Here is a 125,259-nt window from a genome sequence, read left to right as displayed (position 1 = left end):
AAAAAAAGCATGGTACACACTCAGAGAACATCCTCTGCATGGCAGATCCAAACCCCAGGATTAATCCACCTCTTTTCTGAAGGGAATATTTTTAATTGAAGGACTAAGTTTTAACATACTAAAAACTGCAATAGCTACAGAGTTTTATTTAAACAGTTAACAAAAACACATGTGGATATAGAGGAAACAAAAGATACAATGTTTTGAAAATATATTACGGAGCTGTAAACATTCCTAGCACAGTAACTACCCATGGCCTTGTCTCTTTTCATGAAAATAGTATTTGCATAATTCACATTTCTACCTCTGTTCCTTCCTCAAAAGACACACAGAAAGCTTGTTCAGTCCAAAGCCAGAAAGCCCAAGAACTTCAAGGGAAAACAATAAAGTGCAAAACTCTGTTAAAACCTTCACTACCTAGAAAGCTTTGAATATTTCAACTGGAGAGGATGACAAGAAACATCAGGTCCTGCTGAGAACAAGAATTACAGCATTAAAGGGAGCAAAGAGAGTTCTCCAGAGAGAAAGCTTGAGACCACTAGACCTCAACAGAAGCTTCAGCCTATGTAAGAATGATGAGAATTTAACAGCTCACTTATAAGACAACTACACTGTTCCCATTTAGGTAACCTGGAAGAAAAGGCATCATAACTTAACAACATTTACTCATGCTCTTAATTCAGACTTGGATCCTGAAAAAGCATAATTTTGTTCTTCACTCATAGGGCAAGGGTATGCCTTTCAACACTATGCTTAAGTCATATTAGTAAGTTGGCTGGTATTCAAAACTACTGATTTTATTTTAGTATTATTTTAAAAAAATCACAACTTACTTATAAAAAGTATTTTCAGACGTTCAAGTTTGTTAATATTTAATAACCGAGGAAAACTCAACAATATCACAAATGTTGACAAAAGCAATTTATTCTGTAAATAGCAAATTCCCTCTTTGTGTAATAAGTCTTCTTTTGCTCTCACCTTGTCTTGTCACCTGTTCCCTATGTTATCAAAACATTATGTCTTGCATAAAACACTGCCAGCAATACTGTCATATGAAGTCAGACCCAACATGTATGTAAGTTAATGGAGTTCCCCCAAGTCAGCCTGGAAAGGCAATACCAACCCCCAAACTTTAACAAGGGAAACAATAAGCACACCCCGATGAGATTTATGCCTAATGACTTACTGGAAAATCAGGAGCTTTAAGCTCTGCTATAATGGATTGCAGGAGTACATAACTGACACAGCAGAGTAGGGGGAAAAAAGAGAGAGGAACAGTGCAGAAAATGCTTCCACTCCTCTGCAGTTATTTATTTCCCTGGTGCAATGTTGAAACTGGATAGCTCTCAAACCGAAAGGAAAATTTGGAATTAATCATATTCTACAAGTTTAAAAAGCATTCCAGTAGGAAAGCCCAAGCTGCAAGAACGACAAGGAAAACCAGTAACTGTTTTCTTCTCGAAGATGACACGGTTTTAGAGACGAGCTGCTCTCCTCACCAAGTCTGACTGCTAACCCAAACTCCTCAGAACCTGTCACTCAGAACTCTCAGATGGGACTCCTGGGCACGCCAGTAAAAAGGTACTGAAGGAAACAGACCTATGCTCTAGCTGGATTTAAAACCATATGCTCTTCTTTACTACAGTAAGAAGCCAATAACGGTCTGGACAGCAGGCAATCATAGTATCACCAACAGTATTTCTCTCTATCTCTTTTTGACTACTACCCTCTCCCATCTGCCCTTCCCGTACGCACTCCCAGATTAATACCTGGAAGCAAACTGAAAGCACGAGCCCGCGGGAAGCGCCCGCACTGACGGGTTTACAGCCCGGGATCTGAAAGCACAGTTCACCTCTCCCGGGGGTTCCTCGCTGCAATTCATCACCGGGCCATCACCCCCAGCACCGGCAAAGGCGGCACTCGGCAAAACTAAGGACTTGCAGCATATCGCCGGGCAGCAAGCGCGGCACAGCGCGGCCTCCCGGGCGGTTCCATCCGCGGGCTGGCGGAGATGGACGGCCTCGCCAGGAAGGCGGCCTGACCTCGGCGGGGGAAGGAGGAGCTCCCGCGCCCGGCGGGAGCCGGGGCCGAGGGGGGGCGGCGATGGCGCGCAGGCCGCGGCCCCTTTGTGGCGCCCCGGCCCGGCGGCCCCGCGGCGGCTTTGGCGGGCCGGGGCGCCCTGAAACCGCGCGCACCCCGCAGCGGCGGAGCGGCCCCGCCGACACCGCGCCCCCGCCGAGCGGCACCCGCGGCCCCGGGCTCGGCCGACCCCCGCCCGCCCCGGCCCCCTCCCCGGCATCGACCCGCACCACGTAAATGCTGCTGAAGCCGGTGAGCACCAGGTTCTTGAGCAGCTCGCAGCCGATGCCGCCGGCCCCCACCACCAGCACCCGCGCCTGGGACACGGCCTGGGCCAGCTCGGGGCGCAGCGGCCCCGACAGCGCCGCCGCCATGACGGACACGGCGGCGGCTCCGCGCGCCTCCTCACGGGCCCGCCGGGGCAGGGCGCCGCCCGCGCGCGCAGCGCCCCCTGCCGCCCCGGAGGGCCGCGCGTCAGGGAAAGCCGCGGCGGGGCCGCGGGGCCGCGGGTTCGAGCCCCGCTGCCGCCGGAGAGCCCCCGCACTCCTGCTGCAACAGGAGCGTCTTAGTTGTTGTGCTAATTTTTAATACATTTATAGTTCAAATATACATATTTAATCTATTTATATGTGTAATTTTTTAAAATAATAAATATATATTATGGTATTATTATAAAGAGAGCGCAAGTAGGATTTGGACAATGCTCCCAAGCACACGGTGGGATTCGTGGGGCGTCCTGAGCAGGGCCAAGTCTCGAAGATCCTGATGGGTCCCCTTCAACTCAGCATATTCTATGATATTTTTAATATATTTATTTATAATGTATTTTTATTGTTTATATTTATTTTTATGACTTCACCTAAGTGAACTAACTTGCTTCCAGAAGTTGACACGGTAAGCTACAGTTCTTCCTTAAAAACACAGTTCTGCCAGCATTCCATCACTCGTGTGTCGTTTCCTCTCCTGCCCACCTCCCATATTTTAAATCCACACTTTTAGTGCATTAATTTAGGTTGCAGCATTAAACCTGTACAGAATGCTCTAAGGCAACTCAAATGATTTTCCCTTCAGTCAGTGAAGATACTGCAGTTCAGCCTAAGCCAACAGGGAAGGCACAGGAGAATGCAGATCGTTTTAACTGAGGCTGCACAATCCCCCTGCACCTGTGAGAACACAAGGGTTAACTCACCCCTGCAGCTGTGAGAACACAAGGGTTAACTCACCCCTGCACCTGTGAGAACACAAGGGTTAACTCACCCCTGCACCTTCTCCCCACGCAAACCCATGGCACTGCCACAGCTCATTCTAGCACACAAATGGAACATTTCCTTCACTGGAAAAACACAGGAAAGCTTCATGTTGGAAGGCTGCAGGGACAGCAAGGCCCTTCAGCCACTCCCCTCCCGATTTCCAATCTACGGGCAAATCAATGCAGAATTGCTTTTTAAAATCAGGCTGGCATTTAGCTCTTCACAGCTAAGAGTTTCTAAAAACTGGATTCTAAGTGGCTGATGGATACTAATAGTATACAGGAAAGGTTTTCTCCTTTATTTCTTTCCCAAATGCTAAGAGTAACTAGAGCTGTGAAACAATCTCTAGACTTCAATTGCCATGTGTAACCGAAGTACTCAAATTTTGCCACCACAGTTCAGAAGCACCCTAATATCTTTCAATCAGTTATTCTTGGAAATAAGCACAATGACATCAAACAAATTTAATTTTTTACCACATCTGAGGGAAATTCTGTTATGCAATTACACACTTGTAGTAAAAGAAACCAAAACACCCCAGACTTTTGATCTATGCAGAGAAATACAATTTATTTAAATAATCTCTGATCCGGGTCTTCTTGTACAAAAATAAATTCTTCAAGAGGAGTTTGATGATTTGTCGGCCAACAGCTTCTCTCACACGTGTAAACTATAACAGTTCCAAATTCCACTGACAGATCTAAAACCAAAGCAACACAGGTACATAAGGGTATGAAAAGTGACAAAATCAGGGGCTAGTGCTTACCACTGGACTTCAGTCTTTGCACAAATTAATTCAGTCTCCTCTGTAAACAGCATTTTCTAATGTTAAACATTTTAAATCAGAATTTTCAAAGGGATTTTTAAGTGTCTGCAATCTTATCTCACAGCATTTATTATCTTTCATGGCCTCCTTTAAGAGGCAATAAAGACAAACACTCCCATGGCCATGGAATTATCCATACTGCAGTTATTAAAGTTCACTAGTAAACAACTCAAGCTGTAATCAGAGAGTCTCCATGAAGAAGAGTTCTCTCTTTGGTCACTGAAATCTGTAATGGAGACGGATTCTTTGAACTGTGGTTAAGCACGTGTGGGTAGCTGAAAACAACTGAAATTGCAGTTCACTGCGCTTTCCCAAGAAGGAGACTGTTAGAAATATTGATTCAGCCAAGCCAAGCACCTGAGTCACTCTGGAGCATGCTGACCAGTGTGGGCATCAGCTGGAACTCAAACACTCTGCTGCTTCCACAGGTACTGCAGGCTGGAATAGCCTGGTCCAGGTTGGCTGGAGGACACGTGATGAATAAAGGCTGGCCACCCCAAGAGTATCTGAGAGAAGACAGGGAGGAAAAAATTATCATTTTTAAAATATCTAAATTTGATAGGGAATCTTATGTGTCGGCAACAGTGTTCAGGAGGTGCTGAAATCTCTGAACCTGCTTCAAGTAAAAAACATGGTTGTGAGTCAGTAGCTCCAAAGGAGTCATGAACCAAAAAATAAAGACAGGGAGGGGGAAACACTTGGTTGGTTAATAGTTGGAAAATCTTAAGGAAAGAGCTGGATTTAGAGAAGACAAATGCTTTGAATGGTCACCTCCAAAATATGCTGTACCAGAATAATTTCACTAAGTAAACTACACTTTCCTGGAAAATGGAATCCTAAACGGTAGCAATAAAAGATAAAATTCAACAAGATTTAATACCAAATTGGTCTCAAAACCACTGTAGCCATGGCTCAGAAGTGATGGTTAATTTGTAAGAGCTATCAGAGCTTCACAGCTAGCAGGAAACAAAGACCAAGGATGGTTTCCACTGACTGCCAAGCAGGAGATTCTGTGCTCTGCAGGCAGGGGAAATGGGGGTCTAAGAGCACACTCAGAGTCCCCAGGAAGGGCAAAGGGAGGCTAGGGAAAGATTCTAACCAGGGACAGCCCAGGGAGCACCAAAGCTGATGTTTTAGAGGAATGGCAACTTGAAAAGAGCACAATACTGCAAAGTGACACGTCCAGTGAAAAGCTGTCTGAAAATGCTACTTGCACTCTGCATTAGAAAATCTCCTGTATAATCTTTGACAATTAATGAAAAGTTTCTCATGTTTCTTCTCTGTCTAAGCAGCCACTCAGACTTTTAGCTCCTCATCAAAAAGGGCCCAGTTGGTTCCACCTAGTACCAGAAAGTTGGTAAAAAAAAGCCCTGTCACTACACTGAGACAGCCTGACCAGACAGGCAGCACTGGACTCCCTGGAACAGTTGGTGTGATCCATGAAAACCTGTATTTTCAGCTACTATGAATGACTTATGATTTACTCTTTGCTATACTCCCATCCAGAATTAACTCCTCTCTCAGGAAGAGCAGCTACTCTGAGGTTACACCTGCTTCTGCTCTAGGAAAAAACAGCAGATTTACAAGACCTGAAGCCTGTTGGGTGCTGAGCCACAATGAGCTGCAGCCCTGGGGCTTTAAAACAAGAAATTCCTTGCAGGACAGACATTAGAAATTCCAAACAGATCACAAAATTTCAGAGGAGCAGATGACCTTGGAAATGTATCACAACAGCACACCAATGTTTTACACTTCCACCTCAACACTGTCTCTTGGAAACCTCTGTGCCTGGATTTCAGAGAAGCCTCAAAGACATATTTCCAATTAAAGAATTTATTTCGATGTACGAACCATCCATGCCAATGATTTGTATCTCCCTTGTACAACCAGAACATCAACATACCTTAGAATCTGTTCAGGACACACAGATATTCTTTTCATGAATTTATGGAATGTGTGGTCCCAGTTTTTGACTTCACTCTTCTCATATTTTTCATTACCATCTTCACCTCCATAACTGTATGAAAAAAAGAAACAAGCCGTCCAGTAAGGTTTGCAATATGACATAAATATTTTAAATAAGAAATGGTTACTATAAACTCAAATTATACTAAATACACTGGAAAAGATATGTATGTTAAGAGAAAATTCCTGTTAGCGATTGCAAGTGAACATTTTGCTTCTAGTTCTTTGGTTTCTGGTGACTTACAATTACTGACAGTGTTTTCAACTATCACCTGGGACTCAAATCCACCCGATGCCTGCTCTGTTCCATCTAAAACCATAACAACTTCTCAAACATTTCTGGGGTTTTTAAATTATGGTTTTGTCTTTTTCAGTTTTGAATCAAATATAGGTAAAGTTCTACAATTTTATAAAGGTCAACCAAAATCAACAGGACCACCACCGCTGAGAAGTCTTCTATGCAGATTCTGCAGCTGACAGCAGCTTTAGCTAGAAACAAGTTCACTGCTGTCCACAATCCAGACACAAGTGGCTGAAAGTCCTCACTGTGGCCACCTAAGTGAAATATTTTACTAAGAAAATATTTTCAGTAACCACGCTCAACAACTGTTCTTCAGGCAACCTTTACTAAACCTTCAGGTGCCTTACCCTCAGCCAGCTCTCTAGCCAAAATCCCTAAAAAAATTAAACTCCTAAAAATGCAACTGAAATGTGAGAAAAGCTTTAGGCCTGTAAAGAAGAAAGGGTGAAATGTCATGATATAAAGCCATGCCATTTGGCACAGATCTTGTATCAGAGCTTAACCATCCATTGCACCACCTGGAGCCCATGCACACTGCTCAGTCCCTCAGAAACAGCTGAGCTAAAACCATCTTTGAGTAACTGCAGATTTGGCAGCTCTGGGTGCACTCTTCTGTCCTTCCTGCACAGCACCCCAACGGTTCCTAAAGGAGCTTCCAGACAACATCATTCAGGTTTAGTGAGAGTCCCATCCAGATTCAGCAGACAGGAAACCACACAATTCCTTCTGTTTCACCATGAAATCCAGACCTGTTCTCACCTTTCTGACATCATCTGTTCCAAATCAACACACTCTCTCTGCTGATACTCCTTCAGTAGCTTATCTGCGTGATCTGTATCAAGGAAACCCGTGTAGTCTTCCTCATCCACAACATTCATGTAGAAGGGCTGGAACACAGGAGCTGAACCAGCCACAGCCATCAGCATGTCCTCACTGGCTGCAGGATGGGTGTCCTGGGCACCTGGGCCATCCATGTCCTCACTGGCTGCAGGATGGGTGTGCTGGGCACCTGGGCCATCCATGTCCTCACTGGCTGCAGGATGGGTGTGCTGGGCACCTGGGCCATCCATGTCCTCACTGGCTGCAGGATGGGTGTGCTGGGCACCTGGGCCATCCATGTCCTCACTGGCTGCAGGATGGGTGTGCTGGGCACCTGGGCCATGGGCAGGCTCAGACAGGTGGAGCTGCTGGAGCTGGGATGCACACTCCACCTCACTGCTCACAGCTTCCTTTAGGCCAAGCAGCTCAAGGGAGGCACATGCAGGTGCCTCTGCTCCATCACAGGCTCCCCAGTCGTCTGCATCTTCACACCAATCCTTTGCAGCAAAGTTTGATTCTTGTTTCTGAGAATGAAAAAAAAAAAAAAAAGAGGAAGAGAACATTGCCATGGTCTGCCACCCTGATGCACTTCAAATTCAGCTTCTCACAGATGGGAGAACTCAGACCTTAACCTAAAGCTCATTGTTACCTACTCTCCTCACCATGGTACTTCCCAACACACCCATGTTTACTTCCCACACCAGCAGTTATGGCAAAACCACCTCACACGGGAGAATCTGAGCAAGAATTCATCAGCCCTCTGAGTGGCCCTTGTGCCTCCTGCTGCCATGCCCTGGCTGTGGCACAGCCCCTGTCAGCTGCGGGGGCAGCTCCAGCTGAAGGAGCTTACTGCACCCAACAGGAATTCTGCACACAAAGGGCAGAAAACACAAGGAAATAATAATAACACCACCAGTAAAAGCACATTTACCACAGGCCAAGATTCCACATTGCAAATGCACCAACTGAATAAACCCTCCCTGCCCTCCTCCACTTGTTTGGTGCCACCCTACTCTTCCAACCTGCTTTAGCTAACAAGTCGTTTTTCCTCACAAGTACATTAATAATTATTGAGTCACGTTAATTCAAAAGCTTGTGCTAAATTTAAAGAGATCCATTTAAAACACAAGACAAAGAAAACAGGTTAAAGATCCAAACCTAAACAGTATAGCCCAATCCACCTGAAATTGAAAAATAAAGTTTAATCAGCTCAACTAACTAAAATATTAAGTGTCAGTTTTGGCTACACAGCTGGTCTGCAATATCCCCTTTAAAATCAACCTAGCATAGATACAAACAGTAGGTTAAATATTATTTAACTGTCCTACAGCAAACAGCACAGCGCAGTGACAAAAACTCCGAGCCCACAACTTCTCCGCACAGCCACAGAAGGTGACTGGGAACCCCCACAGAGCGCAGCTTCGGGAGGAAGGTCACGGCTATCGAAAGCAGGAGCTGCAGGGTGTGCAGCTCGCTGGGCTCGGCTGCGGCTCCGGGGCAGAGCGGCCCAGCCGGGCAGGCAGAGCCGAGCTGTACCTGCTGGACGGCGAGAGCGCGGGCGTCACTGTCCTGGGCCTGCGAGTACTGGGAGCGCAGCACCTTCCAGCTTCCGCGTGCCGGGCAAAGAGAAACACGGGGTGAGGGGACAACTGACCGGCGGCAGGAACAACAACAACAACAACAACCATACTGCCGATCAGCGATGCGCCCCGCGCTCACCTGCGGGCGGCTCCCCAGCAGCGCGGCGCGGCGCAGGCGAACACGTGGAGGGCGCGGTGCGCGGGGCCGCACTCCAGCGGGCAGTACACCTGCACCAGCAGCAGCAGCGCCCGCCCGCACCGCGCGCACCGCGGCGGGCCCGCCCGCACGGCCGGCACCCAGTCCTGCAACACCGACACCCCCGCTCAGGCCCGGCCGGGGCCGCCCCGCGCCCCGGCCGGGCCCCGCCAACCCCGGCCCGCCCCGGCCCTACCGCGGTGCCGCCCAGCTTGTTGGTGGCCCATGCGGGGAGCGGCCCGGCCGGGCCCGGCCCCGCCATGGCGGCGTCGCGCAGCCCCAGCAGCACGGGCGGCCCGCCCGCCATGGCCCCGCCGCGCGCGTGCACGCTCAGCCCGCCGCGCGCGCCCGCGGGCCGGGCGTTCCCCTCACGGCGGCTGCCGGCCCGGCCGGGGACACGGCGCTGGTCCGAACCGGGCCTTCCCTGCCGGGCTCCCGGCACGGATACACCCACGCCTCTGCGCTGAAAGGCTCCGGACGGTAAATCCACGAAGCGAGCAGTACGACCGGCAAAATTTTCCACTCTTTACATCCTTCAGCAATCAAAGATACGAATATGCATTGGTTGCAAGGTACGTGGTTCTCTTATTAATTAGTGTTCTCTCTTCTATTGGTTAATGATTCTTTCACTTCTCCTGCTAATTGCTCTCTTTCTCCTCCTTTGGCTCGGTGCTTTCCTGTGTGCTGCTCCAGGAGTTGGTGCTCCTGACCTGCCCCTGCCGGAATTCCCCTTTTCCCACTCGCAGCTGATTCCACAGAGTTGCTGAGTTGCCTGGATTTGTTTCTTCCTTATCTGGGGGTTCTGCCAAATGTCCTCGTGGCCCCTGAACTCTGCATTCCTCGAGTATCGGTGGAAATCCTTCTCCCCGAGCTTTGTTACCCTCCCCGGGGCTGAGATCAGTGGAACACGTCCAGCCCCAAACCTTAACAAGGCAATTGTGCTGGCCAGGAATTTGTGTTTCTAACAGCTGGACATCACCTAGAGCCTGTTGGCCGCTCTGTTTCACCGATTAAATCTCCCTCCTTGTTGATCAGGTTTGCAAGTTACAAAGGTCAGACAGCAAAGAACATCCTATCTCAATCAAAATTTGCATATTTCACACTTAGCAACAAGATGATCTGAGAAGCAGGACTGGCACAGAACAAACATACTTGGTGACCACCTTGAACAGGCAATTTTAGTAATTATGGACAATAGAAATAAACTTCAAAAAAAGATTAAAGCTTTTATTGATGGAATGTGACAAACAGAACAGCAGCAGTGCTTGCTGAATAGTATCAGTAAATATGCTGCTAACAATTTCTTCAGCTATAGGTGCAGCTGGGAATCTGAACCAAGTGACCATGAATACTAAAGCCATGAAATAAAATGGGGTTTGGAACATAATGGAAGTATCTGCTGTTTAAATGTACAGCCTACTGACTGTGGCCATGGTGTTATTCCTTTGTCAGCTCTCTGACAGTGTACCAGTCTTTACATTTGGGGTTTGAAATCCAGAGATGGACAGAACGCTTCCTCTCACAGAGTCAGAAACTACTTTGTTATCATGTGTGCCTAATAAGAGAGCTCCCTTCTACCCAGGAGTTATACTTATGGCTTTGCATTCCCAAAGACACAGGATTTCTTCTGTCTTGTTAGGATAATGATTTTTGTGAATGTACAAGGACAGACAGATTGATTCAACAAACGCACCGCTAATGGACACAAAGGCTGTGTGAGACCAAAACAAGGGAAGGGGTCAGAATTGTGTGACAGAACTGGCAGTATGGTTGCTGCAATGAGCTGTTACTAATTGCCACAACCGGTGTTTTACACAAGTTATGGAAAATGCACAAAAGGGGGCGGCCAGGTAGTGCAGATGACACTGCTTGAGATCCACAGGTGTGCAAAAGCAAGTGAAGCCAGAGGTGAGGAGGAGGAAGAAGACACCTACAAAGGGTCAACACCAGCAGCAGGAGCTTGGGCTGTCCCTGTGAGAGCCCCCTGGGTGCTGTGGGATGTGGGAGCTGGGCACCAGTTAAAGGGGTGGTTGGAGTAGGGCTGTTTGTTTGTTTATGGTGATGAGGAGAGCTCTCCTGGCTTCCTGGATTCCCACATTGTTCCTTTGTATCCTGCTTGCCATGTAACTTGGCAAAAAAGCCACTTCCCTCCCTGTGTGTCCTGACCCATTCCCCAGCTGTGGGAGGCTGGGGGTGCACACTCTGCATGTCAGCAGATCTTCTCCCTGGTGGTGCTGAGCCAACAACATGCAGGGAGCACCACCAGCCTTGGCTCCCCGCTCTGCCTCCCTGGGGGTCTGTCCTGCCAGCACCGTGTCCTCCTCCAGCCACTGGACTGGGCATTTGCCAGGAAGGGTTGAAGGACACACAGTCACACCCCAGAAGAATTTGTCAAAGAGCCTTAAGCCTCAGGTCCTGCACAGAAACCTGACAGAGTCATACCTGAAACCATTTAGGTGGAAGAAAGAAACTGGGCACGTTTCTGGCTTCTCGCGTGTGACTTGACCTCTGGGAATTAGCCTCCGTCAGTTAAGTGAAAGAAAAAGAAGTTCCAAAAAATCAAAGCAACATTTATTTGTAACAACTCACAAACCAACCAAACAAGTAGAGATTTTCTGTCCTCTTGTGTGAGATGTCAAGCCCACCTCACAGATGTAGTGTGATGGATGCTCTGCTGCCTAAAGGCTATTTCCAGTTAAAGCAAGCAGAAAGAGTCTCTAGGAAGGCAACTGACCATGCTCCAATTGAAAGAAGAAGGGAATAAGCATATACAATAGTCTGACACTTATGGTATGTTCTGTGTAGATTACTTCTTACAGATTTCAATTCATTTGCCCATTCCTTTTGATATGCCCTGAGTAGGTACCATGGTCTGTCTGGACCTGGAAACATTGTGGGGGTTTTTTCTGCTTCCTTCATCAAATAGTGATTTTCAGTCCGACAAACATTCCAAATGCCCCTTGTTTCTCTGCCTTCACTGTGATGAGGACAGCAGATTACACAACAGTGAGTTAGAAAGTGATTATTACTCTGTATCCTGACAAACTCATTTTGTTTGACTTTCCTTTGGGTTTTCAAAGCAAACTGTACCCTCCACAGCTCTTATAAATCTGTGTGTTTTTTCCTTCCAGTCTGGCTTTGTTTTGTGAGCTGTGCCCAAAACTTTATTCTGTGTTCTTTCAGTTTCTCTGCTGCCTTTTGCTCCAGGTCTATTCCCAGGTATTTTTCCTCCAGGTCATACTGGGGCCAATGGACCAAGCCCTCTCCGTTGGGATTTCTGGAAATAATAGAAGGAACAGTTAGCTCTCTGTTTGCCAATCCATTGCTCTCTGACTGCTCAGGTTCAGAGCATTTCAGAAAACCAGCAGATGAGCCCAGATGATGTGATTCTGGTACCTGAGTAAACGGACAGTATTTGATGATAATGTTCATCAGTGGAACAGCAAAAGTGTAAGAGATGCCATTAATTTTAGATCTAAAACTCCATTGCAGATGGAGTAACTGCTCCTAGATTTTTTTATTTCCTCGTGTCTGCAGGTTCTTTGAAAAGACCATTAAGAAGAGAAAGTGCTTCAATATTTAACTTAAATTCTGCCAAATTTCGAGGAACCACCATGTAAGTACTGCCTCAGGCAGGTAAGTATGTTCTGGGCAGCAGAGAGTAAACTTGAGCTGTAATTAGCATTCTGATCCTCACCCGTTTTTAGCAAAGTTGGTCCAGTATCTCATAACAGTTCTGCTCAGTTTATTTTCTTCTTTTGTAGCACCTCCTGCAAAGGGAGAGATGAAACAGCCACATTAGAAAGGAAATCATTAGTAGCAGCTATATCAATTGCAAGTATCTACTACTGAAGGCAGAAAATGTTTATGCTCATTATACTGCTTATGATATATAAGTTATGCGTATATAAGTTTATTGTTTATAATGCTTCAAAGAGAGAAATTCTGCTCTAAAGCCCTGCAGTAATTGAGATGAGTAATAATGAGGTTCTAAAAGGAATAAGGAGTAAGCATGGGTACATCACCCGCTAAGAATGGCTTTCCAAAGACAAAGGCAATCTCAGCTCCATGATCTGCTTTTACAAAGTCTGGTACCACACCTTCCAGTGAACTTGGTCGATGTTGGAATTCATAAAAGTAGACTGGGTTGCCAGCATCTAGAGGATACAGAAAAGTGCTGGTTTGAGAGCTGGAAATACCTGCTCCAAAGATGATACACTTTCACGAAAAACTGTTTTGGTTAAATGAAAACACTTCCAGTTCTCTGGATAGTGAAAAGTGCTGCACACTGGCCAAACCAGCCCCAGACAGAGTTCTACAGCTGTTCTGAAGCTGCTGGGTTACCTCTGTGGTGTCTGGCCACTTCCACAGCTGAGATGACAAAGTAGACATCTCCCATTGCATCCAGGAGGCCATCTCGGACCTGAGCAGGGCTTTCTGCATCCCCAATGTACTCCTTGTACACTCGGTCAACAACTTCAGATGTAAGGCCCTGAAACAGCAATTAAAAGTACTTGTAATGATGATGAGTATTATCAGGAGTAACAGCGGTGAGTGAGCGTGGCATCTGCACTTCCCTGGCAAATCCCCAAGCAACAGCTTGCAGAGAAAATCCTCAGCTGTGCCAGAGCATGGCTCGGAGCTCAGGATTGGAGTTACACAGCTAGGGATACAGGTGATCTCAGGCAAGAGAGGGATGCAAGATCAAAGGACCAACCACCGTCAGATAAACAGCAGTCAGTGATGCTGATTGTTCTCTCTTCTGTGGAGACACCTTCATAACAGCACAGAAACCCTGCTGGGTTTCATAAAATCCATTGGTTGTTGTAGATGACCATAATTTCTCTTGTTCAGAACAAGCCTGGGCTCTGCATTTCCACGTTCATGGTGGAGGTTTGTGTCTTTGAATGATCCTTGCAAGTACTGGCCCTGCTTCTAGAGTCCTTCATTCTTGCCTCTTAATCTGTATTTCTCTATGTAGCAGTTTCCGGAGAGCACAAAGGCACCACAGAGCCAAGAGATTTGTAAATTACAGGGAAGCAAAACCTCAAGAAACCTGAACAAAGGCGTCAGTGCACCCCAAACCTCTCAGGCTTTCCTTTCCAGTGCCCAGCTGCTGCTTTAGGAGGTCGTGTCCCATAGGTCGCCTGCCATACCTGCTGGCACTCTGCACTCTTGCAGGGCCTGGGGCTATCTAAAATGTCCCAGGAGACCTGTGTTTAGCTACCTGCATCACTCCTGGATTGCCACTGAACTCCTTTTTAAGAAGAGGGCCATTTAGCCTGGAAATGCAGAGAGTATTTCCAGTCACTAGAGGTTGCAGGAATGCAGCACATCTGTGCCCATTTCTGCCCCAGTCCAGGGAGCTGTCCAGCACAATGGCATTTCCCTGTGAAATGTGTCCCTCCAGGGGTAATGACAGCCACACCAGCAAAGCAGCAGCACTGGGTTATTCTGAAACTGGTCTCTTACCTTAATGAATATTGCTAAATTGCTCTGTAAAATTTGACGTGCAACTTCTTTATCCAAACCATCCACAAAAGGAGGATATTTCATCATCTGTGTGATACAGAGAATCAGACTTACTAAAACAGCCTCTATTTATAAAATGATGTTTAAATAACAACACTTTAAATGTCTTACCATAGGAATTACCCATCCAAATTCACAGTTATTTACTCCTATTATGTATGGGACCTCATTGATTGATTTTTCAGATAGTAATTCCGTGGGACTTTTTGGAAAAAATGCACCATCTACACATGCACTGGAGAAAAAAAAATCCTGAACAAAAAGGGAAAAAAGAAAAAGCTTCATTAAACATTCAATTTGCTTCATAAAGAAGTTCAGATTTTTACTGCAGTTCCAAAGAGAAGCCCAATGAAAATACAACAAATAATATTTTCCAAGCCATCTTAACATTTTCTCTGACCAATTTTTTGCACTACGCAGAAGGTTCTGTGAAGATTAACGTTATATTTCTAATGTTTGTGAAGCAGAGGTTGTTATGTTGAATTTACATCTTTTCTTAATTCAGTATGGCCATGGATGTGTGGAACAGTGGGGAAAATCCACTTCTGTATTGAAATTTCAAAGGAACATAAGCATTAAGATAAGAACTTTTAAGGAGCACATAATATATGCTTTGATTTTCAGGTTCTCCAGAATCATCTGTGCCATTTTCTTTTCCTTGCCCTGGTAGAGCATGACAGCAAACCACAGGTGATTCCAAGTGCATGCAGAATGGAAGGGCAGGAACCTGTTTGCACTTTTCAGGCGAGGTGTCATTGCAGACCTGCAGTGCTGTCATGTCCTGAAAAATCAAGAAAGTCACATTTGACATCCACTTCATGTTCTAATATTACAGCCTGCAAAGAGTATTCTCTGGTATGCAAAAGTCTGAGGTGTCATTTAATTGCAAGAAGTATCATTTCGCCTACCATTTTCAGTGTTATCTGTAGTAGTTCTTCTTCTGTTTTTCCTCTCAAACATTCAACCATTGCAGCTGAACTGGATTTTTCACAGCCAGAGGCAGCAGCAATTTTCTGCAAGCAGTGAGAACAAACAGATTTGGACACATTTCCCGTGTCTGGCTCTAGGAGACAGCGAGCCCAGCAGGAGCAGGCAAAGCTCCTGCACAAAGGTTGCTGGAGCCTGCCTTGTCCCAGCTCCAGAGGGAGGGCACTGGAAGCCGTCACAATCCTTCACACCACAGGCTGGGCAGAAGGGGAAAACCCCTTCCTTCAGGTTTTTTTGACACAGAAATATTCTAAGACCATTCTGGTAAAGAATGGGCTGGGCTGAGAAGGCTGGGTGACATAAAGGAGTTAGAGAATAAACCATCTGCAGGGTAACAGAGAGCACATTCTGCCACTCTTGGTGATGTCTTTTTGGCTGGAGCAAGCGCTGTCATTAGGGAGAGCTGTCTCTTATATCCCTGATTTCCAGGTTCTGGAAATTGTTCCTTGTAGTTGCAGAGAAAAGAAAGGGGTGGAAGCCTGTTGTTCTCAAATGAAAAAAAAAAATTAATAAAGTCTTGTTTATTGGCACACTACAGGCACCTAACAGGATAGAAGAGAAGAATATTCAGCATCGGATACAATTTTCCAGCCAAAATTGTAAGTTGACTTTTCTTGAAGACACTACATGTTACAATATTCCTTTATATTTGATTCTTTTCTCTTTGTGGATATTTGGGGATTTGAAAAGCGACACATCATTAAACATGTTCTGTCTGCACACAGAAATACTGTCTTTAGTGACTGCTTTGATTCACAAGAAAGAAACCATGTTTCTATATTTTGGACTGAACAGTTCACGATATGCAGAACTGCCTGGAAAAAGTAATTAAAATTACCACAGATACCCACTTGTGCATCCTCCTTAGGCTGGTCAGTGAACAAGCCCAGGGTTGCAGTGCCACTCTCAGAAATGGCCTTGTGGAACAGGCCCTTGGCCAGGGGAGATAAGACCTGTGAAAAAGCAAGAACAAGCATGACAAGCACTGTGTTCTAGCCAGGGATTTTGGATTTCAGTATCAGCAGTGGCCATTTGGAGCATTTTGAAAGCCCATGTGGTAAGAGTGTCCTTGTGTAGCCTCTGACCATAGTCCAGCTGTGCAAAGTGCTTTGGCAGCGCTCGCAGGGATGAGGAGTTCAGTGCCTTTCCCCTCCCACTGCACTTTGCTTCCAACGCTTCCTGGCACCACACTGCAAGGCAGGTACAGATGGAATGTGCCCAAGGCAGTCTGGCTGTGCTGCAGAAGGGCAGGAAAGAGCTTTTGGCCAGAGGAAACAGGGATTTGTCTGCCATGTACAACAAAGCCTGGCTGGGCTGTGTGATCTGTACCAGAGTGGGAGAGACTGGAGAAGGAGAGCATCACCGCCAATGTGCTCTGTGCTGGAGTAAAGACTTTACACAATCACTGGGTCACAAACTGCAGGGCTGCATCAGCTACCAGGACTATTCACCTCCATCACTTTGCACAAGTGGCTGTCAAAGCAAACAGAAAATGGGCAAGAGTCCACAACTCCTCTTAAAGGACTTTTCTCAGGAGATTAGACTTTGAACGTTTTTTACATTGAAAAAAAAATACCCACACCAAGCAGAATTCAATTCAGCAGATGAGTAATAACATGCTGTTACTTAACTACAACCTTTGAGTATGAAAATGACACATTTTTATCATTCAAAGTCTGTACTGTTTTGCTGTACTGCTGCCTCGTTGTTGTATCAAAGACCCAGGTGATGTGTCACCATCCCTTTTCTCTCACTGGTTTCTCATGCAGATACTGAAAATGGATGGAGGGTTTTATTTCCCCATAGAAATTACAATTTAATATTACCATGAACTTACCAGAGCAGAAACACTGATTCCTCCTGCAGATTCTCCAAAGATGGTGACAGATCCTGGATCTCCTCCAAAATGCATGATATTCTCCTGAATCCACCGAAGAGCTGCTACTTGGTCTAAGTATCCCCAGTTACCTCGGGCATGCTCATCACCGGTGCTGCAGGGACAGCAAGCAAAGAGGAAAAGACAATCTGTGGTGTGAGCAATCATCTGCCATTCTCTGCACAGAACTTCTCTACGCAACTGACAGATGACTGGCTTGGGAAGCCCTGAGACTGGAGCAGCAGCCCCACAAGAACAGATCTGGAAGCTGCCTTGGGACTGGGAATTGTCCCCAGCGCTTGCAGGTGCAGTTCAGAAATGTTTCTTTGCATAAGCAAGTCTTCTGCTCTTCTCTTTACAAAGGCTTTGCGCACATCCTTTTGGAAATCACTTTGGAAAAACTGAGATCAACCAACTTACCTAAAATATCCAGCAATACCTAGTCTGTACTGAATTGTTACAACCACCACGTTGTCAAAGGCTGCTATTGCTGAGCCATCATATGATGAAGCTGCTCCAAAAACTAATCCGCCTCCATGGATCCATACTAAGACCTAAAAAGAGAAAAACAGGATCAACCCAGCACAGGTAAGAGCTCCCTGTGATAAAAGTTAAATTTAGCCCAACATAGAATATTTTGTGCTATTTCAATCCTGATTCTTTCAGATTACGTTTCTCATATTGCAGAACTCTTTCAAATCTAAGGCCTGCAGGTCTACAAAATGGCACTGATTTTGTTAAGTGCCTACACTGTGTCAGTGTCCTGTGACCTTGGACAGATCATTTAGATTAAATCAAGCACTGCTTAGCTAAAATGCCAATACAGTTTTACTTGTAAAATAGGATTTGGTGTCTCTTTTCAATTTCAGCTAATATTTGCTGGGGCAAAGCAGGGAAGTTGATCATCACTACAAAAGTGTCCCTGCACGTCTGCTCATGGCACAGGTTGAGTGCTGTCAGATAATTTTGCTCAAGGTGCTCTAAGGATTTTGCTTACAGGCAGCTTCTCCTGTTTTCCTGTAGAAATGGGGGTGTACACATTTAGGTACAGGCAATCCTCAGACACTTGCAGAGGAACTTTCTCTTTTCTGTTGGTAATCATGTCTGAAAAATACTGTCCTTGTACTTGGTCCTGTAGGCACCTGAATAAATGAAAAAGTAACAAGCAAGAGAATTCACTAAAACCAGAAAGCTGTGAAGAGAAGCTCTTTTGGACTTCCACATCAAAGTGCCAACCAGAAACTGATCTAGACTGCTATGTGAACACATTTCTAGATTGGTATGTGTAATATATATGAAAATGTAAATTAATAATTTCACATCTCCAGTAGCTTTTTACGTTGCAATGGTGGATATTAGGCTTGAGTCACACAAAAAGGGCCGTAGGACAACAGGAGTGAGACATTTACAAGGTAGGTTAGGATTGCTGTGCATTTCTTATGTGCCCTTTTAAGCACTTGATTCAGCATTATCCCCCTAATGTTGTATTCCAAGCTTTCCTCAGCTTCCTTCTGTCTCTGCTCCAAAGGTTTATAGTGACTGGTAAGTGAAGGCCAAGTGCTCCCAAGCCAGAGCATTGTCTGCAAAGGGCTGCTCCATCTCAGTTCATCACTGATGCCTGTGAAAGAGCAGCTTTTGGTAAAGAGAGCAGCTCACAGAGTGTCTTTAGAAATGCATCCGCTGCAGCAGCTGCAGGTGCAACGAGAGGGCACCAAGGAATTTGTCTTTGTGGATGGCCCTGTGTGCACATCAGTGCCGTGGAAGTGCACAGAGTATAACATCATGAAAGGTTCAGTGCTTTGATCATTGCCTTACATTGGTGGGTAGGAAGTGGCATCTCTGACACCTTCCCACGGCTCAGGTGGCTGGGGTTCAGAAAACCTCAGGGATCCAAGTGGAGGCTTAGCAAAAGGAAGTCCCAAAAAGACATTTACAGTCCTCTCAGCTGTGTCCACTGTGAATTGGTAGCCTCGGACTCTCCCATATTTGGTCTCCGCTTCTGGTTCTTCTGTGGGACAGCAGCACAAAATCACATCATTGCTCTGTCTGTAAGCAGTTGCTAGATTTGCTACTTAAATATACACCTTTTGTTCACTGAAACAAGTAGTTTTTATACGTAAAGCTTCAACAAACTCTCATCCGATTTAGCAGTACACCATTCTAATCTGCTAGTTTATTTAACTCTTTTGTTTTACTAATTTGATGACTAGTGTTTACTCATTTAAATTTTAGATTTACTAATTTATTCTAACGCACTTTTATTATACCTTTATTAAATCATAGTGGCTGACATTATTTCAGCCTTCATTTTGATTGGTCTGTATGTAATCTCCTTCAGGTATATAATATGTATTGTCTTACCACACACACTTTAGTGGTTGCATATAGATCTTCATGTTTTGTTTTGCACTGGGTTGTTACATAAAACCCCAATAGGTTGCTCTCATTAAGAAAAGACAATAATCAGAGAAAACATATTCCACACCCTTGATAGTATGTACAGCCAAAAGAAAAAGCTTCTAACGTACCTAAAATAGCCTTGCACAAACAAAACCTGTTAACATTTAAGCAAGACTCATTTTAAGATCTGTGTGAAAGTTCAAACATCAAATTACAGAAGTGGTACTGTGGCTGTTTGGCCTCAGCAGGCAAGATTTCAAGACAGGGATTTGATTTTGCTATTTGCAAAGAAGGCAAGTAAGACAAATGACTGAAAGCAGATTAAAAACGGAAATGAAACTTTTGCTACTGCAGCTCTGTTTGTGTGCCCAGCTAAGCTCAGGTTTTGTGTCTATGCCTGCCCAGGGTTTGAGCCCAGCCCTGCCCAGGGTTTGTGCACATCTCTGCACAGGTTTTGAGCCCATCTCTGCCCAGGGTTTGTGCCCAGCCCTGCCCAGGGTTTGTGCCCAGCCCTGCCCAGGGTTTGAGCCCATCTCTGCCCAGGGTTTGAGCCCAGCCCTGCCCAGGGTTTGAGCCCATCTCTGCCCAGGGTTTGAGCCCATCTCTGCCCAGGGTTTGTGTCTATCCTTGCCCAGGGTTTGAGCCCATCACTGCCCAGGGTTTGTGTCTATCCCTGCCCAGGGTTTGTGCCCAGCCCTGCCCAGGGTTTGAGCCCATCTCTGCCCAGGGTTTGAGCCCATCTCTGCCCAGGGTTTGAGCCCAGCCCTGCCCAGGGTTTGAGCCCAGCCCTGCCCAGGGTTTGTGCCCAGCCCTGCCCAGGGTTTGAGCCCATCTCTGCCCAGGGTTTGAGCCCAGCCCTGCCCAGGGTTTGTGCCCAGCCCTGCCCAGGGTTTGAGCCCAGCCCTGCCCAGGGTTTGAGCCCATCTCTGCCCAGGCTTTGAGCCCAGCCCTGCCCAGGGTTTGTGCACATCTCTGCCCAGGGTTTGTGCCCATCTCTGCCCAGGGTTTGAGCCCATCTCTGCCCAGGGTTTGTGTCTATCCTTGCCCAGGGTTTGAGCCCATCTCTGCCCAGGGTTTGTGCCCAGCCCTGCCCAGGGTTTGAGCCCAGCCCTGCCCAGGGTTTGAGCCCAGCCCTGCCCAGGGTTTGAGCCCAGCCCTGCCCAGGGTTTGAGCCCATCTCTGCCCAGGGTTTGAGCCCATCTCTGCCCAGGGTTTGTGTCTATCCCTGCCCAGGGTTTGAGCCCATCTCTGCCCAGGGTTTGAGCCCATCTCTGCCCAGTGTTTGTGCCCAGCCCTGCCCAGGGTTTGAGCCCATCTCTGCCCAGGCTTTGAGCCCTGCTCCCGGGTGGCCCCGGGAGGCAGCTGCCGGTGCCCTCTCGCCCTCCAGGGCCCGAGGGGCAGTAGCCCCGGTGTTTACCTGTGGCCACCAGCGCCGTGCCCCCGAGGAAGAGGATCCAGGCCAGCAGCGCCGTGTCCCTCGCAGCTGCCATGGTGCCACTGGCACCAAGCCCGCAGGCCGGGCCTTTATAGGCTCGCCCTGGGCCACTTACGCAAGGCAAACACGGGTGAGGCGAGGGAGGGCTCGGGCTGCGAGCCAGGACGGGACTGCCGGGCTCGGGCCGGGAGCAGGGAGCCCTCCTGCCCCGCGGGGCTCCTGCTGCCTCCCCGCCGCTCCTTTCGAATGTGACTCCCAGAATCCCGGGCACAGGGGCTCCAGATGCTTCGGGAGCAGCCTCGCGTTCCCGGGAGCGGTGTCCTGCTGCTGCAGCACCTCTGGCTGCGACACCAGGGCAGGCTTTCCTCACCCTGCACTGCACACACCTGCGAGGCACCTCGGCTCTGCCTTCTTACATTTACTTCACTGTGGTATTCAGGTTTCCGTGTCAGAAACGCAATATAGCCAAGAGCAAACCAGGACCCCTGAAAAGTGTACTTTTACTGAAGGAGAACGGAGCGATTTTTATTCTCAGAAAAGCCTGCTTTCTGGCAAAATAACCAATACTAGGAAAACCCCAGCTTTTCCTGCAGGGTGCAGGAGACACCTGTCACTCAGTTCTGGGTGCTCAGGGTTGGTTGGAATAGTGTTGCAATACAGTAACAACAACAAAGAGATGAATTACCAGCTTTTGTAAAGTGGGAGAAATACTAAAGGGTGGTATTTGTGTGGTAACTCTAATGCCTCTGGAAAAACCAGAAAGGCAGTTGTGCAATTTCAGATCACGGGAATTCTCAGTTGTCAGAAACAACATTTCAAAGAATCAGAAGATACGATGACAGAATGGTCTGGGTTGGAAGAAACCTCAAAGCTCTACTCATGCCACCTCTGCCGTGGCAAGAGGTGGCATGAGTAGATGCCTCTTCCTGTCCAAGCTGGCCTTGGGCACTGCCAGGGATGGGGCAGCCACAGCTGCTCTGGGCAGCTTGTGCCAGACCTCAGCACCCTCAGAGGGAGGAATTTCTTCTGTCTGTGTGATTTGAAGCTACCTTAGCTGGCTTGAAGCCATTGCCCCTAGTCCTGTTGCTACATGCCCTTGGCAAATGCCCCTCTCCATTTTTCTTGCAGGCTGCCTTGGGCTACTGCAAGGGGCTCTGAGGTGTCCCCAGAGCCTTCTCCTGCCCAGGCCGAACAACCCAGCTCTCTCAGCCTGTCTCCACAGGAGAGGTGCTCCATTTCTCCAGATCCATTCTGCTCACACCTCTCTTTACAGCTCAGTGCCTTACAAGACCCACAGTCTTTCAATTAGTTTAGCACATCTGTTATGCTCCTGTTAACCCTGAGTGCTGTGGCTGTGCTTGAGCACTTTACTCCAAATGCTCCTTGTGTACCTTACTCCAGATCTTGCCCCGTGTATGTGCCCAGGTGTGATTTACAGCCCCTGCAGATAAAGCCCAGTCACCTTTAACCTGGCTGCTCCCAGAGCAAACTGGTGGCAGGCCCTGCAGCTGAGCCCAAGCAGTGCTGGCTGTGTCTGCAGCCTGTGCTGTGTTTGTGGTGCCTCCTGAGCTCTGCCCCAGTGCCCTGCACACCCTGCCAGGCTGTGCTGGGGTGCAGCTCCTGAGGCTGAGGGCACGGCCAGTGCTCACTGTACTCTGGCAGATGGGGAACCCTGTGAGTCTGAGCTGCTGAGAAAACAATGAGGACAATCAACTCACATGAAATTATACTAAATACACTGGAAAACGATATGTATGTTAAGAGAAAATTCCTGTTAGCAATTGCAAGTGAACATTTTGCTTCTAGTTCTTTGGTTTCTGGTGACTTACAATTACTGACAGTGTTTTCAACTATCACCTGGGACTCAAATCCACCCGATGCCTGCTCTGTTCCATCTAAAACCATAACAACTTCTCAAACATTTCTGGGGTTTTTAAATTATGGTTTTGTCTTTTTCAGTTTTGAATCAAATATAGGTAAAGTTCTACAATTTTATAAAGGTCAACCAAAATCAACAGGACCACCACTGCTGAGAAGTCTTCTATGCAGATTCTGCAGCTGACAGCAGCTTTAGCTAGAAACAAGTTCACTGCTGTCCACAATCCAGACACAAGTGGCTGAAAGTCCTCACTGTGGCCACCTAAGTGAAATATTTTACTAAGAAAATATTTTCAGTAACCACGCTCAACAACTGTTCTTCAGGCAACCTTTACTAAACCTTCAGGTGCCTTACCCTCAGCCAGCTCTCTAGCCAAAATCCCTAAAAAAATTAAACTCCTAAAAATGCAACTGAAATGTGAGAAAAGCTTTAGGCCTGTAAAGAAGAAAGGGTGAAATGTCATGATATAAAGCCATGCCATTTGGCACAGATCTTGTATCAGAGCTTAACCATCCATTGCACCACCTGGAGCCCATGCACACTGCTCAGTCCCTCAGAAACAGCTGAGCTAAAACCATCCTTGAGTAACTGCAGATTTGGCAGCTCTGGGTGCACTCTTCTGTCCTTCCTGCACAGCACCCCAACGGTTCCTAAAGGAGCTTCCAGACAACATAATTCAGGTTTAGTGAGAGTCCCATCCAGATTCAGCAGACAGGAAACCACACAATTCCTTCTGTTTCACCATGAAACCCAGACCTGTTCTCAACTTTCTGACATCATCTGTTCCAAATCAACACACTCTCTCTGCTGATACTCCTTCAGTAGCTTATCTGCGTGATCTGTATGAAGGAAACCCATGTAGTCTTCCTCATCCACAACATTCATGTATGTTATAAATGAAAAATGATCCAGCCAAATTAAAAACATAAAAAGAATTTATTTTGGCAATAGAGATCTAACTTAGCCAGCCACACGGAAAAGGACAGTGCCGAGCCCAGGATCGGCGCTGGGTGCAAGACACAGAGATCAGCCTCAGCAGAGGTTTCACTCTATGCCTCCACACCACCATCCTGGCACAAGCGATTTTTATAGGGAAAATTTTGCCCGAGGCCAGGATTTCGGCATTCAGTCCTTTGTTTCATTTAAAGTCCCACAAGTTTATGATGAGATTTCCTTCTCGGGGACAAGGTAGAGAAATTCAAAATCTGGTGTAGTGGAAACTCTTGATGAAATTTACGGGAACAGAGTATTCACATGTATTGGTCCGGGGTGGGGATGTTCCTGATGATGATCAGCGCCTGGGTGTCTCCATATCACCTCAGATAAGGCCCATCGCGGCTGCTCTTTACTTTTGTCTGCCCCGGTCAGCTCCCGAATGCCCGGCTTGGGCGTCTCAGCTTTTCGTCGGGGCCGGGGCTCGCTGCAGTTTCCGGGCGCTTTTGCTGTCGCGCTCCGGGGTGGGCTGTTGGCCGCGCTTTGCCGTCGGCGCGAGGGGAGAAACAAAGAGGCAGGAAATTCGTCCAAATCCGTCCGCGTGGCGGCTGGATGCTTTATTGGCTGCGAAAGCTGCGATGGAAAGGCTGCAGCAGCTCCCAGCTTCGCACGGACGCAAATGGCCTCGAGCATGCCGAGCAGTGGGGTGATATAGGGAAGGGACAGGGCGGATGGGGAGCCCTCCCGCCCAATGGGTACAGACATCGCGGTGATGACGTGTACTACAGTGACCAATGGGAACACGGCAGGGGCGGACACGAGACTTTGGGGTGAGTGGGACCGCGAGAACGGGGAGACGGGCACGGAAACCACAGGAGTAGGGAAAAGCTCAGGGGATGCACGAGGGTACAGAGAACTGGAAAACTAACAAAGAAAAACCCATAATGTGAACCCAAACCTGGGATGCAACAGCCCATCTCCTGGCGAGCCACATCTCCTTGATTGTAAATCAGGTTTCAACACACACTTAGTTTTGCCTGAGAAGGGGGGGGCTTCTAATGCCAAGAGGTACATCCTAACAACTATTTAACATTATATATATATGAAGCAAGAAAATTACGCGAATTATACCTGTTACATATCACAATCCCCCACCTTTTATATTAACCCATTAATTTGCGCCCTACTTATTATTTCTACTAGTTTCTATAGTTTTTATTTTGTCTTACAGTTACAGTGCCTACAACGAGTTTGTTATATATTCTTTCCTTACTTCCCCATGTTCAAGTCCTCTCCCGGAATTTCGTGGTAGTATTTGTGTATCTGTTCTCTTCTCTTTATTTGTTTTTCGAATCTGGCTAGGGCTTCAGCTGCCCTGCTATGTGGGGTCTCCTCTTCTAGTGTCATCAGTTTTGATACCTGGTTCGTTTTTCCTAGAGCGGATTCTGGAGCTGTTGGTAATGCTGCCATCTGCATCCCTTGTACTACTGAGCGTATGAGCCTTATGAAACAGGGGATGAGACAGGGTACGAATATGACCCCTGCCACCAAGCATGAAATGAAGAAAATTACCTTTTTCCACCAGGCCCCGTCGAACAGATGGTCCCACCACGATGACTGGAGCAGGGAGTTCCACTTTTGTACCGGCACGTGGGCCACTCGTTTAATCTCTGTGGCCAGGTCTCTAATAGTTTCCTCATAATCGTCTATCTCTACACAACACTGAGATTCGTTAAATTTCCCACAGACTCCCCCTTCCTCGGCTAGTAAGTAATCGAGGGCTATCCTGTTTTGGTATACAAAGGCCCTCATCTGAGAGTATTGTTTGGATAATAATTCGAGGGCATCTGAGGTGTGATTGGATACAATCTCTACCACAGCTTGCAGCCTTATTAAGCGGTTCAGCAAATAGATCCCCATGACCCATCCTGTGCCCACATTGCTGGACCATAGTATTCAATAATTCTTTCTGCGGGCCATTCATCTTCCCCCCACGTTTGTCCCCCACCAATGAGAGGGAATTTTTCCTTTAAGCTTCTCCTCTCCCGATTTAGAGATTCATACAAGGGGGCCCCCAGTGAGTTGCTTTCTGACCTGGGTAAAGTGAAGAAAACAGGTCTGATTAGTCCTACCGTGCAGGATCCCTTCCAGCATTGAGGTAACTCGCTGTAGGCCTTTTTCCCACAGATCCAGTACAACCCATTTGGTGCTTTCCATCTATTCTTTATGTTCTCCGGTTCATCCCAGTATTTACTTAACTCATCGATTGACTGGTATGGGTTGGCTCTGGGGCCTTTGTTCCAGCAAAGCCCGATTTTATCACTCCATTCGCACTTATCCTTTTTTTCCTGGCTCCAATACCCAGTAGGGTTTTCAGGCTGCCAGGTCTTAATTTTGCTGGTAGAGTTAATGGTTAAAGTGGATATGCACGGAGTGTAGCCTACAACTTCTGAGTATTCTCTACCTTCTCTGCTGAGACAGAAAGTTCCAATTACCTGTTTATCTAGCACCCACCCCTCTGGTCTTTGAATTATTTTGGGGGTCCAGTCGGCCTTCCACTTCAGTAGCTGTTCAGGAGTCAAACCCTCACCCTTCCAAGGCCATTTCTCAGCAGATTTTAGCCCCCCACAGATCCAGCAATTCGACAACCCTAATTCCGTGGCAATTTCCTGCATCAGATCCACAAATAGATTCTGATCTGAAGCAGGTAATCCCCATTTTGTGTATTGTTTTTCCAATTGGTCATATTGTTCACTTAGAGTTTTCAATCTTTCCTGTTCCACCCTCTTTTTTCTCATTTCAGCCTCCTGTCTTTTTACCTCTTGCATTACCTGTTTCATCTTGTCTTCTGGGTCCATTCCCTCTTTGTCTTTTGTGAAGCAGAATACCTTGTCATACTGTAAACAAACCCTGTTGTCCTGGTCCTCTAAAAGGTCCAGGATAATTGGCTCAGTTTTTAGAGGTATCCTATTTTCATACTTCAGGTTATTTCCCACCCAGTAGGTTTTTCCCCCCATCACACACATACCTAGTTCATCGGGGTTATAACACAGTGAATTACCTTGAAAGTAAGCAACAAAACCTGACTCTTGCTTCCCACCAATCCATACAGTACGATTACATTTGCTACAGGCTGGGATGGAAATTTCCCCTGGGCTCCTTCGGTGCAATTTATGTGCTGACTGTCCATTTTTGAGGTATTTTAATTTTTCCTTGAATTTATATGCCCCCTGTTGAGTGTTAATTTTAGAACAAGGTTTATTAGGCTTACTCTTACTGCAGTTCCATGCGGTCAGGGGCACTGGACCTCCTGGGTACTTGCCACCGGATTCCCCTGTTTCAGGGTTAGGAAGGTTACTGAGGCATGTGGCTAGACTCAGGCTCATCAGGATTACTCCCACTGCTAGGATTCCTCTGCCGTTCCCTGCACCCACTGGGGTGCCTCCAGCGGCGGGGTAGACCATCTTCTTGGCAGCAGGAATCTTCGTCAGTGGTTTCGTATCAAGACCGAGCTGCATACCTTCGCTCAAAGGTGCCCCACCAGCGTAATTTAACAGGATCTGCACTGCAGGGTACCTTGTTCAACCTATGGCACTCAACAGTAATGATTTTAGCTTTTGTTTGTAATTTCCCCCTCAATCTGTTCTGATATAGACGAAACCAAATTATTGAATCCAATTGAATCAGTCTCAGCCTGGTGGCCAATATCAGAAAATGGCTAGTCAGGTTTTGTTCTTGTTTAAAGCACTTTGCACACAGCCCACTAGGTCTTATTCTTCTCTGACAGTGAACAACCCACTTCTTATAACAGTATTTGCGAATGAAATATGCAAAGGGGTAACAGTTACAATCTGGTACAGAACATCTGACCAAGTTACTCTCAGTCATTTACGAGGCCGGCGCAAAGTTATTTTCAAATCTCCAGGGGAGGAGGTGACTTTCTACTCCGGGGCTCGGTCCTGAAGGTCAATTTTCTTCACCCTTGACGCGTGTGTCCACCCCTTCTCTGCAGTGCGTATAGCAGTGTCTGTAGTTAATAGAACGATATAGGGTCCCTCCCAATGAGAGGACAGTGGAACTTCTTTCCATGTTTTTATGAGAACCCTGTCCCCAGGCTGTATCTTATGTATTGAGAAGCCAAGGGGGCTGTGCTGCATGATTACACCCTGCTTTCGCAATTCCTCGAGATTCTTATTTAATGTTATCAGGTATGGTTGTATTTGCCCATCCTCTAATTTTGGATGCCCTACAGGCATACCATGAGTATAAGGCATTCCATATAACATTTCAAAAGGTGAAAGCCCCGTTTCGGAATGAGGCATAGTTCTTATGTTTAATAAGGCAAATGGGAGACATTTTTTCCAAGACATTTTTGTTTCTAACATTAGTTTGGCTAGTTGGGCCTTTAATGTTTGATTCATCCTTTCCACTTGCCCAGAACTGTGAGGGTGCCACAGGGTGTGATAACCCCATCTGATGCCTAAGGTATCTGCCAACTGTTTAATAATTTTGAAGTAAAATGTGTTCCTTGATCCGAATCAATGTAGCTTGCTAACCCGTATCGAGGTAAAATTTCCTCCAGTAAGAACCTTGATACTGTCTGGGCTGTAGCCCTGGAGCTTGGAAAAGCCTCCACCCAGTGGGTTAGTTTGTCAACTATGACTAGTAAAAATTTGTATTTCCTGACCTTAGGTAGATCAGTGAAATCTACCTGGATTCTTTTAAAAGGTCAGTAAGCTGCTGGGCAACTCCCCAGTGTTAATTTCCAGGAGTTTGCCCTATTTATTTTTTTTGCAGATTATGCACCCCTGTACCTTTTGCTTAGTCAGTTCATATATCCCTTTATAGCCAAAGAATCTCAGGAATTGCTCGGCTAGTGCTTGGGCCCCCCAGTGTGTTGGTGCAATCTCCTTAGAATCTTCCTAGTGTATTCTTTCGATAATAATTCCCTCCCGTCTGGCAACTTCCACTTACCTCTTTCCAGAGGCCCCCCAATCTTCTGATAATCTTCTATCTCCTTTTTGGAGGGTTGGGAGGGCGGTTCCTGGGTTTCCTCCCTTTCAACCTCCGGGATACTTACATTTAACAAAGCTGCACTTTTTGCCTCTTTGTCGGCTAAGTTGTTCCCACACACAGATTTTATTCTCAGATTCTATTTCTACATCTCTCAAGACAGGGACTTGAAAGGGTTCCCCTTTTGCCCCAGTTACGGTCATAGAATCCTTACCTTTTGTGCACCCAGGAGGTAGTTGCCAGACTGTGGTTCTTTCTGCTCTTGAATCAACTAAAAAATCAACTCCTGCTTTTGGGGTCCAACTTTTAATTTTATCAAGGGCTCTCCAGATGTTCGCAACCCCAAATTATAGAGCCCCTGACACCTCTAATCCTCCTGAAAAATCATTTCAACTTTTATCCTTTTTTTTTTTTTTTTTTTTTACAGTCCCTCTTGAGGTGTCCTCTTTTTTTTTTTTTTTTTTTACAGTAAAAGCATTCAGGGGCACTTACCTGTTTGTCCTTCTTTTGTGTAGGTCCCCTAGTGCTTTACTAATATTTTGTCTTTTGGGGACTGCTCCCCGGATACCTTGTATTACCATGTTTCTTAGTCCCATCATTTTGGCCCGATCCTCTTCCACCTGAGCGTTCCATGATGGTCTTGTTCTGGCCACTTCTCCGCCCCGCTTCCTCCCTGGGGGTTTCTGAATTCCCAATCCTTGATGGCAGCCTGCTTTATCATATCTCGTTCTTCTGAATTAAACAAGGATCTTAGTATGGCTGAGATATCATTGTATGAGTATATACCATTTCCCAAGAATTCGTCCAACCTCTCTGCTACCCCCAACGGGTCATCTATTAGTTTCCCCATCTCCTTTTTAAAAGCCCTTTCATCCCCCGTGTTGTTAGGAACGTTTACAAATCCGATGATTCCAGGGGCGGTTGGGACTTCCCTTAAAGGATATAGATTAGGTCTGTCCCTTTAATCATTACTATCCTCCGTATCTTCTCTCCTTGCTTTACGCCGAGTTCTACTGGTGGGAGGAGATGAGTTTTCCCCAGTGTGAAGCGGCTATGTGTGTGTGTCCCCGTGTTGGGGGGGGGGGGGGGATGCGGTTGAGAAGGTCCTGGTGCGTCTGCAGCCAGTATTTGGGCATTAGGTGGCGATGCAGACTGAGCTGGAGGTGCTGTTGGTGGGGCGGCCAGGACCTGTGCTTGTGATGGAGGAACTTGGTATGGGGGTGGTAGGTTTTCCAGGGGTTCCCAAGTTTTACCTGAACTTACCTTGCTGCCGGAGGTCTTAATAGGGAACAGCTGCGCACTAGCATATTCCCACAGCCTGGCATACCCCACCCCCTCATCATCCCACTCCCCTTCTTTGTACAAGTGGTCAGAGAGTGCTTGGCAAAACCCACCCTCAAAGGTACCAAAAATGGGCCAGTATAGGAATCCTCCAACTTCCCAGTTTCCCCATACCTCTACACAGTAGTGCATCATCTCCTCTCCGGACCTCCCCCGCCCGAAGGAGCAGCCCTCCCAGCGCTCCAACATCTAGCCCAGGGGACCCTCCCTCGGAGCCTTGGGCTACCCGTCCTCCCTCCTCATGATTTATTTTTCCCTGATTTTAAGTTCTTACCCTTCAGGATTTAGAACTCTTCTCTTGAGTTCTCCCCTGGACTTTACTGTTCCTTTATCCCATGTTTGAAGTTTTTCCTTACCATGTTTCTGAGTCGGTGTCTGCAAGCCGTTCCAAGAAGTCAGTAACTCGCGTGCTAAATGTATACTCCAGTCCTGTCCCGGACCGAGTCTTAACTCCAGTCCTGTCCCAGACCGAGTCTTACCAAATGTTTAAACCGGTCTGTCTCCGACCGAGCTTTGCCAACTTAGTAGCCGCACAGTGAACCACTCTGTGGGTTTTCAGTTGGAAGAAGGGTGAGCTCTCTTTTAACTGTTTCCCTGGACTCCCCGAGTCCAGAAGTCGGTGAGGTTTACCAATTTCTCGAATCCAGGAGAACGTACCTTCCCTCCCCCGACCTGTCCGTGAGTGGATCCCTGTAACTCCCCCGAGTTTCAGGTCGTATGCGTGTTGTGAGTGTACCCGAGTTCTTTCGCTTCCCCCGTAGCTGACCACTTCCCTCGCGGGATAGTGAAACTGCGGTTTATTGGGGTTTGCTCTCGCCCCGTGACGAGGTCACGTCTCACACACACGCCCACTCACGCCTCACTCAACCACGTGATACTTACGGCTCCTTTTACCACATGGATTCTTCGTGCACGTTGATTTTATGAGTGAAAAATTTCTGCTGCAGCCTCGGAGACTTAGGCTCCGAATTCCGAGAGCTCTGGGCCCACCTTTTTTTTTCCTTTCCATGGCTTTTGCGGTTTTTCGTAATCCAGTTGGTTCCGTGGGATTCCTCCTCCCCGTCCGGCCACTGAACTCAGCGAGGCGCCACCCGGATCGAGGATAGGGAACCCCCTGAATACCCCAGACCAGATCATGTCGGGGCCACCAAGATTGTTATAAATGAAAAATGATCCAGCCACATTAAAAAAATAAAAAGAATTTATTTTAGCAATAGAGCCCGGGATCGGCGCTGGGTGCAAGACACAGAGATCAGCCTCAGCAGAGGTTTCACTCTATGTCCCCACACCACCATCCTGGCACAAGCGATTTTTATAGGGAAAATTTTGCCTGAGGCCAGGATTTTGGCATTCAGTCCTTTGTTTCATTTAAAGTCCCACAAGTTTATGATGAGATTTCCTTCTCGGGGACAAGGTAGAGAAATTCAAAGTCTGGTGTAGTGGAAACTCTTGATGAAATTTACAGGAACAGAGTATTCACATGTATCGGCCCAGGGTGGGGATGTTCCTGATGATGATCAGCGCCTGGGTGTCTCCATATCGCCTCAGATATGGCCCATCTCCTGGTGAGCCACATCTCCTTGCTTGTAAATCAGGTTTCAACACACACTTAGTTTTGCCTGAGAAGAGGTACATCCTAACAACTATTTAACATTATATATATATGAAGCAAGAAAATGGCGCGAATTATACCTGTTACATATAACATGTAGAAGGGCTGGAACACAGGAGCTGAACCAGCCACAGCCATCAGCATGTCCTCACTGGCTGCAGGATGAGTGTCTTGGGCACCTGGGCCATCCATGTCCTCACTGGCTGCAGGATGGGTGTCCTGGGCACCTGGGCCATCCATGTCCTCACTGGCTGCAGGATGGGTGTGCTGGGCACCTCGGCCATGGGCAGGCTCAGACAGGTGGAGCTGTATTACACTGGAATCCATGTGTTCCGTGGGGTTGGTGGTCAGATGGGGAGGAGACACAGACACACAGACAGACACAGACACACAGACACACACAGACAGACACAGACAAACACAGACACAGACACACACAGACACACACAGAGAGACAGAGAGATACAGACTCAGACAGACACAAAGACACAGACAGACAGAGAAACACACAGACAAACACAGACACAGACAGACAGACAAACACACACAGACAAACACAGACACAGACAGACGGAGACACACACAGAGACACACACAGAGAGACAGAGAGATACAGACACAGACAGACACACAGACACAGACAGACACACAGACACAGACACACCCCCCCGGGTTCCACGTGACAAACTGCGTGCTTTATTGTTGAGAGCCTTCTTATAAAGGGAGTTCAAAACTCCTGGGTCTAGACAGCTCATTGGTCTGAGCCTCCCAGAGCCCAGCTCCTGACCAGTGAGATGCCTGCAGCACAAAGTGGAACGTGGGAAGTGAAGGTCCCTGCCTATCAACCCAGGGACTCCAGTGCCACAGAGCTGCTGGAGCTGGGATGCACACTCCACCTCTCTGCTCACAGCTTCCTTTAGGCCAGGCAGCTCAAGGGAGGCAGCTTTGTTAACCTCAACAGGGGCTGAGATTACTGGAACACGTCCAGCCCCAAACCTTAACAAGGCAATTGTGCTGGCCAGGAATTTGTGTTTCTAACAGCTGGACATCACCTAGAGCCTGTTGGCCGCTCTGTTTCACTGATTAAATCTCCCTCCTTGTTGATCAGGTTTGCAAGTTACAAAGGTCAGACAGCAAAGAACATCCTATCTCAATCAAAATTTGTATATATCACACTTAGCAACAAGATGATCTGAGAAGCAGGACTGGCACAGAACAAACCTACTTGGTGACCACCTTGAACAGGCAATTTTAGTAATTATGGACAATAGAAATAAACTTCAAAAAAAGATTAAAGCTTTTATTGACGGAATGTGACAAACAGAACAGCAGCAGTGCTTGCTGAATAGTATCAGTAAATATGCTGCTAACAATTTCTTCAGCTATAGGTGCAGCTGGGAATCTGAACCAAGTGACCATGAATACTAAAGCCATGAAATAAAATGGAACATAATGGAAGTATCTGCTGTTTAAATGTAGCCTACTGACTGTGGCCATGGTGTTATTCCTTTGTCAGCTCTCTGACAGTGTACCAGTCTTTATATTTGGGGTTTGAAATCCAGAGATGGACAGAACGCTTCCTCTCACAGAGTCAGAAACTACTTTGTTATCATGTGTGCCTAATAAGAGAGCTCCCTTCTACCCAGGAGTTATACTTATGGCTTTGCATTCCCAAAGACACAGGATTTCTTCTGTCTTGTTAGGATAATGATTTTTGTGAATGTACAAGGACAGACAGATTGATTCAACAAACGCACCGCTAATGGACACAAAGGCTGGCTGTGTCAGACCAAAACAAGGGAAGGGGTCAGAATTGTGTGACAGAACTGGCAGTATGGTTGCTGCAATGAGCTGTTACTAATTGCCACAACCGGTGTTTTACACAAGTTATGGAAAATGCACAAAAGGGGGCGGCCAGGTAGTGCAGATGACACTGCTTGAGATCCACAGGTGTGCAAAAGCAAGTGAAGCCAGAGGTGAGGAGGAAGAAGAAGACACCTACAAAGGGTCAACACCAGCAGCAGGAGCTTGGGCTGTCCCTGTGAGAGCCCCCTGGGTGCTGTGGGATGTGGGAGCTGGGCACCAGTTAAAGGGGTGGTTGGAGTAGGGCTGTTTGTTTGTTTATGGTGATGAGGAGAGCTCTCCTGGCTTCCTGGATTCCCACATTGTTCCTTTGTATCCTGCTTGCCATGTAACTTGGCAAAAAAGCCACTTCCCTCCCTGTGTGTCCTGACCCATTCCCCAGCTGTGGGAGGCTGGGGGTGCACACTCTGCATGTCAGCAGATCTTCTCCCTGGTGGTGCTGAGCCAACAACATGCAGGGAGCACCACCAGCCTTGGCTCCCCGCTCTGCCTCCCTGGGGGTCTGTCCTGCCAGCACCGTGTCCTCCTCCAGCCACTGGACTGGGCATTTGCCAGGAAGGGTTGAAGGACACACAGTCACACCCCAGAAGAATTTGTCAAAGAGCCTTAAGCCTCAGGTCCTGCACAGAAACCTGACAGAGTCATACCTGAAACCATTTAGGTAGAAGAAAGAAACTGGGCACGTTTCTGGCTTCTCGCGTGTGACTTGACCTCTGGGAATTAGCCTCCGTCAGTTAAGTGAAAGAAAAAGAAGTTCCAAAAAATCAAAGCAACATTTATTTATAACAACTCACAAACCAACCAAACAAGTAGAGATTTTCTGTCCTCTTGTGTGAGATGTCAAGCCCACCTCACAGATGTAGTGTGATGGATGCTCTGCTGCCTAAAGGCTATTTCCAGTTAAAGCAGAAAGAGTCTCTAGGAAGGCAACTGACCATGCTCCAATTGAAAGAAGAAGGGAATAAGCATATACAATAGTCTGACACTTATGGTATGTTCTGTGTAGATTACTTCTTACAGATTTCAATTCATTTGCCCATTCCTTTTGATATGCCCTGAGCAGGTACCATGGTCTGTCTGGACCTGGAAACATTGTGGGGGTTTTTTCTGCTTCCTTCATCAAATAGTGATTTTCAGTCTGACAAACATTCCAAATGCCCCTTGTTTCTCTGCCTTCACTGTGATGAGGACAGCAGATTACACAACAGTGAGTTAGAAAGTGATTATTACTCTGTATCCTGACAAACTCATTTTGTTTGACTTTCCTTTGGGTTTTCAAAGCAAACTGTACCCTCCACAGCTCTTATAAATCTGTGTGTTTTTTCCTTCCAGTCTGGCTTTGTTTTGTGAGCTGTGCCCAAAACTTTATTCTGTGTTCTTTCAGTTTCTCTGCTGCCTTTTGCTCCAGGTCTATTCCCAGGTATTTTTCCTCCAGGTCATACTGGGGCCAATGGACCAAGCCCTCTCCGTTGGGATTTCTGGAAATAATAGAAGGAACAGTTAGCTCTCTGTTTGCCAATCCATTGCTCTCTGACTGCTCAGGTTCAGAGCATTTCAGAAAACCAGCAGATGAGCCCAGATGATGTGATTCTGGTACCTGAGTAAACGGACAGTATTTGATGATAATGTTCATCAGTGGAACAGCAAAAGTGTAAGAGATGCCATTAATTTTAGATCTAAAACTCCATTGCAGATGGAGTAACTGCTCCTAGATTTTTTTATTTCCTCGTGTCTGCAGGTTCTTTGACAAGACCATTAAGAAGAGAAAGTGCTTCAATATTTAACTTAAATTCTGCCAAATTTCGAGGAACCACCATGTAAGTACTGCCTCAGGCAGGTAAGTATGTTCTGGGCAGCAGAGAGTAAACTTGAGCTGTAATTAGCATTGTGATCCTCACCCGTTTTTAGCAAAGTTGGTCCAGTATCTCATAACAGTTCTGCTCAGTTTATTTTCTTCTTTTGTAGCACCTCCTGCAAAGGGAGAGATGAAACAGCCACATTAGAAAGGAAATCATTAGTAGCAGCTATATCAATTGCAAGTATCTACTACTGAAGGCAGAAAATGTTTATGCTCATTATACTGCTTATAAGTTATGCATATATAAATTTATTGTTTATAATGCTTCAAAGAGAGAAATTCTGCTCTAAAGCCCTGCAGTAATTGAGATGAGTAATAATGAGGTTCTAAAAGGAATAAGGAGTAAGCATGGGTACATCACCCGCTAAGAATGGCTTTCCAAAGACAAAGGCAATCTCAGCTCCATGATCTGCTTTTACAAAGTCTGGTACCACACCTTCCAGTGAACTTGGTCGATGTTGGAATTCATAAAAGTAGACTGGGTTGCCAGCATCTAGAGGATACAGAAAAGTGCTGGTTTGAGAGCTGGAAATACCTGCTCCAAAGATGATACACTTTCACGAAAAACTGTTTTGGTTAAATGAAAACACTACCAGTTCTCTGGATAGTGAAAAGTGCTGCACACTGGCCAAACCAGCCCCAGATGGAGTTCTACAGCTGTTCTGAAGCTGCTGGGTTACCTCTGTGGTATCTGGCCACTTCCACAGCTGAGATGACAAAGTAGACATCTCCCATTGCATCCAGGAGGCCATCTCGGACCTGAGCAGGGCTTTCTGCATCCCCGATGTACTCCTTGTACACTCGGTCAACAACTTCAGATGTAAGGCCCTGAAACAGCAATTAAAAGTACTTGTAATGATGATGAGTATTATCAGGAGTAACAGCGGTGAGTGAGCGTGGCATCTGCACTTCCCTGGCAAATCCCCAAGCAACAGCTTGCAGAGAAAATCCTCAGCTGTGCCAGAGCATGGCTCGGAGCTCAGGATTGGAGTTACACAGCTAGGGATACAGGTGATCTCAGGCAAGAGAGGGATGCAAGATCAAAGGACCAACCACCGTCAGATAAACAGCAGTCAGTGATGCTGATTGTTCTCTCTTCTGTGGAGACACCTTCATAACATCACAGAAACCCTGCTGGGTTTCATAAAATCCATTGGTTGTTGTAGATGACCATAATTTCTCTTGTTCAGAACAAGCCTGGGCTCTGCATTTCCACGTTCATGGTGGAGGTTTGTGTCTTTGAATGATCCTTGCAAGTACTGGCCCTGCTTCTAGAGTCCTTCATTCTTGCCTCTTAATCTGTATTTCTCTATGTAGCAGTTTCCAGAGAGCACAAAGGCACCACAGAGCCAAGAGATTTGTAAATTACAGGGAAGCAAAACCTCAAGAAACCTGAACAAAGGTGTCAGTGCACCCCAAAGCTCTCGGGCTTTCCTCTCCAATGCCCAGCTGCTGCTTTAGGAGGTCGTGTCCCATAGGTCGCCTGCCATACCTGCTGGTACTCTGCACTCTTGCAGGGCCTGGGGCTATCTAAAATGTCCCAGGAGACCTGTGTTTAGGTACCTGCATCACTCCTGGATTGCCACTGAACTCCTTTTTAAGAAGAGGGCCATTTAGCCTGGAAATGCAGAGAGTATTTCCAGTCACTAGAGGTTGCAGGAATGCAGCACATCTGTGCCCATTTCTGCCCCAGTCCAGGGAGCTGCCCAGCACAATGGCATTTCCCTGTGAAATGTGTCCCTCCAGGGGTAATGACAGCCACACCAGCAAAGCAGCAGCACTGGGTTATTCTGAAACTGGTCTCTTACCTTAATGAATATTGCTAAATTGCTCTGTAAAATTTGACGTGCAACCTCTTTATCCAAACCATCCACAAAAGGAGGATATTTCATCATCTGTGTGATACAGAGAATCAGACTTACTAAAACAGCCTCTATTTATAAAATGATGTTTAAATAACAATATTTTCATTCTCTTACCAGAGGAAGTCCCCATCCAAATTCACAGTTATTTACTCCTATTATGTATGGGACCTCATTGATTGATTTTTCAGATAGTAATTCCGTGGGACTTTTTGGAAAAAATGCACCATCTACACATGCACTGGAGAAAAAAAAATTCTGAACAAAAAGGGAAAAAAGAAAAAGAAAGCTTCATTAAACATTCAATTTGCTTCATAAAGAAGTTCAGATTTTTACTGCAGTTCCAAAGAGAAGCCCAATGAAAATACAACAAATAATATTTTCCAAGCCATCTTAACATTTTCTCTGACCAATTTTTTGCACTACGCAGAAGGTTCTGTGAAGATTAACGTTATATTTCTAATGTTTGTGAAGCAGAGGTTGTTATGTTGAATTTACATCTTTTCTTAATTCAGTATGGCCATGGATGTGTGGAACAGTGGGGAAAATCCACTTCTGTATTGAAATTTCAAAGGAACATAAGCATTAAGATAAGAACTTTTAAGGAGCACATAATATATGCTTTGATTTTCAGGTTCTCCAGAATCATCTGTGCCATTTTCTTTTCCTTGCCCTGGTAGAGCATGACAGCAAATCACAGGTGATTCCAAGTGCATGCAGAATGGAAGGGCAGGAACCTGTTTGCACTTTTCAGGTGAGGTGTCATTGCAGACCTGCAGTGCTGTCATGTCCTGAAAAATCAGGAAAGTCACATTTGACATCCACTTCATGTTCTAATATTACAGCCTGCAAAGAGTATTCTCTGGTATGCAAAAGTCTGAGGTGTCATTTAATTGCAAGAAGTATCATTTCGCCTACCATTTTCAGTGTTATCTGTAGTAGTTCTTCTTCTGTTTTTCCCCTCAAGCATTCAACCATTGCAGCTGAACTGGATTTTTCACAGCCAGAGGCAGCAGCAATTTTCTGCAAGCAGTGAGAACAAACAGATTTGGACACATTTCCCGTGTCTGGCTCTAGGAGACAGCGAGCCCAGCAGGAGCAGGCAAAGCTCCTGCACAAAGGTTGCTGGAGCCTGCCTTGTCCCAGCTCCAGAGGGAGGGCACTGGAAGCCGTCACAATCCTTCACACCACAGGCTGGGCAGAAGGGGAAAACCTCTTCCTTCAGGTTTTTTTGACACAGAAATATTCTAAGACCAATCTGGTAAAGAACGGGCTGGGCTGAGAAGGCTGGGTGACATAAAGGAGTTAGAGAATAAACCATCTGCAGGGTAACAGAGAGCACATTCTGCCACTCTTGGTGATGTCTTTTTGGCTGGAGCAAGCGCTGTCATTAGGGAGAGCTGTCTCTTATATCCCAGATTTCCAGGTTCTGGAAATTGTTCCTTGTAGTTGCAGAGAAAAGAAAGGGGTGGAAGCCTGTTTTTCTCAAATGAAAAAAAAAAAAATAAAGTCTTGTTTATTGGCACACTACAGGCACCAAACAGGATAGAAGAGAAGAATATTCAGCATCTGATACAATTTTCCAGCCAAAATTGTAAGTTGACTTTTCTTGAAGACACTACATGTTACAATATTCCTTTATATTTGATTCTTTTCTCTTTGTGGATATTTGGGGATTTGAAAAGCGACACATCATTAAACATGTTCTGTCTGCACACAGAAATACTGTCTTTAGTGACTGCTTTGATTCACAAGAAAGAAACCATGTTTCTATATTTTGGACTGAACAGTTCACGATATGCAGAACTGCCTGGAAAAAGTAATTAAAATTACCACAGATACCCACTTGTGCATCCTCCTTAGGCTGGTCAGTGAACAAGCCCAGGGTTGCAGTGCCACTCTCAGAAATGGCCTTGTGGAACAAGCCCTTGGCCAGGGGAGATAAGACCTGTGAAAAAGCAAGAACAAGCATGACAAGCACTGTGTTCTAGCCAGGGATTTTGGATTTCAGTATCAGCAGTGGCCATTTGGAGCATTTTGAAAGCCCATGTGGTAAGAGTGTCCTTGTGTAGCCTCTGACCATAGTCCAGCTGTGCAAAGTGCTTTGGCAGCGCTCGCAGGGATGAGGAGTTCAGTGCCTTTCCCCTCCCACTGCACTTTGCTTCCAACGCTTCCTGGCACCACACTGCAAGGCAGGTACAGATGGAATGTGCCCAAGGCAGTCTGGCTGTGCTGCAGAAGGGCAGGAAAGAGCTTTTGGCCAGAGGAAACAGGGATTTGTCTGCCATGTACAACAAAGCCTGGCTGGGCTGTGTGATCTGTACCAGAGTGGGAGAGACTGGAGAAGGAGAGCATCACCGCCAATGTGCTCTGTGCTGGAGTAAAGACTTTACACAATCACTGGGTCACAAACTGCAGGGCTGCATCAGCTACCAGGACTATTCACCTCCATCACTTTGCACAAGTGGCTGTCAAAGCAAACAGAAAATGGGCAAGAGTCCGCAACTCCTCTTAAAGGACTTTTCTCAGGAGATTAGACTTTGAACGTTTTTTACATTGAAAAAAAAATACCCACACCAAGCAGAATTCAATTCAGCAGATGAGTAATAACATGCTGTTACTTAACTACAACCTTTGAGTATGAAAATGACACATTTTTATCATTCAAAGTCTGTACTGTTTTGCTGTACTGCTGCCTCGTTGTTGTATCAAAGACCCAGGTGATGTGTCACCATCCCTTTTCTCTCACTGGTTTCTCATGCAGATACTGAAAATGGATGGAGGGTTTTATTTCCCCATAGAAATTACAATTTAATATTACCATGAACTTACCAGAGCAGAAACACTGATTCCTCCTGCAGATTCTCCAAAGATGGTGACAGATCCTGGATCTCCTCCAAAATGCATGATATTCTCCTGAATCCACCGAAGAGCTGCTACTTGGTCTAAGTATCCCCAGTTACCTCGGGCATGCTCATCACCGGTGCTGCAGGGACAGAACAGCTTTGTTCAAATGCTCAATGCAAGCAAAGAGGAAAAGACAATCTGTGGTGTGAGCAATCATCTGCCATTCTCTGCACAGAACTTCTCTACGCAACTGACAGATGACTGGCTCGGGAAGCCCTGAGACTGGAGCAGCAGCCCCACAAGAACAGATCTGGAAGCTGCCTTGGGACTGGGAATTGTCCCCAGCGCTTGCAGGTGCAGTTCAGAAATGTTTCTTTGCATAAGCAAGTCTTCTGCTCTTCTCTTTACAAAGGCTTTGCGCACATCCTTTTGGAAATCACTTTGGAAAAACTGAGAGATCAACCAACTTACCTAAAATATCCAGCAATACCTAGTCTGTACTGAATTGTTACAACCACCACGTTGTCAAAGGCTGCTATTGCTGAGCCATCATATGATGAAGCTGCTCCAACAACTAATCCGCCTCCATGGATCCATACTAAGACCTGGGAAGAGAAAAACAGGATCAACCCAGCACAGGTAAGAGCTCCCTGTGATAAAAGCTAAATTTAGCCCAACATAGAATATTTTGTGCTATTTCAATCCTGATTCTTTCAGATTACGTTTCTCATATTGCAGAACTCTTTCAAATCTAAGGCCTGCAGGTCTACAAAATGGCACTGATTTTGTTAAGTGCCTACACTGTGTCAGTGCCCTGTGACCTTGGACAGATCATTTAGATTAAATCAAGCACTGCTTAGCTAAAATGCCAATACAGTTTTACTTGTAAAATAGGATTTGGTGTCTCTTTTCAATTTTCAGCTAATATTTGCTGGGGCAAAGCAGGGAAGTTGATCATCACTACAAAAGTGTCCCTGCACGTCTGCTCATGGCACAGGTTGAGTGTTTGCTGTCAGATAATTTTGCTCAAGGTGTTCTAAGGATTTTGCTTACAGGCAGCTTCTCCTGTTTTCCTGTAGAAATGGGGGTGTACACATTTAGGTACAGGCAATCCTCAGACACTTGCAGAGGAACTTTCTCTTTTCTGTTGGTAACCAGATCTGAAATAATCTGTCCTTGTACTTGGTCCTGTAGGCACCTGAATAAATGAAAAAGTAACAAGCAAGAGAATTCACTAAAACCAGAAAGCTGTGAAGAGAAGCTCTTTTGGACTTCCACAGCCAAGTGCCAGCAAGAAACTGATCTCTAGCACACTTCTAGATTGGTCACAACTGCAAACACAATAGTTTTTTTGCTTTTAATATTTTTTTTTTCCTTGGCCAGTCATTAATGAGATCAGGAAAAATAAAGCCACTGCAGTACACAGTGACATTTAGATACACTTTAGTATGTTTCAAAATACCACAGAAATATATCACCAAATACATATGGTGTGGTGGTTTTGCACGGGAGGCATTCACGAAATGCTGCAAAGCTTCTAGGCCCTGGAAATCTGTACACGCTTCTGTGAAAAATACGTTAAAGACGAAAGAAATGCAGGAACTTCCTCTTTCTTTTCCGGTCCGCACACAGGTACCGGGGCTGAGCCCTGGTCGGATGCCCCTGCTGCAGGCCCAGGCCCCTTTCCTGGGGTGCCCGCCCCAGGAGCAGCCCCGGCCTGGGCCTGGCCGGGCCGGCCGAGATTCTACCACTGCTGAGGTTCACCCACAACCACTGGGCAGGGGGAGGAGAAGCCATCAGCCCCCCCAGCCACAGCTCTGGCTGCAAGGAACCGAGCCTGGCCGGGGCCAGGTGGCCATCTGCAGGACCCGGGCAAATGTTAACTTGTTCAATGCTTCCATCCTCCCGCAAGCGAGTGAAAATAATAAAATGCGGGCAATGTAGAGGAGCAACATGAAGACACAGAAGTCAGTGAAGAAGTCAAGTCCCAGATGGGAGGGATGAGGAGATGCCTTGATCTTGGGGCTGAAATCCTCATGTAAATCTATGGAGAAAAGACTCTTTTTCCCTAAAACGCATGAAGGTATGGGAAGTTGAAAGTGGTCAAATTGTAGATATCAAGCAAAGGCCTCCATGCTAAGTAAGCAGATGTTAAAGTAGCTGTGATCCTGGGAGAAGTTTGAACAGAGGAGAAAAGAGTGATGAAAATCCTGTGCCCCCAGGAAGAAGATGATTTCTGAGATAGATAATGAGAACCTTTGCTCAATTTTAAAACGGAACCCCGTAAGTTGACATGGCCCATAAACACAGCTGTGAGAAAAGCTTGTGGAAAATGGAAGGGATTTCATGATTGCAGATTTCCAGGGACAGCTGCTATTCGTGAAGAGAGCCACGAGAGAACTGTTTTCTTGTGGAGAAGACTCCATAACATTAACAAGAGGAACTACTCTCTGTAAATGAATGGAAGAAAAGACTATTCTAAAGGTGGTAAAATGAAATTTAAGGTTTTGTTTCTTTACATTGTCATTGGGAAAGAAAAGGTTCTGGGCAGAGGAGAAGGGTCCTGAAAATTTTGTTCTGATTCTTATTACACTTTCTTTTAGTAGCTGTTAATAAGCTTTTCTTTATATTCTTTTAATGTTTTTAACCTGCTTTGCCTTCCCCCTGGTACTAGCTCACAGCAGGAAATGGGGGAGTGCATTCTAGTGAGTGCACTGATGATTGGCCAGCACTGAACCCACCACACTCACTGGAGCATTGGCTGGGAAATCTCAAACTGGCGAACCAAAATTACTACAATATAGCTATAAATTACTTCAATGAAAATGTAAATTAATAATTTCACATCTCCAATAGCTTTTTACGTTGCAGTGGTGGATATTAGGCTTGAGTCACACAACAAGGGCCGTAGGACAACAGGAGTGAGACATTTACAAGGTAGGTTAGGATTGCTGTGCATTTCTTATGTGCCCTTTTAAGCACTTGATTCAGCATTATCCCCCTAATGTTGTATTCCAAGCTTTCCTCAGCTTCCTTCTGTCTCTGCTCCAAAGATTTATAGTGACTGGTAAGTGAAGGCCAAGTGCTCCCAAGCCAGAGCATTGTCTGCAAAGGGCTGCTCCATCTCAGTTCATCACTGATGCCTGTGAAAGAGCAGCTTTTGGTAAAGAGAGCAGCTCACAGAGTGTCTTTAGAAATGCATCCGCTGCAGCAGCTGCAGGTGCAACGAGAGGGCACCAAGGAGTTTGTCTTTGTGGATGGCCCTGTGTGCACATCAGTGCCGTGGAAGTGCACAGAGTATAACATCATGAAAGGTTCAGTGCTTTGATCATTGCCTTACATTGGTGGGTAGGAAGTGGCATCTCTGACACCTTCCCATGGCTCAGGTGGCTGGGGTTCAGAAAACCTCAGGGATCCAAGCGGAGGCTTAGCAAAAGGAAGTCCCAAAAAGACATTTACAGTCCTCTCAGCTGTGTCCACTGTGAATTGGTAGCCTCGGACTCTCCCATATTTGGTCTCCGCTTCTGGTTCTTCTGTGGGACAGCAGCACAAAATCACATCATTGCTCTGTCTGTAAGCAATTGCTCGATTTGCTACTTAAATATACACCTTTTGTTCACTGAAACAAGTAGTTTTTATACGTAAAGCTTCAACAAACTCTCATCCGATTTAGCAGTACACCATTCTAATCTGCTAGTTTATTTAACTCTTTTGTTTTACTAATTTGATGACTAGTGTTTACTCATTTAAATTTTAGATTTACTAATTTATTCTAACGCACTTTTATTATACCTTTATTAAATCATAGTGGCTGACATTATTTCAGCCTTCATTTTGATTGGTCTGTATGTAATCTCCTTCAGGTATATAATATGTATTGTCTTACCACACACACTTTAGTGGTTGCATATAGATCTTCATGTTTTGTTTTGCACTGGGTTGTTACATAAAACCCCAATAGGTTGCTCTCATTAAGAAAAGACAATAATCAGAGAAAACATATTCCACACCCTTGATAGTATGTACAGCCAAAAGAAAAAGCTTCTAACGTACCTAAAATAGCCTTGCACAAACAAAACCTGTTAACATTTAAGCAAGACTCATTTTAAGATCTGTGTGAAAGTTCAAACATCAAATTACAGAAGTGGTACTGTGGCTGTTTTGCCTCAGCAGGCAAGATTTCGGGACAGGGATTTGATTTTGCTATTTGCAAAGAAGGCAAGTAAGACAAATGACTGAAAGCAGATTAAAAACAGAAATGAAACTTTTGCTACTGCAGCTCCGTTTGTGTGCCCAGCTCAGCTCAGGTTTTGTGTCTATCCCTGCCCAGGGTTTGAGCCCAGCCCTGCCCAGGGTTTGTGCCCATCTCTGCCCAGGGTTTGTGCCCATCTCTGCCCAGGGTTTGAGCCCAGCCCTGCCCAGGGTTTGAGCCCATCTCTGCCCAGGGTTTGTGCCCAGCCCTGCCCAGGGTTTGAGCCCAGCCGAGCCCAGCCCTGCCCAGTGGTTTGAGCCCATCTCTGCCCAGGGTTTGTGCCCAGCCCTGCCCAGGGTTTGAGCCCAGCCCTGCCCAGGGTTTGTGCCCAGCCCTGCCCAGGGTTTGAGCCCAGCCCTGCCCAGGGTTTGAGCCCATCTCTGCCCAGGCTTTGAGCCCTGCTCCTGGGTGGCCCCGGGAGGCAGCTGCCGGTGCCCTCTCGCCCTCCAGGGCCCGAGGGGCAGTAGCCCCGGTGTTTACCTGTGGCCACCAGCGCCGTGCCCCCGAGGAAGAGGATCCAGGCCAGCAGCGCCGTGTCCCTCGCAGCTGCCATGGTGCCACTGGCACCAAGCCCGCAGGCCGGGCCTTTATAGGCTCGCCCTGGGCCACTTACGCAAGGCAAACACGGGTGAGGCGAGGGAGGGCTCGGGCTGCGAGCCAGGACGGGACTGCCGGGCTCGGGCCGGGAGCAGGGAGCCCTCCTGCCCCGCGGGGCTCCTGCTGCCTCCCCGCCGCTCCTTTCGAATGTGACTCCCAGAATCCCGGGCACAGGGGCTCCAGACGCTTCGGGAGCAGCCTCGCGTTCCCGGGAGCGGTGTCCTGCTGCTGCAGCACCTCTGGCTGCGACACCAGGGCAGGCTTTCCTCACCCTGCACTGCACACACCTGCGAGGCACCTCGGCTCTGCCTTCTTACATTTACTTCACTGTGGTATTCAGGTTTCCGTGTCAGAAACGCAATATAGCCAAGAGCAAACCAGGACCCCTGAAAAGTGTACTTTTACTGAAGGAGAACGAAGCGATTTTTATTCTCAGAAAAGCCTGCTTTCTGGCAAAATAACCAATACTAGGAAAACCCCAGCTTTTCCTGCAGGGTGCAGGAGACACCTGTCACTCAGTTCTGGGTGCTCAGGGTTGGTTGGAATAGTGTTGCAATACAGTAACAACAACAAAGAGATGAATTACCAGCTTTTGTAAAGTGGGAGAAATACTAAAGGGTGGTATTTGTGTGGTAACTCTAATGCCTCTGGAAAAACCAGAAAGGCAGTTGTGCAATTTCAGATCACGGGAATTCTCAGTTGTCAGAAACAGCATTTCAAAGAATCAGAAGATACGATGACAGAATGGTCTGGGTTGGAAGAAACCTCAAAGCTCTACTCATGCCACCTCTGCCGTGGCAAGAGGTGGCATGAGTAGATGCCTCTTCCTGTCCAAGCTGGCCTTGGGCACTGCCAGGGATGGGGCAGCCACAGCTGCTCTGGGCAGCTTGTGCCAGACCTCAGCACCCTCAGAGGGAGGAATTTCTTCTGTCTGTGTGATTTGAAGCTACCTTAGCTGGCTTGAAGCCATTGCCCCTAGTCCTGTTGCTACATGCCCTTGGCAAATGCCCCTCTCCATTTTTCTTGCAGGCTGCCTTGGGCTACTGCAAGGGGCTCTGAGGTGTCCCCAGAGCCTTCTCCTGCCCAGGCCGAACAACCCAGCTCTCTCAGCCTGTCTCCACAGGAGAGGTGCTCCATTTCTCCAGATCCATTCTGCTCACACCTCTCTTTACAGCTCAGTGCCTTACAAAACCCACAGTCTTTCAATTAGTTTAGCACATCTGTTATGCTCCTGTTAACCCTGAGTGCTGTGGCTGTGCTTGAGCACTTTACTCCAAATGCTCCTTGTGTACCTTACTCCAGATCTTGCCCCGTGTATGTGCCCAGGTGTGATTTACAGCCCCTGCAGATAAAGCCCAGTCACCTTTAACCTGGCTGCTCCCAGAGCAAACTGGTGGCAGGCCCTGCAGCTGAGCCCCAGCAGTGCTGGCTGTGTCTGCAGCCTGTGCTGTGTTTGTGGTGCCTCCTGAGCTCTGCCCCAGTGCCCTGCACACCCTGCCAGGCTGTGCTGGGGTGCAGCTCCTGAGGCTGAGGGCACGGCCAGTGCTCACTGTGCTCTGGCAGATGGGGAACCCTGTGAGGAAAACAACGAGGACAAATCTTTGCTGCAGAATGACAATGAATTGTGGCCCTATAGGTCTTCCCTGTCAGATCTTTTGCCTTGATTCTCAAGAGTGACACTAAAGGTCAATAAAACTGGTCTGGGAGTATTTTGCTGTGTTTGAATATACAGTCTTTACAATAATGATAATTGTGTGCATTGTCTAATGCAATTAATGGTACAGGAGTCTGGGGTACCAGTTATGGAGCTGAGAATATGTTATCTTTTACCTCTGTGATTGTGATGAATATTTGAGACACCTCAGAAGCACTGCACATGAGTAAACTCTGTACAGGCTAACTGTTTGCATGCTTGGGTGCTGCTGTGAATTCTCTCACTGTCTCCTCTTACCTTGGACTGTTTTGGTTCCTGGCAGGAGAAAACTGTTTCCATGCAAGGTGGAACTGCAGGAGTCCCTCCTTGTGGCTCAGCTCCCACACTGGTGAGCATTCATGCCTCAGCTCACTCATGACCCACAAGCTACAGGAGGGGTCCTTTGCTGCAAAGGCAAATATCCTGTACTGGACAGAAGCTCAGTAGAGTATGGCAACTGCTGCTCTCTCCTTTAGTTGTAACAAACTTGATTTCCAAAACTAATTTATCTTCTATGACCTGATCTTTGCTGATTTTACTAGACTCCATATTTTCCCATTTACTTTCCTTTTATTTCCCCCCTTCATGGCTATTTTAATTTCCAAGCTTTTCTTTTCAATCTTTGCTCTACTCACTACTTCTCTCTCAAGTACCCACTCTGCAACAAGTCTGAGCCCATATCCCATCCACAGGCCTGAGAAGCAGCCATTCTGAAAGCAGTATGCTTTCAGAAACTGCAAACTCTGCCGATCCTACTTACAGTAAGAAAACAAAAAATGGGACTTTAGATCCCTACAGCCTTGTCTGGAGATACTTTGGTGGATCTGCAAGCATGGCCTATATGCTTTGCAAATGCAGAGGCTTTTACCCCAGTGTAGTGGTTTTGGTTTGTTCATTTTAGATTTTTTTTATTTTTGAGATTTCTTAACTAATGTTTTGATGAGTGTGGTTAATTACTAAGGTACTTACTTCTTGCTGTGAAATAGGATTAAGAGAAAGGTAAAGCAGGTTTAAAACTTTAAAAGGGTATAAAGAAAATTTTATTAAAAGTAACTAAAGAAAAAAAAGTAAGAATCAAAACAAACTTTTTAGAACACTTCTCCCCTCACAACTTTCTTTTTTTACTGACAATGTAAAGAAAAAAACTTAAAATTTCTAGTTAGTTTACTACCTTTAAAATAGTTTTTCTTTTGTTTACTTAGGAAGAGATGTCTCTCTTTTAAGGTTATGGAGACTTCTCCACAAGAGGAAAAACCAGTCCTCCCATGGCTCTTAATTTTGTCACGAATAGCAGCTGCCTGGGGAACCCTGCCATTGTGAAGTCTTTCCTATTTTTACAAGTCTTTTTACAGCTTGCTGATGGGCTATGTTGACTTATGGGGTATTGTTTTAAAGATGCACTTTTACCTTTTAAAGGTAAAAGTTCTTGGTATCTATTTCTAAATCATCTTTATCCCTGGGAACAGAGCTCTTCTTCTCTTGGAAGCACAGGACTACTTTTTTCTTTTTCTCTGTTCAAACTTCTCATGGGATTACAGTTACTTTAACATCTGCTTATCTTACCATGGAGGTCTTTGCTTGATACTAACTTGAACACTTTCATCTCCCTATAGTTTCATGTGTTATAGGAAAAAAAGAGTTTTTTCTCTATAGCTTACAAGAGGATTTCAGCCTTAAGATCAAGGCATCTTCTTCTTTCTCTTATCTGAGACTTAACTTTTTCTTCACTGACTTTAATGTCTTTATATTGCTCTTTTATATGTTTGTATCTTGTTCCTTTCTTTCACTCGAGAGAAGATTAAAGCACTAAAAGAATTAACATTACACTTAAAACTTACTAATAGTCACCTAACCCACCAGTAACTTGCAGTAGAAGCTGTGGCTGGGCCGTATGAGGATTAGCTTCATAGTTAGTCTTTAGTTTTCCCTGTGTTCAATTCCAGCTGCAGAACCACTCTACACAAGCTGCAAAGATCTCTAGTCTCAGGCACCTAAAGAGAGAGAACTTAACAGTAAAATCTTAACAGCTGCGGCCAGCCCTGCTCCAGCTAGGGCTCCCAGCCTCTCCTCCCACCTTCCTACCTAACAGCTCCTAAAATCCAACCCAACCAAAACAAGGCCAATAAAACTGACAAACAGCCCAAAAAAAAAAACCCCAAAAAACAACAACAACAACAAAAAAAAAAAAGAACCCAGCCCACAACAGAACCAACTAGCCTGGCCTAGCTGAGACAAAGGCCAGGGCTGGGGCTGCCACCTCCTCACCAACTAGGGGGAAAAAAAATGTTCTCAGGTTTTTTTATCTTTAACATGTGTGTTTCACAAAAACGTATCCAGCTTCTCAGTAATTTAACAAACTATCAGTTACTCAAAAAAGTTTTATATTACTTCTCTAAATTTTCTTCCCATTCTAAACCACAACACCCAGTGATACAGACTTGTGTGACAAGGGGACAGTGCTACATACCTGGGGAGTACGATTCTTGAATCCTGTCTGGCATTAAATAAAAGAGATTTTGCAGCTTGCCCTCAATCAGTGAATAATGCATAAGTCAAGGGTCAATGAAAAAATCCTGCCACATGATGACCTTTGCCTCTTTGTACTGTAATAAACTGCTACCTGTCCTGATTTCAACAGCTGAAAAACCAGACAAATATCACAGCCCCTGCTGAGGATTCAATGAAACTACAGAATATAAAACTTAGAGCTAGAGCCTCTGAAGCTTGGACAGCTTTACCACATGCTAAAGAAACAATGTGAATCTCACCTCAGGAGACAAAAGCATCACAGTACTTCTCTCTACATAGAAATGAGTAAGATCTTCTGACATTTTCCACTGTAATTTATTTTTAGTGCTGGCCTGTGCTAGGAAGTCAATTCAACTGCACTTGTGTGCATACACAAGATGAGCATGTATGCTGTGCACACCCATACAACACTGTCTATTTATCTCCTTTTAAAGGAAGCGACACAGCACTTCAAGGGTTTGTGCAATGAAGACTTGGCACGACTATTTTGCAATTATATTCCCCTCACACAACAAAGGAGGTAAACCAAAGAAGCGAGGACAGATGCTTAGGAGAAAGTTCTGCTTACCAGAACTGCAGTTCTGCTTACCAAAACAGTCTCACACAGCTCCCGAGTTCTGCCTGGCAACAGAACTTGGGCAAGAAGATGTAGAAAATCCCACCCTACTCCTTCCAGTAAAGTAATTTGGAAAGAAGGGATGGGTAGCTAGTTGCTGTAGGACATTATTAGCCATTAACAATTTCAAATTCTTCCAGAGATATAGAGAGGAGCTGAAGGGAGGGGGAACTGATGTTCATTGCCCTGTAGGATCTGTGGAGCTGCATCACTGCTGTGAGGCACCAGTGTGACCAGGAATGTGGCTGGGACAGCTGGAGCAGCCTAGAAGCCAGGTACAGGAGGCAAAGACATGGCAGAGAAGTGATTGGCAACTCTGCCATGAAGAATCCCAGCCTTGTTCTTGGCAGCCCAAGCACCAAGGTGAGGGCCCTGGAGTGGCCCTGGGACAGACCCAGTGCTGGCAGTGAGGCTGTGAGCCAGTGCAAACAGGGACAGTGGCACTGACTGGTGCCACAGGGGACAGCCTGGAGCACAGAGAGAAGCACTGGGGAAAAGACAGAAATGTTAATCCTTGCAGGGGATCTACAACTAAATTCAAAAGCAGAGAATTGTGGGTACTGGAGAATTTTTCTCCCTTTTCTAACATTTGGGAGGAGTCTTAATTCCAGCACTACTATTACAGATTAAGTACCACAACAGTCAGAACTATCTGTCTCAGTTGTAAAACCACCTGACAAAGCAGAACATTCTGTAGTTTCATCTTCTTTCCACAGAGGACATTTCTGTATCTACACCACACCAAAGTTTCTGTACCACCAATAAACTTGGCATCAAGAGAATCTTACTCATAAACTGGGTCTTCATTGTATAGGAACTCACCCCCGGTTGGGGTGAGCCGGAAAGGTAGAAAAGTCTCCCCTCCAACCCGAGCTTCCAAAGAAAGACTCAGCAGTCATCAGTCGTCCGGTCTCAAGGTAGTTTATTGTATGTTATCTAAAAGATTTCTCCCTGAGCTGCTGCAGTCCGTTCAGCAGTCAGGCAAAGGCACACTCCGACACCCAGGGGGCTGGTGCCCTCTTTTATATCATATATTACGTATTAGATGTTTACAGTTTTCCCCCAATGCCCATCACCTACATTGAACAGTGACTTTCTACTCTAAACCAATCTGTGAGTGCCAACATCACCAAGAACATGGAGGTTAGGAAGGAGAAAGAAAGAGGACAGGGCACACCCAAATCCCTCCATCTTAGAACTTCTGACCCCCATGTACAAAACTCAGACCCCTCTGTACAAGGCCTAAAATCCCCCTGTACAGCACTCAAAATTTCTTCCTCTCACTTTGTGACTACTTCTACTATAATATCTAAACTTTTGTGATTTCTTGTTCTTCCTGCAAGGTTGGTAAATTGTTCCATGGATCAGGTTCAAAGCCACAGGGGTCTGTGGCTGCATTCCAGGGTCTCAAATGCTTCTGACCTGGGCCCGGAACATCCAAGAGTGTCCAAGGGACATTCTGGGTTCTGACACATGGATTTCACTTTATTAAAACAACGTTGCTGCTACATTCTGTCTTCAGTCATGGGGGAGTGTCAGAAGAACCTGAGCATTGGGGAAATTTGGTAGCTGTATTTGACAAGTGAGGATAAACTGGAATAATTGCAGGTATGACAACGATGAAGAAAAGATGAGAGAAATGCAATTTGAGCCTCAAATATACATCAATTAATTTTTAAAATATCCTAATAGTTGCATATTATGTGCATGTTTAGACTGTAAACTATAACTCTAATTTAAACTTCTTGTTTTGCGTGCTTTTGTTATTTGCCTTTTCAAGGATTACTTTTTTCCAGAATTCTACCTTCTTTTCTTTCAACTTTCTGTCTTTCTTTTGTTGTAGATTTATCTGCAAGTATTCTTCATTTAGGTTGTAAGATGGCCATTCAACCAGACCCTCTCCATTAGGATTTCTGTAAGCAAGAGGAAAAAAGAGTGAGTGCCCTTTTCAGTCACAGGGGAATTCAGTCACATGGAGTCAGTGCAAAGCAGCCATGCCTGTTAAGCATTTCATGATTCTTACCCATTTCGAGCAAAGTTAGCCCAGTACTTCATTAGAGTTCTGCTGAGGGTCTTCTCTTCCTCTGTAACTTCACCTGGAAGACAAAATACAGAATAGTTACTCTGTGTGGCAGAAATCAGGACATTGTGAATATGCTGTAACAGTTTGGCAATTGCAACAGAAACACACCACTGGCCAACATCACTACTACAGCAAGCATCAGGGGATTTCAGCACTCCTCATCAATGACTTGCATCATCACCCTACTGTAGAAATCAGGGAATTTGGAAACAAGGAAATAAGGTGATGTGCCTGTAACCTTCCAGGAAATCAGAGCAGGACAAAAAACCCCTATGTGTCCTGCATCCCAGTACAACTCCAGGAATGGGCCACGTGGCTTTGTTTTCTGGATCCCATTCTAGTTTTGTGGGACTGAAATTCTCCTTGTTATTCAGAGCATGACTAGGCAAAGATTTCTTCATTCTCACACAAGATGGTGCACTCCATTTCCCAGCACTTCAAGAGTATTTCTTTAAATGCAGTTACACATAAGCTCACTGTATCACCAGGTGAGCATTATTTCAGTTCCTGTGTGTTTTTAATTATAAATGCATCTCAATACACTACGAAAAATGTTTGGTATCTTAAAGCCCTTGATAAATTCAGGCAAAGAGGAAAAGAGCTGTTCAGTGTATCCTAGTGCCAAAGGTATGAAAGTTTAAAAAAAAAAGAGGAAAAGAAAAAGGCTCTGGTAGCAGATTAACAAAGGACTTTGCAACAGAGGATAGCTCCAAAGTTCAATGAAGTAAAAGGAAATACTTTCACTTATGTAGGCTTTGACCAGACTATGAACTACTGTGCAAATCACAAAAGTAAAAGCAGAAAAAAATAGTGAATTCACTTAAAATAAGCAGAATTTTTGTGTCTCTGTCAAAATAAGAACTGTTCCTAATCTGTTCCACAGGAAAGAAAATACTTCATGCTGAGTATTACTGTCTTAGGCACACGTAAGGAAAAGATATTGCTGGATTAATAATGTTCCGTAGGAAGTGGCATCATGTTTCTTAACTGTTCAGTGATTGGCAGATTCATTAGGAATATAACAATGTGGGATTCTGCCAGAAGGAATTTCCAGAATCCCTTGGAAATTTTGGGAGTACACCCTTAATCCTCCCTCAGTGGACTGGTTTCATTTGAATAAATGCTCAAGAAAAGAAAAAGGCTCTGGTAAGGCAAAACAGACCTAACCATTAGATCCTCACACAGAAAATGAAACACTGGAATTCCAAGCCTTGCTCTGAATACAGCTGGAATCATTTCCTGCAAAAGAAACCAAGTCCCCCATTCTTTGGAGCCTGGCAACCCGTGGGATTTCCTGAAAGGAGGAGACACTGGCCTAAACTCCTCAGGAAAAGTAGAGATCCTGGATTTCCTCTTCCCAAGCACTCTGGAAGTTTAATTGACCTTTCCTTCAATTTCATTTTCAGCCAAAGCCATTTGGCAAATTCATGCACAGTGCTGGAATAATGGCAGTGAATTTTCTAGCAAATATCCTATTTGCTGAATCGCTGACAAGACGTGGAACTCACTGTAGTTCAGACCAAGCAAACTGTAAAGGAGCAAAGACGGAGAAGATGGTTAAATGCATAAAACCAATTCTGCCAGGAGAAAGGGTTATGGCTTGGTCTCACTGCCATTATATGCACCTTAATCTGATGAAAATGAATAAAACAAGGAATAGAAAAATGCCAGGGTTACAGGACTCATTCATGAGTGAATGGTGTCTGTTCCTTACTGCGGAGCTGGATGTCCCCAGCCAGGAATGGCCCCCCAAAGACAAAACCAACTTCATCCCCATGGTCAGCCTTCACATAGTCGGGTTTGCTATCCCAGTATGCACTGGCCCGGTGCTGGAACTCAAAGAAGTACGTAGGAGCTCCAGACTCTGCAAGACATAACATATAGGGAGTTACAGGAGAGATACATAAACTCCAGCTGTCATCAGCTGTTCAAAATACTTCTTTAAAAAATAAGCTTTTTACTGGGCACATTTCTAGTGTAATTGTTACATTCAAATATGTACTTTTGATGCAAAATTAAGAACTCAGCACTTGCACAAAAACAACAAATTGGAAGATCCACCCTAAGATAATGTACAGAAAACAAAATATCAAATTATTTCCACTTTTGAGTATCATGGCATGGCTTGTCTACACCTACACACCAGAAAATTTACAGACCACAGAGCTGCTGACTTCCCAAGCAGCCATGGGCCAAAGGACAAAGGTTGCTTTGATATGTTTTAATTTTTAAGCCTGTATAATTCAGTTAGCAAATATTTACCTGTGTTACCATGCTCTGCTCTCAATATATTGTGATTATGAGCACACTTACACAGAGATAAGGGACTGTACACAACCCTGCAGACCTGTATCATTCCTAATGTTCCCAGTGGGACTCTCAAGAAGGGCTGCCTACATATGACAGGATTTGTGTCTGCATCATTTGATCCAGCCTGCAGCAGGAGGTTTGAGTGTCCCACTGCTGTTGATCAGCTTACCCCTGTGATAATTCAGTGCTTTAATGGCTGGCATGACAATTGCCATGTCCCCCAGCAGGTCCAGGAATCCATCCCGTAGCTCTGCAGGGTCCTCTGTGTCTCCCAGATATTCATCTAAGATCTTGGGCAGAAAATCTGAGGGTACATCCTAAGAGACAAGAAACAAGCAGACAAACAATCACTGTCTGAATTAGTAGCTAAAATTGCCATCTTTTAAACTTCAGAGATTCTGCAAAGGCACAAATGTCCAGGACAGAACCCATGTTGATGGGAAACAAAACCTATTCATGCTTTTTGTAGGCAAAAAATACCAAACAAACCAACCACCTCAGGTGAAATTTGCACCAGATTTATACGGGTTAAAACTCTACAGGAATAAGTGTAGATCCAGCAATTTATCCTGACAATATCTTCAGCTTCTGTTTTCGTCAGGAGAAGAGAGATGGGAATCACAAAGGTAAATTCTCAGTCCTTAAAAGTTTTATGGACCATTAGACAAGAGGACATAACCAATGGGATCTCCAAACACAGTGTAAATTTTCAGGGTTAGAATTTGCTGCTTGAAAGATGAACCCCAAAACTAGGAGTGCAAAGTAACTACTTTAAAAGCTACATTTAATGTAAACATACTGAAAAATACACCTTGAAACTCCCTAAGCAGGAGATTAGCCATGCAATACCTTAACATTAGGGAAGCTATTGCAGTAATCCCACAAATATGCAAGACAAAAGTATTGTTTGAGGTCTAGAATGAAAAAGGCATTTTCCCAAATCCCAGGCCTGAATCAATCCTATTTCTGTGTAATTCCATACACCCTAGTCCTGTCAACTTTGCTGGGATTATCCCCCAAAGCCTACCATGACCTCAGCCCTCAGTAACACTATGACTCGAGCAGCGAGACCCAAATCTGTTCCATACATGAAAAAGAAAATTCACATCTCAAATTAGATTAGTGCAGCAGTACTTACAATCATTGGTAGAAAAACCTCCACAGTTGAGGCAATTGATTTTCTATCTCCTATTTCCCTCAAACTTGTCATTTTTGATGTCTGTACAGAGGAAAAAAAAAAAACCCCAATGTTATTAGCATTAGTTATTAGCATACCTTTCAATGTCTCCATTATTTTCAACATTGAAACTACATTATTCCATTAATTCTTACTACTGGTGTTTATTTTTAAAGCATCATATCATATGCAAAAGTGCAGCAAAATGCAGCAGCTGTCTTGAAAAGCTTGTATTTATTGCAATAAATGTTGTCTAGGTGAAGGTTTCTACATAAACCACTCCTAATACATAGTTTATCCTTAAATCAACATTAAGAAACTTGTAAAACTAGAAAACATGAGAGCAGAGTTGAAGCAAAAAGCTGCTTCTGTCTCACAGGCTTATTTTCATTCTGTTGGGGGAGATCTTAAAAGTCACTGGCAGTCTGTCTCTAGTCCAATTGTTTGAGCCCTTTGAAATAAGAATAATGCAGTGTTCTTCCTCTTTTTAATGCTCTTTAACAGCATTACATAAAACAACTCTTCTGTCTGCAAAATAAATTCAAACAGATTTCACTTTGCATTGTTCTTCTGGGACTTACAACCAGAGATAGTTGCTTCATAGATTCAGAACAAACGCTTGGTACTACACAAAGGAACCTGAATATTTAGGAAATAAAAGAAAGGGATAAGAAAGGAGAGGACACAAATCCATCTCCTGCAGTTTTTGTGCTCTGAGAGCATTTGCTCATGTTTTAGAGTAACCCATTGAGTTCTCATGAGAAAGGAGAATGGGCTGGACACCTGCATTGTCCCTCACTCTGCCCCAGATGAGATTTTCAAATGAAAGCTCTTTCTGCAGGGTGGTAATGATACCAGGGGGAAGCTGGTCTAGGTGATCAGTGGCACATTTTTAAGCACACTGTGTATCAACCCTGACTACTGAGCCTTGTGGGGGAAAGGATTGGCTTTATTTGCCTTTCAGTAATAACTCCTTGATTGTTGCATTCTTTTTCCTCTCTCTGCCTGGATGAGGGATTACAATTGTAGGATAAGAAAACCCTGTACAAAACTGATGTTCCAATTGATGTGTCCATGCAGTTTAACCTGCAGGATGAAGCCTCTCTCACCCTCTTGTGATCCAGTGGTTCTGGGACACTGCAGAGCCATGATGCAAGCAATGTTTACCTTGTATGTATTTCCAAAAATGCAAAGACTTGTCCTATCACTTAACACAAACATTAGAAACACATTAAAAATAAAGAATAGACATTAGATCACCGATCTAATATTCCAGCCAAATTCATTGTTGGTGACTCCTATCATGAATGGGACTGCATTGAATTCTTTTCCAGCCAATATCTCTTCAGGTGGCTTGTGAAGAAACACTCCATCCAAAACTAAGGGTAGAAATGAGATTTCCTGAAGGAAGAGAAAAAAAAAATCAAATTAGTTGTTAATAGTAATTCCAATCTTTCCTTCAAATCATGTAAGATGTCCACATTAAATGTCCGAATTGCAAAAAAGGGCTTTAAGAAATTCAAGTATCTACAGCTACTGTAACATAAATTTAGTTTGGCACAGGAGTATAAAATGCAGGCCTGTCTGGGTCAAGGTGTAGAGGAATGTAATGGGTTCCTGATCCTGTGCTGTTCTGACATTAAAACATAGGGATGCTCAGACCTTGCTCACAACTTCACAGGTGCTGTGACACTGCCAAACTTCCAGAAAGAACTGACGTGTGAAATTACTTCAACATTTAGGGAGTATTTTTTCAAAAGATAAGAAAAATCAACTTTGGAACGGACCATCAATGAACTCTGATCAGAGCCTGAGCTAAAGTTTTGCAAGCGAGCCATTAAAAAGTTCTGTTGCCATCAAGCCTCACCTACCTTGCTTTTAAGGACTATGAACTCTGCTTCCTGCTTCCTCAAGCAGTTCAGCAGGGAGAGGGAACTGCTTGTCTCACACTTGAATATACTGGCAATTTTCTGAAAATTATCAACAAAGACAAGCACTGTTATAAAATCATTATACACACTGCTGTTAATAGCTTGTTAGCGGCAAATTTAAGTGAGCTTGATAGATCTTTGAGTATTTTATTTTACTAGAAATGCTACAGTTTGATCACAAAGTGAAATCATTCTGGTGTACTTCTCTTTCTTGCTGTATTTCCATTCACTGTCTTCTCAAACTTTGCTGTAGAGATAATACAAGCTTGTAGCATAAACCAAATAAGGAAAGAAAACGCAGAAACATCTACATTAATACTATCTGCCATCACAGGAAAAGATATTAAAAGGCACTTATAGAAAGTGATTTTATTTTAAGTTTGGGGTTTTTTTGTTGTTTTATATTTAATTAATTTACTTCACATAAAGTCCCTCCCTAAAAGACTGTAGGTCAATAAAAAATGGAATTCTTCTTCTGGAGTCTTGTTAAACTTTCCATAATAAATGTCACAGTTACTGTGTAGAGTACAGTGGATATAAAAATGGACATTTGCCTAGCTTGGCATTTGTGTGACTGAAAATGCCTTTGTCAGCCCAAAGCTGTTACAATCATACAGCTGTCCAATCTATTTCCAACACCAAACAGACCAAAGTTAAACAGGTGTGCTGCAACAATAAACTGGATAAACTTTGTTGCACAGTTTACAATGACATTTTCCCCTTTTCTTTTTAAAACAAATTATCACATAGACGTATCCCTTAGGTATCCTTATATATCCTTTATCCTTCAGTATCCTTTATATATCCTAGATAGATATTTAGTATCCTTCTATCCCTAGAAAAAGTCTATTTTAGGCTATAAAGACTTTAAAATGCAAAAAAATGAGCTTACCTCAAGATCTGTTGAAATATGTAAATTTCTACTGGGGGGAATTAGAATTCCACTCTCTGATATTGCTTTATGAAAGAGACCCTTAGATAAAGGAGATAGCACCTGCAAAGGAGGGAAGAACAAAAGGTATTTATTCTACATTAACATCCTTACCTTACAACTTTATGCTAGTTATAGTCTATAACCTCCTGGATTCAGTTGGGAATTACACATCTTTATTTGCTAAATCTCCACATTTAGCCCAATGTGCTGTTAAACTTACTGTCAAAAACCAGATTAAGCATGAAATGTTACATTAATTAAGCTTTTAAAGACTTTTATTTTTATCTACTATATACCTACATGTGCAAAAACAGAGCAAGATCCTGCGGATATCCCAAAGAGAGTGACAGATGCTGGGTCCCCACCAAAGTGTTCAATATTTCCTTGGACCCACCGAAGAGCAGCAACTTGATCCAGGTACGCCCAGTTCCCGCGGGCGTGCTCGTCACCAGTGCTGAAAGGAAAGCAGCAGAGCCACCCCTCAGCAGCAGTGACAGTACCACAACAGAGGCCAGCTCAGCAACCTGTGTTTGGTGCAAAGTGACCTACAGCTCCTCACGGTCACACCTCAGCCCCTGACTCCCTCCACTCTCTGCTCACCCAGGTAGATCCCTGGCCTTTGCTCTACCTGAGTTTTTGCTTTACACAGCAGAGGATGGAAGCAAAGGCCAGAACAAGCATCCTGTCCAGCACCAAATAAGCCCAGCTATGATCTGATAGCAGGCTGCCATCACACGACCATGCAGATGGCATGTACAGACATTTCTTGGTGTTCTGAAGTCCTGATGTCAGTGAATTTTGTACATTTAAACCACTCTAACAGTGGGAAGCTGATATAGAAGTTCAGCACATTTGGCAAACAGAACTACCCATGCTTTAAACATGACAGCAAGTACTTTGTAAAAAGTGAAATAGGTGTTCTCACTTGAAGTAACCAAGGAGTCCCAGTCTGTACTGAATTAATACCACCACAACATTCTCGTAGGCTGACAGTGCAGAGCCATCATACCGAGCAGCACCACCAAATATAAAATTGCCTCCATGGATCCACACCATTACCTTGGAAACAAAAGGGTGAGACACACCTTTATGCACTGGTTTGCAGATTTCACTTGAAAAAGGAGAATGTCAGAGAATTAGGAACACCAAATCACTGAAGCACGATGGCTGCTGAATTTCAGATTGGTGGTCTTGGAATTTTACATGCTAATATTATTTCTGCTTATGCAGCATCACATTTTCAAAAGCAATTAAGTCTCTTAGGAGCAATCATTACTTGCAAGCTTTATAAAACACAAGTTTGTTCAATGGTTTACATACAGGTAACTTGTCCTTCTTGCTTGAGCCAGCAGGGCTGTAAACACTGAGATACAAACAGTCCTCAGAAGTTTGGAATGCAAGGTGCTTTTCTTTAAAGTTTTTTTCAGCTGTTTTCAGCAGGGACAGATCTTGAGGACAGCTTCACAAAAAAAAAAAAAAAAGCACAATTATTAGTACTAAACCTGCAATAGCATCAAGGTAACAATGACAAAGAAAGCAATTTCTTTTGCCCCCAGCTGAATCCCCACAGGGTGCTTGAATTTTGTGTTATCTATAATCAGTGAGAGGTGCAGCCTGTAAAAGCACATCTCCACACCTGTACTAGAAATACTCCAGTACTGGCAGTGTATCCACCCCCAAATATCACGTCCTCAGCAGAAGCAGGCCTCTGCACCCCAATAAACACAGCTCTGACCAGCACGGGCAGGTTCTGGCCACAAAGGAACTGCTCTCACAGCGGTGGGTAAGAAGTTGCATCTCTCACACCAGTCCAGGGTTCAGGTGGTTCAGGTGGAGAAAACCTCAAGGATCCAAGAGGGGCTTTTGCAAAAGGAATTCCAAGGAAAACATTTACAAGCTTGTCTGTGCCCTTCACGCTTGTCTGTGTTCCTTTGAGCCGTCCGAGTGCAATAGTCACTTCTGGCTCAGCACCACTCTGACCTAAGTAACACAAAAGATAAAAAAATAATAAATTAAATTACATCTTCATAATTACCTCACAGACTTTTCCATTAAGTATTTTTAACTGAGTGTTTAATTTAGAACATTTCAGTTTATTCCTTTCAATTTTGTTCCATTTTCCTTTGGTGCAGTGACAGACACTCCCTGCCAGTTACACCTGGAGCCATGTAGGGCAGGATATTGTTACCATGCAAGAGCAAATTTCAGAGCAAACAGCAAAACCATTAACATTTCCTAAATTTATCATTCAACAAGATCTTAAAAATATTTTGTTCGGAGAATTCAGAAATGTTGCTCCTCTCTACTTTTTAAAAAGGACAGAAAACTTTATTTTCATTAAATCATCTGCAAATCAGTAATTTTTGCATCATGAAGGCATTTTTGCAGACTGGTAACCAAAGCACACACCGCCTTTGTAAAAATCACTGGAAGTTGGTGCAGTGGCTTCCCCAGCAGCAGCAGCAACAACAAGGAGTCGCGGGGCTCACCTTCTGCCCCGCACACGAGGAACGCCGCGCTACAAAACAAGGCGCAAAGCGACGCGGCCGGGCTCGCAGGAGACATTTTCACCCCCGGTCGGGCTCCCGGGGACTCTCTCCGCTTTTATGCGGAGCAGAAAGGGACAAAGGTCCCAGGGCACTCGGGGCACGGAGCGCGGCTGGGCTGCGAGTGTGACCTGCAGGGAACGCCTCCAGAGCGCCGAATGCAAACAGGAGAGTGACACAGCCCGAGAGCCGGCACAGCTGCTGATTGATTATCGATACAGCTCCTGATTGATTATCCATACAGCCCGAGAGCCGGCACAGCCCCGGACTGATTATCGATACAGCTCCTGATTGATTATCCATACAGCCCGAGAGCCGGCACAGCTGCTGATTGATTATCGATACAGCTCCTGATTGATTATCCATACAGCCCGAGAGCCGGCACAGCTGCTGATTGATTATCGATACAGCTCCTGATTGATTATCCATACAGCCCGAGAGCCGGCACAGCCCCGAACTGATTATCGATACAGCTCCTGATTGATTATCCATACAGCCCGAGAGCCGGCACAGCCCCGGACTGATTATCGATACAGCTCCTGACTGATTATCCATACAGCCCGAGAGCCGGCACAGCTGCTGATTGATTATCGATACAGCTCCTGACTGATTATCCATACAGCCCGACAGCCGGCACAGCTGCTGATTGATTATCGATACAGCTCCTGACTGATTATCCATACAGCCCGAGAGCCGGCACAGCCCCGGACTGATTATCCATAGCTCCTGATTGATTATCCATACAGCCCGAGAGCCGGCACAGCTGCTGATTGATTATCGATACAGCTCCTGATTGATTATCCATACAGCCCGAGAGCCGGCACAGCTGCTGACTGATTGATTATCCATACAGCCCGAGAGCCGGCACAGCTGCTGACTGATTGATTATCCATACAGCCCGAGAGCCGGCACAGCTGCTGATTGATTATCGATACAGCTCCTGATTGATTATCGATACAGCCTCTGATCACCGGCACAGCCCCTGAGTGATTATCGATACATCCCCTGATCACCGGCACAGCCCCGGACTGATTATCGATACGGCCCCTGGTTATCGATACGGCCCCGGACTGATTATCGATACGGCCCCTGGTTATCGATACGGCCCCGGTCGCCTCCACCGCGCGTTCGCGGTCCCGGCAATGGCCCAGCGCCGCCCGGCAGCCGCAGCAGGAGCGCCAACCGCACTGTCAGTGCCAGCGGCTGAGAGAACAGGGCAAGTGCGAACAGACTCCAGAGCTTCCGCACTGTAAACTTCTTTAAAACCCCCTTAAAACAACAAAAGTATCACCAAAACGCCACGACGAGCAAAACAAAGCAACAAAAACCCCTAATCCGCCCTCCGTCCCTCAACAACCGGGACGAGAGATTACACATAACTAAAAAGTAATAATAGAAAACCAAATCCAAATACTTAATACTTGCCTTAATCTCCTTTTAGAGGGGTGCCATTGCTACACTCTGCCACTCCAGTTTAAATTTGCGTGGGGTTCTTTTGTTTGACTTTTCAAAGCAGGGAACAGATGAGATGAACAACTTGCGTCGGAGCATCCTTGGCAGCGCCAGGCCCAGCCCGGAGCCCTGGCGGACACTGCGCCTTCGACTCCGTGCGCGTCCAGCCTGCTGCTCCGTCCGATCCGAGCTCCGGGGAAGGGGAGCAGCGCCGCCCGGCTCCGGGGAAGCGCAGCAGCGCCGCCCGGCTCCGGGGAAGGGCCGCAGCGCCGCCCGGCTCCGGGGAAGGGGAGCAGCGCCGCCCGGCTCCGGGGAAGGGGAGCAGCGCCGCCCGGCTCCGGGGAAGCGCCGCAGCGCCCGGCTCCGGGGAAGGGCCGCAGCGCCGCCCGGCTCCGGGGAAGGGCCGCAGCGCCGCCCGGCTCCGGGGAAGCGCAGCAGCGCCGCCCGGCTCCGGGGAAGGGCCGCAGCGCCGCCCGGCTCCGGGGAAGGGGAGCAGCGCCGCCCGGCTCCGGGGAAGGGGAGCAGCGCCGCCCGGCTCCGGGGAAGCGCCGCAGCGCCCGGCTCCGGGGAAGGGCCGCAGCGCCGCCCGGCTCCGGGGAAGCGCCGCAGCGCCCGGCTCCGGGGAAGGGCCGCAGCGCCGCCCGGCTCCGGGGAAGGGCCGCAGCGCCGCCCGGCTCCGGGGAAGGGCCGCAGCGCCGCCCGGCTCCGGGGAAGCGCCGCAGCGCCGCCCGGCTCCGGGGAAGGGCCGCAGCGCCGCCCGGCTCCGGGGAAGCGCCGCAGCGCCGCCCGGCTCCGGGGAAGGGCCGCAGCGCCGCCCGGCTCCGGGGAAGCGCACCAGCGCCGCCCGGCTCCGGGGAAGGGCCGCAGCGCCGCCCGGCTCCGGGGAAGGGGAGTAGCGCCGCCCGGCTCCGGGGAAGCGCCGCAGCGCCGCCCGGCTCCGGGGAAGGGCCGCAGCGCCGCCCGGCTCCGGGGAAGGGCAGCAGCGCCGCCCGGCTCCGGGAGGCGCTCGAGGAGCCGGGCCCGCCCCGCTCCCGGCCCGGGCCCGCGCGGTGCGGCGCCGATCGCGCTCCGGGCTGGTTCCGGGGCGGGCGCTGCCGCCGCTGCCGCCGCCGCTGCCATGGTGGGCCCGGGCCCGGGCGCGGCTCCGCTGGAGAACGCGAACCCCCTCATCTACCGCCGCTCCGGGGAGCGCCCCGTGACCGCCCGCGAGGAGGACGACGAGCTGCCCGACGCCATCGACGACCGGGAGATCTTCGATATCCTGCGGGAGCGGCGGGCAGGGCCGGGCGGGCGGGGCGGGCCGGGCCGGGCAGCGCCGCTTTCCTTAACCCGCACATCTCATCCGCTCCATCAATGACCCCGAGCACCCGCTCACCCTGGAGGAGCTGAACGTCGTCGAGCAAGTGCGAGTGAAAGTGAGATCCCGCCGGGATGGGCTGCCTCAGCCGTCCGATAATATAATATATAAATATAATATAATATAATATAATATAATATAATATAATATAATATCATAATATCATAATATCATAATATAATATTGTAATATATTGTAATAATATAATATAATATAATATAATATAATATAATATAATATAATATAATATAAAATGTAATAATATTATATTATAATATAATATAAATAATATACTTGAAGATATAATAGATAAATAATATTTAAATATATAATATTTAAATGCATTTAGAACAGTTATAACTCTAATAATATTAGGATTATCATAATAATTACAATATTTAATAATATGGTGTAATAAATAATTATAAATATTATAAATTAATATTAATAATATTTTATAATATAATATTATAAGATTACAATCTCATATTTAATATAATACTGAATATATCTAACACAGTATATTAATAACTTACAATATTGAAATGGATTTCTAGTACTTTGCAGTATCTGACTGTATTCACAGTAGCACCTGAGCATAGCACTGGCCGGGGGCAGCGAGCCGCCGTGCGGGGCTCAGGTGCTCTGGGTGCCCGCAGGTGAGCGATGCCGAGAGCACGGTGTCGGTGGAGTTCACCCCCACCATCCCGCACTGCAGCATGGCCACCCTCATCGGCCTCTCCATCAAGGTCAAGCTGCTCCGCTCTCTGCCCGAGAGATTCAAGGTGAGCAGTCAAAGCAAAAGAGCGGGGTTGTGTTTGGAAACATTTTTTTAAAAGGCAAAAAAAAAAAAAGCATCTTGCAGTGAGAAATACCTAGAGGTTTTTGCATTTTTCGCGGGAGGGAGCTGCAGGGAGCAGAGGGCAGTGGGTGAAGTAGCAGCGCACAGCTCCGGGGGTTGTCCAGGCCCCGGCGCTGTTGTCAGGGGCAGGGGGTTCTGAGGGGAATCCCTGCAGTGCTCTGCAGCACAGCACGAGGGGAGCTCTCCCCCTTGGCTGAAGCGGGTCTAAGCGTGTGCAAATGCAGAATACTCTGCAGTTTTACACTTCTGTTTTATTCGGTTATATAGAGTAACTGTTAGTGGCAGGAATGTCCTTTCCCTCTTCTTTTGTTACTATTTCATTTTTATTAGTTTGAACTTAATCTTCCAGTGTTTTGTTGAACTCATCCCCTGTTTCTTTCGTGCTGCTATTTCAGCTGGATGTTCATATAACACCAGGAACACATGTCTCTGAGCACGCAGGTAAGGCTTTTACTTCTCTCTTGTGTGGTCTTCATATTTGTTTTAATCTTGAAAATCAGCGAGGAGAGAGATTCCCACAGCTGCAGAGCAGCTGCTCAGCGTCTGGGGCTTTCTGTGCGTCAGATTCTGGGGGATGTTCCACAACAGGAGCATGGAGTGTCACTTAGATTGTGCTGCAGTGTTCTGTAAACGTCTGCTCAGGCAGCCTGTGCTCTCAGACACTCACTGATGATTTGCCTGAGCACTCAGAACAGGGGAGGACACAGGGATTTTTGTGTCACCCCTGTGGAGCAGCTCCTGCACAGCTGCTGTGACAGAGAGGCTCTGCCCTGAGACAGCAGCTCCGGGCTGCCCTGGGCATCCCCACACTGCAGCACCATGAAAACTGGCATGATGTGGCTCAGCGTGAAGACATGGAGTCCCAGTGTCCTGACTGGTTCCTGGTGGGTTTTTTCCTGCACAGTTAATAAACAGCTCGCTGATAAGGAACGTGTGGCAGCTGCTTTGGAAAACTCTCACCTGCTGGAAGTGGTCAATCAGTGTTTGTCTGCTCGGTCGTAATTGCTTGGTGAGGAAATCATTGGTGTTCTGATCTACTAAACTAACTTTGTATATATGTGGTGATATTACAATTTACATAAAACTGTGAGCACAATAAAATCACTTAAATTCTCTTGAGGAAATGTTTCTTTGCTCTTTTAAAAAATACTGTGTGGGGAGTTAGCTTACAGACAGCTACAAAAATATAATAAAACTTGGCTTTTTAATTGTATGAATCATTGCATAGTTACAGTTTTCCATTAATCATTTTTTTCATCCTGTTTTTAACTGGTTTCTCACTACTAAAAATAAGTTATAAGCTGCATTTTAGAAGTGGATTTTGCACGCTGCACTTCACAAGTACACCAAGGTAGCTTTTAGTTAAAATCTTTACATTCCTGTGACAGTTTCAGACTGTTAATACAGTTTCACTTTCAGACATCACAAGTTGTACAAGCTGGTGTGTGCAGAGTTGGAGGACATCTAGCAGTAAGTGTCCACACTTCCAAACCACATGTCTGATTTTAATTATCTTAGATTAGCCAAATGTGGAGGGCTCTTTAGGCCTGTGTAAAACGTGATTTATTTTTAATTACTGCTTCATTGTGGTAGGAAATGCAGTATCTTTGAAGGAGGTGGTGTTTGTGCCCCTGCAGTACAGGAGTCATTACCAGTTCTCAGGATGAACAGCCCAGCAGGCTCTGCAGAAAGACTGTCCTGGCAGTGTTTGACAGCTAGAGCACAAGTTTTGCTCTAAATGCTTTGAGATTTAATGCTAAAACCCAGCCTATGCTTCTGGTTTGGGAACTGTGGCATTCACTAAACTGTTGCCTTTGGCAGACATTGACAGTAGAAAAACTCATTAAGAATTCATTTGAATTTTTGTAAAGGATGTCTCTAGTCCTAGGCCACACGGAAAAATAACAACCTGTTGAGAAATCCTGTTGGGTATTTTGGTACATGCACCCATTGCAATGTTGCCTTCTTTGCCATCAGTTATCTGGAAAATAAGAAATACACTTTCTAAAAATACAGGTTGTGCTCACCAGTTTGATGGCAGTGCTTTGTGCTGCAGTGGCATTTTCCCTGGAAGGGTCTCAGGTGCTGTTTGAAAAGGGTGAAGCTTATGGACATTGTGGAAAGCTCAGCCTAGCAGTCCAGTCGAGTGCTCCAAGTGTGACGTCCAAAGTCACACAGCAGAGCAGGAGAGGAACAAAGCCAGGCCTTCGAGTTCAGAGCTGAGCCTCCCTGTCTGCACAGGCTGCAGAAAGCCAACTCTGCAGCAGCCTCAGCCTGCTCATTTGGCTCAGCCCCCTTGGAATGGGCAGCACTGCTGGGATGTATGAATGAAACTGCAAATAAAGACAGTATTTATGTAATATTAATATTGGGCAAGGAACGGAGTAACCCAGCTTTGCTCTGCCTCTCTTGTTGAATCACTGAACTGATTAGTTCTGACATTGCCAGCATTTGCACCACAGATGAAACTCCAGCCATGGTAATGCATGCAGGCAGCTCCCAGGCACCACGCTTGGGTGGTTTGGTTTTGTTTTCTGGTTTTTGGAGGCTTTTTACAAAGAAAATAAATTTTGCCCCCAGATTTTGGGGAAGAAATAAATGCAAGTATGTGCCAGGGGGAAAACAGGAGGATGACTAAGCTGCCAACAGTTTGCTTCAACCTGCACTCCAAACAGAGAAGGGATCAGTAAATGGTGCTTTGCTGAAGCTCTCTGCTTGGCTTTCATCACTACATAATACTAGTGTTAAATAATTTATTGGGATGTTGGCACTTTCCTTATGAAGCACGCTGTGCACAGCAGCCCTGGGGATGCACTTTGGACCATTTACCTTCTCAGAGAAGCAGCAGAATGTGTTTGATGGTTTACATTTTATAGTCAATGGTTGAGGGATGACTTTTCAGTAAGGGGAATCTGCTGTGGGTTTTCAAAGCAGAGGTCTGACTTCTACTATTTAGGGATGGAGAATCTGATTAAATTAGATCTGGTGCGTTTGTTTAAGTGATGTGGATGTTGTATTTATCACAGAACCAACCACAGCGGCTTTGCTGAAGGCCCAGGCCCTCCTGTCCAGGCTCCTTCAGCTCTGTACTTGCTGATAATGTACCACCAGTTCTGGTGGAAACCTTCCATCCTGCTTTTGAACATCATTAGCTGGTTCCTATTGCATGGAGACAAAGTGGGAGAAGAAAACAATAATTTCTTTTCAAATGTTTATTATTCCAAAATGCCACCCCTAAATTTATCCTCTGGAATGCTTTGTAATAGGACACATTCCATGAGAAACTGTGACCCTTTGGAGCAGCTGTGTTGAATACAAACAGCCTCATTCAAGTCCAGGAAAAATGCCAGGAGCAGACATCTGCTTTGCATTCCTGAGCTCTGGGCAGAGTCTTCCAGGGCAGCTGGATGGCATTCCCCAGTGCCAGTGTGCTCCCAGGGCAGCTGGGTGGCATTCCCCAGTGCCAGTGTGCTCCCAGGGCAGCTGGATGGCATTCCCCAGTGCCAGTGTGCTCCCAGGGCAGCTGGATGGCATTCCCCAGTGCCAGTGTGCTCCCAGGGCAGCTGGGTGGCATTCCCCAGTGCCAGTGTGCTCCCAGGGCAGCTGGGTGGCATTCCCCAGTGCCAGTGTGCTCCCAGGGCAGCTGGATGGCATTCCCCAGTGCCAGTGTGCTCCCAGGTTCAGCTGGATGGTATTCCCCAGTGCCAGTGTGCTTCCAGGGCAGCTGGATGGCATTCCCCAGTGCCAGTGTGCTCCCAGGTTCAGCTGGATGGCATTTCCCAGTGCCAGTGTGCTCCCAGGGCAGCTGGGTGGCATTCCCCAGTGCCAGTGTGCTCCCAGGTACAGCTGGATGGCATTCCCCAGTGCCATTGTGCTCCCAGGGCAGCTGGGTGGCATTCCCCAGTGCCAGTGTGCTTCCAGGGCAGCTGGATGGCATTCCCCAGTGCCAGTGTGCTCCCAGGTTCAGCTGGATGGCATTCCCCAGTGCCAGTGTGCTCCCAGGGCAGCTGGGTGGCATTCCCCAGTGCCAGTGTGCTCCCAGGGCAGCTGGGTGGCATTCCCCAGTGCCAGTGTGCTCCCAGGGCAGCTGGGTGGCATTCCCCAGTGCCAGTGTGCTCCCAGGGCAGCTGGGTGGCATTCCCCAGTGCCAGTGTGCTCCCAGGGCAGCTGGGTGGCATTCCCCAGTGCCATTGTGCTCCCAGGGCAGCTGGATGGCATTTCCCAGTGCCAGTGTGCTCCCAGGTTCAGCTGGATGGCATACCCCAGTGCCAGTGTGCTCCCAGGTACAGCTGGATGGCATTTCCCAGTGCCAGTGTGCTCCCAGGGCAGCTGGGTGGCATTCCCCAGTGCCAGTGTGCTCCCAGGGCAGCTGGGTGGCATTCCCCAGTGCCAGTGTGCTCCCAGGGCAGCTGGGTGGCATTCCCCAGTGCCAGTGTGCTCCCAGGGCAGCTGGATGGCATTCCCCAGTGCCAGTGTGCTCCCAGGTACAGCTGGATGGCATTCCCCAGTGCCAGTGTGCTCCCAGGTACAGCTGGGTGGCATTCCCCAGTGCCAGTGTGCTCCCAGGTTCAGCTGGATGGCATTCCCCAGTGCCAGTGTGCTCCCAGGTTCAGCTGGATGGCATTCCCCAGTGCCAGTGTGCTCCCAGGGCAGCTGGGTGGCATTCCCCAGTGCCAGTGTGCTCCCAGGTTCAGCTGGATGGCATTCCCCAGTGCCAGTGTGCTCCCAGGTACAGCTGGATGGCATTCCCCAGTGCCAGTGTGCTCCCAGGTACAGCTGGATGGCATTTCCCAGTGCCAGTGTGCTCCCAGGGCAGCTGGATGGCATTTCCCAGTGCCATTGTGCTCCCAGGGCAGCTGGGTGGCATTCCCCAGTGCCAGTGTGCTCCCAGGTTCAGCTGGATGGCATTCCCCAGTGCCAGTGTGCTCCCAGGTTCAGCTGGGTGGCATTCCCCAGTGCCAGTGTGCTCCCAGGGCAGCTGGATGGCATTCCCCAGTGCCAGTGTGCTCCCAGGGCAGCTGGGTGGCATTCCCCAGTGCCAGTGTGCTCCCAGGGCAGCTGGATGGCATTCCCCAGTGCCAGTGTGCTCCCAGGTTCAGCTGGATGGCATTCCCCAGTGCCAGTGTGCTCCCAGGTACAGCTGGATGACATTCCCCAGTGCCAGTGTGCTCCCAGGGCAGCTGTCTGTGCTGTCCCTGCTCTGGAGGGAGTTTGAGCCCCCAGGCTGAGGCAGCCCCTCTGCTGCCCCACTGCTCCCACCTGTCCCTGCTGCTGGTGCCAGTGTCTGAACCTGCTGCAGCCCTGCATCCCCAGGTTCAGCAGTGGCAGGGAAGCAGCTCAGCAGCTTTGTGTCCAAAGATGCAGCTGAACTGTCCATGGAAGAGCTTCACCCTTGCATGGCATTATTTCTTTTGGCCCTGGGGTGGAGCAGTGTGTGCCACACACTGGAAATGTTAATTAATAAAAGCTATTTCAGTATTCTGGCCATGCTCAAGAGTGATGTATCTGCGTCAATAGAGGGCTTTGATAAAGATCTCTCTCTGGAGCTTTGATTTATAAACTCTGTGTTTTACAATTTTTTTTATAGCTGTTAAAAGCATTTCCCTTTGGCCTGTCAAGCAGAGAACTGGACCACTTTCCCTTCCTTTACCAAATGAGCTGTTTGGCATAAATACAGACTGAAGAAGTGGCAGAGTCAACGTTTTTCCATAGGCAAAAGAAAAGTTTATAGTAAAAATCTCTCTGATGTTACTAAATAACAGCAAAGAGAACCAAAGTAGGGCAAGTTGAGGTGTGTTTGAGTTTGCTGGTCTCACAGCCATTTGCCAACATTTAATAGCACATAAAATTTTCATTCCACAAAATCCTAAATATCCAGGGCACTTTTACAAAAATACAAATAGCAGAGAGCTCTCATTTTGTCCAACACACTTCAGTATCTGCAGAAGACATTGTGTCACGCTCTGAGACCTTTTTACCTCTTATTATCAATTCACACATTTATTATTCTATGTCCTACCTCTAAAGAGCTTTTGCATCCTGCTGCACACAAGTTATCTCCATTCCTTAACTTCTCCTTTGAACAGCACTGTCTGCAGTGATGAAGACATCCTGAGTCTTAGGATGGATAAAACCCTGCTCATCCAGTTTAATTCTACCACTGCTCAGGGTCTCTTACCAGCTGTCTCAAGTTTGGTGCCTTGCAGCACCTCACTGCAGCACTTGCACCCTTGATTCAGCAAGCTTCTTGAGCAGGAGCTAGGATAGACTCTGCTTCCTGCTGTGGCTCAGCTTCCAGAGCGGGACAGGAGGGAGAGAGCAGGCCAGAAGGTAAATTCCACTAAATCAGTGGGGAAAATATGACCTGGGAATGAGGAGCAGCTGCTGCCAGGGACCTTTGAGAAGGGAGAGAGAAGTGGCAGGGATGTGCCCCACCTCCCTGTGCCCCTGCCCTCACACGGGGCTCTGTCTTCTGATGGCAGGGAAGATGTGAGCTCCCATCACCTGGTGCTGAGCAGCTCCCTGTCCCCTGCTTTCCTCCTTCCCTGCAGGCTGCCTGCCTGGAGGGGAGGCTCCTGGCACAGCCCCAGCCCGGCCCCCGTGCCCTCCCTGCTGGCTGTGGCACATCCCGGAGTGCCCTGTGCTGCTGCAGGGCATCGCTGCCCCACCGCGCGTGGGTCACACGCGGCAGGCGGGTCAGGACACCCACTAGCCCCATAAACCCCGTGCTTTAGCTTGACAGAGAGCCCGCTGGCCAGCTCTAAGCGCAGTGGCCAAAGGGTTTGGGCACGGCTGTGTCCCTGCTGAGCCGAGCAGAGCCTGAGTGACTGGCGAGGCATCACTGCCAAGCCCTCCTGGAGCTGACCCGCCCTGTCATTTTGGTGTAACTTGGAGATGATGGTTTGTCACAGCACTTTTTTCCTGTAATCTACTCAAATTAGCTCCATCTGGGTTCCCATCAGATGTGCCACACGTGGCTTTGACTGAAATAACTTGAGGAGATAGGAGCTTGCTTAACCCTTAAAGCTTGATCTCCCCACTTTGCTAATGGGAGAGCTGGCACATGCTCTGCCTAAGGGTTATGAAGGTATCCAAGCAGCAAAATACTTTTTATTTCCCCTGCAAAGTGACAAATAAATCATCCACGTAATCTGAAATGCTTGCAGAGAAAAACAGTCAATGCCAACAGATTCCATTCTTTTCCCCTAACAGTTTTAATACAACAAAACTATTTTTTATTACTGAAAATCAGAAAACGATTTCACTAACAGTACAGCCAACTTTAAAAAAAACCCAAAAAACAAGCAATTGCTTTTTAGGCAGAAAGAAAATAATTAGGACTGAGTCACATAAATTGTTTCTCTTCAAAATTGTACTGACTTATTTTGATAACAACACATTTATGCACTGGGGTTTTTGAAACATAAGTCAACGTTGTAAAGAGCCTGCCAAATTCTTTAGTAATGCTTCTTACTAATGACAAAATTGACTAGGAGCCTGAAACAGGAGCTGTTGCTGAAAAAATTTCTTCCCCTTTCCACTTACCATTTTAGGTCTGAGCCTGAAAACTTAAGACCTTTAACTGAGGTCATACTCTGGATTATTTTTAGCATTGAAGTGATGAACTTCTATCACATTTATCTTTGTTTGTAAGGACAATATTGGACCATTCCTAGTAAAACAAGAGAGTGAATTTATTTTTTCAAGCAAAAAGTAAACATTGTATCAACTTCAATTTCAGTTATATCTGCCTTCCTTTAAGTGCATGTGTCATTTGGGTGCACACAGTTCAGTTCATCTGTAGTTTGAGCACTTGGCTGCACAGGAGAAGTGCTTGTGCAGTTACCAAGTTGCACAATTAACTGGTTTTCTTCATTTTATGGCTGAATAAATAAACACTGCAGCTTCGGTGCAAATTCTGTACACATCAGGTAATGCATCATATCAGATTAGCTCTTGCAGTATATTCTGCTGATCCTTAAAAGTGCAGGAATTTTGCTGGGAGGGTTATGAAGTTGGTGCACCTTCCTCTGACATTCTGCTGCCCTGTGGGCTTCAGCCTCTTAATCCTGCTCGAGTCTTTCTTTCCCTGGCTGCAAAGGAATTGTGTTTTCTCTCCCGGCTGGCGTGGCTCCCTGGGCAATCCCTGCTTCGACAGGATGGGTGAGACTCAAACCGCGCCTTGGTCCAGCTGGGAAGAATGAAAGCCAGCCCACGGAGCAGACTCTGGAATACACAAATAAAACAAGATGCCAAGGAGAGGAGAGCTGCCAAGGCTGTGATGCAATGATCCTGATCAACAGCAGTCGGGTCTGGATCAGGAAAAGCTCTCGCCACAGGAGCTGGGCCGGGCAGCGGCAGCACAGCTCGGGACGCTCTGGGATGGGATTTCTCCGGGCTCCCCCAGCGCTCCGGGCCAGCCCAGCCTGGCAAACCCCGCTCGGCAGAGCCACAGGCTCATTGAGGGATGGCACGGACAGAATGAACACAGCGGGCCAGCCGAGAGCAGGGAATGTGGGCAGATGGGGACGGGGGTGGGCAAATGGGAATGGGGAAATGGGGATGGGGAAATGGGAACGGGGATGGGGAAATGGGAACGGGGAAATGGGGATGGGGAAATGGGAATGGGGAAATGGGAACGGGGATGGGGAAATGGGAACGGGGAAATGGGGATGGGGAAATGGGGATGGGGAAATGGGAACGGGGATGGGGAAATGGGGATGGGGATGGGGAAATGGGGATGGGGAAATGGGAACGGGGATGGGGAAATGGGAATGGGGATGGGGAAATGGGAACGGGGAAATGGGGATGGGGAAATGGGAATGGGGAAATGGGAATGGGGATGGGGAAATGGGAACGGGGAAATGGGGATGGGGAAATGGGAACGGGGAAATGGGGATGGGGAAATGGGAACGGGGATGGGGAAATGGGAATGGGGAAATGGGGATGGGGATGGGGGAATGGGGATGGGGAAATGGGAATGGGGAAATGGGGATGGGGAAATGGGGACGGGGAAGTGGGGACGGGGGTGGGGGAAATGGGGATGGGGATGGGGAAATAGGGACGGGGAAATCGGGATATGGAAATGGGGACGGAGAAATGGGGAAATGGGGACGGAGGTGGGGAAATGGGGACGGGGAAATGGGAACGGGGATGGGGAGATGGGGACAGGGATGTGGAAATGGGGATGGGGAAATGGGGACGGGGGTGGGGAAATGGGGATATGGAAATAGGAACTGGGAAATGAGGAAATGAGGACGGCGATGGGGAAATGGGAATGGGGAAATGGGGACCGGGAAATGGGGAAACGGGGATATAGAAATGGGAACCGGGAAATGAGGAAATGGGGACGGTGGTGGGGAAATGGGAATGGGGAAATGGGGACCGGGAAATGGGGAAACGGGGATGGGGAAATGGGGACGGGGAAATGGGGTCGGGGATGGGGAAATGGGGACGGGGGTGGGGAAATGGGAATGGGGAAATGGGGACCGGGAAATGGGGAATGGGAACGGGGGTGGGGAAATGGGAACAGGGATGGGTCCCCGGGCGGGCCGGGGTCCCCGGCAGGTGGAGCTGCGCTCTCGGCCGGGAGCCGCAGGTTGGCAGCGGGGAGCGGGTCCCGCCCGGCATCGCGGCTCCTGCAGGCACAGACACTGCCCGGGCACCTCTGCCGGCCCCTTTAGCCGGGCTCATCACCCTCATCCCGGGCTTTAAGGCATGATCCTGCTGGATCATACCGGTTTTTCCACTTGCACTTGACCAAATCCCTTCACGAGCAAAAAATCAGTGTATACCATCCACAGCAGCTCTGTCCCTACATATAGTGATGGACTGTTCTTACAACAGGAGGTCTTTTCCATTCATAAAACCTTTTTTTTTTTTTTTTTTTAAAGCTGACACAGTTTCAGCTGAACTGAGATAACAATTTATTTCAGCTGACTTGGTAATTATTGAGGTATTCCATTTTAATCTGGGTGATGGTTAATGAAATCTGCCATAAAATCGTTTGTGGCTTCAGTCTCTGTAGATAAACCTCACAAATATGTAACAGATATGGAAAAATAAACAGGAACAGTATAGATTGCATTATTATTTTCTGTCACAGCTATATCATGGGAAGCCTATACATCAACATGGCTTGATGGTACCAGGATGACAGACTCATTTCTCCAATGAACCATTTTCTTCTTATATGGCAAAAAAGCACTGCATCTGTATGAGATCATACAGAAAAATCCTCCTTCCTGAAAAATACTATATTCTTTTTCGTTGCCTAGCTACGTGCTGCTGTTACCTTAGAAGGCTGTAGATTCATCTGAATGATTCTGGTGGAGCTGGTGTGCTTGAACAGAGGAGTGATGCAAATTTATGACCCTTGTAAAGATATGAAAGAAAGGGCTGAGTGTGAAAGAAAGGCTTTGCAGCAAAGCAATTTACTGTGTATGTCATATTCTTTTATGACATTAATTGTTGAATAAAGACCATTTCACCCCGCAGCTGGGGTACATGAGCAGGCAGAGACTGACTGACACACACTTGATGTTTTTAACGTGAGAGTCTGATGCCAAGGAAACCTTTGCCTGGTTCACATTAATTACTGCTGTGAGTAAATGCAGAGGAGGGAAAATAATGTTGAGGCCTGATTCTGATCTCATTTCCAAAACTGTGACATGGAAAAATGCCATGAAAAGCAACCAATGTGCTGAATTCCATTAGCAACAGAGAATGGGATGATTACTGAGTCTTTCCCTGAATATAAGCAGCTTTGATGACTTGGGAAATGAAGTGCCTAAAGCCCAAAGGTTTACATTGTAATGTACCTGTCAAAAAAACCTCTGACTGGAAAATCTTCATGCATGAGACGTGCGGAGATTGGGAGCTGAGCAATCACTCCCTGTCACTTTCCCAGTGTGATTGGCAGCTCAGGATGCCCGAGTGAGCTGAGGTGAGGTGAAAGCCTCACTGAAGACTCCAGTATGCTGCTATTCCCTAAATGTGGGGGTTTGCCTCTGGGAAGATGAACAGGGAAATAAAGTTATTTCTTACCTGCTTCATTGTAACTGGTTTGGGTGTAGGATGTCGTTGATATGCATCATGATTTTGCAGTTTTGTCTCTAGGACTGACAGACTTCTAGCACTGGAGTTTTGATTCAGATTTATCTAGTTAGGGCTGGCTTTCAAATTAAGATCTGCATTTGCTTTCACAAGTGAACATTTTTTCAAGTCTACTGCCTGTAAGCCCCTTAATATAGGAAACACACTTCATACCATTCTCTTACCTCAGTCTAGGCTTGTGCTTGCTCTCTGTATTTAATCATGAGCCTAAACACTGACCATTTAATTTTTTTTGAGAGAGAGTGGTGGATAATGAAGCATATTACGATTATAATAATTACATAATTTCTCAAGAATGGAACCAGAAAGAAATTTGACAATTTAAAATGGAAAAAAAAATTTAAAAGAGAATTATTTTCATTCTAGTATAACTCTACAATTAGAATTTTGAAGGTTTTTACCAGAATGTCTTGTACAGCAGCAGAGGCAAAGCTGGAAATGTGACATTCAAAAGAAGTAGATGTTCCTTTTACTGCTAGGATGCAAATATGGGATTTGCCAAACTCAGCACATTCCAACTGGACAAATTCTGAGTTTTTCCTGGAAGAGATGATATCACTCACATCCAAATTCCCACACACTTTACATGGGTGATTCCACCCACCACAGGAAAAGACATCATAAACTGTGCACTGGCTTATAAAGAAGTACAAAGCTTTTCCAATTCAAAATTCTAAGTCTCTCCTGTGACTGCGAGTTTTTGTCCCTGCTTCAAGGTTTCATTGCTTGAAATATAAGGAAAATGGGGTTTCCCCTCAAAGGAGACAAGAGCAAGCTTTGTCACCCAAAGCAGATGGGCAGCTCTGTCTGATTCTGCCCCCACCGGTCCCCACCAGGAGCCCCACGTAACGTACAGCGATTCTCAGCCGTGCAAATGCACGTTTGGACACACAACTGAAGGCACCTGTGTAAAAAAGATACATTAAACATTCCCTGTCCCTTTTTTCTTATCTGCTACACAGAAGAGGGCAGCACAGCTGAAGTTTCACTTGATATTGCCGTAAACACTCTAAGCTGTGTTTCTGCCCTGTGTTTTCTCAGCAATGCATCCACGTGGCTCTGACTGCTGGAAGCCTCCTGGGTATTTCCTCTGAGGATCACAGGGCTGCTCCTCTTATGGGTTTTCAATCCAGGGAGACTTTTCCTTCTCCACCTGTCATTTTCATGGAAATATCTACATTATGACAACTCTATCCAGATTTTCAGAGCTGCTAACAGGCAACTTTTGAAGACTCTGTCCTGCAGGTATATGGACAAATGTGTTCTGTGGGTTAGCAAGGGTGACTTTAGGCTGTTTTCTACCTATTAGATGCTTGTTAGCTCCTCAATAAAATAGAAGTAGGTCTGCAAAAATATTGCTCGGTGCTCAACTGACAGCATAGACAGATGCTAAGAATTCTTGGGATTGACAAAGAAAGCAGAAAGCCTCATTATCCACAGTGAAAGTCCACAGGAACATATAGTTTGAATAATCCATGTTTCTAATCTGTACATTCTGTCCCCTAATGTTTAAAAAGATGTATTAGTTAAGATAGTGCAGGGCAAGTAGGGATTCATGTTTATACATGGAGTGAGAAACTCCAGGTTCCTAAGCCACAAGAGAAAACTACTGCAGAAAGCTGTAAAACCACTGCATGTGTGAAGGAGACACGAGGGAAATCTTATTTTCTGCTTCACCATACAGTAAATGGGGGTGGTACAGGGTATTGAAAATCTACGTGTGTTAAAAAAACAGTTAGAAAAAAATGCAGAGAAATCCTACATCAAGAGCCTCTGGTGGTTGTGTGTGTGGAGTTTTGATTGTGTTTATCATGTTCTTATTGTCCATTCTTCTTTAGATATCTCCTACAGACAGCTGCTGGAAACTGGCTGTAAGTTGAGTCTGACCCAGGATGGCTCCTGTAATTTGTTATTGTAAATAGACTCATTCCTCTTGCCAGGAGCTATTGCTGGCCAACATTAATCTTCCTTTCTCAGTTTGCTTCCTTAGCACTACGTAATTCTCAGTAGGACAGACAGCCACTTACTTTGCCCACTCCCTGAGCCAACTGTCTGTAAATTCAGAAACCTTTTAATGGTCTCTGAATTCCAGATATTTCTCATGAAGGGGCTCTGAAATCCCCACCAAGGAGAATACATCGTGCAGGAATTGTAAGAGGATATTTAGCATTCCAGTCACGGAGGGATGATGTATGTCACACACATTGGCTGTGACAGGTTTAATTCTGAAAAAGAGGAATTAGGGGTGATTAAAGAAAACAATTATGGAAATGTCTTAGGTCATGTTCTGCTTTTACTCTGAACTTGAAATGCAATAGGGGCAAACAGCTGACCACATCCAGTGCGTGCTGTGAGCCATGGGGGGATCCCAAGCTCTGCCTCCCACAGCCGGGGCAGCAGGAGCTGTCACTGCCCTGCTGAGAAGGAAACCCGCAACTGAAAAACTGAAATAAGTGGAGTTTGAAGTTAAACTAAGACAGAATGCTTTCCCCAAGTATACTCCAACATATGTTAGTAGTTTACTAACAGTCTGTGGAAAGGAAGCGGAGAAACTCCATGGGCACAATGAAATTGGAGCTGCCCCTTGTGCAACTCCTTTTTTCCGGAGCCGTGATTCACCTGGTTCCGCTGGTCACCAGCTTATCTAGTACTGGAAGTTTTGTAGCTTACTCAAAGCAGTGAGAAATTCAGAGCAGCTGAAAGATGAACCACCTTTCCAGTTACTCTTCTCCCAAGATTTTTTTGCACTCCTTTGCAAGAGTTTAAGAAAGACAGGCCTTTTCTTTACATTATGACCCATGGACTTAAAATGTGCCTATTTTATCATTCTCTACCTGAAAATGCAAGCAGTTCTGCATTCTTTTGCAGTGATCATTAGAATTTCTGGTCTGGAGCTGAGAGGAAGCACAGCAGCCATGAAAGGCTTATTAGTTTTGTAGCTATAACAATGGATTTAGTTGGGCTTCTGCTTGCATTTCCCCCTTGGCACCCTGTGTGAGCTTTCTAAGCTGTATCGATTTCTATTGACTCCAAAGCTCATATTTCTGAAATTATTGTTTCAGCCCCAATTCATGGCTACCACTACTCAGTCAAAAATATTACCTGCCATTAAATCCAAGAGTAATTATGAGGGAAAGCTTGGCCCCCTGACCGAAGGGCCCCCTGACCCTGCCTTCCCTCAGCAGCATCCCAAGGCAGGGTCAGTGTGGATGTGACTTTTCCCTTCCCGCAGAGGAGTTTGTGCAGGGCTGAAAGCTCCACCTCTGCTGGTGACTGTACAGTTCAAAGCGTCCCTTGCTTTTACCCCATACATTAACTGCAAGACAATGGAATATCACTATGCCTCATGTGGAAAGTCTGATACAAACTGAACCACTTAGCCCAGGGCTGTTCAGCTCACACTAATCTGTGATTTTAAGGGTGATAGTGAGGAAAACTTGATACCATATTTGCACTATATCCTACTTTTGTAGGGTAAGGAAAAAAACATTTTTCATTTCCCTGTACCTCTATGTCTCTCGCTTGGTTAAAACCCCAACATATTTCATGCTGCTGCCTCTGTCTCTTCTCCCAGTGGCCTGTGTGTCAGTTCTGTAATAAAAATAATAATAAATGCTGCTATTTCTTTCTCAGTCCAGGTATTTGGGAGGTAGCCAGGCTTCCACAGGAGTAATGCTTCATGTAACTTGGCAGGAACAGACACTTGTGTGTATCTCTGCCATTTGTATAGAAATAACTTCACCCACATAATGGCTGATTAATTAGACTTGAGCAGTGCAGATGAGTTGAAAAGTAAGGACAGAAACCCACAACTTCAGTGTAGAGCCGCACCGAAACAATGCTGACCCCCAAACCTCACTGCTGCTAATCCAGCCTTTGGACTGTTCAAAATATTCCTATTATTCCTAATCAGTTGTGAAACAATTCTGATGTAAGACAGCAGCAACCCCAAAAACTGGAATTCAGTAATAATATTAATTTGGTGTAAAAAATATAAATGCTATTTATTATACGGCATTTGACATCGAACAAACACTGATGAGGAAGAATCACCTAAAGTTCATGCAACCTCCAAATTTTTCTTTTTTAACCTGAAAATTCAAAAGGGAGGGCGTTAGGTGTTAGGTTTTACATGTTGGGTTTAGTTAAGTTCTGTTTAGTTTAACTTAGTTTATCAGTGCACCCCCTGCAAAGTCTATGCTTGTCGTTAAGACCATGAAATGCCCCCTGCACCTAATACAGAATAAAGGAACTCCTTTGGTTTGGTTACCCCAGGAAGACATAACTGGAAAAACAGGATCAAACTGCATGTTCTACATTTTCCAGATGATGAAATGTACTCAGGCTGAGAGAGTGTACGACAAATGAACACTGGCACTTCCCAAAAGTTGAGGAACAGTGAGAGGGAAAAGAAACAGAGAAAGAATAGAACAGGAAAGAGATAACAGAAAAAAAGAAATGGGGTATACTACAGCAGTGAAATACAGAAAAAGGCACCTTGAGTGGAAAGTCTGTGAAATGAGGAAAATTAAAATAATGCAAAGATTAAATGAAAAAAAAATGCAATCCCCTTTTTAGAGAAAAGTAGAAGCTAGAACAACAGAAATTAAGGGTAGAAAAAGCAAGGCGTGATTATCTCTTTTAAACAGAAATAAGTTCCAGTTCACGTATCTGTTAGAAGCAGGGTCAAGCAGGAGTGGAAATGGAGGGCAGAAGATGATCCTAAAGTCCCTCAAAGGAACTGGAAGATCACCATTTGAAGCCTGTGGACTCATATGCACCCCACTGAAATCACTGGGTGGTGCCACAGCCCTGTGTACGTGAAAACACAATAATTACAATAATTACCAGCAAATAGGAAAAGTGCAGCAATAATTACCAGCAAACTGAACTAGTGCTGTGTGAAAAGACACGTTGTTTCTCAAGGGATTAACCTGAATTATCAGCTTATTCCTTCCAGCTTCACAGAATAGCTGGACCTATTAAGATCAAAGGAGGTGACCCAGCTGGTGACCCCTGCGATCCCCCAGGCAGAGGGGAGCAGGAACAGCCCTGGCACCGTGCTGCTCATCCCTCCAGGAACGAGCACAATCCAAGGCCATCTCACTTTCCAGTAAAGGACGCTCCAAGAGCCCAGCGCCAGATCCTGGGCAGGATCCTGTGACCACGGTGGTATCCTAGAACCCAAGTTAATTCATTACTTGTACCTGGGTGCTGGCAAAGTACTCCAGTGTTTGCTATGGAATCCTGAATTTTCTGTATGATTTCTACTGGGTATAATTTTCTTTTCAGTCCCTTTTCCTACTCAAACACTGCTTTCTCAAAGTTTTTATTCATCACTTTGACACATACCTTTCCTGATAGTTGTCCTGCAAGTGGTCTATCTCACATTTACATCATTAAAATACCAATAATTCTCATCAGCAAAAGGCTTGGAATAAAATGCAGCTTCTTTAAGTTGTGTCAATGAAATCCCCATTTTTAGAGTGTTTCCAACCCAATAGGAATAGAGGAATAGAGGAATAGAGGAATAGGAATATAGGAATAGAGTGTTTCCAACCCAATTCTGTGCTCTCTGTGGCACAGAAGTGGCACTGTCTCTTTGTTCTGTTGCTTCTCAGATTTCTCTTTTTTCACACAGAAAATAATTAAAAATATCCCCACTTCACATGTCAACTTCTAAAGTGTGACCCACAGTAAAGGTATGCAACAAAGTCTGGTGCAAAAGGCATAAAAACTCCCTGAGAATAGTTTCAGGTGACAATTCAGGCAGAAAAAAACCCCAAATTTTAAGGAAGTCAGCTGAAGACCAGCCTATATCTAGAAGTGTATTTACATAATTAATTGTCTATACATTCAGAATGATCAAGGCAGCTTGGCAGATTGCAGTTTATCCAACTAAAGTAACCACGGTGTAGTTCCAATGCTACCCATAATTTATTTAACATATGGTCCCACACGCTAGCCAGAGGTTTCTAACTCCGTTCAGTCAGCTGAAGCGTGCACGTTTTGCCACCAAACTCTGTCTATTTGAACTGACAAGGCTATTTTGGTTGCTGTTTTGTGAGACAGGCAGGGACAACTTGCTGCAAGCACTTGACGATCTTTAACTACACATTAACACTCCCAACCGCAGTTCATCATCGTGAAGCGGCCAAAACCACCCCAAAAGTGTAGACCGGAGAATTATAATTGGCTCCTGAAAATATCAGGATATTCACCCACTTAGCCCAATCCCACAGATTCTTTCCCTCCCTTTATTCCCTACATCTCTAACTTCGCTTCCATCACCTCCCTCCCTCTTGCCTTCTTTAACCTTGTTTCTGCCGCTGATTTGGAAACCCTAGAACTGACACGAATTTGATGGCAGCCGTCGCTGTCCAGAGTCCCCGGGATTTTCCCGCTCTGCTGGGGCTGTAATCTTTCGGGAGCAGAGGCCGGGGCTATTTTGGCCGTACAATGTCTGACACGTTTCGGTTGCTAGGTAAACAACAAACTGTATACACGGCGCTGGGAGAGCCATGCAGGAGACGAGTATAGTTATCTGCTGAGTCCTTTCTTCACCCGATCACATGCGCATGACTGTGCCACTCATGAGATAAGACTTTCACTGTCTCGCTTCGCTGCTCAGGTGAAAGCGAGAGGAGAATTTGACCTTTATGTGGCTGCTGGCCTCTCGAACCGCTCACCCCGCACGTGGGGCCGCGGCACGGCCGTGTGTGCGTGTGATCCCCGCACGGGCGCTGCTCCCGGAGCGCGCTCCGAGCGCTGGGGAAAGCCGGCACACGGGATGCAAAGAGTGTGGATATTCCCCCTAACACTACTGCACACGCCAGGAGTACGCCCCAGCTCCCGCGCCGTGACAGAGCCGAGGGAAGCTCCCTGTGCGCTCCATGCGCTCTCGCACGGGCTGGGAGGGGAAACAAGGGACACACAGAGCAAATGCTGCGGGCATTGCACGGGGGGCAGCGGGAGGGGAGCGCCGGGCGGCGAGGCAGGGCAGGGCCGGGCGGCGGGGCCGAGCCCGGCAGCCCCACGGTTTGCACAGCCGCGCTGCGGGGCCGGCCCTCGCCTCCCCCCGCGCTCGCTGCCGGCCAAGCCGCACCGACGGGGGGGACCCCCGCGCCGAGAGCGGAGCGGAGCAGATCGTGCCTCCCCCCACCCCCGGGGGGCTCCCGCCTCCTCCCGGGCTCCCCGCGCCGCCGCCGCCCCCGCGCAGCGCGGCGGAGCCCGCGGGGGCGGCGGCGCTGCCGAGGATGCGCTGGCGGAGCGCCCGTCGAGCGTCACGGCGGGGAGGGTCCCGCGCCTCCGCCGCGACATAAAGAGCGGCGCGGAGCGCGGTGGCGGCAGCAGAGCTCGGGGAGCTCCCGCGGCGGCCACCGGGGAATCCCTCACCGATCCCTCACCGCGCCCTCGCTCCGCGCAGCGCCCCGAGGTAAGTGTGGCTGCGGGGCCGGGGCTGTGCGGGGCCGGGGCTGTGCGAGGCTGGGGCTGTGAGAGTCTGTGGCTGTGCGGGGCCGGGGCTGTGCGGGGCTGGGGCTGTGCGAGGCTGGGGCTGTGCGAGGCTGGGGCCGGGGCTGTGCGGGGCCGGGGCTGTGCGGGGCTGGGGCTGTGCGAGTCTGTGCGGGGCTGGGGCTGTGCGAGGCTGGGGCTGGGGCTGGGGCTGTGCGGGGCCGGGGCTGTGCGGGTCCGGGGCTGTGCGGGTCCGGGGCCGTGCTGAGCAGGGGCTGGGGCTGTGTGGGTCCGGGGCTGGGGCTGGGGCTGTGCGGGGCCGGGGCTGTGCGAGTCTGGGGCTGTGCGGAGCAGGGGCTGAGGCTGTGCGGGGCTGAGGCTGGGGCTGTGCGGAGCTGGGGCCAGGGCTGTGCGGGACAGGGGCTGTGCGGGGCCGGGCTGTGCGGAGCAGGGGCTGAGGCTGGGGCTGTGCGGGGCTGGGGCTGGGGCTGTGCGGGGCTGGGGCCAGGGCTGTGCGGGACAGGGGCTGTGCGGGGCCGGGCTGTGCGGGGCAGAGGGCGCTGACGGCCCCGCTGTGCCCGCAGCCCGGGCTGACAGCCGTGCCCTGCCCGCAGCCCGATGACTCTGAACCGCGGCGACAAGCGGCGCGGCAGCACGCCGTTCGCGGCGCAGCAGCACCTGCACCGCCGCAGCATGCCCGTGGACGAGCGCGACCTGCGGCCGCTGCCGCCCGACGAGCTGTCGGGCTTGGTGCGCTGCACCTCGTACAGCCCCGGAGGCGAGCACCGCCAGAGCTGGGCCTCCGACTCCTCCGACTCCGTCATCTCCTCGGGCAGCGACTCGGACAGCAGCCTCTACAAGGTGATCCTGCTGGGCGAGCACGGCGTCGGCAAGACCAGCCTGGCGCGCATCTTCGGCGGCGTGGAGGACTGCGCGGACGCGGAGGAGGCCGGTGAGGGCACAGCGGGCTCGGAGAGGTGACGGGGACCCCCGGCTCGGAGCCTCCCCTACGGCCACCGGCAGGGATGGAGGAGGAGAACTTCTTTTGCTGAAACTTTTTTTTTTTTTTTTCCCGTAGGAAATACATACGACAGATCAATTATAGTTGATGGAGAAGAAGCATCTCTCGTGGTGTTTGATATATGGGAGCAGGTACTTAAAGCTCTTTCCTCATGCTTTTGCTTTATGGCTTGGTCTGTAGTTCTCTTAAGAAAAAAAATGTAGAAATGGAACAACTATGCCTATTTGTTGAATAAGATAAGTGACATTAAAAAGTTAGAATTCATACTGCCTTTTGTTCTCTCTGCATTTAATTTCTTGTAGCTAGGCAGGCAGTTTAAAACCCTGATTAGAGCTGAGTGAGACTCTCTGAATGCTTTGAATAATCGGTATATTACATGAGCAACCCAGGGAATTACTGTAAAATTAGATGTTGTCAGTCTGATCAGTGCAGACATGATATTATTTCTGGAAACAAGAGAAATTTATTTTGTTTTGTATTTTAAATAACAAAATATTTGAAATTTTTGGGAGATTGGCTTACTTTTACTTATTATAATAAAGTTAAAAGCATAAAGTTTAATTATTATTATTAGAGCATAAAGTTAAATTATTATTATTACTTACTTTTTAAAATAAAGCTAAGAAAAGAATCTTTAAGGCACTTAGAATAATAAATCATCACTCAGTGTTGACTAGATTTTTCAGCACAATAAATCCATTTCTTGTCTGTTGTTTCAGGATGACAGCCAATGGCTCCAGAACCACTGCATGAAAATGGGAGATGCATATATTATTGTCTACTCAGTGACAGACAAAGTTAGTTTTGAAAAGGCTTCTGAGCTAAGAATCCAGCTGAGAAGAGCAAGGCAGACAGAGGATATTCCTATTATCCTTGTGGGAAACAAAAGTGACCTGGTCAGGTCCCGGGAAGTCTCAGTTGATGGTAAGAGACACTGAATTTTACAAGTGCTGTCTAAAGTAGTAGCAAAGGCTATGTGGGATCATGGCCAATAGGAATGGCCTGGTTTGATGTAGAAAAATGTGTGATTTGAGGACCACTGGGGAAATGGAGCCAGCTGGCTGGTGCTGAAGGGCTTGGTACCACAGAAAACACTGGAGATGGGTGTGGGGCAAGGTGTGTGGCCATGCAGAGCTCTGAACTGCAGTGGGAGAGAAAAATGCATCCGAGCTGCACCTTCAGCACAGGACTACTAAAGCCAGGCTTTAATTGTATGGTATGTGTGCAGCAGCACTTGCCAGGCTCGGGATGTGACAGTCTGTGCTCTTTAGGAGACACAGTGCCATGTCACAGAGCCAGGCAGCCTCAGGACAGGGGATCCCATACAGCCTGTGCAACCCTTTCTGCTGGAGGTGACTCCATCACTTTTGAGCTGAGCTGGTGGCGCCAGGCTCACACAACTCAAAAGTCCTTTTGTGTTCTTCAGCTGTGATCAGTGAGAATCCTCTCATCCAGCTCCAGCTGGCATTTGGGTACTTAGAGCACAGGAACCCCTGCCAACACCACAGTCTTGATTCTGCTTATTTAAACATTTTGTGAGGCTTTTTCTTTGGCTGGGTTTTGTTTTGTTTTGGGGTGGGTTTTTTTTGTTTTCCACTGGAAAGAATACTCTGCAATACTGGTGCCTTGATGATGCACCATCTCTCCCTGTCTGGTTTGCCATGCTCCCAGTGTTAAATTCCTGTTCAGGGAATTGACTGGAGTTCATCAGGAGATTACTTTTTCAGGCTGGGGTAGGGCATGGTCACTGTCCTAGTTCTGACATCTGTACTTTTTTCAGGTTCACAACTCTGCCATTATTTACCACAGCTGACTGTGGAAATTTGTGCTGCAGCAATGTTCCAGGGTTAAGTGCTTATGCCCAGAACATTGATCATCTTTTATTTCAAATTCAGCCCTGGTCAGATCCAGTGGTGCACAACTTTGTGACCTCTACTGATGTGTTCAATGACTTGACCTTGTGGCCTGTATCAGCTCCACTTCTATTGGTGTGGAAAACTCACTTGTTACAGCAAGGCAGAGGTGCAGAATTGCTCAACAGCTTCCAAAATAAAGCCCATTTCTTTCTGTACATCACTGTAGGGGGTCTTTACCCAAAGTCAGTTTAATGTGAAACCAGGATGCTCACACTGTTACATATCAAATGGCAAGTGTGCTTCCAAGGGCCTCTCCTAAATCAGCTTTAGCTCTTAAACAGCACAGGCACAGTCTGCCTGAAGGACTATTGCTGCCATGTATTCAATTCCATTGGTCAAATGAGATTTCTGACCACAGCACAACAAAACCAAGGAGAGAAAGGGGGCAAAACCATGAAGAGCAATTTTGGGTTTTCCTATTTTGCAGTAAAATCTCTTTCATGGCATTGAAGGCACTTCGCTTACTTAGAGCCAATTCCTGTTTTGTTTTTCTGACAGTATGTGTGAAGAGAAAACGTCTCCACTGATCTTCCTTTTTGTCTTTCCGTGCAGAGGGCCGGGCCTGTGCCGTGGTGTTTGACTGCAAGTTCATTGAGACCTCAGCTGCTCTGCACCACAACGTGAAGGACCTGTTCGAGGGCATCGTGCGGCAGATCCGGCTGCGCAAGGACAGCAAGGAGGACAACGCCCGCAGGATGGCCAACGCCAAGAGGAGGGAGAGCATCAGCAAGAAGGCCAAGCGGTTCCTGGGCAGAATTGTAGCCAAGAACAACAAGAAGATGGCTTTCAAAGCAAAATCCAAGTCTTGCCATGACTTGTCTGTGCTATAGGAGCTCTCAGCAAGGGCAGGAACGCGGGATGAACAAGCCCCTGGCTGCTCAGCAGGGTGTGGATGATCCTCGTGGTGATAACAGCCATGGCTTTTCCACTGAGACTCTCGTTAATGCCTTAAGGTGCTCAAGCAAGTCTGGAAGTTACACTACAGTGCTTCATTGATAAATGGTTTAAGTTTCAGTGTGTGCAAGTAAATGAACTAACTTGAAATATGAGGCTTGACATGCCCACTGTGTACATATGTTCTATATCTTCTTGTCTTGTGGATACCAGAGATGCAAAGATAAGAAAGGATAACTATCACCCAAGACTTGTCTCGTTTGCAGAGCAAAACTTAAACTTGTACGCAGGCTCGTACACTCTTTTTAGTATAAAGCAAGCAATGATAAATCTTTTTAAACTTAAATGTGGGGAGGGTGGAGTAGAACCACAGTAGAACGGGAGAAATCAAATTATATATATATTTAAATACAGAACAGATATCATTTTATTAAGTTAATTTGCACTTCCATTAACTGTTATTCAATTAATTGGTTACTTGTTTACATGCAGATTTTATAATAAAATATTATTTCCTCTTATAATAAACTGTGTTTTTCTCATAGTGTGGATAAAGAATGAGAGAACAGTATTTTTATACCAACCTTTTTCCACTGTACAAAATGTTGTACACAGACTGAAGAGTCACATGTGATAGAGTTCTGGAACAAGATGAATTGGGAAAATCCTTTGTCTTTTTCTTTAATAAAGGGTTTCTTTAAGAAGCAAACCCTGCTTTTATAAACACTCCAACAGCTCTTCTTGGGGGGGGAGCTCCCGACCTTTCATATTATTGTTCATCCTCCACCTGGTTTTCATCAGCTCTATCAGGAGCAGGGCTTTATACACTGCCTTTAGTGAGATTGATGTGCTGTGTTTATATTGATAAATTCAGCCCTGGAAAGTTTGAAGTCCTCTCCTGGCTTGAAGGTCTTGTGTTACAGCCAATAAGCAAATGCAGAAGGTTGTTTTTGTTCCTTTTTGGCAGCAGTATAATTGTCCAATCTACTCCCACTCCTGTAGACAGCTTCCAGTGGTTTCAAGAAGTTCAAAGCAGGCTGGCAAGGGTATTTGAAGGAGTTGTAGGATTCAGTTGTGTACAGTGGCCTTCAATGCTGCTTTTGTGGCAATTTAGTGTGTTATAATCGGTGTTTTTCCATGATTTTTCCCTATTTGCTATTAATGAAGTTAAAACCAAACACATTGCAGTGCAAGAACTGGGACTTATGGCATTTTATTTATAAATTCCGCTTCATAGGATACATTCTCTTAAAAATAATCCATAAACTCTGGTCTCAAAACCCATAAAACACACATTCCTCTGCCTCTTTCTACTCTCCCTGCCTGAGTTCAGTTCATTAGAGATTGTTCCAGCTGCCTGGGAGCCCAGCTTGTTCATGGCTTTAGAGGGCTGAGCTTTCCCAAAGCTCTGGGAGGCTTCCTCAGCTCTCATAGCTTGCCTTGGCCTTCCAGAGGTGGGGCAAACAACTTTCCACAGAGTTATCCCAGTGCCCAGGCACTCCTCAGGGAGCAGTGCAGGAATTCACACGGGGAATGTAAGAATTAGCAAATTAGCAGCTCCTGCTGTGCTGCTGGTGAGCCTGGCTGGTTACATGCCCAATTTAGCTTGTGTTGCTGCTAACAGGTCGCATTTCTTGTGAAAAGAAATGTTGCCTTTGTGTTCTGAGCGGTCTAAAGTGAATGATCCTGTCCGGCAGTCAAAGCTAGCATTTACCTGAGCAGACACTTTAATTGGATTTGGCTTTATTTTTCTACTAGCCTTGCTTCCTGGCAAGCTATTTTCTGTTACGTATCTATAATTATCTATTTTATATCTATTATTATCCATTTTGGGACATCTGACCACTGTCAGATTATGGCACCAGGTATCTCTGGGAGCTTTTAATGTCAGCACCAAAGCAATTGCTCTAATCCTGACAATTCTACAGCCAGAGTGCCCAAAATCTGGCACATCCCTATTCAGGTACAGGCCAAGGTTAATGACAAAACTGCATCATGTTGGCAAAGCCTCGGTCTTCTGCTTGCCCTTTGCTTTCCCAGAGACCAGGAAAGGACTGAGCTGTCTGATTGATTTATGGGATGAAATCCTGTCCATAATAAATCCAGGAATGGGATGCACACCTGGAGTGTAAGATTGGGCATTTCACAAAGTGACAATGATGTGTTGCACCACTGCAGCTGCAAAACCTCGTCACGGCTGTGGTTACCAGCTGGGATTTTTGCACACTGACATATAAATCAGATGGTTTTTACTGTTCATGAACTCAAAGGTCAGTTTAGGCCAATTCTTAAGCCTAAAATATTTCTGAGGAGCTCTAGCACGTTGCTAGTGGCTCATTTAAACTGTAGAAGAGAATTTGTATTTTGGACATATGTCCCTGTGAGACAATAAACTGTGAGCCACTCTAAAGAAACATAGGCTAGTCTAGAACATTTTCTCTCAGTTAATATTGCACAATAAAACACTTATTAAAATCCTTGTACTATTTTTTTTCATTAATTTGTTTGTACAGGTATTAGCATAATTCAGCCATGGCATTTGAGAAGGGGAATGTTTGTTGTTATTGCAGCTCTGACAATTATCTGCTCTAGACCAAGATCATATTATGCTGTAGAAATATTATGAGTACTATTTTGCAGAGATTTTGAAGCTCCTGGAAGATATTTTCCCCAGAAAAACAGAATGATTGGATGCAATTTAGTGGAATTTCCAACCAGACTCTTTGGAAGTACATACGCAGCACTAGATAAAAACGAGCAAAAGGCTAACAAATGCCTCTAAAAATTCAAGTTTCTTCAAAAGGCTATCTATAGCCTCAAACATTTGAAAGTCATCTATAAGTTTTTGTAATTTGAGACGTTTTACTGGTATGCTTACTCAGATTCTTGTCATTAATGGGGTGAATCTGTCATGTGAAAAATAGTGAGTCCCAGACAGCAAGTTTTCTCTAATTATTACCCAAATAGGACAGAATATAAGGGGTAATGTGTGAGTTTTCTTATTTTTTGCTGATGCACTTCAGTTTTAATTTGGAGAGACAGTTCACACAGTCATTTAATCTTTACTGCTTTCTCTGCTGCTGCCAGCTGAAGTTCCTACTACTGCTAATTGTGGTGGTGGATTCTGTGTTGGCACAAATCCATCTGGAACAGCCAGTTATTAACAACCACAGTGCAAGGACATTGCCTTTTATATATGACACACGTGTTAGGAAAACAAATCAAACCCTCTGTGGTTGCTGTGCTAAACTAGACTATGTACATTCTTCACCATATGAAAAATGTGAAAAATAGCATTCCTCCACCTGCCAAAACCATGAAGCATAAAATCATGTCACATAAATATAGATGAAATGTTATCTGCTGGGGAAGACTTGGCCAAAAATGAAGTTTTACTCAGAAGCATTTTCTCAAAATAGGAGTAGAAAAACCAGAGCATGATCTACATAGTAACATTGCATAACATCAGCATTCCTCACTGAGAAGGAAAATATAGTGAGTTGACAGTGATTAAGAATGCAGTGTATGACAGAAAATTGGTGAGATGTAGTCTAAAAAAAGTGAGTTAATACTTACTTATATCATGCTGAAATATACTTCAGGGCTTTTCATTTTATTGAAAGACAATACAGGTTTAATTTCAAGTACATCACAGAAACCTGAATGAATCTGCAGTTGCAATCAAAGGTGATGTCTGTGCACTGCAGGAGGTTCCTTCCACAAGACCTCTGGCATTGTAATGGACACCTTGACTCCCTCTTTGCACAAGGGAGCACCTGAACACCAATACTAGTGAAGATAGGAATCTCTAAAACTTGAAAGAGTGAATTACATCCACTGTCCTTGTGCTCTATGCCACGGATGTTGAACAGAGAAGTAAAAGAGAGAACAAATCCCAATTGAATGTCTGCAAATAACGTTCTGTAGCCACTGGTCAGAATTCAGGAGGGAGTTTTGTTTAACTTAAAAATGTACTAAGGCTTCCTGCACTAGAGGGTAGGAAGCAGGATGAAAAATTTTCTTCACCAACAAAATAGTATCAGTTAAGTACCACAGAAATGTTCTGGCCACTGGTTAAAATGGCAGTTGTATGTCTTGAAAACTTTCCTCTTTCTTGCTGACTTGTCCCCCTCCCCTTTTTTCCTATTTATAAATGTGCTGCTGAATGAATCATTAGAAACCAATTCAGGAGCCTACAGATCTTTTTTTTTCCTAGTAATTCCCATATTTATCACAGGAAATCAAGAAAATATTAATCTGAATAACATTTTAGGGGTCAGAGACAGAGATAAATAGAATATGTTTGAAAATATTAATTTTTCCACCCTCCTAAAAAAGCCTCACTAAGTTCTTACATAGGGTTGGAGAAAGGAAAGGATTTGGACCACAAGTGCTCCTGCTCAGAACAGTTTAGTAAGACCCAGGAAAATCTCAGCTTGTTCCTGGCAGTAAGTCCCATTTCCATCAGCCTCACTTTGTTAGCATAAATTATTATGATGCTGTTAAGCTTGCAGCCCCACTGAAGGCTGTGACCCTTTCTGTGGGAATGACAGTTTTCCTTTCAGGAGATGCCTTGGCAGAGGGACAGTAATTTTTGTCACGTCTAAATTGGATTATTATAATGCCTCATGCTCAACGAAGAGCTGCAGGTTGGAAATGCAACCCTGCAAAAGGAGCACAGCACTCCCACACTCCCCAGGTGAAGTGGTGGCCTCAGAAAGGTGGGAATGCCATTGCACCCATGGCAAAGGTTTGTTGCCTGTCTCTTGGCTGGCTGCAAAGCCTGTTGGGCACACCACAGAGTCAGCAGCAGGGTGAATTTGGAGTGCTCCACAGGAGCAAACTCTCCATTCCAATTTGGAATTTGGAGTGCTCCACAGGAGCAAACTCTCCATTCCAATTTGGAACTTGGAGTGCTCCACAGGAGCAAACTGCATTTCTGGAGGCAGGACTCAGGCAGCTCACTGCAGGTGTTGGGGCCACCACAGCTGAGGGCACCTGGCACTGCCTGGAGGTCCTGCCCTGTTCATCCCTCCTGCAGGCCAGGGGTGCCTGACTGGACTCACACACACAGGGAGCTTTAAATCCATTCTTTTCTTCCAGGCCTGCCCCTGGAATTCAGAGGGGAGAGTCCACCACTGTCCCTCAATGAAAACAAGAAGGGAACTGTGGGTATCAGCCAGGTGCTAAACAACTTTCTCACAGATTTTCCAGCTTTGGGTGTATCAGCTGTGGGGCACCTTTGTCACATGCTTTTCATGTCAGCTGCAGCTTTATCTCTGCAGCATCCATGGTAACACACTGTCACCCTTGCACTGCTCTGCTGCTGCATGACTTTCTGGGAGTCAGCAGCTGTAACACCAGCCCAGGCCCCAGCTCACTGCTTTACATAATATTGTCTGGGTGAAAAATGTCACATTTTGCCGTGTTTAAGTCCCTGATTGAGACAGCATAGCAAATTAATTTACTTTCTTCCTGAATGTCAGCACTGTGGTTGTATTTGCAAGGCAAAGGAAATGCAAGATTTCCAGTTAAACTGCGTATGGAGAAAAGAAAGAAAAACTTATGGAGTCCAATAGTCACCTCTCATTTTTACCCTCCAGTCATTTTTTCAATGGAAATAGTTTTGGCTATTGAATATTGTTCTTCTGCCCTCTCACTACTCATGAATTCTTGGATCTCTATTCTTCCTGCCCAGTCCCATATAGAAAATCTTCTTAAAAGTCTAACACATGAAATCTCAGGGAAAACAAAGAAGGTGAAAGATATGAGCAATTGCAAAGTTTGCATTATTTTGAAAGGCACTAATAAAAGCATTTTATTCAATAAATCAACATTTCTGTGCAGAGTTTACAACTCACTGTCTACAGCATTTTGGTAGCTTATTAAAGTATTAAAAAAATATATAATAAATGTTTTCTGTGCTTTTCTTGATATTCTGCAGCAGATCTAAGTCTGTAGTAGACTGCACAGAAGTAGAGAAAATGGAAACCACAGGACTGGGCTGATCCAATCTACATTTTTGTCATTACCAAAAACGAGCTTTCACTTGTGCAAATAAAGACCCTCAACTCATATGTATGATAAATACACAACAAATGCATCTCTATGTGGTTATTACTGCTGAACTGGCTTTCTTCCTTTTTTCCTCTTAGGTAGTAATTTAAAAAAAGTAACAATGGAGGTCTAGGTTATAGCACAAAAGTAAAGAAGTATGAATATAAGGCAGCAGACAGCAGTGAGTGAGCAAATGATGCCTCCTGCACATCTGTCTTATTTTCAGTGATAAATTTTCAGACCCTGCATTCTCCAGCACATTTATCCAAAGGCTGAGCTGGCCAAGTACCAGAGCAAAACTCCTGAACAGCCAAGTCCTCAAGCACAAAGATTTAGGCTGCAAATAAACACCACTGTACCTCCCACCTTCCCAGGGATTCCATTAGCAGAATGTCCAGCTCTGTTTAGAAAGGTTTTGAGGACCCAAGAAAAGAGTACATAATATTTTAAAATACATTTAAGTTATATATAATTCTAATAATCTTGGCTTGGCTAGTAACTGGTTCACTTTTCTCTACTGACTAAATAATTAAGGAACAAATCATTATTATTTCAGTCTCAAAGTAATGTTTTGAACTTCAAGGGTAAGATGGACTAAGGAGCACTGCATTTTAACCACAGAAATTGTGAGTTGGTTGACTTTCTCTTTTTTTTGCTGGCTTCGATTTGACCCCTTTAAACTCACCCTGCTCTCACCTCCAGTGTGAGTGAGGACATCTCCAGACTTTGAAGTGAGCCCTGCAGTCGAGTGTTTTTCCTGCTTTTCTGCTGCTAACGTAGTATTCATCTGAGGAGTCCGATGTAGAGCAGATGTCAAGTCCAAAAGAACAAACCACAGGCAAATTTTGACAGGAGTTTGAATGCTGTGAATATTGTAAAGGCAAATTAGTATTTTGGGTGGTAACTTCATCCTTGGCTGGACAAAGACTTTAGTACTCTCATTAATAAATGTATAGTCATTACAAAAAGCATGTCAGCATTTTCCAGCTTTGTTTTCATTTAAGAGCTTGTAAGCATTCAAGTAGTCTAAATTTTCAATTTTGTGCTGAGCAGGGTAATTTTGGTGGCAAGTTTCAGAAATGAAGTATTTCTGTAAAAATGACATTTATGTTACATTGAGTTTTCTGGGATTTTTAATTTGGGTGTCACAGTCAAACTGACCCACGGGAGACACACAAGAGACAGAGCAGGAAGGGAAGCACTGACATGAGCTCTAGGTGCAGATGATTTTCCATCCCAGGGCAGAGCTGCAGGGTTTGTGGTGCTGGAGCTGGATGGATGGAGAGGACACACAGGAATCCTGCAGGTCCAGGTGCTTTGGGCACCTGGGTCACCCCTGCTGCCAACTGCTCCCTGCCCAAACTCCACAGCCTGATCCAGGGCTTCTCGGGCTGGGGCAGGAAAGGGAAGGACAACCAGAGGAGCAATAAAAGCATCACTTGCACTAATTCCTGGTCTCTGAGCTGCCTCAGGAACAGCACAAGGATTGCTGACTTCAACAAGGAGCTGTGCCTGAAGAAGACCAAGTGAAAAGTCTCCAAAGTGCTCTAAGAGGAGTCTGCTGTTCCATGCCATGGTGGGAAACTTCCTGCATCTCAAAGCATCACTTCCATCCCTCCTACTCTCCCCTCCCTCTTTCCCCTGAGAAAGCTATTTTTAATTCACTGATTGTAAAGCTTTGTTTCCAAACAGCAGGATAGAGGTTTAATTGAAACTCCACCTGGTACTAACATAATCCAGCAAAATCCATCCATTTCAGGAAATAAATCCTTGATGAGGTTGGTTAACCCAAGAGGTGCAGTTTAGGCAGTTTCCTGCATTCTTCCTTCAATTGTGCTCTATTTCTGTGAGAAAAACTGCCCAAACCATTCAAATCTCTGAAACATTTTACATGATATTGGAAATTATTATTAAGGTCACTTGGTGAATATGGACAAAAAACATTGACTGCATTTCAATGTGTTTTGTCATTTCCACAAGGATGAAGAGTAAGAAAATCCTGAGCTGAAATTCCCAGTACTCCTGTCCCTACTGGGTGGCAGAGAAGGCACAGCATCTCTCTTGTTAGATGAACACACAGCTCTGTAATTCCTTATTCCACCCAGTACTATTTATGCAAATAATGTTATTAGGATCACAGGACAGACCCTGCTCTTTTCTGAGGAGTCAGCAGATTCCAGCTCTGCTTTTGGAAACACCAGCACTTGTGTCCTGTCAGCAGAGTGCATCACATCTGTAAAACTGAATGAATATTTCAGAGGCTGTCAGTTTAGAATTGTGTACTGTTTCACTATGGAGAAAACAAAAATAGAACTTGGTACTGGGAGAGGGTCTTCATCACCTCGTGAAAATGAGAGGTACATTTGCCTTTCATAAACAAAATAATTGCAGGGCAATTTCTGTGAGACACAACCACACTGGGGCAAAGACATGAGCAAGCAGAGTTCTCCAAACTGATCACAACCAAAGCCAAACAATTCCTCCACTGGTGAGGAACATTCTGAGCCCTAAAGGTGAATGTTATTTTTTTCCCTTTTTTTTTTTACAATTCAGACCCATTGCAAGGGCATCTTGGAGAATGGATGGCTCTGGATCCAACTGCTGTAGCTTCCAGAATTGTTGCCTGATGAGATTCCTCCAGTCCTCTAATGCAAACAGAGAGTACTTTGGGGGGCTGTCCTGAGGCTGGGAATAAGAAAAAAGCTGAGTGTCCCCAAGAACTGAGTGGGAGGACAATGGTTTCCTGCTGAGCCTGGCAGGCAATGTGTTAAACACCACTCCAGTGAAGACACTGAGCTTTCCCTTAGACCTGACTGTAGCTGCATTTCCTCTCAGCAAAGATTCAGTACCTTGAAAAAACACAAATGGGAAAAGTACTTCTATTTCCAAGGGTATTTCAGACAAAATGGCAAACTATGCAGAGAAAGAATTTGAAACCTGTACCTCGTGTTATGTGTTTTGTTGAGGAATGTTTTGACAGATGGATGCATTCAGACAAAGAAATTAAGAAAATGAACCCAATAAATGTTTCCTGATTATTTTTGCTTCTAACATCTCAAATATTTGAATGACTAAAAGCAAAAGTATGTTTCTATGTCTGGGAGGCAATTAACAACAACAAAACTGTGGACAGGTCTTCCATTCTATTTGATTAAAAATAGAGCAGAGGTCAGAGTCCTACAAAGACAAATGCTTCCACCACACTATCTGCTACAGAAGAGCTTTGCTGAGCTCAGAGGAACAATTTTAATTTAAGAAATTAAACATCTGCTGGGGTTTTAGAGGAGCTGACCTACCCCAGCTGTCTCTCCCCCATCTCTTTGCCAGCAGGAGCATTTCCTGCTCCCCACAGCCCTGGCTGAGCCAGCTCAAGGCACAGACCAAAAGTAGGGCTGAAATACGACCTGGATGCTCCTCACCTGAGAGGTGCCATCCTTAATTGTGAACAACATTTCAGAGATCCACAGCAGTGTCCCAGAGCTCTCCCATCATCTCAGCTTTCACTGCTGGGAGCTCTCCTGCACAGCCTGCTGTGTGTTAAAGGATGGATCAGGACTCAAACTGATGGGCAGCTTTACTACAGGTAGTTTTATTATTGCTCCCTCCCTGATTTGCTGACATTTGGCCTCGTGCTCGATGCTACCTGAATAAAATTCAAAGTAATTTGCTCATATGTGTTTGCAGAGCTGCTGCTCCAATGACTGAGTAGAACATCCACTGCACTATTGCTCTTCTTGTGCAAAGCGATATTTTTATCTCAGAAAAATTTATTTAAAAGACATCAGGATAATGCTGGCAAATTAAAATAGTGCCCAATATTTATATGAAACAGAAGAAATCCAAAGCATTCATCCGCTGTTGGATTTTGTGGCTTTATATAATGGGAATGGTCAATTAAATATATTCAATTCTTTTAATTTAGTTTATACCAGGGGTGCAATTAAGCCACTTTTCTGACACTGAGCCAGAGAGTAGGCACAGCTGGCTTTAAAAATCATTTTTCCACATATTGTTGTTTTACCATTCACATTCAGTAAACATAAGAATTTCCACACAACTCTAATAATCCTCCATTTAATTTTGATAAATAGTATTTACAATAAATATTCTTCTTTACTGTTCCATTCTGATCAAAATGCTACTTCCAGTTTTCTGGTATAAATGAGCTTTATTTCCCCCTGAAATCCCTTTCACGGGGTTAGTTAGGTGTCAGGCTCCAGGTGTGTGGCTGGTGCCAACAGAACCATCATCAGTCTCATTTATGCAGAAATGTTCCAGTGAGGTCCCAGCTCCCCCTGGAATGAGCAGGTGTCGGCTGAGATCCCTGAAAAATCCTCTCCTGGCAGACACCTCCGTTTAAGGCTGCTCAAGGGTGATTGCTTTTTTAAAGTTAAAACTCCAAGCCCTAAAAAGAAACCCGTTGTTTGAAGCTGTAAATGAAAAAGTAATCCAGAACCATGGTAGGTTAGAGTTAGGCCTTCTAGAAAGAAGTCAGTGTTTCTTTCCTTTACTCTTCCTTTTAACTGAAGGGTTCAAGAGTAAATTTAAAGAGCAGAGTTACCACTAGATGTGTGCACAGTAGGATACTTACTGCCAGGGGAGTAAGCAGGAATCCTCCCTATTTCTTATTTAGGTGCTGTATATTCCTACTTCACTTATTATTTCATGGGGGAAACTATATGTATTTTAATAAAATTTTAACATATTATTTGCGTCTCACTCCATTAATGTATTTTGATTTTCTTTTTAGTTATTTCTAAGCAAACCAGAAGATTAAAATAGCCTAAAAATTTTCTAATTATGTTCTTTTGTTTCATTTCAGAGTGTCTGAAATAAAATTTACTGCCCACTTTTTGATAATTTCCTTTCCACACCTGAAAATATAAGCAGTTTTCTTCTATTAATAACTTTGCTGTGACATATACCTTAGGGTTCCACAGAGTAGGTACTGTAGGACTCCACGTGCAGCCTAAAATCAAACAATCACAAAATCCCAGAATGGTTTGGGTTGGGAGGGACCTTAAAGCCCACCCAGTACCACCCTGCCATGGCAGGGACACCTTCCACTGTCCCAGGCTGCTCCCAGCCCCAGTGTCCAGCCTGGCCTTGGGCACTGCCAGGGATCCAGGGGCAGCCCCAGCTGCTCTGGGCACCCTGTGCCTGCCTCCCAGGGAGGAATTTCAACAGAAGCTTTTGTTAAGAGAAGTAGTAGAATATTATAATAGGTGTGGTCTTGTCACTGACAAGAAATAAAACTGCATTCATTTTTTCAACTTATTTTATGAGCATTAAAATAAGGAAATAAGATTTTAGTGTTAAGTACAGATATATGATCCCAGCTATGCTCCATTCTAAAGATGGAAAGTCCCTTCTAACAAAAAAATCCTGCACAGGGCTGTCATCCTCCTATGAGTAGTTGCCTTATTCATGTGCCTAAAACTGGATGTCTGTTCAAGAGATGGGTGAATCATGGCCTGAATCAAAAGTTATTCTACTGAGCTGAACTCACACTGCTGTGAGATCAGAATAGAATACCGAGGGACCCCTTCTGCACTTCTCTTTTATATTTTATGCAAAGGGAGTTTCAAGCAGTGAGGAGAGCAGAGGACTAGGATGAGGTGCCAGCTGCCTGTAGATAAAAGAGGGGCAGAGGAAGGGAGGCCTGGGTGTGCTGGTCCTCATCTGGAGGCAGTCTCTGTGGGAAATCCCATTTGTGCAGGTTACCCCTCTCTTCTCACCCTGCTGCCAGCCGGGCTCACACGTGGCAGGGCTGCAGTTTCCCAGCACTGCACATAATGCTGGCTGATCCACGCCAGTGCCAGCAGGGAAAGAGCCGGGACAGGTTCAGTTCTGGGCTCTCTGAACAGACTGAGGTCTCAGCAAGGGCCAGCTAAACACAAATATTCAGGAATGTAGTGTGCTCAGAAAAGATACACCTTCACAGAAATAATAAAGGGATATTTGGATCACAACACTGTGATCTGAGAGGAACAGGGGACCAAAAGAGTCCTTTGTCCCACAGATAATCTTCCTGGATCATAAAAGGTGTGAGTTGGTTTTGTCCCTAAAGCACACAATGAACCTGCTCTGGGAGTTTGAATCAAGAACAGAAGCCCCATTGTTACAATCTTGTAACACATCTATCCCCAGCCAGCTTATTATTGCATTTGTTGCGTAATTAGATACAAAAGAGTGCAGGATGACAAAGGCAATGTCCCAGCAAAGCAGAAAATTATGAAAATAAGGTGATAACACTGTAGGAGATCATAACAAAGACTTACAAAGACTGAAATAAATCTCCCAGCTGACAGAATACTGAACCACAGCCACTCTCTGGCTTTGCAGGAGTGAGTTTGTGCTTTGTGTCACTTCGCTTCCCGAGAGGGGAAGATTCATCCCAGGAAATGTCACTGGTATTTGCTGCAACACTGACGTCTGCCTGTGTGGTGACATCAGCACCAAAGGAGCAGAGCCTCCATTTCCCTGCTCTTCACACCTTCTGGCTGTTACAGAAAGATTTACAACACTCCTGTGAGGTCTCTTCATCCTTACAAAGAGTTATAGGAGCAGCACATAATTATTCATATTTTTCTTCCCTCTCCGTGGTAGTTCAAAATACAGCAAATAGACACAAAGTTATTTTCCAAATTTTTCCTTCTGGATAGGGAAACTCTGTGCTCTTTGGACCCATTTTTCATTGGACAGGCATCATACAAATGTGCAATGTAAAGTTTTATCCAGGATTTATTTAAACCCCTCTTTCCTTCATTCAGAGGAGTGGTAATGGCCTAAGCTTTTCTCTCACTGCTTACTATGCACAGAATTGTTAACCCAACTAGGGAGTAAATAAAAGGAGGTAACTTAATTACAATTCATGTAGGATATCCTATCTTTCCTGTGGGTTATTTTAATACAAATAGGGACCCCATATCTGAGAAATGTATTTTATACTGGTATAGAGCTATACCAGTAATGTCATAACAGTGTATAAGTAATGGTGTTTGTATCAAGGAGTCCTAATGGCATTATATTATTAAATTGCATTAAATGCTTGTGACTCCATCCAGAGTGGATTGATTTTGCCTAAGATGTAATCCGTGGAAAACATCAAAAGCAAATCATGGAAGTGCAACACCTATCAGTCTCAGTTCAAGTGTTCTCTGCTTCCTCGTGTCATCTGACGGTCAGGGATTTTACAAACAAATGTTTCTGAGTGATGAATTTCTTCCACGTGACCCTTACAAGTGCAGAATGCTGTCACCTGAGCAGCCACCTGTGTAATCTGCCCGTCTGTTTAATTACTCTAAGACTTTATACAGACCTGATTCAAGGTCAGTGGTGATTATTCAGATGATCATCAACCATAAACTTACCCTGAGGCAGAATTTTTCAGAAGTGCAGGGGTATCTGTTGCTCAGTTTTTATTCTGACTATCTCTACCACAGTAACCTGCTGGGTGGAGTTTATCGAAGCACAAGAACTTGACTGGGGTGGTTCCTGTACCAGACACTGAGGAGCTCCGACCAAACCCAAATGCACAATTACAGGTTGGTCCAGAGCTCATTCCTGAGCATTAAAAGCTGCTCCAGATTAGGCAGATGAGTTCAGTAACTGACACAAAGACATTCTGGATGCCAGGTGATTCACTGGACATTGTCAATGTCCAGCAGTACTCAAGATTAAATCCTCTATGACAGTCAGAGCCTATCCTTTAACTGCCAGAAACAGTCTGGACATTTCCTGGAGTACAGCCAGATTTCAGCCATTGGGTCACATTTACAGGGAAGATTAAACATACAATGTTGTGTTAAGTTTTAAACATATGCAGACATTTCTGTTGTGTAAGATCATTTCTGTTCTTTGCTTAGGGACACTGTACAAATAAAAAAAGCAATTATTCTGACTAGAAAGAGGAGAAAGGAGGACTAAGGTCTGCTCTAATGCCTGTCAATCAACTTCAGAAGAACAGGACTAATTTCCAGGGAGTTATGGCACTGAATGAGTTTGGTATTGGTTTCATAGAGGGAGAAGAAGGAAGACATCATTCTGGTTATTTGCAATTGATTTTGTCTGAATTAAGAAGATAATTTTTCTTTTAGGTTTTTATGCTGTTATTGACAATATAGCTCATTAGAATATGTGGAAGAAGCTGGAAGGTATGGCGGCTCAATCTCACTATGTTCCTTGTGCTGCCATAAAACCCACCCAGGCCTACACAATTAGTGTTCTCCCCTCATTTCCAGTTTAGTAGCACCCCCAAAGTCCATGAAATGACACCACTGTCAACCAGGAATGAGCCAAACAGCCTGAGCTGGCTCACCTGCACTCACAGTCTGGTGTTGCTGACAGGAAACCTTTCAAACACATAAAGAGAAATTTCAGTCTCAGCTTGCTGTGAGCTTTCCCTTCTGTTCTTCCAGGTCCCTATGGCTGGTATCAGGAAATACATGAAAAAGGCACTAGTATCAAATAAAAATATATTGATTTTAATATCTCTATCCTGGGCAGCCTCTTGTGTGCTTTATATCCAAAGAGTCTTTTCTACTGATAACATTGAATAGAAGTTCAGTGTAAATAAGGGACTACAAAAGCTTTGCCTGGTCTTTATTTACTAAAAAGAATTATCTCAATGCTTAAAAGAAGTATTTGGAAAATGTTTTTCCTCCAAAAAAAACCAAAAAACAACAGAAACACATAAACATAAAAAAAAATTCCTAGAATAATTAAAAAAAAAAATAAAAAACCAAACCTCCTGAAATCCTGGGTCTGAATTTGTTGCTGTGGTAGCTCCAAGAAATCACAGTTCATACTCTCTTCTACTGCACCAGCTGGGTCACTCGCGGGCAAGAGGCACCGTAAAGCACCAAAGTGTTCCTGCTTCTTCCACATCAGAAGAGGAGAGGAGAGCTATAAGAGAGTACTTTCTAGAAGGCTCTGAGGGTCCCCAAATACATTATTTACTATTTGAGGCCGTAATTGTTCAGTTTTTAGTCAGCAGCCGCATTTTCAATGAAGAGTTTTACATACCCAGCCTGTCTTGAGTTCTGCAATTACCATACTTCATAACCTTTGCACAATGAATGTGGAAATGGTGGAAAAACACAATATCCTACATTTGTAAGGATAAATGCTGTTGACTGGAGTCACTCACTTAAAATACATTTTGAAAACAATGGATAATGGGTACTTGGGGTCTCATAAGGCAAAAGGAGATTTTGCAGAAGGCATCACAATTATTCAAAAAAACTTAAATTTTAACCCCTTAACTTAAATTTTCTCTTCTTGCTCAATCTCTCAGGAACCTGCAAGCAAAACAAAACAAATGCCATTGATTCTGTTTGCCTTTTAATTCCTAACAACCAGTTTGACTTCAGTAACTTCCCTCTGCTAGAATAGCAAATGGAAATTCTCCTTCCCAGCCATAAGCACCATCTGCCATTTCATAGGTGTTTCAGTGACTCATTAATCTGTACTTAGATTGACTTTGCACAGAACACTGCAATTTTATTGCTGCTGCGCTTTGCAGCAGCTCCTCAGACCCTTAAAGTCAATGCTGAGAATGTCAATAGCCTTGAAAACTCTTTCCAGGTTTGTGTAACATTTGCTGGGACTTTATTCCCAGTCTTATACTATTTTCCCCACCTGTCCTCTTCTGAATTCTGAGAAACAATATCATTCAAACACAGCTGTGCTATTTTTCATAGACTGAAACTAAAGTACATTTTTAAAGGGGATTTAAAAATGTTTTTATGAGCTAAAAGTGAATTTGGATTGCGTAATTGTCCAAGTGTGAGTGCAGAGTTTTGTGCACTGAAATAGACATTAAATACATGTGGAAAAGTATTTCTAGAGATATTTTGGATCTTTGTTGAAAGACTACTCAGAAAATATTAATGGAACCTCTTTAAATGACAAATTAATACCAGTTTGCCATCTCCTTAAAATTACTTTCAGATGCATCTATTTCTGTAAACTTTATAGCTATTGAATATAGACAAAATCCTCAAGGTCATATCGCTTAAAACCCCCCAGAAATTCTTATTACAACCAACGTATGCTTTGCCCATGTGTATCAAAAATGTGGTTTCATCCATTTTTATCCCTTTTCTCTTGGGTTAGTCATGTCCTGTCAGACCTGAAGCCCAGCACCTGGAGGTCACTGGATGGAAAAACCAAGCAGCCCCATGCAATTCCAGAGTTCTGTCCAGAGACTTTGCTACCAGCAATGGCAGGACCTGGAGGTCTCGGCTGGAGCCTGGTTTTGTGTTCCCATCACCTTTTTCTGAGGGGGAGATGAGGGACAGATTCAGACAGGAAAAAGCCTCTCTCCACAACTCATTTTGTTTCTTTTCCCTGTATTTTAAATATGTTTTTAATTAGACTTTAAACATCACATGTCCCTTATTAGTAGTAGCTGATAGAGGTTTTCCTACTGCTCTAGTACCACCATGTGTATTATAAAACACATTTTAAAAATTGGCATTTGGAAAAGATGAAGGTGAGCAGTCAGAATTTTTGAATTCCGTGACCATAATCACAGCAGTAAAATATGAAAAAAAAAATGACCAAAGATATCTTTCTTCTCTGCAGATCTTTACAAAACTTAGCAAAGTAATACCAACCTCTCAGCTCCTTTCTAAAAAGGGACATTCCTGTGTCTTCTCCTACATTCAAAGTTTTTGCAGACCACACATGAATCTTTGTAAATTTAGCCAAACACTTCATTATAATAATTCACTTTATATGTTACATTGTTTTTATACTAATAAGTTCAGAAATTATTTGCACTACTAGAGAGAAGACTAGAACAGAACATTAGGAAAAAAACCCAAATATAAAATGCCTTCCCTCCCCAAAGATAATCACAACCATCCATGTGGGAAGGAGAAATACCATGCTTTATTCTTTGGGATTAGAGCATTCTTTTAATTTGCCATTTGGCATTATGAACACAGTAAACAAAGAGAGAAAATATAGAAACCATGTGACTGCTTGTTCCATAGCCTTTTGCACGCTGCTGCTGGAGCCTTGCTTTCAGATGTCAGTACAAAGCTGCCTGCTCACTGATGCTCAGTAAGAAATGTCAGGGAAGAGATAAGCAGGCTAAAAGGAGACTATTTTAGAAACATGGTCTGTTCTATCATTAGTTCTATAGATAAACTTCCCAACATATTTTTGAAGAGCAAATGTTTTTCCTCAGCCAAATGTAAAGTCAAAAGGAGAGAGTGTTTCAATATGGAAGTGGGGGTGATCTCAGGACCTTCATTTAGGGGAGATACTTTAAACTGGTTAGGCTGGTGGTTTAAGCTGCCACTGTACTTAAGCCTTTATGTTAAAATGATTCTGCTTGTCAGAAAAATGGGGAAAATATGGGTCTAAATTTTCAGGACATAAATCAGAAGTAGAAAGGAGATGATCTATCTTCATGTAAGCATTCAGATGATATGGAATGGCAAACAAGGGCCAAATTCTTGATAAGTCTCAGTTTTGCAGTAAAATGAATTCATGGAATCATTGAATGATTTGAGCTGGAAGGGCCCTCTAAAAGCCATTGAGTCCTTCAGTGGTCAAGGACATCTTCAGTGAGATCAGACTTCTCAGAGCCCTGTCCAGCCTGACCTTGAATGTTTCAGGGAAGGGGCATCCACCACCTCTCTGGGCAGCCTGTTCTGCTGCTTCACCACCTTCACTGTGAAAAATTTCCCCCCACCTTTTAGTTGGAAACCATTGCCCTCTGCCCTGTTACCACGGGCCCTACTGAAGAGTCTGTCCCCATCTTTCTGCAAGCTTCCTTTAGGTATTGAAATACCACAATAAGGTTTCCTCAGAACTTTTTCTTCTCCAAGCAGAGCAAGCCAAACCTCGTCAGCCTTTCTGCACAGAAGAGGTGCTCCAGCCCTCAGATCATTTTTGTAATCTTCTCCTGGAGCCAATCCCGGTCCCTCCTGTGCTGGCCCCCGGGCTGGAGGCAGCTCTGCAGGTGTGTCTCACCTGAGCACAGGGGCAGAGGGACAGAGTCCCCCTGCCCTGCTGCCCACGCTGGGCTCAGCCCAGCGCAGGGTTGGCTCTCCAGGCTGCAGGTACACACCACCAGGTCACATGGAGCTTCTCCCTCACCAGCACCCTTCTCCCCAGGGCTGCTCTCCATCCTTTCATCCCCCACCTTGTTCTGACCCTGGGGGCTGCCCCGAGCCAGGTGCAGGAGCCTGCACTTGATTCCTGCGCCCACATTTCCTGAGCTGGCCCCTTGCTCTGGGACCCTCATCCCTGGAACCTGTGGTACCTGAGGGGCCCTTGGTGCTCACTGTCCCAGCACAGGAGCTCCAAACAGCAAGCAAAGGGCATGCCACTCATCTGGAAACATTCCAGAGAGTTAAACTGGAGGGATTTGTCAGCTTCCCAGCAAAAAGCTCCACTGAATTAACTGTATCTGCTTGTGGTCTGATAATGGCAGAGAGCAGCAAAATCAGATGCACCTGGTTTTATTATTTGTCAATGTTTACAACACAGAAGAATGTGTTTGGCCCACAAAGGACAAGAGGTGGTTTTGCACCAGCTTAGGTAGCACGTGATGGACATTGTCAAAGACTGGAGAGGTGGTAGTCTAGATAATACTCTAAGTTCTTGAGCTGATCCCAAAAAGACACACTCAATCTGTAGATCACCTTTACCTGCAAACATATATTAAAATGTTCTATTTTTTTCCCAATAAAGCATGTTAGTTAACATATTTTTAGAAGTCCTCTTAGTCACATCTAAATGCATGCCAGAGAGATTTAATTTAGACTGCAATTAATTTTCTTCTCCCCTACACAGCAAGTACAAATGGTATAAAAAGCTCCTACATGAAACAGAAAGTATTTTAAAGCCAGCAGAGATGTCAGGCAGTCATGATGTGAAGTAGCAATCAGCAGAGAATGTGACCTATTTGGTACTTACTCTGGTCCTCTTGCTTTGTTAGAAATCAGGAGTAACTCCACCGAGCTCTGGTTTATTATACTGACGGAAATGAGGTGTAAGCCAGAGAATAATATCCTTGATTAATCACAAGAAATTTCTTTCTGTCTGAAATACTCAGTTGTTTTCAGTGTGAAGGTTTTCTCAATATCTTCTTTTGGCTTGCACTGGTCATGCTGTTTTGTATTATTTTGCCACAGAAGGTGGCTTTTGACAGCAATATTTGTTAAATTGTAGACCTTGTGAAGGGTTTGCTGTGCATTTCCATATGTTTGCAAGACAGGAAAAACTCACTTCCCAACACAGCAGCAGAGGGATTCATAGTGTGAAGGCTAAATTAGTTTTAATGGGTATTTGTCATTTGCTCCAATCTGGAACAAAAGTCATGAGAACAAAGGGAAAATGGGTAGAGAAATGGAGGGCTCCAACCCACAGTGCTACATTACTGACATTTCATACAACAGTGCTTTCTTAAAGCCATGTGCTAAATATTGCTGCTGGTCCCAGTCCTGACCCTCACATGGGCTGTCTCCACTCCCACATCAGTGCAAATGCACTGTACTGGGTTAGGTGAGTAATTAATGCTGAATCCTCAAAGCCATTCTGCACAACTTTGCTGGACCCGCACTGTCCCTCATAAGAAGAGCCACATTTTTGTCCTGGCAGGTCCTTTGGGATTTCCCCACCAATGTCAAACCCCATGATTTCAACAACAACATTGAAATTGCATTTAGCAAATGATACCTGATTTCATAAGCCACAAACACATGGAAATTCTCCACAACGTCCAGAAAATCCCACTGACATTGGCACATAGGCAAAGGCAGAGTGTGGCTAGGTTTTGACCACAGAAACAGCTGCCTCTAGTGTGGAGCACAAAAGCCACTTAGCAGCTGTTTAATGCACACACAAAAGTAAAAATGGGACTGTTTACTTCAAGCCATGCTTCATTTTGAAAGAGTAAGGAGCACAGTGTTAAAATATAGAAAGGAAAGAATGGACATTGTTCACATCAGGGAAACTCACTGAGTTAAACCAACACTCTAAGCAGAACCTCTGTTTGGAGGCTACTTCACACTTTCACTAGAGAAATAGGAGAATTGGGTTTTACTCAGGGCAGAAGATGAATGTTTTTGAAATATTGCTATCCCTGAGTGAGAGTCCTTGACCTGAACTGATATCTGAGCTGTTGCTGGGCTTCTTGTGCCATAACTGATCTCAGTGAAGGGAAAAGGAAGCCCCATGGATCCAGCAGGAAATACTCCATCCCAGCTGGGGGGTGCAGATGATGATGAGGCTCACCAGTACCTGTGTCCTGCATCTCCATCATTTGTACAAAACAGTGTATTTTGTTTGAATGTTGTACCTTTGGTGAGCCACCAGGAGATTCTGCTGGCACAAAGAGACACACACAGGTGCCTGAAGATTTGTCCTATTTACTGCTGGGTTCCTTCCACACATCACACATACAAGCATAACAGAAACAATACAAAGTTCTTTGACCCCAGATTCTCAGGTTAAGTTTTCTGTCTGACAGTTTAAGAACAAAACCAGCAAGGAGCTGTCTGTACCATCTCCACATGTTTCCAAGGCACAAGACACACCCTGTGAGAAACATATCCAGCTGAGCTAAAGGGTTTAAAGAGCAATAACTGGAAAGAACCTCCTGTGGCCAGAGCCTCGGGCTGCACTTTAAAGGTTTTATGTGCAATCAGGAAAACTTGCTGTTCCATCACAGCCTAATCAAAACTGTCAGCAGATGGGTTAGTGAGAAAGACAGCAAATACTGCAAGAGTTAGTGGGAAAGACAGCAAATACTGCAAGAGCTGGAAATTCTGAGCCTCCAAGATGGGGCTGGTAAGGAACTCAGTAAGGCCCTTGGATGCCTCAGAGAAAAGGTGCTGTCAATATTCTCTTGCTGGAGTCTCTAATTTACAGAAGGTAACCAAGGCAGCCCCAAGATTTAAGAACTAAAGGGACATAAGTTTGAAAAAAAAAAACCCAATAAACAGGCAGAGAATGCAGGAGCAGCTTGAACACAGTGATGATGGGAAGGAACTTTCAGGTGGAAAAGGCTCTGTCTTTTCCACCTGAAAAAACCACCAAAGTGCCATACAAAACGCTTATAAATACAATGCATTTAATGTTTTCAGAGTAGGCAGATGCTCACTGGGAAAACAAGTGTGTCTATCCAAAGGATTTGTCATGTTGGACCCCCTGGGTTTTAGATAAATTCCTGTGCCACCAGAGCCAGCTGCAGCCCCTCAGCATGGAGCATCCTTTGGCCTGGCTGTGCCACTGACTCAGATCCCCTTTGTCCTGGTTTGGGCTGGGAAAGAGTTCATTTTCCTCCTAGTAGCCAGTCCAGTGCTGTGTTTTGGATTCTGCATGAGAATAATGTTGGTAACACGCTGATGTTTCAGCTGTTGCCAAGAGGTTACTCCAAGTTAAGGACTTTTCAGTTTCCTGTGCTCTGCCAGTGAGCAGGAGCACAAGGAGCTGGGAGGGAGCAGAGCCAGGACAGCTGACCTGAAGTGGCCACAGGGATATTCCAGACCTCAGAACATCCTACTCAGCACATAAACTGGGGGAGCTGGCCATGGGGCAGGAATCAGTGCCTGGGACATTGGTGGTGATCAGTTGTATTATGCATTGCTCATTTTATGTATTTTTTATCATTATTATTATTTTCCCTTCACTTTCTGGCCTACTAATGTGTCTCTATCTCAGCCCACTTTTTCCCTGGCTCCATTCCCAATCCCACTGAGGGTGAGGGGAGCAGTGAGCAGGCAGCTGTGGGTGCCAGCTGGGCTTAAACCACGACACTTCACACCAAACACTGAGTTACGGTACAAAACCCTCCCACAGGCTCCAAGTCACCCTTCAGAACATATGTTCAGAGACATTCAAGGACAAAAGCTATTTCTTTATCTGTAGAAGGTAAGATACAGCTGGGTAGTTCTCTCTTGGTTTGTATTGAAGTGTTGGAACAATTATAGATCTTAAGTCTTAGGAAACAGAAGTCATTTTTCTATTTTGAGACCCTGTAGAACACAGACAAGCATGTGAACTAAACAAAGGAATGTATTTAGAGGCTCAAGGATGTACTATCTCTTTTAGAGTAAGGCTCTAGGTTTGGAGAGCTGTTTGGGTGCTGCTACCACATAAAGAAAAACTCCTGAGCTTCCTGTACTGCTTCCTGTACTTCCTGATAAAACCCTGAATAACCAAATTCAAACACAGCAGGGAAACAACAGCACCCACAGAGCAGCTGTGACATCGCAGAACTCCTTGGGTTTGTGTGAAAACAAGGCCCTTTAGTCATTTGTGATGTAAAATTTTCCATCGGGTTTTGGTCCTGATGCCAGGTTAATGAAGGAGCAGGAGCACAATGCCTTGGCATTACTCACTGGGTGGAACTCCACGGTGATCTCAGTAACACTGAGGTTTTCGTGACTCCAGGCATGGAGCTGTACACCAGACTTCATCCCAGTGCACCTCCCACCAGATGATGCTGCCCTGATGAGTCCTACTCTCACTTTTTTGTGGATAAAAGTCAGGAAGTTTTACTTTATAGTAGATTATTTTTCTGAATCTGCAGACCATAAAGTATAGCTGAGAATGTGCAGATTGTTGTCCTTGAAAAACACTGCCTGGTGCTCTGTGTACACCCATACAGTGCCCCACCACCAATGACTGGGTTGTTCTGTAGTGCAGTGAAAGGTCTTTTTGAAGTTCATTTTGTGTGCCTGCAGTCGTTTTGTGCTGCATGAGATTCTTGAAAGACTAAATCCATACTAACATAACAACCACAAAATGTTTTGGAAAGTGAAGTTAAAAGATATATGTATGGGATGGGGATTCAATAAATATATCTCTTTTTTTTTTAAACCCGTAATTTGGAATTGTGTCAACAAACTGCATATTATTTTACATCAGCAGGAAAGAAAAGAGGAAGGGAAAGGGAGCAAAAATACTTAGAGACAAAATACTTTCCTTTAAAAAAACCCTACAAAATAATAAATGTCAAACATTGCAAGAGAAATCTAAAAAGGTCAAATGTCTGTTCCCCAGAACAGGATACCCAGCCTGGGAAGTTTTTAATTACACGCTATATTGCCTGAAGAATGAATGTTTTGGTTTGGGCTGCAAGGAGCTGGGCTGTAGTAGATTCACCTTCCTTGGACATTCTGAAAATGACCTTTTATACAGAGAAAAGTAGCTGAAAGATATAACATAGAACAGGACAATGCAAAAACAATAATGGAATGAACTAGTAAGGCAGAATAATCTCAGCATTTAAGAAGCCAACCCAGGTCACAGTGCCCTGTTTAAATGTACAGCACTGCATTTTGTTACAACAACACACTGGTCATCTCTCCATATTCTTTATGCAAGAGCATGGAAAACTTCTATTCATTATTATAAATTAAAAGTCCTGGTCAGTGAACTGTTCCTCAATGTATTTTTCACTTATTTTTACATTTCCCTATGCTATGCAAGGCTCACCACCACAATGGGTAGAACACTTCAAAAAAATCCCAATGCTGAGACAGTAATTTAAGTGTTTTTATGGAACTGGGAGAAGAGTTTCTTCCGATGGAAAACCAGCTGATGGCCATCACTTGAGATCTTTGCTTATGTCTTAGATAAAGGCCTTAGATAAAGGTCAGAGTAATGCTCAGAACAATGACCAATCTGACAATATGACAGTTTCTTAGGTTATGGCAAGGCTGTTACTAAACTATCTCTGAACATGTGTGTCAAACTAAGCAACTAACACCAAAAAGAGAGCTTCAAATGAAATATTTTTCCAGTTTTCTAATCTAATACTGCTCCTCTGATATGTAAAATGCAGCTGTGCTTCAGTAGATTTCCTTTGTTCCAGGAGCAGTTTAACAGTGAAACACATCATCCAGATAACTCTGTTTTGGGTAAACAGATGGAAAAACACCAGGCTCTCAAAACTTCTCTCTATAACTGCTATAACTTTTGTACTGACACAGCAACCTGATACAAATCTCACCTCTGATACAAAAGCAAATCATCCTCTGCCTCCCTCGTGATAACAGCAGTGCCCATCTTCCCTCATTCAAGAGTTCAGAGAAATTTCCGTGGCTTTCAGGTATTAGTCACTGCAGAGTCATTACAGAAAGCTGCATCACCAGCTCGACAGAAATGTAGGAGGGAAGAACATTCAAAGATAAATCACTGTCCCCCCTCCAGGCTCCTTCAAGACAAGCTTAAGCCCTCCATCCCCTCCCACACCTGACATTCCTAACTCCAGTCAGAGATCACTGGTACACAGGTAACCTAGCAAAGTCGTGAACTGCAGAGCACCTGGGGAAGGGAAGGGCTGCCTTCTGCTCGAAGGGCAGGGGGAGAGGTAGGAGGCACCAGTGCCAAATTTCTGGAGCTCAGGTTCTGAGGCTGCCCTCCCTGGGGAAGCTCTGGTCACCCCGAGTCAGCCTGCCATCATCCCTGGCAGCCTCGCTCACGCCGCCCACACCGGCACTGCAGGCGCGTCAGGCACATCCTGCTGCAGGGATGAAGAGCTGCTGTCAGCTTGTCTAAATGGATCCCTCCCCTGGAAATGGGAAGGGGGACTTCCCTAAATCCAGAGTCTGAAAGCTCTTTCCCCTGACTGCCCGCAGTACCAGGGGAGAGTTCCATGCTGTGTGGGTGCAGTCACATTGGCACCAACCCCCGGCTGAGGGATGGGGAGCACAGGCCAGGCCGTGGCCCAGGACCAGATCAGTCCGACATCGGGGTGACTGTGCCCCTCTCACCTACAGCCCCTTCCTCTGCCCTCAGCAGAGCAGCTTTCTCCCCGGAGCCAGGAGCTGGGCTGCTCTCTCTCCTGCAGAGCTGCTCCTGACAGGGCTTCACTCTCCTTCAGGCACCTGAAAGGGAGCACTGAGCCCCAGAACCTCGGGCTGTCACCAGCGAGTGATCAGTGCAATCAGTACACATCCCTGAAAGGCTAATAATGACACAGAGGTGTCATGGAAAACGTGCTACAGATCTGGCCCAGAAACCCCCCAAATTCTTCCTTGCTTCCTCAGGACCTTGCTGCCAACTGGCAGTGGGAAAAATGGGGTCGACCAAGAGCGCAGAAATACAGAAAAATACACAAACTCAAGAGTACACGAACATCCTTGTGGCAAGTAGCTGCTGTAATTATCAAGCAGCAAGAAAGCAAGAATGCCTTCTATTAACAAGAAAGGCAGCTTAGTTCCATTTTCCTGGACCAGCTGTCATGCATTTACAAAAGAATTATAAATGTCTTTGATAAGTTTCCCTTATTTGCAGACAGCTCTATGCTAGACACATCCTGGGTCAGCAATTGTCATCTGATTGTGTGAGTCAAAGATTTGGGGAATCAGTCTCCAGGAAATTGTGCCTTAGCAACACTGGAAATTGCAATTATGGAGAGCACCCAGGTGTCATTTTCCCTCCAGTACTTCTGAAGATGAGTTATCTTCAGATCATTTCCAAGGTAATTCAGGAGACCCTGATTTTCAAGATCATTAAGCTCAGATGAGCTGAGATTGTCCCACAATCCTAAATCTACTCTGTGCAATCTTAAATTTACTCGGGTAAACCCTTTGGATTAGGAACATTGGCTTTAATGCTGTAAACCTGTGATTAATTTAGGCTTATGAATAACCCCATTAAATTCAGCCCTTTTTTGTACATTTTCAGAAATGCTGCCACATGCACAGGTTTGTTATGAAAGGCACATTTGCTGTGTGCTGCACATTGGAAAACAAAAGGGAAACGTGGCAGCAGGGGAACGTGGCCCATTTTATTGAGGGGATCAGAAATGGCTCTCAGGTGCACGACCTTCAAGGGACAGCTGGCAAGCATGGTTCACTCACAGGAACGGTTTAAAACCATCCACATGCCTGTGTTTTGGTCTGACAGGCTGGTTGTTCTCCTTGGCTAAAGGAGAAATGCTGAACTCCACAGTTTTGCATTCTGACCCCTACATTCTTGAGAATAACTAAATTCACTGCTGCATTTTCCCAGGATCTTGCTCCAGCCCTCCCTGCCTGTTCAGCAGTGACAGAAGCACAGGGCTGCCCAAAACAGAGTAAAGCCTGCTGTTTTGTTTATTGGGACTCCAAAGGGAATCCCACAGGCATGCAAAGATTCAAAAGGGGTAGGAAAAGGTTGCTTAAAATAACAATCTCTTTTTAAGCATGGATTAGAGACTGTCCTGCCTTTCCTCATAGTGCAGCAAGTAATGCAGTGAGGGGGGCGAGCTCCCACATACTTTGAGAAGGCAGTCAGAGGGGTTAAGAGGCACCAAATCTAAACAAAATGACCCAAGAAACACATTAATGCATAAACAATAGGTGTTTAAGTTAGAATGAGGCCTCCATCAGGGCCTTGCCCTGGTGTTTTGAGGACTGATGAGGACCTGCACACCTCCCATGGGTCCCTTTCTCCTCTCTCCTTCTTAGGAGCTGTTCTGCATCCATGGAGCTGAAATGGTTTATGGCTTATGAAAAGAACTGACAAGCTGTATTTCATGAGGATTGTACAGTGCAAAAACAAGTGTTTGTAGCTGCATTGCCATGGTAACAGCAAAAAAATGGGTTATCATTTTCTCAGAGGTTGCTGTCCATTCTTCCATAGACTATCTGGCATAAAAGGGTTTATTGCTTTTCACCAGTGCAGTACTGCAGAAATATTTTTAGCTCCACTAATTTAATTTCATATTCAAATCAATCTGAAAATGAGTTACCTTTCAGTCTGCCAAAGGCTGTCAGGCAAAGCTTTCACTGATTTGGTTTTGCTTTGGCTTGTGATGATGGAAAGATGACACCATGTAACAACATGGAAATGTGTCCCAAAGTTCTAGAATTCCATTATTTCATTATTTAATTTCAATTTCATTATTACCCATTTGAATATAAAATGTTTTTATTTGGGGAATTGTGGAGGTTGGCACTATCTCTTCAGAGGTCTGAATAATAACATCGTTACACATTCAGAAGTATCTCAAAGCAGATTGAAAAAAATGCATATAAAAGTCCTGCAATATTGCAGAAGACAAGCATAAATGATTATATTTTACCCCAACTGATGCAGGGTATTTAGATATTCATTCACAAATCCAGTAAAAGGCAATAGAAACCAGTTAACTTCAGAGTCATAACCACCCTGCTTACTGATGCCCAGAATGAGCCAAGCCCAGCACTTCTGAATCCCAGATGCCTTCTGTAGCCAGCGGACCACATCTCAACATTTTGGATAAAATAAAGTGCTTAAGAAGCTTCTCCTGGCACAAGCCCTTGGCACAGCCTCCATCACAGCTGCTCTGGGAGCAGACCCTGCACTGCAGGGAGATGCCAGAGCTCTGCTGTCCCCAGCTTCCTTCTGAGGCCTGCAGCCTCTCTAAAAACAGTAACTGAAAAAAGGATTAATTCATCTTTTGATAAGAACAAACCCAGTGCTGCTAACACCAGAGACAAGGCTGGTTCATACTCAGTACAGGGCAGTGCTCTGAGTAGATGATTTCTGCAGGGCAGTTTCATTTCTACGCCTGCTTATTCTGAACAGCAACTTCCTGCAGCTGCCAGCAAAATTTTAATGCTGTTTCTGAGGGACCCTTTGTCCTTGAGGCTTAAACATTCCAATATTTTTCTTTTCTTTTCTTATTTTTTTTTTAACTTGGAATATTTCCATTTACATTAAGGCTTTACCCATGAATCCAGGTTCAGTGGCAAAGTAGAGGCCCATTATAGTTTGAAGGGGAGCTCCCTCAGTGCTTTATTTTTTCTTTCCCCAATTGATCCAGCTGAAAATATTTATGTAGCACCAGAGAGAGTTAAGGAATGAGAAAGGCAGAGGAAAGGAAAAATACAAGGAACAGTCTAAAGCTGTAGTATGACTTCTTCAAGTACTGCTCAGAACATCTGAGTACAGAGAGGATTTTGATAATATGGATTGAGGAAACTTCACATTTGTGAAACAATAGGGTTCTGAAAGATAAGGCCAGGAAAGCAATCTTTTGCTTGCTAATAACTCCTTGTCTCACAGCAGTCGGATTTCTGTCCCTGTCACCCTAATGCTCACCTTAATGGAGAGCCCTTCAGCATTTCTGGGCAGTGGGGAAATGCAATTATCTCATCCTGCAAAGGAAAGGACACGAGGTAGAGTCGCTCACCCGAATTCCCACAGGCAGGCAGTGACTCACCTGGGAATTATTCCCTGTTCAGTGCTTACCCACTCAGCTCCTGGAGGACTAAGCTCCTGACACCAATGGCAAAAAGCAGATCTACTTTCCAGTACAGGCAGACTGGGTTAAGAGAGGGACTTGCCTTTTGACTATAAACCAGTTGATTTCTCACATATAACTCAGATTTTTGTTTTTTATTTTATTTGGAGCATTAGCTCTGTTTAGGTTTTTACAACACTATTGCATTCCTTTATACTTCTTTCATAATTATTTTCATGGGATTATATCTCGTGATATTTCACTATGGAATTAGTCACAATTCCCCCAAAATACCAAGGATACCAACTGTAATTTACCTGAGAACAGAATGAAAGCCCCAGGCTCTGGCCCAGTGAGGACCATGTTCTGGATTAATGGTGCTGCCCAGGGCCCTCTGAGGGCAAGGAGAGCACAGAAAGCAGTTTGGGCACTCCTGCAGCAACACAGGTCTGGCAGCAGCACCAAATCTGGATTTAAATACTCTTTCACATCCTCCTAAACTTGATCCCAGAATCAATCAGCCCATAACAAATGTTATTAAGCAAGAATACTGAGCCAGATGTTGAGCTGGGTAGACACACAGTACAGCCATTACTGCCCAAACCATCTTGTCTCAGATTTTCTGACGTCCTTACCATGATGCTCCTGTCCCACTCTCCCAAAGGGATGTAAGGGCAAAGAGTTAGTGATGTTTCAGAGATGCAGGAACATATGGTCCTGGATATTTATAGAAAGAGCCCTGGGACTTCCATGCACGAGGAAAGCCTGCAAGCTGCCATCTGGGACTCTGGAGTCATTTTCTGTCAGTGCAGTGGCCAAAGGCTCCGAGCCCTGGTGGACGTCAGTGGCCAGTGGTGTCCCCCAGGGGTCTGTGCTGGCCCAGTGTTACTGAATGTCTGCATCTGACACAGGGCACCCTCAGCACATTGCAGGTGATGCTGCAGTAAGGTAGAAAAGTTAGAAGAAAAAGGTCTCATAAAACCACATAAAATGTGGCTGGCTCTGTCAAGCTAGCCCTTTGCTAGCTCCCATGTGGAATCCTGGGGTGAGCAGTTGCTTAACATAACAATCTATTCCTGAGTGAAAAACAGGTAGCACCTGTAGAAACTGGTTTTACACCGTTAGAAAAATGAAAACTATCACTTTTCCTGCATGTACACCCCAGGGGCTGAGTGACCAATCTATAGAGGGTAACAACTTGTTATTAGCCACTAAAGTAATTGGCAAGAAAGCTCCTGACCAATTGCAGTCCCACACGAGGCCTGTAAAATGGTATAAAAAGGAGTTATGTGAATAAAGAAGGGGCTTTTTCCACCATGAAGAAAATGGAGTCTGTGTGATTTATTCCCATAGGAAACACCAAGCTGAGGGTGAAGGGACACCCCTGAGGGATGGGGCTATCCAGAGAGCTTTAGTTTTTTCTCTGGAATCTATGAAACTGAGAACAGTGTATGCAGCCAAGTCCTGTTTGAAGATCTCTATTGACAAACTCTAATTTTTTAACTCTCACAGTGTCATTTGACATGGGATCAATGCTTGTCAGAGGAATTTATAAATGGAAAGTATTTTTAGCTCTGTCTTTGTAGTCCAGCTCATGGGAAAAACTCTGATCTTCTGGACAAGACTGACTACTCAGCTTGTTTTTGTGAGGCATCACTTCCAGAGCAGAGCGGCTCCCAAGTTTAGAGCATCCAGCAGCACAGCCCAAATGCTGCATGGAGTAACTGAGGAGTGAATTTTTATGCCTCCCTCTAACTGAGGACACAATTGACAGAGGCAAAAAAGGAGGAAAATTAAAAATTTTTCTTTTTTAAACACACTAGCTGTCCCCTATGTATTCTCCTCTCCTCTTCTTGTTTCCATTATTTCTGCTAATATAGCATTAAGATTTGAGCTATCTATCTATTAAATCTAAAATAATTATAAATCTATTAATCTATTAATATAAATCTATTAAAAAAAAACTTATTGAAAAGTAACACAAGAGGTTTTATATCTATATGTGTATATATATAAATATAAATATATAGTATAATATATAAAAACATATATTTTAGATAACACATTATAATATATAATATATTATATATTATATTATATTATATAATGCATAATTATATATAATATATAATATAGAATATAATTACATTATATAATGTATATAATATATATTATATATATATATTATATATATTATATATATATATATATAAAACACAAGCTTTCTGTGCAGCTCCACACAGAACTTTAACAATTTTAATGCCTTTCACATCCTTACGATTTTTCCAATTTTTTTTTAGTATGAATAGTCAGATGAATATTGTATATATCTACACTGCAGATCACAGCAGAGTTTTATACAAATGGAATTATTCATAGCAAATTCTAGTAAAATTAAAAAAGAACATTTTAAACATATAAATAAATTTTTTCATGCATTTGAGCTGTACCAGAAGGAGTTTTGGGTTCTTGCTGGGAGCAGGGACAGGCTGCTGCACAGTGACCCCCTTGAGGTGCTGATAACAGGGATGGATGGGAATGAGAACCTGCCAGCAGCCACCCAGGACTCTTATCAGGCAGCACTCAAGAAGCACAGCCAAACGTGAGAGTGGTTTTTAAGGAGTAACTCAGGCTGTGAAATCGGGATGGGCCCCCCACAACTCTGAGAAAGAGCAGTAATTTACTTAGGACTCAGCTGCACAGTCTTTGCTTCAGTGAGAATCTTCCCTTAGAAGTGGCTAAATGAGAGAAACCAATGAATCCCGGTGGTTTTTTGCACAGGACTTGGAAGAGCACTTGAAGTTTCATTGATTCTGATCTACAAGAGGCATAATCATCCGTGAAGTAACAAAAAACACTTGAGGAAAAGCTTAGAGATCAGCAATGGGGAAAACACTTGCTAAAAATTATGAAAGACCTCGTTAATATAATTGGAGATGAATCTACAATACCTGAATACTCACTATTTATTTCTCATTTCTGTTTCTTTTAACAAGAATCTTATTTAATTTATATTTCCACACGGCAACTTGTTATCATGTTCTTTATAAAATATATGTTACAAAAACTCTCAAAGCACTCTAAACAACTTCTTTTTGCTGAGTACTGATCAAAGAATATACATCATTAAAACAACCTTTCTACCAGCTGTATTTTTGTTTGGGTTTTTTTAATTCACTCTCAGCGTTCCTGTTTGCAGGAAGTGAGATCATCACAGTGAAAGCAGAGAATATTAATGACTCAAAGACTAATAGGCTAATTGCTTATGGGATACTGAGCCAGAAGCCTCAGGTATCAAATGGCTTTTCATTAAAAAGAGACATCTGAATGATAAGCACGGAAATTGGAGAGATAACCTTGCAGGATGACAATGTGGGTGCCAGGGCTGTGTCCCTCCCTGCTCAGCAGCAGCTCTGGCAGTGGCTCTGAGCACAGCAGGTTCCTGCAGTGCCTGGAGGAATAAATTCTCACTCCAGATCCCTGCTCTGGACACGCTGTGGCTCCCAGCAGGGACAGAGCCCTGCTGAGCTCCAGTGACACGAGCACTTCTGCAGGAACCTGCTAAATACCAGTGGCACTCACTGCAGTGACCAGCCCGGCACACAAATCCCTTTTACCAGAGTATTATCCACACACAGACACAATTCTACAGTTACAGACAATTCTACAATTAACACTGCACTGACCCAACAGATCACTCAAACTTTGTTATCCAGACTTTCTTGAAATCAGATCTAGAACAGATCTTGAATCAGAAAAGCAGATTCTTGTCAAACCTACAACGTCACAGACCCTGTGGTACACAGGACAGTTAAAGAACCTCTGCTTCTGCAAAAATATTTGGGTCAAGAAGTTCACTTGTATTTCCTTGCCAGTTCTTAGAAGTTCTTGTGACATTTTCCTTAATAAGGTGGAGGTAAAGTCTGCCACATTCTCACAAATGGCTGCTCTCTTCTGCTGCTGGTGAATCCCTGCCCTGCAGAGCGTGCTGAGTGCTGTCACAGCACTGTGTTAGTGATCAGGAGGTGTTCTCTGCTGCAAAGGCTTCCCAGAAGCAACTCCCACAGTGATTATCATTGCAGCCATGGGCTTGTCTCCTGCCTGTTCTGTGCATGAAGCAAGCCCAGACACATTGTTGAACAGTCCAATAAACTGGGAAATAAATGGGGACTCAAATTTATAATACACTTATCAGCCATGAACAACAAGCCAATATTTTATGAGTTAATATGCACACACCTGTTGGCCAATGCAGGGGTAGCTGCCCTGCCTGTGATTGTACAGAGGCACAGTCTGGGGCTGGAGGGACTGGACATCATTCACAGGTCTGCTTTTGCACTTTTAAGCATGTCTTTCAGTATGTTCTGTTGCTAGCAGTCCATATATTTGCTGCTGTGGGAAGTGTGTGTGCACCATCTATGTAGGTGTGCAGGAAGATTTATCTGCTCCTGCATGGGCCTGTATTTGGTGTACAGTCAAGAATCTGCTGGTACAGATTGTGCACCCAGTAGTGACTGGGTGAGTTACACCATGGATAATCATCTCTGGATGCTAAAAACATCAGAGAGAAAACTCCCAGATCATGACATTATTCCAAGTCCGACATCCACACAGAGACACATTTACATACAAATTATGAAGGGGAGAAGGGGAAAAAATACTGTTTGCTTTTAAAAGCACTGCATTTCAATCCAGTCACATTTCTACACTGCCTGCAGGAGTTAAAATGTTATTAAAGTACCAGTTTTCAGAAGACTTTAACAGCATGAGCAGTGGGCATACCAGCTTGGATATCTACACACCTGTGTGTGCTTGACAAAATACCAAGTGTGTCTTGAGGCTTTTACTGCAGGTCAGAGTTTTAACCTGCACATCCAGGTTTGACTCGGTCTCCTTTCCATTGGTTTCTGAAGACATGGCCTGCTCAGGTTAGAAAAATGCTCTGAAAACGAAGAGCAGCTTCAGTAAGATTGACAGCTCTTTCTCACAATGTCAGTATTTCTCAGTTGTTTTTAGAAGAGCCTGTGAGGGCTTAAGGCCAAGATAAACCCAGCTCAAAGCAGAGCAGTGGCTCCCAGCACCCCTGATAAGTATCTGACCCGTTAAGATGTTGTCGGGCTTATTATAGAAGGTGCAGTGTTTGATCTCAGAGGGGCCAGATTAACACCCCAGACGTGGAAACTTTGCTGTGACAGGCAGCTGTGGCAGGAGTGCTGACATCCCCGAGGGCTCCCCCTGCACTGGCCCACAGTGCTCATCCACTTGCCAGCTTAGGCACTTCTCCACGTAGACAGCTGTGACACAGGGAAAGGGTAGACCTGACTTTGTTCCCACTAAAGTCAGTGATAAAATCTTCATTAATTCCACTCGGAGAAGAATCAGGCTAGTTGTATGTTGGATTATGGCTTTTTCTGATTTACAGAGGGGGTTACTGAGAGGTGTTTTAAAAACTTCTATTCCATTCTCAGTCTCATGAGAAGGGTGAGACAACACAGGTGTTATAATTCACAGTATCACAATCAGAAGCCAACTATTTCCTAATTCCAGTACATTACAAGTGTTTCTTGGCCTATCATGCTGTAAATGCCTTCAAGGCAATCATCTGAAATGACCCCTCGTGGCTTCTACCACAATGCATCTTTCATAGTTCTATTTCTCCAAAGTACCTAGTCTTATTTGCAAATCCATCCTTTGAAACTTGTTTCTGGTTCCACTTCTCTCTCAGCAATGTCTGTGCTATTCTATGGCATTTCTAAGTCAGCAATTCTTATCTCAAAGTTTGCATACAGATACACACTGCACATGTGGGCCTTCTGTCAGGCTTTCAGAATTCTCTACAAATCCATTTCCCACAGCTGTAGTTGTTGTAGTTGAAACAATCACAATACAAAGCAACACACTCCATTTTCAGAAGGCTTCAAACCTTATTTTATTATAGCATGCACGCTTTTTATACATTCTTAAAGAACTCTTAAGTTTACACCTTACTCATTGGACAGGAAAGGCAAACAAAGTGCTCATTGGAACAGAGTTGCAGGTTTCTCTTATTTATCCTTCTTTCTTTCTTGGTTTCTAAGTCAATGACCTTGAGAGAAAATTCTTTCAGGGGTAAACATGGATCCTCTTATCAAACTTCTCCCTGGCTCACAGAAGTCACTGTAAAACCTCTTCCACAGGTAATCTGATGCTGTGTCCCAGAGCTGGAAATCAGATTGCACTGGGACAAACCTTGCCCAGAGTGAGACAGTGACTCATTCCTGTGAGGATACAGGAGCAGGGCTGACAACAACCACCAGCACAGCAGGTAAAGCTGATAGCCAAGTTCATTCACTCCTTCAAAAGTGTAAATGACCCCAGACAGGCACTGTGAGACCTTGTCTGCAAAGGTACCACAGGGTTTTAGTCAGGGACAAAACAATTTGAAGCTCGTGAACCAATGGGTTCAAATTTGCTCACACTAAGAGGTTATGACTAAAACCTGAATTCAGCCAGTAGCTGTTTGTATACTTGGTCCTTAAAAAGACTTAGGGAACCTGTGTTGTGAGACATAAAAAGTTGGAAGCTACACTTGCATTGCAAAGTTGGTATTTTTAGATGGGATAATTCACAGGTCAAAGTGTCTAGCAGAATAGATTTGCCAGTGTAAACCAATTTCTCCATTTAAACCTCTGGGCTAGATAGTAAATTCCAGTCATAAAAAATTCCAGTATAAAAATAATACAAAGTGCCATTAAAAACCCCAATCCAGAGTAACTGTGTTTTGTAGAGTAAATCTGGGTTTCTCTTGGAATTGAAAACAGAATTTTACTGTGTTTTCAGCTCAGATATTAGACTAGTTCAGCTAATAAATACTAGAATAGTGGCAACTATACAAACTATAGAACTAGAAATGCTACTTCTAACAGTGGATGCGTAAAACCCCAATAGAAATACCTGCATGAAAAATTTTTAAATTACATTTTTATTCAATCAGCTCTGTCCATAGTTTGCTCTTACTGTGGTACCATATGACAAGGGAGGTGTTATTAGAACTAAACTGCCTGAATGTGACAAACTAAGTTATTATTCCCAGATATTTACCAGCCTGTGGGCTGATCATGTACAGCACTCCTGCCTTTTTGTAGCATAAGATCTGACAAGGGTTATTTAGAAGCAGTTCAGACTGGCCTCTAAACCTGAACATCTTCTCTTCTGAAGATTTAAGGTAACCAGGTATGGGGATTTTTGAAGGAGTTCTGAATGAGTTACACATGGGACTTTTGAATTGTTTTTGATGATGTGGTTTATTTTCTTATTTTCTACATAGGTAGGAAGGGTGAGTTCAGCTCACACCTTTATTGTATGTTTTTGAAGGTCACAAGACACCTAGTTATAAGATTTTTTAAGGATTTACATTTATATTTTTTAAGGATTTGAGGAATAAAACATTGCTAATAAGGATACTTATGTTTTTGACTTAATCCTTAATATTTTGTCTTATGAATTTATGCTAGAGTATGAGCTTTTTTAATTAATCATGTTATGTTACACAAATTTATAGTACTGTATTTTAAACTTCTTGTTTACCTTTGTAAATACTTTTGTTTTTTCCACATCTTTAATTCTAAAATGTGAAACTTTTTTCTTCTTAATTTAATGTATCTTTGTTTTAAACTATAAATCCACATTCTTGCTTCTATTACCTAAGTTTGGAAGTTTTTTCAAGGTCTTAGATTAAATTCTCTGTTTAATTCTAAGCTTTGGTTTACAGGTTTAAAGTTGTGAGAGTTTCTTGCATTTTGGATTCTAACAACCAGGGTTTGTGAAAATGACTTAATGACCCTTTTGGGCCTTGATTTCAATGTTATAAATGTGGTTTTGTGTTTTTTTCCTGTGTGTAGGGCAAAGGACACAAGACGTTCTGAGGAGAGAAAAAAACCAAACCCAACAATAAAAAATGCCCCCCCCCCAAAACCAAACCAAACTTAACAAAAAACAAAAAAAAGGGAAAAAAATCCACACACAAAAAAACAAAACAAAACTAAACTAAACTAAACAAACCAAAATAAAACAAACAACCCCTTCCCCTCTCCCAAAAATACCCAAAAACCAAACCTCTGGGAAAAGGCACTTTAGTCTTACTGTAAAATACATTAACCAAGGTGGCAACTGTGGCCTCACCCTGGGTGTGCATTAAGCTCACCTCTCCTAGAACTAACCTTTAATAATTTCTACTTTCTATTTAGCTCTCATATAATTACTTACAATAAAATTACAACAAAGGCCACAGATACGTGGGTGTGAAATCAAAGCCCTAGAGATTTTTTTTACTCGTCCTGTGTTTTAAAAGGGATGTTTCCCATGCCTGGTGTCTCAGGAGGAATATCTGAGAAACAAATCCTAAACCAGCTTTATCACTAAGGTTTTTCCCCGTGGTTTTCCACCTGAGATGAGGATCTACACAAACCCAAAGCAGATGGAGAGTGGCCCCCTGCCAAAAAGAGCAGGCAGAGCTCTGCTCAAACTTTCCCTATCCATTCTGCTGCAATTAATTATGTACTGAAATATCCCCCTGCTCTTACTGTCACAGTGCCATTTTCACTAAGTATTCCTGACAGGAAAATCTGCTCCTCAGTCAGGACATTTTGACACTGGCACTCTGCAAAGACAGAGCAGGACAAAAGCCCCCATTGCAAACAATTTACTGTACTGGTATTTCTGCTTGATCAGGGTGAATCAAACACCAGAACTGAAGAGATCCTACAATGTAGAGATAAGGACTGGATGAAGCTTCAGGCTGGAACTCTGATTTACCAACAGTCCTTACAAAATGCCTGTTTATCACTTAGAGTCTGCTGGAATCACAGCCAGCCATTATCCCTCTCCATGGAGCTGAAACAGTATTAAAATAAAAAGAACAAAGCAAAACAAAAATCCTTCAGTTTGTTGTAATCTAGTTTCCAGGTAACTCCATTTTTCTATGAAATCCAGACTGTTCCCTCTTTTCCTGCCTGGAAAAGAGCACAATGTAATATAAAGCTACAAAAGGGAAAAGGGATATACAAATACTTATTTATTAAAAATTAAAATTAAATTATCTCCTTCCTAAAATATAGCCTTAAGCTCCTGGAAATTAGTGTTTAGTTCTTCCTCTACTCTAATCAGGCAATTTGGCTCTAATTGAAGTGGCAAGAGATGCTGCAGAATAAGTAAACCAATGGGTCATTGCTCTTGTTAAAATAACCTGAGTTATTTCTACAGTCATCCCCATGAGCTGATGGGGCTGTGAATACCTGGCCTAACACTCCTGGTGTAACCTCTGCCCCACTGGCTGGAATCCTCCTGGGTGAGGGCTAGGAACTGAGCCCTGGAGATTCATTTTCCTTCGGGTTTAAGTGGCAATGACAGAAGTCATTAAACCACCGTGTCTATTCTGTCCTGGGACCACATGAGTCACTAATAAAGGCAATGAAAAAAGAGATTATCTTTTAGTAATTGTGTAATGCAGTACATCCTTATTGGTTTATTTCTGTGTAAACCAGCCTTGCCTTGCTGCTGACGTCAGTGAAAGGGTAAAACCTGGGATTTTTGGTGTCATATCTGGAAGTGCTAATGCTCCTAAGCAGCCAGCCAGGTAAGTGATAACATCCTGTTGGTGAGGTCAGCTGGAATAGGCTGTCTTTAGTCCCTGCATGTCACCTTCAAGGAAATTTTAGCTTCTAACAATAGTGGCATAAGGTAAAAGAGAATATTCAGACCCCGGTACCCAGCACACTCTCAGTCAATAGCTTAATAAGTACAGGCTGGCAGCTATCAAGTATCAATTTTAGTACAAACGGTTCAAAA

The 125,259-nt window shown here is 45.1% G+C and overlaps 7 protein-coding genes and 2 long non-coding RNA genes across 13 annotated transcripts in view; 4 read left to right on the top strand and 5 right to left on the bottom strand.

The window, feature by feature from the left end:
* UBA2 (ubiquitin like modifier activating enzyme 2) overlaps nucleotides 1-2,483 on the bottom strand; it is a 17,631-nt gene extending 15,148 nt beyond the window's left edge. Inside the window, exon 1 of the mRNA XM_068202458.1 lies at nucleotides 2,310-2,483. Coding sequence (XP_068058559.1) covers nucleotides 2,310-2,453 — 144 coding nt within the window. The 5' untranslated portion in view covers nucleotides 2,454-2,483. The remainder of the gene's footprint in view (nucleotides 1-2,309) is intronic.
* Nucleotides 2,484-3,872: 1,389 nt separating this feature from the next.
* Nucleotides 3,873-9,362, bottom strand: PDCD2L (programmed cell death 2 like). Its single transcript, XM_068202472.1, has 7 exons — nucleotides 9,213-9,362; nucleotides 8,960-9,123; nucleotides 8,777-8,846; nucleotides 7,181-7,764; nucleotides 6,059-6,172; nucleotides 4,513-4,661; nucleotides 3,873-4,029 (listed from the first exon to the last, which is right to left on the bottom strand). The coding sequence occupies exons 1-7, from the start codon at nucleotides 9,321-9,323 to the stop codon at nucleotides 3,899-3,901; spliced, it is 1,323 nt and encodes a 440-aa protein (XP_068058573.1). The 5' UTR covers nucleotides 9,324-9,362; the 3' UTR covers nucleotides 3,873-3,898.
* Nucleotides 9,363-10,229: 867 nt separating this feature from the next.
* On the bottom strand, nucleotides 10,230-21,426 carry LOC137481021 (fatty acyl-CoA hydrolase precursor, medium chain-like). 3 transcript variants are annotated; one of them, XR_011003258.1, is made up of 15 exons: nucleotides 21,229-21,426; nucleotides 19,227-19,419; nucleotides 18,409-18,553; nucleotides 17,832-17,965; nucleotides 17,373-17,526; nucleotides 16,387-16,488; nucleotides 15,457-15,561; nucleotides 15,276-15,329; nucleotides 14,660-14,800; nucleotides 14,489-14,575; nucleotides 13,361-13,508; nucleotides 13,042-13,173; nucleotides 12,714-12,786; nucleotides 11,662-12,293; nucleotides 10,230-11,423 (listed from the first exon to the last, which is right to left on the bottom strand). XR_011003258.1 is itself a non-coding variant. In XM_068202467.1 (14 exons), exons 1-14 carry the CDS (start codon nucleotides 21,299-21,301, stop codon nucleotides 12,119-12,121), a joined length of 1,716 nt encoding a protein of 571 aa, XP_068058568.1. In that variant the 5' UTR covers nucleotides 21,302-21,426; the 3' UTR covers nucleotides 10,230-12,118. The 3 variants fall into 3 exon arrangements, 1 of the variants encoding a protein (XP_068058568.1); XR_011003259.1 differs by lacking the exon at nucleotides 15,276-15,329 and having other exon boundaries at nucleotides 21,229-21,422; XM_068202467.1 differs by having other exon boundaries at nucleotides 10,230-12,293.
* LOC137481026 (uncharacterized) lies at nucleotides 17,960-41,621 on the top strand. Its single transcript, XR_011003261.1, has 2 exons — nucleotides 17,960-18,356; nucleotides 41,452-41,621. It is a non-coding gene; the product is annotated as an uncharacterized lncRNA (long non-coding RNA).
* Nucleotides 33,311-45,390, bottom strand: LOC137481022 (fatty acyl-CoA hydrolase precursor, medium chain-like). 2 transcript variants are annotated; one of them, XM_068202468.1, is made up of 15 exons: nucleotides 45,187-45,390; nucleotides 43,795-43,987; nucleotides 41,508-41,652; nucleotides 40,926-41,059; nucleotides 40,440-40,593; nucleotides 39,454-39,555; nucleotides 38,526-38,630; nucleotides 38,345-38,398; nucleotides 37,725-37,865; nucleotides 37,554-37,640; nucleotides 36,426-36,573; nucleotides 36,107-36,238; nucleotides 35,786-35,858; nucleotides 34,429-35,365; nucleotides 33,311-34,371 (listed from the first exon to the last, which is right to left on the bottom strand). In XM_068202468.1, the coding sequence occupies exons 1-14, from the start codon at nucleotides 45,257-45,259 to the stop codon at nucleotides 35,191-35,193; spliced, it is 1,716 nt and encodes a 571-aa protein (XP_068058569.1). In that variant the 5' UTR covers nucleotides 45,260-45,390; the 3' UTR covers nucleotides 33,311-34,371; nucleotides 34,429-35,190. The 2 variants fall into 2 exon arrangements, with proteins under 2 accessions (XP_068058569.1, XP_068058570.1); XM_068202469.1 differs by lacking the exon at nucleotides 38,345-38,398.
* Nucleotides 45,391-51,613: 6,223 nt separating this feature from the next.
* On the bottom strand, nucleotides 51,614-61,207 carry CES2 (carboxylesterase 2). Its single transcript, XM_068202471.1, has 13 exons — nucleotides 61,066-61,207; nucleotides 60,352-60,556; nucleotides 59,897-60,035; nucleotides 59,502-59,635; nucleotides 58,877-59,030; nucleotides 58,535-58,636; nucleotides 57,583-57,681; nucleotides 56,972-57,112; nucleotides 55,673-55,753; nucleotides 54,704-54,851; nucleotides 53,939-54,088; nucleotides 52,165-52,237; nucleotides 51,614-52,054 (listed from the first exon to the last, which is right to left on the bottom strand). The coding sequence occupies exons 1-13, from the start codon at nucleotides 61,139-61,141 to the stop codon at nucleotides 51,865-51,867; spliced, it is 1,692 nt and encodes a 563-aa protein (XP_068058572.1). The 5' UTR covers nucleotides 61,142-61,207; the 3' UTR covers nucleotides 51,614-51,864.
* A 2,451-nt stretch (nucleotides 61,208-63,658) lies between these two features.
* On the top strand, nucleotides 63,659-65,917 carry CIAO2B (cytosolic iron-sulfur assembly component 2B). Its single transcript, XM_068202457.1, has 5 exons — nucleotides 63,659-63,832; nucleotides 63,912-63,989; nucleotides 64,591-64,716; nucleotides 65,189-65,234; nucleotides 65,698-65,917. Exons 1-5 carry the CDS (start codon nucleotides 63,692-63,694, stop codon nucleotides 65,793-65,795), a joined length of 489 nt encoding a protein of 162 aa, XP_068058558.1. The 5' UTR covers nucleotides 63,659-63,691; the 3' UTR covers nucleotides 65,796-65,917.
* A 17,290-nt stretch (nucleotides 65,918-83,207) lies between these two features.
* On the top strand, nucleotides 83,208-87,719 carry RRAD (RRAD, Ras related glycolysis inhibitor and calcium channel regulator). 2 transcript variants are annotated; one of them, XM_068202455.1, is made up of 5 exons: nucleotides 83,208-83,343; nucleotides 83,975-84,312; nucleotides 84,439-84,512; nucleotides 85,101-85,305; nucleotides 86,850-87,719. In XM_068202455.1, the coding sequence occupies exons 2-5, from the start codon at nucleotides 83,979-83,981 to the stop codon at nucleotides 87,125-87,127; spliced, it is 891 nt and encodes a 296-aa protein (XP_068058556.1). In that variant the 5' UTR covers nucleotides 83,208-83,343; nucleotides 83,975-83,978; the 3' UTR covers nucleotides 87,128-87,719. The 2 variants fall into 2 exon arrangements, with proteins under 2 accessions (XP_068058556.1, XP_068058557.1); XM_068202456.1 differs by having other exon boundaries at nucleotides 83,258-83,343; nucleotides 83,945-84,312.
* A 24,707-nt stretch (nucleotides 87,720-112,426) lies between these two features.
* Nucleotides 112,427-118,586, top strand: LOC137480949 (uncharacterized). The gene is made up of 2 exons (XR_011003201.1): nucleotides 112,427-112,704; nucleotides 118,216-118,586. It is a non-coding gene; the product is annotated as an uncharacterized lncRNA (long non-coding RNA).
* Nucleotides 118,587-125,259: the final 6,673 nt, after the last annotated feature.

The sequence above is a fragment of the Anomalospiza imberbis genome, chromosome 12 (genome assembly GCF_031753505.1).
Source record: "Anomalospiza imberbis isolate Cuckoo-Finch-1a 21T00152 chromosome 12, ASM3175350v1, whole genome shotgun sequence".
Taxonomy (NCBI): Eukaryota; Metazoa; Chordata; class Aves; order Passeriformes; family Viduidae; genus Anomalospiza; species Anomalospiza imberbis.
This window is presented reverse-complemented; position numbering and strand designations above follow the sequence as displayed.

Coding starts and splice junctions, on each gene's coding strand:
- CIAO2B (XM_068202457.1), top strand. CDS start 63,692: ATGGTGGGCCCGGGCCCGGGCGCGGCTCCGCTGGAGAACGCGAACCCC. Junction 63,833..63,911: donor ACGACCGGGAGATCTTCGAT/ATCCTGCGGGAG, acceptor TAACCCGCACAT/CTCATCCGCTCCATCAATGA. Junction 65,235..65,697: donor ACATGTCTCTGAGCACGCAG/GTAAGGCTTTTA, acceptor TTTCCTGCACAG/TTAATAAACAGCTCGCTGAT.
- CES2 (XM_068202471.1), bottom strand. CDS start 61,141: ATGTCTCCTGCGAGCCCGGCCGCGTCGCTTTGCGCCTTGTTTTGTAGC. Junction 60,557..61,065: donor CCTCGTGTGCGGGGCAGAAG/GTGAGCCCCGCG, acceptor TGTGTTACTTAG/GTCAGAGTGGTGCTGAGCCA. Junction 60,036..60,351: donor GCAACTTCTTACCCACCGCT/GTGAGAGCAGTT, acceptor TTTTTTGTGAAG/CTGTCCTCAAGATCTGTCCC.
- RRAD (XM_068202455.1), top strand. CDS start 83,979: ATGACTCTGAACCGCGGCGACAAGCGGCGCGGCAGCACGCCGTTCGCG. Junction 84,313..84,438: donor CGCGGACGCGGAGGAGGCCG/GTGAGGGCACAG, acceptor TTTTTCCCGTAG/GAAATACATACGACAGATCA. Junction 85,306..86,849: donor CCGGGAAGTCTCAGTTGATG/GTAAGAGACACT, acceptor CTTTCCGTGCAG/AGGGCCGGGCCTGTGCCGTG.
- PDCD2L (XM_068202472.1), bottom strand. CDS start 9,323: ATGGCGGGCGGGCCGCCCGTGCTGCTGGGGCTGCGCGACGCCGCCATG. Junction 8,847..8,959: donor TGCTGGGGAGCCGCCCGCAG/GTGAGCGCGGGG, acceptor GGCACGCGGAAG/CTGGAAGGTGCTGCGCTCCC. Junction 6,173..7,180: donor GAACAGATGATGTCAGAAAG/GTGAGAACAGGT, acceptor TTTTTCATACAG/TTATGGAGGTGAAGATGGTA.
- LOC137481021 (XM_068202467.1), bottom strand. CDS start 21,301: ATGGCAGCTGCGAGGGACACGGCGCTGCTGGCCTGGATCCTCTTCCTC. Junction 17,527..17,831: donor GGTATTGCTGGATATTTTAG/GTAAGTTGGTTG, acceptor CTGTCCCTGCAG/CACCGGTGATGAGCATGCCC. Junction 12,294..12,713: donor ACCAACTTTGCTAAAAACGG/GTGAGGATCAGA, acceptor TATTATTTCCAG/AAATCCCAACGGAGAGGGCT.
- LOC137481022 (XM_068202468.1), bottom strand. CDS start 45,259: ATGGCAGCTGCGAGGGACACGGCGCTGCTGGCCTGGATCCTCTTCCTC. Junction 43,988..45,186: donor CACGGCGCTGGTGGCCACAG/GTAAACACCGGG, acceptor GCTGTCCCACAG/AAGAACCAGAAGCGGAGACC. Junction 38,631..39,453: donor AGCCTAAGGAGGATGCACAA/GTGGGTATCTGT, acceptor CACTGCTTGCAG/AAAATTGCTGCTGCCTCTGG.